General features: G+C 31.1%; 10 protein-coding genes and 1 non-coding gene across 13 annotated transcripts; 5 read left to right on the top strand and 6 right to left on the bottom strand.

Moving 5' to 3' along the window:
* Positions 1-2163: 2163 nt before the first annotated feature.
* On the bottom strand, positions 2164-5240 carry LOC106771182 (serine/threonine-protein kinase D6PKL2-like). Its single transcript, XM_014657106.2, has 2 exons — positions 4384-5240; positions 2164-3231 (listed from the first exon to the last, which is right to left on the bottom strand). The coding sequence occupies exons 1-2, from the start codon at positions 5001-5003 to the stop codon at positions 2433-2435; spliced, it is 1419 nt and encodes a 472-aa protein (XP_014512592.2). The 5' UTR covers positions 5004-5240; the 3' UTR covers positions 2164-2432.
* A 13110-nt stretch (positions 5241-18350) lies between these two features.
* On the top strand, positions 18351-32000 carry LOC106771981 (pleiotropic drug resistance protein 2). Its single transcript, XM_014658073.2, has 20 exons — positions 18351-18915; positions 19028-19148; positions 24276-24364; positions 24744-24828; positions 25094-25384; positions 25476-25566; positions 25693-26593; positions 26980-27140; positions 27284-27387; positions 27467-27632; positions 27703-27783; positions 28189-28316; positions 28485-28817; positions 29087-29377; positions 29467-29550; positions 29620-29753; positions 29863-30090; positions 30499-30670; positions 30916-31170; positions 31477-32000. The coding sequence occupies exons 1-20, from the start codon at positions 18512-18514 to the stop codon at positions 31744-31746; spliced, it is 4389 nt and encodes a 1462-aa protein (XP_014513559.1). The 5' UTR covers positions 18351-18511; the 3' UTR covers positions 31747-32000.
* A 2554-nt stretch (positions 32001-34554) lies between these two features.
* LOC106772207 lies at positions 34555-40023 on the bottom strand. Its single transcript, XM_014658450.2, has 3 exons — positions 37297-40023; positions 35742-36052; positions 34555-35181 (listed from the first exon to the last, which is right to left on the bottom strand). Exons 1-3 carry the CDS (start codon positions 39558-39560, stop codon positions 34814-34816), a joined length of 2943 nt encoding a protein of 980 aa, XP_014513936.1. The 5' UTR covers positions 39561-40023; the 3' UTR covers positions 34555-34813.
* A 2723-nt stretch (positions 40024-42746) lies between these two features.
* On the top strand, positions 42747-44590 carry LOC106771404 (RAB6-interacting golgin). The gene is made up of 4 exons (XM_014657375.2): positions 42747-43206; positions 43288-43398; positions 43689-43769; positions 44284-44590. Exons 1-4 carry the CDS (start codon positions 42964-42966, stop codon positions 44365-44367), a joined length of 519 nt encoding a protein of 172 aa, XP_014512861.1. The 5' UTR covers positions 42747-42963; the 3' UTR covers positions 44368-44590.
* A 226-nt stretch (positions 44591-44816) lies between these two features.
* Positions 44817-56235, bottom strand: LOC106772536 (host cell factor). Its single transcript, XM_014658996.2, has 16 exons — positions 56033-56235; positions 55854-55951; positions 55496-55634; positions 55390-55418; positions 55174-55270; positions 55023-55078; positions 54823-54930; positions 54051-54107; positions 50370-50461; positions 49382-49466; positions 48347-48499; positions 47882-47979; positions 46047-46205; positions 45848-45960; positions 45446-45527; positions 44817-45002 (listed from the first exon to the last, which is right to left on the bottom strand). Exons 1-16 carry the CDS (start codon positions 56092-56094, stop codon positions 44946-44948), a joined length of 1485 nt encoding a protein of 494 aa, XP_014514482.1. The 5' UTR covers positions 56095-56235; the 3' UTR covers positions 44817-44945.
* A 1771-nt stretch (positions 56236-58006) lies between these two features.
* LOC106772435 lies at positions 58007-65438 on the top strand. Of its 3 annotated transcripts, none has more exons than XM_014658833.2 (5): positions 58007-58310; positions 61435-61555; positions 61836-62275; positions 62783-63101; positions 64075-65438. In XM_014658833.2, the coding sequence occupies exons 1-5, from the start codon at positions 58276-58278 to the stop codon at positions 65137-65139; spliced, it is 1980 nt and encodes a 659-aa protein (XP_014514319.1). In that variant the 5' UTR covers positions 58007-58275; the 3' UTR covers positions 65140-65438. The 3 variants fall into 3 exon arrangements, with proteins under 3 accessions (XP_014514319.1, XP_022641119.1, XP_022641120.1); XM_022785398.1 differs by lacking the exon at positions 58007-58310 and adding an exon at positions 61262-61282; XM_022785399.1 differs by lacking the exon at positions 58007-58310 and having other exon boundaries at positions 61435-61554; positions 61834-62275.
* Positions 65439-67887: 2449 nt separating this feature from the next.
* On the top strand, positions 67888-70996 carry LOC106770906 (RING-H2 finger protein ATL10). Its single transcript, XM_014656753.2, has 3 exons — positions 67888-68508; positions 69068-69165; positions 70086-70996. The coding sequence occupies exons 1-3, from the start codon at positions 68350-68352 to the stop codon at positions 70510-70512; spliced, it is 684 nt and encodes a 227-aa protein (XP_014512239.1). The 5' UTR covers positions 67888-68349; the 3' UTR covers positions 70513-70996.
* A 4065-nt stretch (positions 70997-75061) lies between these two features.
* LOC106769677 (cytochrome P450 77A3) lies at positions 75062-77094 on the bottom strand. The gene has a single exon (XM_014655398.2). The coding sequence runs from the start codon at positions 76893-76895 to the stop codon at positions 75360-75362; it is 1536 nt and encodes a 511-aa protein (XP_014510884.1). The 5' UTR covers positions 76896-77094; the 3' UTR covers positions 75062-75359.
* Positions 77095-85519: 8425 nt separating this feature from the next.
* LOC106771146 (trihelix transcription factor PTL) lies at positions 85520-88324 on the bottom strand. Its single transcript, XM_014657068.2, has 2 exons — positions 87707-88324; positions 85520-86878 (listed from the first exon to the last, which is right to left on the bottom strand). The coding sequence occupies exons 1-2, from the start codon at positions 88153-88155 to the stop codon at positions 85771-85773; spliced, it is 1557 nt and encodes a 518-aa protein (XP_014512554.1). The 5' UTR covers positions 88156-88324; the 3' UTR covers positions 85520-85770.
* Positions 88325-95476: 7152 nt separating this feature from the next.
* Positions 95477-95550, top strand: TRNAR-UCG. Its single transcript has one exon. It is a non-coding gene; the product is annotated as a tRNA-Arg (tRNA).
* Positions 95551-104090: 8540 nt separating this feature from the next.
* On the bottom strand, positions 104091-106342 carry LOC106771118. Its single transcript, XM_014657024.2, has 5 exons — positions 105748-106342; positions 105071-105192; positions 104954-104994; positions 104769-104867; positions 104091-104516 (listed from the first exon to the last, which is right to left on the bottom strand). Exons 1-5 carry the CDS (start codon positions 106202-106204, stop codon positions 104363-104365), a joined length of 873 nt encoding a protein of 290 aa, XP_014512510.1. The 5' UTR covers positions 106205-106342; the 3' UTR covers positions 104091-104362.
* Between the last annotated feature and the right edge of the window lie 7535 nt (positions 106343-113877).

Genomic DNA, 113877 nt, shown 5'->3' with positions numbered 1-113877 from the left:
GTATTTTATTTGGGAAGGAACAAATTTTTTTAAATTTTTAAAAAAATTAGGACTAAATTGAGACAAAATAAAAATACAAGGACCAAATTTGAACAGAATAAAAATACAGGGACCTAATTGAAACAAACGCAATGACACATGGTTTGACAATGACACGTGGCACTGTCAGTGCCACCTCACACTGTCACTGCTACGTGGCACAATGTCAACTTGACACGTGGCAAATTTTATTTTTAAAAGAAAAAAAATAAAAAATAAAAATGAAAATAATTAAAAAATATATTTAAAAAATTCAAAAAAATCATGAGCTGACACGTGTTACCCTCTTTAACGGTGTTAGTACGGAACTAACGACAGTGACCTAATTGCTTCAATTTTTCGAAAATAGGGACCCAATTGAGAAAAAGAAAACATGAGGGACCTAAATGAAAAAAGTCACCGAAAAAAGAGACTATCAGAATGATTAAACCTAAAAAAAACAACCTTTCTGATAATTTATTCAGGTCAATAAAATTTAAGAGTGATCTATTTCATAAAAAATAAAATAAAATAACAAATGCAACTACAAAGTCGATCTTATTCTGTTATTTCTTTTAACAGAGGAAAAGACGTTTCATAATAAACATAAATCTCAACGGAAAACTCTAATGAAACAAATTTCTATTATTCGACTAAATTATGTAAAGTTTTCATTCATGTAATGGCCAATCAAATTTCAGAAAAGATAATGGGAAAATGTGTCAAAAGTTGTTCTCGCTTTGGAAAAAAAAATCTTCTGAGAAACTTATTAAAATATAATATTTCTTTAAAGCAACAGTTAACCTATATATGTCATAAGAATTAATGTATGAAGCGACAAATTGGTAAAGATTAAAAATTTTGCTGGCTGATTTTCTTTTCAACTAAAACCAGTTTATTTTTTTCAAGATTCTAAGGACTCGCCTTCCATTCTTGATTCCACTTTGACTAATGCATTTAGAGATACTAAAGGCTGAAGAATTAAGAAGGTTTATTCGGTGCAACAAAAATGGAGTGTAATATGAGTTTCTAGCAATGAAAAACTGACTATTTTTAGCAACGGATACCTTAAACACAGTAGGATAACACAACATAATACTAGATGACATTCAAGAATGAAACTCGTAAGGCTTTACGTCCAAAAAAGTATAATCCAAGAATTTGTATAGAATGTTTTAGGACTATATAAAATCATAAACTACTGTTACAAAAATTTCTTCAGAAATTATAGTACTTAGATAACTGGAACACTACTGTTCTATTTCTTTAGTTCTTTTTCCTTTAACTTACCGCAACAATAGAACCGGTCATAATTAATTTTATTTTAAAAGAGTGATAAAACAAAGCTTTTATGGATGATGGAGAGGAGTGGTTTTCACGTCACAAAAGAATCATTTACAGCCTTCAATGGAACAACAGCAGGATTCTGGAAGCACAATCACAGGCTGAGAAAAAAATGGAACTTTCCATGGCTATTTTTTTCTGAATTTTTAATTACGATTCTTAAATTTATACAATTTCTTTGTATAACATTTGTATAGATGAAGTTATTAGTATGTTTACGAAATATAAAGAGAAAATGCATGTTATATAAATTATCGTGTAAACAATATAACTAATTTTATTTTCTTTCCAAACAATACTTTATTCGAAATGTGATTTAGGAAAATAATAATACTTTCTTCTAATTCGAATACGATACCTAATTCAATTTCAACCAATAACTCAGAAAAGTATGTACTTTTGCAGTTGCATTGCATAGTTTTATCTTTTTTATTTTTTTCTTACCAGAATTAACGTGTTTGGTGATTGCAACCACCGCAGAGAAAACTGAGATTAAAAAAACTTAGTAAAATACATTCGGCGGTTGAAATGGTTGGCCCACCAACCAACAACAGCATCTGTGGAGAAACAATAATTGATGTGGACAAGCGAACAGGAGAAGTGAGAAAGAATTGCCTTTCTTATATTCGAATCTTCTTATGTTTCCTTTCATATTATCAGACACAGCATTATAAAAAGCAAACTAAGTAAAAAACTAACGATGACAGGTTTTATATTCCATAATTATGTCTACGTCTTTTACTTTTATAACATGAGAAAATAATCGTAAAGGAATCTAATTCCTTGGTCAAAGACGAAATGGCATATATATATATATATCCAATGAATAACTGGAAATCATTTATCCTCCCCATTCTATAAATTAAATAAAATTGTTAATTACACCAATTCCAGTTTTATAACTGTAATTAATTACACCAACGCAACTGTTAATTACACAAACATGGTTTTGTAGTTTTAGTAAAATCCCACAGCAGTTGTCTGAGTTGAAGTTGTATATGAGCAGTTTGAGTTGTATGGATGGTCATATGTATATATATATATATATATATAGAAAGAGAAAGAGAGTTTTAATAGAAGTCTATGGTATTGGTTGTGCAATTATAGAGTCGAACCAATTCCTTGCACTTGTCTGATGCAGGGATGTATGGAGGGGTAGCACACCTTAACAATGCCCAATTAACTCCATTGAAGAAGGGGTGGTGCTTGATTGCTAGGGCACCCATTGTTGAACCCAGTCTCATTGTTGAGTCCTTCACCAACAGTTGTGAGATCAAATCCCTAGCTGCTCCTGGGATCATTGGCTCCTTAGGGAACTCAAGGGCACGTGCCACTATGTTCGCTAGGGTTAGCTCATGCTCAACCCCTTTGAACGGTGTCATCCCGTAGAACAGTTCAAAAATGAATACTCCCAGTGTCCACCAATCAACGCCGTTACCGTGACCCTCCCCGGAAATCACTTCCGGTGCCAAGTACTCATGGGTCCCAACGAACGACGTCGATCGAATTTCTATTGGCTCCGCCACGATCTCCACCGACCCACACCTCGAGGACCTCTTGCTACGACCGCGCTTCGGGTGGAAGCATGGGACAGATGGCACAATGCAATTTGGCAGCATGCAGGATGACATGGCGGGAGCGCATTGGTTCTTGGAATGGTCGTTGGAACAGCTGTTGCTGGGTGGGTCTTGATCGAACACGATCTGGGCCGTTGATGTTGTGTCGTCACCTTTCAGTGAGAGGTCAAAGTCAGTGAGCATTACGTGACCGTCGGATCTTATGAGCACATTTTCAGGCTTCAAATCACGGTATATTATCCCCATCATGTGTAGGTACTCCAACGCAACCACAACCTCAGATGCGTAGAACCTGTAACCACAACACCCTGAAGTCAACATAACATGGTGGAATTGTTATTATCGGCATGTATTATTTTGGTATATCAGCATCATAATTTTATTACCATCAATTTCTCGAATAATTAAATCATGTAGGGTCCACTTTTGAATAATCATACCCGTTATTTTAAAATTTGACCATCCAAAACGTCATCAACTTTTATTTTTGCATAAATATTCAAATATATTTTGATGAAGACGTACGTGCACTATTTGTAATTTTTAGAGAAATAAAACCTTTTGCCTACACCCAAAAGCTCCATTACTTGTTTATGCAATAGTTTAAGATGGAAGTTCCATCCTAAAAATATTTAAATCTGTTCAAGTTCAGAAACGACGAGATAGGAATGCTCTAAACTTTGTTTATTATTAGTATTAGTTTGACAATCCGATAATGGTTACTGGTTAAGTGGGGGAGGCACTAAATTATTATTTGGTGCACGACGGACACACCAAAAGCCTTCGTGGGCTCACCATCAAAGGCATCAAAGGAGACATGAATTGAATCAAATGGCCCACAGCCAATGAAATTATGAGCAGATTAAACCAACTCAACTCAAAGCCAATGACCTATCCCAACTTTCCCATCACAAACTGCATCACCAAGAAGCCAAATAAACATGCTCTCTCTCTCTCCACCCTCTCCACTATTATATTATAAATTTTCATTTTCCTTACATTAGCATTGATGAATGCAAACATCAACAAACCCAGTTACCCATTGTTAATTCAGTTACAAATTCCACTGACATCTTAAACAGTAACTTTTTTACCTATTAAGTTTTCTTTTCATTTATAACACACCAATATATATTATAACAACGTATAAATGAAAGAAACAAATTACTCGACCAAATTATTCTCTGCATGCATGTTGTTCATTCATCATCCATAATTGCAATCTCTTGCGTTCAATAAAAAACACACACAAAAAAGTATCGCATAATTCAACACTAAACATATTTAAGGTGTCAAGTAATTTCTGCATAAAGTGATAATGTAACCATTAAAAGTTCCGACCGACGTGTGATCATTTATGTTCCCACGCCGCTTCAAACTGTAACAGGATCACATGCAGATTAAATAGGGAGAGTTGAAGAAGAAAAAGGAGAGACAGACAGACCTAACGGCGGCGTGGTGGAAGCGTTTATCGGGCTGCCTCTGGCGGAGGACGTGGAGGTCGCCGCCGGGGCAGAACTCGGTGAGGAGGCAAGACCAGCGAGGGGAATCTAGCGACGCGTAAAGAGTCGGCAAAAAAGGGTGATCCACCGCTTGCAGAATCTCTCTCTCAACCTTTGCCCTCGTGTCTTTGTTCCTGGCCACGAGTTCCTTCTTGTCCATCACCTTTGCCGCGAACAGGCACCCGTTCGAGCCCTTCAGCTCCACCAAGTACACGCTTCCGATGTCGCCGCTTCCCACTCGCTGCACAAACCGGAGGTCGCCCAGTCCCAGGGTCCCGCCGCCGCGCTCTATGGCTTCCCAGCAGGGGTCCGACGACGGTGCGTGGTTCCTGGCGGAGAACGTCCACTCCGAGCCCGCGGTGGTGGCAGGGTTGTCGGAGTCGTCCTCGGCGGAGGAGTGCATTGTGTCGCTAATGATTCTATGAATAACAACAGTAATAATAATGGAGTTGGAGTTTGCTGTGTTGTGCGTGAGAGAGAGAGAGACAGAGAGAGGTGTGCGTGTGGGGGGAAATAGAGAGTTGAGTTTTGTTAACGGAACGATAGAAGGAGGTGGGGGCATAATGGGCCGGCAGTTTATTATTGGGCCATCTGGTGCCTTTAAACTAAATAGGCCACCGGGTCAAGGGGCCCATCTGCTTCAATTTTTTCTCTATTTTTTTTTTGTTTTTTTGTCTTATTATAGTATTGATCATCAATTCTGATTCACGTATGAACAAAAGTAGTAACGTGCGAACGGGAGAACATGTTGATTTTGTCAAGTGTGAATGAAAACGCATCGAAAGAGTTAAATTTTACGAATCTAAACTGTAACTAGTTTTATTGAACTGTAATTATTACTCTTAACTCCCATCTAATTAAAGTGTTATTTTTCATATTTTGTAATCTCCACTGACAATTTAACTTAACAATGTGTTTAAAGAAAATCGAACTACGACCCTACGACATCATTAATAGATAATAGTGGTTCTTTACTTTAAACAACAACGATTACATGCCCGATCTTCTTTTATTCAGAAGATTATCAAATAAAGCGAGAGCTTTAATTATACTTAAAAAATAGCCATTAAAACAGATAAATCTTATTCAAAACACACGCGAATCTCTATTGCGACAGACAGCGGACCGTGACACCCACCCAAAAAAAATTAAATATTTAACAAATCTGTCGAAGCAAAAAAAAACAATAACACTATGCAAATTGGAGATCAAAATTATTAAGGGACAAATAAAAGAATAGGTTTCTTTCAAACCTTTCTTTTCTAATTTTATTTTTAAATAGTTTTTTGAAATTGTAGTTGATTTAATAAGTTCTTCCCAAAAATAAAAAGGAGAGGTAAAGAAGATTAAATCAAACACTGAAATTGTGGATTAATTTGGATCCCTTTATCTTTCAATATTTTGGTGCTTTAACTTGAATGAAATGCAAAGATTTTTTGCCGTTAAATTACTTTTTAACTTTTATACTTTCCATATGTTATTGAATAGGTTCTTATGGCTGATTGTTTACAATATGCCTATATCTCCATATAAATACAATGGAGTTTTTATTTTTTTATTTTTTATTTTCTACCGTTGATTTTTTTTTTCAGCAACATGGAATCACAATTACTACCGTACTCGTTTCAAATTTGAAAAGAAGAAACAAGTTGATTAAGTTTGGATTTGAATTTGGAGTGGAAGATGAAAAGGGTAATTCCTTCTTTAGTTCTCACATTAAATATTTTATCTTCCTTTCTTTTCATTCAAGCAAGTCATTACTCCTTTTTTTTTTCTCTTCTTTCACTTCTTCAGTTTTCTAATTCTCTATTAACGAAGGAAGTATTTAATTTTAATTTTTGTTTTATTTCATGCTTTCTTACTTTTGCAGTGGACATAAATAATCACCAAGACATCTATAGTCATATTGATTAATTTCGATTGTAATATTCTTTGTGAAGAAGAGCGTTAAATATTTCTTTTTCATTCTAATCTTGCTTTTTTTAATGACATCTTCTATATTCATTTGAATCTTCACTATTTTTTGTTTTGTATTTGTTTTCACTTTTTTTTATTGGATATCTTAAACTATTTTATAAGATTTTTTACTTTACATAAATATTTTTTTTTCTTTATGAATATTGATATCATCATACCTAAGGATCCCTGAAAATAATTTAAAAGTGATAGTGGTATTGAAGATGACATTTGATTGCTTTATTAATAAAAAATTTAATTAAAAATAAATTTTATATTAACCAATTTTATTTTATAAAAGTATTATCTTCATAAAACCTTTTTCTAAAGTTTTCTTTGCTTTTTAAAAAAAATTTTTTTTGACTCTATCGCTCATTTGTTTAATGATGGAGAATCATTGGTGGAGTCACAACAAAAAAATTCTACATATTTATTCAATCAAAACAAAAAATAGGTTAAGTACATTTTTTTTAGAATAATTTTAGTGTGTTAATGTGTATTAGATCTAAGATCTATATACCTTAAAATAAACTGAATCTCTATTTAGTTGTAATAATTATGATATGGTCAGTTATGTGATTTGATGTCTTTGTAGGCAATTAAGACATTTTATGAGAATTAGATTTTTACGAGTCTATTTTAAGTTGGGGACTAATAAATTGTCTATGTATGTGTAAGATTGGTGAAATTGTATAATGGATTTAATATGGGTAAGAAAAAAAATTAAACAAACTAATTAAATGAATTTAACAATACATAATACATGTTAAACGAGTCTATCCTTGTATTAACTAGATAAATATTTTCTAAATAAAGATTAAACAAGTTATTTCATGCATAAATTAGACAAGTCTAAAAATATGCATTAGGTAAGTCTATTAATACATATTATATGTGTTTGTCCATATTATGATTAAATAAGATTAGCAATACACATTAGACGGGTTTGTTTATATACATTATATGAGTCTATTAATATACTTTAAGCAATTCTATTCATTCTCTTATTAGACGTGTCTTGCAATACATATTAAACTAATCTATTCATACACATTATATTAGTATAGCAATTAGATGAGTGTGTCCATATACTGATTAAACGAGTTTAAGATTAAATACTAGATGAATCTGTCTATATATATATATATATATATATATATATATATATGTTGCCTTTCTAACTTATGATTAATTTTTACGTTGATTATATTCAAAATTTAATTATAAATTTAAAAATATTATCAGTTTTTTCTCAATTTTTATATAAAAAACACAAAAAGAAACATCATGCAGGAGTTTAAAACTAGAAAAAACAGAATTATCCAGAAAAGCCCCAGTTTCTACTCAGCATATCCTATGGAAGAGGTCACTTAGACGGCCAAGTCGATATGGTGGAGGCAGTGTTTGCCAAAGTTTTTATTTTATTTTTTAATAATAATAATAATAATAATTTAAAAATAAGACTTAGTCCATACTTCTGGAAAATCTTATCATTAGGAACTTTGGTAGGATAAGATTATTATTTAGATTTGTTCTAGCTAGTACTACCAAAATAGAATACTGTGAATTTGATGTTTTTGCCTTAGGTATTTAACCTTGATGGTGTCGAGTTTGTGTGTGATAGGTTTCTAGAATAAACATATAATGCAGTTGAATTACTTCAAAAATATTAAAAAAAAAAAAAACACTGGAAGGGAACAAGTTAAGGATTTAAGGTATGGTGAATGGTAGCAAACTTTAATAATGCTATTCAATTTCTTACAACTTCCATGATGTTTTCTAGAAATTTTTAATAAATTTTAGTACTTTCTTCGTCTCTACAACAGCAACAACAATGTTATATGAAAGTATATTTTTTCAAACATATTGTAAGTTGCATTATAGTGAAACAACTGGGCCGCTTTATCTTGTCCTTCCACAAATTTCTCTCTGCATTTTCATATTAATAATTTTTCAATTTTATTCATTTTGGATTTTAAAATTTAAAAGTTAAAAATAAATTTTAAATTATACAATAGAAAGGATAAAATGAGAAGTTCATTTGATATAGAGTTGCAAGAAAAAATATATGAAGGTGCAGATATAACCTGCCAAACAATTACGACAATTTCTGTCTGCACCTATCATTTTATTTTTACACCTCTCATTTTATTTAATTTCGCTTTTTGTCCTTGGGAGTTTTGTTACAAACTTGTGAGTTTTTTTACAAATTTTTCTTTAAGAAGGAGATATCGTGAAAGTTTGTGTAGTTGTGCCATTCATGGAGGTGTTTCATTTGCTTTGACATTTTTAAGTTACAACAAGTGTAAGTGTTGGTCATTTGAAGAGGGAGGCAATTTTTGGAACATGATATTAAATAGTGAGTTTGTTGGAAATCAATATAGAAATATTGTTCCAAAAACGTTATCCAAATATCCAGAATAGTTGAAGGTAAAAACAATTTCCAAAGATATTGTTTCCGAAATAGTTAATTGTTATTTCAAAATATTGTTTCCAATCCATTTGATTGGAATGAGTTTGCAGTGAGAATTTTTATTCACAAGATTTAATTTACTGTTAAAATTATTTTAAATTTTAAATTTTTATTTAAAATTAAAATTAGTTTATTTTAAAATTTTTTATCTAATTTATTTAATTTTAAAAATACATGAATTTAATATTTTAAATTAAATTTGTTTTGTTAATTTTATTTTACATTTGAAATGTGATTTTCAATATATATTAAGATAAAAATATATTAAACGAATAAACAATTCAAATATTAATCTAAAACATTTAAAATATTAAATAAATTAAAAATTTAATTAAAAAAATTAAATTCACACATTTTAAAATTGAAAAATTAAATTTGACCAAAATTTAAAAAACAAATTTTAACTTTTATTAAAAAATAATAAATTAAAAATATATTTAATCTTTTGCTTTATTATTCATAATTTTTAGTGATTTTATGCGAGTGCACTCCATGTTTATATATTTTTGGAGATGCTCTTATTTTAATCCTTGAATATAACTTTTTTGGAGAAAAGGATGGGTGGATAATTATAAAAAAACTTATGTGATGCGAAAATGAAGGGTCCGGAAAATAAATTTCATAATACACATACACTCAGTTTTTAAGCTTGATAAAGATACGGAAAATGAATTATGTAATAGTAGTATTTTTATTTTGCAAAAGGTAATTCCGCAAAAAGTTTATTTGTTTTCCGAAAAGGAAAATTCGGACATCTAAATGGTTTTTTCAAAAAAGCTATTACCAAAAGAAAAAAGTGTTCATTCCAAAATTCTTTATCCTTAATATAATTTGATATTTTGGGAATAAACCTTCCAAAAACATTTTCCAATAGTTTTTTCCATTTTTAGATACCATTTTGTGATTTATGTATTATATAAATGCATCGTGTTAGAATAAAAGCTATGCTACTCATTATATAGATGTAGAATTTAAACTTAATTCAATTATATAAAAATAACGTATAAGATAAGATTTGAATCGATTTATATATATTATAAATTATATATATTATGAATTAATCTTATTTCTAATTTATCTAAAACTTTCGACATATACTGTTCCACTGCCAAAACAATTGTTAAGTTCTTTTTTTATTGTTTATACCATTTTATGTTAACCTCATCTTTATAATAATATGATATAGACACTTCTTCTCCTGTAAGAACATAAATATATTACTTTGTTAAATTACCGTTTAATGTTGATCTAATAAAAAAGAACACATTCGATTCTTCTAACAAATATTGGAACTATATCAAATAAAAAAATTAAACAATTATTACAAATATTAAGATTAAAAATATATTAATTGATTATGTAAAAATAAATAAATAAGTGTAATGATTACATTGATTTTATAAATATAAAACGGTATATTTTTATTACTTATCATTTGTTTTGTCTTTATCGAAATGACTTGATTTTTACTCTATTTAGTTTTCTTGCTTAAACAAAAGGATAATTAAAGTGTTAAAGTGTTTAATCAGTACTGCACTGCTAAACGAACCTGTGAACCTTAAACAGAGAAAGCAGTTAAAGTTGGATGGTAGTAAGGAAGTAGAAGCTTGCTTCATACTCTTCTCTTCATGGCTTAGCTAACCAGGAAATCACGTACCTGCTCCTAACCAATTTCCAAAAACTTTGCAATGGTATCTCCGTTCAAATAATTGTTAATTTCCGTACTCACACGGTTGGTAACCAAATTTTTGCCCTACATTTCTTCATTATACTGTAACAGGACGAAATATATATATATATATATATATATATATATATATATATATATATATATATATATATATTCATGAGTGATGTACATAAAGGACACAACAGGAGAAGATTTGTTTAAAAAAGAACATGACCAGGTGTCTCATTAAGGATAGTCGACCATAATTTTCGGATTAAAACTATTAAATCGGAATTAAGATAAGACGTGATTAAGATTATTATGCTAATATTGGACTGTGATTAAGATTTCATTAATCATAAACCCATGTAAAAATTATCAATACCGGTCAAAGGTATGAAGTAGGTGATTCACATTTACTACACATTTATTACTGTTCTAAATTTACTTAATGAATTGTGGAAAACCGGACAATATTCATTCAAAGAGGAGCTGAAAGTCAGATCGGACAATATTTATCATAAAATAGTAGGAGGTGGAACCAATCATCCTAAAAAAACAAATTGTGAAGATATCGACTGTAGTTCGATTCCATAACCGAAACAAGTGACATATGAATAATTTACTGTTTTTCTACTTTACTTCTTTTACTTCTTAACATGCATGTTGGTCACTTAGTTCATAAGAAAGCATCCGTGTGTGTTTGTTTGTTAGAAGTTGAAGTGTGCAAATACAAAAGGAAAAGAAAAAAATATGGTAAAACTTAGAATCTCCCAAAAGTGAAAGAAAGCTTAGGAATGGAGGAAAGGGTACACATAAAATACTGTAAATGAACCCAAACCCACCGGGATATAGGTTAAGATTATGGATAAAATATTTGCTAGATATTTTAAGTTTTTGTAAAATTTATATTCTAATTTTACTTTTTAAAATTAAATTAGATTTAAAATACATTTTTCAATAAAAGTAATTTTGAAAAATCAATTTAGTGATTTCGTTTAGTATTTAATACAATTATTTTTTTACAAATACATTTAAATTGGATAATATATAATATAATAAATTAATAAATAATTTAAGCTTAAATATATTTTAAGTAATCACTAAAAATGACTTTATTCATTTTTTAACCAAATCGTTTGTTCAATGCTAAAACTGAAGTAAATAATATAATTAAGAGACTAAATTCTCTAATTTATTAAGTACACAATTTAAAAAAAAATCTTGCTTGATATAAAAATTTTCATGGTAGGTTCATAGATTTTATTTAAGTCAAGAAATTTGTATATTTCAATATATTTGAATGTAATAAAATAGAATTGTAATTTCCATAACAATAATAATAATAATTTTAATCGTATAGTTTACGTTTAAAATCATGCTAATTTGGAAGTATACGTTAGTATTGAGTTTCGTGGGAATTAAATGTAGTTTGAACAATTTTAACATTAACCATTCAATTGTAGTCAGTATATGACTTCTATACTCATTTTCATTCGTTGCATGAGCCTACAATAATAAATTTTGACATTAACTGCACACCAAATCAATGCACACAGAGGCATGACAATGTGAAATACAAAAAATAAATAAAATTGTTATTTTAAGAATAATTATTAGTCAACATGTGTGAGTTAATTTTCTTGTTCAATGATAAAGATTTTCATCTTTTGAATGAAATATTAAATTTTACCTACATAAATGAAAATGTTTTCTAGAATAATTTAGTTTCCTTTTAATAAATTTACTTAATTCAAACTATATTAAAAATATATTTAATTCTTTTAATTTACGAGATTGTCTAGATAAGCATGAAAAAGTTATCAAAGTTGAGTCGCATCATTTTCAAGCTTCTTCCGATAACATTTTTCCAACTCAACTTCATTACATATATGGTTTGAAAGCTAATCAAGATATAGAAGTATTCAATGTTTCACATTTATTGACTTACGTGTGAATTTAGAACTTCGTAGTATTTTTTATTGTTTTATATGTGTCTGGTTGAAAAACATTGTAGTTTATGTAAAAAAAAAAAATCCTTATTTCTTATTCATCCAAAGAATTATTTTAAAAATAAGTATAATTTATTTAACAGTTATAAAAATGGAGAAAATAGGAGAGTGGGTATTATTAATGAAGAGGAGAATGGTTGGTGAATGGTTATTAGTTAAAACAGAAAGTTCGAAATGGCAGTCATAAACAATTAATGCATTAATTGGAGAAGAAAAGAGGTATAGTTGGGTTCTTCTAGCTATGACCATTTTCTGTCTGATCTGTTCATTTCTCATTTAATTTGTTTTGAGGTGTCACCTTTTCTCTCTCTTTCACAAATTTGTCCTCTTTCTACAATTTCTCTTTTCCATTTTTTCTTTCTTTCCTTTTCATCAAACATCATATATAAATTAAGATGTGTAACGTCCCACGTCATTTAATATAATTATGCATATATATATATATATATATATATATATATATATATATATATATATATATATATATATATATATATATATAATACCTCGATCTACATAATCATATATAAACACTAATGTAGCAAGGGATTTTTACCGCGGTTATTTTTTACTATACATCGCGGTTTATAAATCGCGACATATTCAACCGTAGTAGTAAATCAGAGACTTTAGGCCGCGGTTATAACCGCAGTATATACCTTGGGGAACATGCCGCGGTTGTCCAAGAATGACTACCTAAATCATTTTTTTTAAAAAAAAAAATTGTCCATGAATGTTATTAGGACTTACAACAATAAAGATCATGGTAAGAAATTCATACTATGTAATCATAATAAAAATAAGTTATAAATTTTTTTATCAACAAGAATAAGTTAACATGAAACAATTTAAAATAAAGATATAGATATTAGTTTATAACATAATTCTTGTTACTTTACTATCTTATCATAAATTATCATACACATGGTCTCAGTAAAGGTTTTTATGAATTTTATTCCATATACTATATTCATTATTTGATTAGAAAATTATAATTCAACGCTTTGTGGAACACCAATAATATATGTTCCACAAAATATTAACAATTGATTCGTAAATCAAAATCTATTAGCATATATATCAATATCACCTTGATGTAATAAGTTTTGTACAGAAATTTCATGATTTAAATAATTTAAATTTATTTATATAAATAAATAAAATAAATAACTAAATTCAATTGAATTTGGTACTTTTCTGACGCGACCTAACATGATTTATGAATTTTTTTCAAATGAACCTATCTATGGATGAAATGTTTGACGATTCTGCACGACATACCAACAATTTTAGTACTTTATGTCGAAAAGGTAAATTTCTTTCACTAAGAAATTTAAAAGAGAACTAAAACTCGCCAAATTATTGATATTAATGAGAACACTAATTAAAAATCATGACTTCTTTATTCTTTGAGAGACATGCAACGGACCTAGTAATATATATATATATATATATATATATATATATATATATATATATATATATATATTTGATATTTTTGGTTCTATATATATAAATAAATTAATAAAGCAATAAACTTAATAGTATTATTATAAAAAGATTTAAGAGATAAGAACTTATCCTTTTACATACAAATCCTTTTTACTTTTTAATATTTACCTCAAGTTACGGATTAATCTTTTTATTTATTTAGATTTACCTCTAGCTACCTATTAATCTTTTTTATTTTATTGACATGATGTACTTATCCTAATTATTTAATTATATTTGTCTTTAGTTACACATCATTCTTTACTCTATTATATTGTTTGGTTTATAATATATATTTGTGTATAGCAAATAGATATAATGATAATAATAGTTATAAGAAGATCAAATTTATAACAAATAAATATTTGATGTTGTAGTTGGAGGTGTAATCAAGGATTTAAATGAGTAAATTTTAATTTAAACGAGATGTTCTTAAATTATTTTATAGGTATGGTATAACTCATTTATCTCGACTAGTCACTATAAAATTAATTCAAATATTTATAAAGTATGATAAAAGGAGAATATATGAATTTAAAAGAGTGTTTATGTCTAATTTGATATGTTGTGATTTTACATGATATTTTTCTCACTTTCCTGTTTTATTGTTGTATATGAAAAACAAAATTCAATAATTTCATCCTAACTCCTTTCATGGAAGACATCATAACTCCTTTCTTGGAAAGCACATGGCAAACAAATGTTGTGAACAATTCAGTGATGTTTCAAGAATGAGTTTATTTGCCCTTACCTTTTGTAGTAGCTCCAAAGAAACCTCTAGTCTTAGAAAGACATATTAGAGTTACCTTTTTATGCGTTTTAATATATAAGTGAATTTTCTTGTTAACTTATTGTCTATATGGTACATACTTTTTTTGTTAATAAGTCAGGTTGACTAATGAACTAATCAACTCGATTATTCATACTCACTAGCAGAATAACTAGTATATTCTTAGGTCGATCATCTTGACCAATCACCCTTGGACCAATTACCTTAACCCATGGGTTGATCACTCTTGGACCAATCACCTTTGGAAAAATCACACTTGGACCAACACTTACCAATCACATTGATCGATTACAATTTATACATGTTAAAATAACTTTTTAAAATTTATATATGAAATCACTAAACTTAAATATTTAAATTAATTTTATTTTTAAAATTTTTAATTTCAATAAAAATCCCCATTTTAAAGTTATAATTTTTTAAAATATTAAAAATGTAAATATAAAGTAACACTTGTAATTTTTAAGTAAGTTAAGGTAGATGTAAAATATGTTAAATAAAAATTTACAAGTTTCCTTTTATATTTAAATTTTTAATATTTAAAAAAATTATAAGTTGAAAATAGGTATTTTTTACATTTAAATTGATAAATAAAATTAATTTGAATATTTAGATGGAGTGATTTGATGTATGAATGAAAAAAAAAAAGTTAATATATGTATATATAAGTTGTAACGGAAATAAATTACTAATTTGATCCCAGAAAAAGAACAACATTGCTTAATTAAGAAAAAAGATTAGAACTAAATTAAATCAAAATTTTAATGACATGATATGTGACAAAACTTAAAAAAGAGTAATTAAAAAATATTAAAATACAAGACATATATCAATACAACATTAACATCAATCTAATATAAATAACCTAATTATATCATTTTTAGAAACTAAATACTTAACTAGACTAAATAAAAATTACATATCAAATTAAAATTTTCAAACAAATAAGACAAAAGGAATTTCAGCCTTAAAATTTTGATCTTGAGATATTATGTTATACAGTGAAGAAAAAAACGAATGCCTTAATGATTCTGTTGGTGAAATCTCGTCTTCTCCCTCCATTAACATTAATAAATACTTCTTTGTATTATAGTGCTAGGGCTAGTTTCCAAATTGACTTTGCTTACAGTGGTAGAAGGTGGATCCTATGGCCGACACAAAATGAATTATAATTTGTTGTTAGGGTTGACTTTTTCTCTTTACATGGATTTATCACATGAGAATGTTAATATCACTTTTTTCATTTTATTAAAATTAACAATTGAATTTAGTTTAAAGTTTGATTCAATCAAGAGTGTTTGTTTCTGCAATCCAACCCTTTTTCCTACACCTTTAAATTTTTCTAAATTTTTAATCTAATCCTCGTGACACAAAGTTTCAAGTTAATTTCTTTTTATTTTATTTTTTTCCTATTCAATACACATGACATTTGTTTTTGTTCAACTTAGACACACATTAGTTTTAGATTTCTAAATATAAAAATAAAAACGACTAAAAAATTTAAATATAAACAAGTGATTAACTTTATTCATTAAATATAAACGTCTAAACATTTAAATTAAATAACGGTAATCTTTCTTAGTTCTGTGAAATTGTATACCGTAATCTTCTTCTTAGGATATGGACACATTAATACTTTTTTAAAGAAAAAAAAAAACAAGGGTTAAATATGTTTTTCGTCCCCCAATTATTGGTCGTTTTTGTGTTTAGTCCCTCCTTCAAACTATAGTACAATTTAGTCCTTCAACTTTAGAAAACTCTGGTATTAGTCCTTTTTATCAATTTTTTTTAACTTTATTTGCTGTTTCAAACGCGTTTCTCAGTTAACATTGAAGCAAAAACGTGTCAAAATGTGTAAACATTGCAAATGCTATAATTTAACGTGCTTGAAACAACAAATAAAGTTAAAAAAATTTGGTAAAAAAGACTAAAACTATAGTAACTTAGAGTATTTGTCGTGCTTAGTGTAATTTATTCTCTTACTTTTATTATAAAAGAAGCTTAACTTTAATTTGGTGTCATGTGATGTCACAGAGTAGGACTTGTTCATCTTGTTTACCTAACAGGATTAAATAGATTGTACGTGGGACATGCATAGTAATAACAAGTCAGTAAGGATTTCTCTGGATGTAGCTTTCAGAGCTCAACCCTTAACCTTAATTTCTTTATACTAACAACTGAAAATATATATCTGGGTCTACTTTTCTCTATTAATAATGAAAAAGACAAAAACTCATTTTTGTTATTAAGTTTATAAAAAAAATATGAAAATAGATAATTTTTATAATTTTATAGTGCTAATTATTGAAATTAAAAAAATAATTTTAAAATAAAAAACAAAAATAATAAATTTATTTATATTATATTGAAGATAAAATTTACAGTAAAATATCATTTATAAAAATAAATGTTGTTTATTAGTTTCATGACATTTCACTGTATTTGTTTATTATGGTATCTTAAAATATAGAAACTAGTCAAGTATAAGGTTACGGGACCACTTATTTTAGCTTTGTATGGACAAACTGAAGAAGTTTCGTTGAAGAAAACTTCTCTATAGTTACTAATACCACTTGTGATCTATCTGCCTATGGAACTGTGTGCAAAAATTATTTGATAGATATCAGGATTATATTCATATCATAATACTTTACTTTTTTATTTCAAAAATGTTGATATTTGATTATTAGTTAATAAAATTTAAACTTTTTACCATATATTTAAATATTTTTAATTCAGTTTCTATTAATTTCTTTTAGTTTATTGAATAATCAAATTTTATATATTTTTAATTAAGTCTTATAGTTTTATTTTTTGTTATTAAAATATATAGAATTTTTTAATTAATATAAAATGACTTTCATTACTCAATATCGTTTTATATTAAGTAATAAAATATCATGCTTTTTAACATACGAAGAGAAACAAATTATAACATGAAGAACAAGTTAATAAGTTAATAGTTACATATCTGATTGAAAGAAATTATAAAATTGAATTAAAAAATATAAATTTTTTGAATATTTAATAAACAAACTAAAAATTTACTTGAAAATATTTAAATTTGTCAAAGATTTAAAAACTTAATTAATCTTTAATTATGTGCATGTGATTATTAATTAAAAATTACATTATTTAGCGCTACCTAATAATTACTCGTATAAAAGGAACAGGGTGTTGTTGTACTTGAAAAGCATAATTTTTAATAATCAGCAATGTAAAGACATAATTTTGAAGTCAAAATATATTTTTGGTTTTATTTTGAATAAAAAATATCATTTGATACTCATCTATTTTATTTCATATTTAAAATAGTTTATGTAAGAAACATTTTCTTCCTTCTTCTGGCTTTGAAAATAAATAAATTAAAAGCAAAAATGGAAAATATATTTGGTAAGGAAACTTCCCTTGACAAAATGAACAAAAAAAGCATAAAGTGAAGGCCCCACACACATATTTTGAAAATAAGTACATATATAAAAAAAAAAAAAAAAAAAGGTTGATTGCCATTGATAGCAACTGAGCAATCAAAAGGGTTGGTTTGAAGCAATCCAGTGGAAGCTTTTAAAATTCACTCACAAATAAATGATTTGGGGCTAAAAAAAATTTCCCATCATTTTGGCTTCCCACTCACAAGGACTATCACTTTCACTCTATCTATCGGTGAAAGCTCACAGAGATGGAGGAAGGGGTGGATGCAGATGAGGTGGTGCGGTCAGCGAGCAGCTTGAGGATGAGCATAGGATCTCTGAGCAGAAGAAGCTGGGTGTCAGCTGGTGTTTCTGAGGTGTGGGGTGCTGGACATGGCGGTGATGTCTTTGACAGAAGCACAAGAGTGGATCATCACGACGATGATGAAGAAGAGCTCAAGTGGGCAGCCATAGAGAGGCTTCCAACATTTGAAAGGGTAAGGAAAAGCCTCGTCAAAAGGGTCTTAGAAGAGACCGGAACCTTCGATTATGAAGAGGTCGATATATCCAACCTAGGTTTTCAGAACAAGAAGAAACTCCTCCATGCCATTCTGACCACCGTTGAACAAGACAACGAGAGGTTTCTCCGTCGCATGAGGGAGAGGATTGATAGGTAGTCAGCTTCTATTATTTTCTTTATCATTTCACCGACATAAGAAGGTGTTTCTTTATTCACTTTTTTTTTTTTTTACCAAGTTTCATGTTAAAATTTTTGTGTTGATCAGGGTGGGTATAGAGATTCCAAAAGTTGAAGTCCGATTTGAAGATTTGTTTGTGGAAGGAGATGCATTTAATGGAAGCAGAGCACTGCCAACCTTGGTGAACTCCACCATGAATGTCATGGAGGTATATTGTTTCTTCCCTTATAGTTTTGATACTAGCGTATGGAGCAAGTCGTTGAATCATAAAATATATAATTACGAATAAAATTCAAATTAGGTCAGGCTAACCAACTTTCCACCTTTAGCTAATGCATTTCACAACTCCGTATGACATTAACTCAAATTGAAGAATTTAATTAAATGATTTAAAATATATTAATAACTTACTAAAAATTTAATTTTAATATATTTTTTCTATTAATATCAAAGAATTAAGTTTATAAAATAAAGAAACAATATTCATAAAAATGTGTATTTTTTTTTTTTATGTTTTAATTAAGAACACGTAAAACTAACAAAATAAATAGTCAAACCCTAAACCTAAATACACCGGTTCCTTAACTATTAATTAATGTCTAGTTAATATTAACTATACCAATTAATAGTAATTTTTTAACTCGAATGTTTTATTAAAAGAGACGGAATATAGTTACAAATTAGTTAAATATTTATGAGTTAGATTGTTTAAATAAATAAACAGCAATGTCAATAAAATCAATTTACGTTTTTTGGTTTATTTTTGTGTCATAATTCTTTTAAATAAACTAAAATTCTTAAAGTGATAAACAATATAGGAACAAGGGAGTAATTATAACATTTAATAATGTGGACATAATGTTTCTCAATTAATATAACAAATAGTGTTCCTATATTGTCGATAATATGGTTGTAAAGTTAAAGATATTTTTTACTGAGATACTTGAAAACTTATTTTTGTAATTTCGGTTTATTATACATTTTATTGCTCAACAATTATTATCAGATTGAAAAATTTTCTATTCATGCTTTTCAAATTTATTATGAGTTTTTCAATACATTTTATTACGAAAATTTCAACGTTTAGACATTTTATCATCTATTTTTTTTGACACATTTTATCATAATAGTAGTTTAATTTATATAACGACATCATTAAAAAAATGATGAAGCAAAGTATTTTTTAGAAATATGGCAATTTTTTAAAATATAAAAATAATATGTACAAAGAAACAATTCAATGGTAAAATGATTTTAAATATAATTTTTAAATACGCTTTTATATGATTTCTAATCCTTTAATTTAACCAATAGTTGTGACGTCGGATAATAGTTAATAAGATCTTAAGATAAAAGCATTAGATTAAAGAATTGATGAACAAAATTTACAAATGATTATAGATAATATTTTATTTAATTTTAATGTTTTTTTTATCAATTATCTTCAATACGTTGGTAATACTATCATAAAATACTAAAAAATGCTTTGATATACTTTGTTTTTAACACACTTATTTTTTTTTTCTGAGAATGATTTTACTCACTGCAAATCTGACATCACGTACAAAAAATAAACTAATTGACATGATTTTACTCTTTTCTGAAAGTTGTCTTACAATAAAATCACAGCATCAAAATTTTGTTTCCTTCCTCTCAATAAAAATAAAGAATTAAAAAAAACTGAATACGGAAAGATACTATTGAACTAATTGTATATTATAAAAGTATATATAACATCAATTGATGAATTAAGTAAAAAGGTTTCATTAGAAATATTTTAGATAGTACTTTTACGTATATAAATACTTTTTACAATACAATCTTTCAATTTTATTTTCATAAGGTAAATCATTAAGACTGATTAAGAAAACCATTTAACATATTAAATTTTTTTAATAAAACTATTTAAGGGAATAAAATTCTAATTAGATTTTAAAACCAATCATACGTTCAAGGATTCATAAAAAAGAACATGGTTTTTTTAGACCGTATAGATCTATTATGAGGGCATTCATTACCAACTACCAAGATAGAGTAATAAATTCGGATTCAACAGATATGATGTGATCATAATAATACCTTCTTCTAATTGTATTTTCTTAAAGGAACAGAAATTTTTTTAGCACTCTTAATTAATTTTATTTTATAGAAAAGAACAGAAACAAAAACAAGACATGTTCTTAATAATATCTAGTGCAAGAATTTTGTCGTGAAAGACCATGTCGGCAAGCATTATAGATTTGAATTATTGGTTCTGACAAGAAGCTGATAATGTTGTGTTTGGTTTTTCTTTTCCTCTTAGCTAAATGATTTGCAACAAATTCCCTTGCTAGAGTCATGTCATTAAATGATAATGTTCTAATTTTGTAGTTTTACATTTCCCTTGCTGAAGAAGTTTTTTTTTTTCATCTGACACATATAAATTTAGGATTTATTAACTAAAATTAAAGTTTCATTTAATAATCTGTATAATATATTACCTCTGAAAAAAAAAATTAGAATCGTGTTTTTAATATTGTTTTAAAGAAATTTCATTAATTTTAACATATATCTAAACATTAAGGGTCAGGATGTTATATTTAAATATATGAAAAGAGAGTTTCTTTTTTGTATTCAAATGCATTTATCTGGGTAATGAAAAATGAATAACTGGGTGAAAAGAAAAATAAATAGGAATAATTGATGGAGGTAAGTTTGAAAAAATAAATTTAAAAGTGGTGTGACTTATCAGTACTCTTTTATTTTTTTTTCTTTTTTTTTAAAGACGTTTTTCATTTATTTTCATCTATATATCTTTTATTTCTATTTCTGTTTCTATTCTCTCTGTCAAACAAAATGTTTAGTGTGATAACATTATAATCAACTGAAAATTTTAAATTGATTTGGAAAATATATGTAATTCTTTGATATCACATAACAAACATCTCTTCAGTAAAGACTTTCTTTTTAGTTTATTTATTAACTCATAAAATATTTACACAAATTTCATCAACTAACAAATAATGGTATTAAGTTAGGAAAAATCCAAGACAATGAAGTAAAACATTAATCTTTCTATTTAAAAATATGATAATATAATGCTTAAAATTCATTAATTTAAACACATAATAATATCTAACATAAGTTTAAAAACATTAAAAAGATATGTTTAACACGAATCAAACTAAAAATATATAATCTTTAATTTTTTTAATTAAATTATTATATTTTTACAAATTTAAGGAATTTGTTTCTTTTTCTTCATCAACTATTTTTTTAACTTGAAAATTATACAGAATAAATATCTTTTTATATAAATAAATTATAGATAAACAAATTCTTTCAATCACAAAATATTAAAAATAAAAATCTTGCTGTCTAAATACTAAACACGTAAGCCTAAATAAAATGTGTGGACTGTTTGAGAAAATCAAGAAACAAACGCTACTTAAATATATATATATATATATGGATGAGTGTCAATGTTTGTGAAAAAAAAAACTTTAAAGGAGACTTAAGATGTTGGGTTGGGTTTTACCTGTTATTACCAATAATCTAATATTTTTCCTAAAATAATATAAATAATAACTTTATATAGTATAACACACAATCAACCAATTGGATTCATAGATTTATCAATCCAAACTAATTAGATAATTTTAGATAAAAAAAAAATAGTATGCACGTAATTTATACCCTTTAACATCTATTAAATCATCACATGTTAAATAATAAAAGTGAAGCAACTGTTAATAGTTCATATGATATTTTCTTTGCACAATTATACTTAAACAATATTATTTTATAATATTTGAATATTATTTACGTGTCATTTTGGATCATAATATTGCTTATGATTATTATTATTAATTGTGGAGTAATTTTAGATCAATCACATAATGACACTGATGTTCAAATATTGTAAAAAAAAAAAAAAATAGTCTAAGTATCATTATCCATTTTGTTTTAATCTTTAACTAAAAAAGTTAAATATATATATATATAGGGTTAAATATGTTTTTAGTCCCTGTACTTTGGGACGATTTTGGTTTTAGTTCATTTTCAAATTAAGGTACAATTTAGTCCTTCAACTTTAGAAAACTCTCGTTTTAGTCATTTTTACCAAATTTTTTTAACTTTATTTGTTGTTTCAACCACGTTTCATTATAGCATTTGGATTGTTTACACTGTTTGACACATTTTTGCTTCAATGTTAACTGAGAAACGTGCTTGAAACAACAAATAAAATTAAAAAAAATTGGTAAAAATGACTAAAACCAGAGTTTTCTAAAGTTGAAGACTAAATTGTACCTTAGTTTGAAAATAGACTAAAACTAAAATCGCCCCAAAGTATAGGGACTAAAAACATATATATATATATATATATATATATATATATATATATATATATATATATATTTTTTTTTTTTTTTTTTTTTTTGTGTGGAGAAAGAAAATAGAAAGCTAAGAAAAAGTAGTTGAGGTTGGTTGTGTATAGTTTTAAATAGTTGAAGATTACATGTTCCTAACTTTGATCTTCAACTCTCTTTTAATGGGATCCACTCTCATAACACCTACCTGCATCGCTTTTATACACACTAGACAAATATCATAACAAAATAAGAGCGATAGAAAAAATAAATAAAATTCAAGAAAGAAACTTTAATTTTTGTCCAAAATATTTTTTTTTTGTTACAGATTTGTTTATGTTATATGAGAAGTAAATATTTTAACTGCTAATAGCAAAGTAAGGATAAATTTAAGAATATTTTTTCCTGCTTAGGATTTCTATCCAATTACATTTACTGTGTTCAACACTTTATATGGTTTTTTTTATATTAACTTTCTTAAAGGTCATGGACAATAAAATTTTATGAGCAAGTTTATTAAACTATAGATTTTAAGTCAGATTTATATTCATTTTGTGAATATTTTTATATATTTTCTGGACAAAAATAGATTTATTTATATAAGAGATAAAATTACGTATTATAAGAGAAAAAAAAAAGTAATAAAAAATGTTTTCATTGCCAATGGTGTTACCTCTATATTATCACAAACTGATTTAAAAAAAAAAATTTGAGATAATGAAAAAACAGTGTGGGTCTCTTAAGGAAAAATACAGATTTTTAAAGAAAACTAAATTATAAGAAAAAACTAAATTAACTTTAAAATAAAATAAAATTAATGTGTTATAAACTTGAAGATAATTTCTTTAAATGTTTATTTTCTAACTTTGTATAAGGTAATTTATTTATATCAGTAGCCATACTCAACATTCTTCTTTGAAGTCCATTAAACTTAGTTGTTTGATTTGAAGTCTTTTAAAGCATTCTTTTTGGTTTGTTGCAAACAGAGAGTTCTTGAATCAGTTAATCTTCTTCCATCAAAGAAAAAAGTTATCAAGATACTCCAAGGTGTTAGTGGAATTGTCAAGCCTGCAAGGTACTTCACACAAGTTGAATCAGTGTTGCAGAGTACATTTTCTCAAACTTAGAAAAGAGTATAAATTGGATATGTGGCCTTAAGATTGTTTTGTAGTAGCAGGATCTTAGTCTCAATTGAACCTCACCTTATATCAAATGAGAAAAACAAAACAAAAAAAAAAGGCTTTTGATAGAATTGCGATCACAGTTGAATAACAGATTTTGTTGTCGTTGATCCTGTTGAAGTCTGCACAAAATTATTTTCTATAGGAAAATGTGTCCCTTTCTGTTTCAAATCAAAGAAATGCTTTTAGAAAAATACACAAACTATGTTGCTAACTTCTTATTGTTATTTTTTATGCTTTTTCTCTGTATAAACTTTCTCAAACACTCTCCAGATTGACCTTGCTTTTGGGGCCCCCAAGATCAGGAAAAACTACACTGTTGCAAGCACTTGCTGGGAAACTGGACAGGGATTTAAGGGTTGGCCATCCTCTTGCTCCATCATTAATAAACTGGACAGTGCCTTGTCTTGTTTTTAAGGATTTTCATTGTTAAAATTGTGTGCTCATTATTCTATATTTATATCTGCATTATTTCTTACACGATGAATATGATTGGTTTCCCAGAACTGTGATTATATATTGTACTTCTTCTCACCTATGGATCATAGATAAAGAAGTCAGGTAAATAAACAGTAAAAAATCCAAGTTTTGACAATGGCATCATCAAATTTGTTCATCAACAGGTTTCCGGAAGAGTCACTTACTGTGGTCATGAGTTATCAGAATTTGTTCCTCAAAGAACATGTGCTTATATTAGTCAGCATAATGTTCATCATGGAGAGATGACAGTAAGAGAAACGCTGGATTTTTCTGGACGCTGCTTGGGAGTTGGAACACGGCATGAGCTACTACTAGAATTGATAAAGCGAGAAAAACAGGCCGGATTTAAACCAGATCCAGAGATAGATGCCTTCATGAAAGCCACAGCAGTGGAAGGTCAAGAAACAAGTCTCATTACAGATTATGTTCTCAAGGTTTGGTTCCTCTATTTCTATTTGATCACTGTGTTTTGCGTCGCCATATCAGATTTCTTGCCATCTGACATATCAAAGACAATGAACTCAGGTTCTTGGATTGGAAATATGTGCTGATACTTTGGTGGGAGATGAGATGAGGAGGGGAATATCTGGTGGAGAGAAAAAGAGGTTAACTACTGGTATGGGAAAAAATTATAAGAAAATTTTATCTTACTCAAGAGAAGATGATAGTCTCCTTCAATTACTTCTTTCCATTTCAAAATCACGTGTTTGTTCAATGCTCAGCTTTCATATCATGGATGCAGGTGAGATGTTGGTGGGACCTGCAAAAGTGTTCTTAATGGATGAGATTTCAACTGGATTGGATAGTTCCACAACCTTCCAAATAGTCAAGTTCTTGAAGCAGTTAGTGCATGTCATGGATGTAACAATGATAATCTCTCTTTTACAGCCTGCACCAGAAGCATTTAACCTTTTTGATGACATAATCTTGCTTTCAGAAGGTCACATTGTCTATCAAGGTCCACGTGAGAGTGTTCTCAGCTTTTTCGAGAGTGTGGGCTTCAAATGCCCGGAAAGGAAAGGTGTTGCAGACTTCTTACAGGAGGTTACTTCCAGAAAGGACCAAGAGCAATACTGGTTCGCAAGGGACAAGCCTTACCATTATGTCAGCGTTCCTGAGTTTGTAGCTCACTTCAACAATTTTGGCATTGGCCAACAACTTTCCCAAGAACTTCAGGTTCCTTATGACCGTGCCAAAACTCACCCAGCTGCTTTGGTTAAAGATAAATATGGGATCTCAAAACTAGAACTCTTGAAGGCATGCTTTGCAAGAGAGTGGCTACTGATGAAGCGCAGTGCTTTTCTATACATATTTAAAACTACTCAGATTACGATAATGTCATTGATTACTATGACAGTGTTTTTTAGGACACAGATGAGAAGTGGTCACCTTGAGGATGGGGGAAAATACTATGGTGCACTGTTCTTTAGCCTCACAAACATAATGTTCAATGGAATGGCTGAGCTTGCAATGACTATTTTTAGACTTCCGGTTTTCTTCAAGCAAAGAGATTCACTGTTTTATCCAGCATGGGCTTTTGCACTTCCCATATGGATCTTTCGAATTCCTCTCTCTATTGTAGAGTCCGGATTATGGGTTGTCCTTACTTACTACACCGTAGGGTATGCTCCAGCTGCAAGTAGGTATGAAAGTATGCTAATTCATGTAAAAGAATCAACCATTCCAGAAGTTTATACTGCTACATGTAGATCTACTATAATTTGTTTTCATTCCTTGGATGAAAATTGTTAATTGAATCATGGCGTGTTTATGATTTGTTATCTATATATGTGTGCGTGTGTTTTAGAAAAATCTAAGCCACATCAATGGGTATTAAATTACCCCGCGATCTTTCATGGTACTATTTGGTGCATGCTGCAGAATGACTTTTTATAAACAGTTTTGTAATCAGGGAGTATTCTTCTGAAAGTGTAATTAATTGCACACTTTCCATGTTCATTTGTTTTATTGACTTGCAAGTAGCCAGAAGTTAACTGTCTTCAGTAATAAAACTAAGCAATTATTGCAGATTTTTTGGTCAGTTCTTAGCATTTGTCTGCGTCCATCAAATGGGTATCTCACTGTTCCGATTCATTGCTGCTGTTGGGAGAACACAGGTTGTGGCAAACACGTTTGGTTTCTTTGTACTGCTGCTCATTTATGTTCTTGGTGGGTTCATTATTGCCAAAGGTGAGCCTCATTATTCTTCTGCGTTCTCTACTCAACTACTAAAATGAAAATGGAATTATGCATGACGGAAAGCACTATATCATTCACACAAGTAACTGTGTCAAGAAGAATGGTTCATGCAACTTGAATAATTTCCTTTACAGATGACCTTGAACCCTGGATGAAATGGGGCTATTATGTGTCTCCTATGATGTATGGTCAGAATGCCATTGCTATCAATGAATTCCTTGCCCCGAGATGGAGTGCTGTAAGATCTTTAAACATGCGGATAATTTTTCTCTTTTACAATTTCTTTTGAAAACTGAATTCATTTATCTACTTTCCAGCCCAACGTGGACAGAAGAATTCCTGGGCGTACAGTTGGGAAAGCCCTTCTCAAGGTTAGAAGCATGTATACTGAAGAATATTGGTACTGGATTTGTATTGGTGCTCTTCTAGGCTTTTCTCTGCTTTTCAACATTTGTTTCATAATTGCTTTGACGTTTCTGAATCGTAAGTTCTCTACTGCTGCTTGTTTCTCCTACTGCCATAAAACTGTCTCTGACAACATCTTGAATACCAGCATATGGAGATTCTAAATCTATTTTTATAGAGGAGCAAATCGAGAAAAAGGGAACTGAAGAAAGGAGTTCCATTTCAGCCGGTAAATCATATTTGAAAGAACTAAATCTTACCTTTTTCTTTCTTAGCATATATTGTAAAATTTGAGAGAATATTTTCTAGTTTCAGTTTCTGCTTCGTTTCCTGTTATTCAGTGTTTGTACAGGAAATAATACCTTTTATTGTTTTCCTTTTTATTTTCTGTTTTCATAAACTTTCTTGCTGCAACGTTCAACACCACCAAGTTTCTTGGTTTCATAACTTTCATCACAATGAGTACTTTGTCCTGCATGATTTGAAATGAATTTTCTATCTGAGCTTTGCTAGGATTTTGTCATGTTTTCGATTTTAATTTCATACTCAATTTTTATTTACACCAAATGTCTGTCTGCTATTATAATGTATTTCTTTTCAATACAAACTAAATGGTTGGATATTGATATGGCAGAAAAAAACAGCCGAGAGAATTCAACTCCTGAAGAAGACACTTTAACAACCAAGAGGGGAATGGTGTTACCCTTTAGGCCTCTATCGATTGCCTTTGATCACGTGAATTACTACATCAAAATGCCAACCGTAAATTCTACACACTCAGTCCAAGTTTAATCTCCAACTGTCATTCGCTTCAGCATTGTTTCTCACTACTCTTTTCCTACTTTTGACAAATATCTGTGTTCATCAACTACTTCTACATTTGTGTTAATCTTCCAGTGTACAATATGTTAACACTTTTGTTCATATCAGGAAATGGAAAAACACGGAATTGAAGGGAGTCGACTTCAACTACTAAGAGATGTCAGTGGTGCTTTCAGGCCTGGAGTACTAACGGCATTAATAGGTGTAACTGGTGCTGGAAAAACCACATTGATGGATGTTCTAGCTGGAAGAAAAACTGGTGGTTATATTGAAGGAAGCATCAAAATATCTGGTTACCCAAAAAAGCAAGCAACTTTTGCTCGGATTAGTGGATATTGTGAGCAGAATGATATCCACTCTCCAAATATCACAGTGCACGAATCTGTTATGTTTTCTGCTTGGTTGCGTCTTGGCAAGGAGGTCAACAGTAAAACAAGGAAGGTGTGTCTCATGATTTCTCTCTCTATATATAAATCGTTATATATTCCTAATCTCCATACTCCAACTTGAGAGTAACCTTTGTTTTTATGAACTCGTTCTCCTTTAGGATCATAGAATAAAAACCATTGGCCCAAGTTTCCAACATTTTGCCATTGGTCATACCATTCGACTGATCTTTCAATCCTGGAGCAGTGCTTTATTTACTAATATTATCTTCGTTGATGTAACTGTTACAAAGAATTATTCTTAAACAGTATTTCTTCTCGCAGATGTTTGTGGAAGAAGTTATGAACCTTGTTGAGCTACATCCAGTGAGAAATTTTCTAGTAGGTCTTCCTGGGATTGATGGTTTATCAACTGAACAAAGAAAGAGACTCACCATTGCTGTAGAATTAGTTGCCAATCCTTCCATCATCTTTATGGACGAGCCAACGTCTGGTCTTGATGCTAGAGCTGCAGCAATTGTCATGCGCACTGTCAGAAATACAGCGGATACAGGTAGAACTATCGTCTGCACAATTCATCAACCAAGCATTGACTTATTCGAAGCTTTCGATGAGGTACAACTTCCAAATATTTAGAAGATGAAATTATTATTTCTATGTTAATTATAAGGCACATTGCTATATTAACTTAACCTTCTCTTCAGCTGCTTTTGATGAAAAGAGGAGGACAACTCATATATAATGGTCCCTTAGGTCAACAATCTCAGAAGCTTATAGAGTACTTTGAGGTGAATATGACTTCTACACAGCAAAATGTATAGATTCTCAAAGTAAATAATCTTGTATACTATTTGCAGGCTATTCCTGGAGTTCCTAAAATTAAAGAAGGTTATAATCCTGCAACTTGGGCTTTGGAGATCAGTTCACCAGCAGTTGAGAGTCAGCTCGGTGTAGACTTTGCAGAACTGTACAAGAAGTCAGAATTGTATCAGTTAAGTATTAATTGAAATTGTATTCCCAGAGTACTGTCACTGTTTCACTTTTTTAATCTGAAATTATACATGGTCTTCTCTTTTCTTTCTGACTTCAACTATTTGCAGGAGGAATCGAGAACTTATTAAAGAGCTAAGCACACCTTCAGAGGGAACAAAAGAGCTTGATTTCCCTAATAAATACTCCCAATCCTTCGTTACTCAATGTATAGCTTGCTTCTGGAAACAGAACTTGTCCTACTGGAGGAATCCTCAGTATAATGCAATCCGGCTCTTCATGTCAATAACTATAGGTGTTATTTTTGGACTCGTTTTCTGGAAAAAAGGAAAGAAAATGTAAGTCCTCATGTTCTGCTATGTATTGTGCTTACAGAAAACATGGATTAACTTTTGATAGGATAACCCATGAATCAAGTGAGATCAAATGATCATACATTCCTGGTTAGAGACCAATAGAACAATTTAAAGCTTTGTTCATAGTGGATGATACTTCCTATCCTAATTTTAAAATCAGGAAGAAAATAGGTCGTGTTGAAATATTTGTAGGAATCATCAATATCTTGTCACTTAATGCAACAGATGGCATAGTGCACAACCACCACAATAACTCTTTCTTATCTCAGTTTGTTTAAAAAAAAAAAGTCATTGCAATGTATTTTATCAACATGATCAAAGGGAAAAACCATGTCTATTTTCACGATCATGAAAGGTGACTAAAGTGAGGATAAAACACATTTTCTGCAGAGATACGGAGCAAGATCTAATGAATCTAATGGGAGCTGTCTTTACTGCTGTTTTCTTCCTTGGAGGGTCCAACACCACTAGCGTGCAACCCATAGTTGCAATAGAAAGAACAGTCTTATACCGTGAAAAGGCAGCTGGATTGTACTCATCTCTAACTTATGCAATTGGTCAGGTAAATGCAGCTATCATTTCGCAGAAAACAAGACAAAAATAATTGATAGTTTATGAGCGTGTTTTGATACCAACCAAAAACTGGAACCAACTATTTCAATTCTTCTATAATTGATTTCAATTCAACGTTAAAAGTCACAGCAACAAATAGTTGCTTCCGCTTTTCCAATTATGGTGGTTATCCAAACACGCACTAATTCTCAATGACTGAGCAAATTTCTGATATCTATGAACATTGTGGTGCAGGTGGCAGTGGAATGTATTTATGTTGGAATACAGACATTTACATTTAGTGTTATCCTTTTCTCAATGATGGGGTTCCTTTGGCAAGTTGATAAGTTCTTGTGGTTCTACTTCTTTATGTTCATTTCGTTTGTCTACTTCACTCTTTATGGCATGATGACTGCAGCTCTAACACCAAACCCTCAAATTGCTGCAATTGTTATGGCCTTCTTTCTAGTGTTTTGGAACGTATTCTCAGGCTTCATTATCCCAAAATCGGTAAGTATACCAAACAATAATTAAATAAACTGTTCACTGGCCTGCGCCAAATGCAGTTCAAACATGATACATTGAGTGTACTAGTTGAAATCCTTTTGCAATCTATTCTTAAAAGTCAGCTTGGATAAACTTTTCAATAATCACTTTCTGGGAAAGAAGATAAAGAAAAAAAGCATTAACTTGTGCACCCAACTTATGGAGATATTGAATGAGACTTGATTGATATTTTAGTTATACTGAATCACAAGAACTTCAATAACAGCTTACAGAAACTAAAAGCATCGGCTGCTTCACATGTTTTTGCAGAAAATTCCAATATGGTGGAGGTGGTATTACTGGGGATGTCCAACTGCATGGAGTTTATATGGCATAGTGACTTCTCAGGTGGGAGACAAAACTAATAATATTCTGGTACCTGGATCCAAATCTGTGTCAGTAAAAGCATACCTTCGAAAAGAGTTCGATTATGACTATGACTTCCTTGGAATTGTTGTTGCGGCTCTTATTGCTTTTGTCACACTGTTTCTTTTTGTTTTTGCATATGGTATCAAGGTTCTTAATTTCCAGAAGAGATAAGTAAGTAACACAGATACTATAGATGAACAGAATAAACACAAACAAAAAGTAAAAGAGTAAGGAAAGACATTTGAAGGTTTTTTTAAGAATAGATAAGTAGCATTATGCTTTTCCATACTGTCAGAAATTTTCAATTGTATGCAGTTATTGATCATTGTTCAATATCTGAACCGACATACCCTTCCCAAGTGTACAAATGAAAATGACTGTTGTGTATATTAGCAGTGGAGCTTATGGACTATTTTTATAGTGAACTCTTGTATTTGTTTTTTAACTTATAAGCACCAATCATGTTAACTTCTAACATAGTAAACTTCACCTTTTATTTTATGAATCTACAAAATGACATTTATTTTATTCTATGCCAGTGACAAACAATAGATAAAATGAATAACTTTTTTTGTTGAAAGTAAGTACATTCTTCCAGCAAGTATAATGTAGTACTTATATTTTTTCCGGTTTGTGAGAAGTATTTTTCTTCGGAGATAATTCTACTTACGAAACGGGTGGTCATTAAATGAGGGCAAATTTTTCAGCGTATATTCAAATTTTGGTTCGTCATGCTGTGAGAGACCAACTCCTTATGTTAAACATGATCTTATTAGTTTAGTTGTTCGTATTGATTCTTAAATTGCAGCAACTTTCTTTTACTAAAAAGTTAGGTATCTTGAAAATACTGCTGGAATAATTAATGAGTAATTATAGTGTTTTTACAAAAATTATCGACTCTAGTAAGTAATGTTTGAATATTTGAGTTGTTGTTTGACTTAATTTTGAGTTGGGTAGCGATTCCTAAAACATCATAGGAACTCAGGGGTTCACAATAAAATATGGATAAACTTTATAATTGGGAGGTGTATGATAGAAAAGGAGGTGTGTTTGGTATTTAGTTTACTATATATAGTGTGTGTTTGGTTGACTTTGTGTGATTGTGAGATGCTAATACCAATATGGGAAGATAAATGGAATGGGTTATTATCTAACATACCTTTAAGGGTGAAGTTTCACCTTTTGGTGATATCTCTATAAGATAATGGACGTATCAACTCATGTACTTAGTAAATCCTGAATTTTGGACTTTCAATCGTGTAATACGGAAAAGAGGTTCTCTTTGGCCTTTTGTGTGAAAATAGAGTAGTATTCGAATGTTGCACCTTCTTTGTAGGGGAAATAATATGTTTGCCTAGTCCCTGACTCGTTGTTGAGTATAGTACCTGGTGCATTATGTGCCGATGTTTTTACTCGTAAGTTCTTGCGAAGTAGGAAACCAATCCTTTAGCTGCGAGGGCGGGGCACTCGAGCGAACTTGTGTGGTATAATAGGTGTGTGAGGTTGGGTACATGAGATAAACCAAGGTCCTTAATGATGATGTTGAGGTTCATGAAGATAATGTGTTGGAGACTCTGTTGATAAGGATGAAATTGATGGCATGATCATGATATGTCTGATGAGGATGTTGACAATGATCATGATGTGCAGATGATGATATTAGTAATGATAGTGTTGTAGATGAATGTTTGTCATTAAGTTGTGCTTATTTGCTATGTAAATATTATATTGTTATTGTTTTTGTTAATGATAACTTACCCATACTTATTTGTTTGTGTCTTGCAATGATTGTATGACCTTTTACTATACGGAAACAAAGAATATCACAAATATTTCGGATGCAATGTAGATAAGCGAAAGTGAGAAAAAGATTGAAATTATTTAAAGTTTCTTATTTTAACTTAATGTATTTGGGTTTACTTTAATTTCATTGTTTATTTCAATAATTTTGAAATTATATAATTGGATAATTTTTTTTGGTAAAATTAGAACTTTTATTTTAATTTTGCACGTTTTAAACTTCAAAGATTTCATTAATAGCATTTTTTTCTGACATAAAATTTTTGAAACATCTTAATTTTAAATGCCAGTGACACCTTCAAGTAGAGATGTTAAAATGATTTACAACCAGCAGACTAAAACGGACATCTAAAACTTCCAAAATCACTAAAACAAAAGTTAACAGCTTGTAGGTGTATCTAAACTATTCGCTAATACCGTTTGGTCTCGCACTTTGTATGTGCGTTCATAATACTCAATCACAATACTCGGTCACTCTCTCTAACAGTTCGGTCTTACATATTGTTCATACGTTTATACCGTTCAATAACTCAATCAAATCGTTTGATTTTAAACTTGGATCATACTAATACCAATATGAAAAGATAAATGGAATGAGTTATGATTTAATATATATTTGAAAATAAAGTTCAAAATATAACATGTTTACTCGTGTACTTAATAAATTTTGAATTTTGAAATAATAACAATAATTGTAATTGAGAACCTTGTTATTGTTGATATGTGCTTGAATCATACCATATTGACATTTTTTTTTCTTTTATTTCAATATATTTTTTAATTATTGTCCCAAATTAAAAAAATATATTTGAATTAAATCTCTTCTTGAAAACAGTATAATATCATTATCTTTTATAACCCTTATTTATGCTATTACTCTATTTATCTGTATGTGTTCTTAAATAGTTTTGGCAGAATGTCTTCCTACTGATGTGTTCTTAAATAGTTTTGGCTGAGTCTCTTCCTGCTTACAAATTTGGTTTTGAAGGTCACAATATAATCATTTTCATTAGGTAACAATATAATCATGCTTCCAGTTCAAAACACAACATCACACTATAATCATTGAGATTTTAATTTTTAAACATTTTCAAAAATCATTAATTGTCTAAAACAAATTCAACAAATTATAAAATTATCCAAGTACTTTTAAAATAACTTGAAAATGACATCAGAAACTAATAAAACTCGTAAATATTTATCTTTAAACATGTAATAATTAAATCAAAGTCGACAATGCTGCTAAAAAAAGCTCATGTGCTGCATAAGCTGTATGAAGTTCGGTGAAAGCATTCAAAAACTGAAGACATCTTTGACAAAGGACTTTGAAATGAAATTCCAGTTCCTGAACTACATACACATCATAATTAGATCAGTCCACACTCCAATTCAATTCATTAGAGTAACATGAAACGATCTTCAATTCAACGCCATATAATTATCGCCTCTCGTCAGTTTTAACGGGAGCTTTATCCAGATCATCAATCTCCTTCCTACTCTTTACCATACTCCATTTCTTACTATTGAAATCTAGTTTGTCAAAGTCCTCAGCAATTCCAACATACCCATAAAGAATATTCTCCACTTTGGCTCCTTCGTCTGTCTCTCCCATGTTGCAGTTTTCAATACCTTCAGATTTTACTCTCTCATATTCAGCTCTACTGCGATTATTATCAGAAAGATATTTATGAAGCCTCTCTGCATCTCCCAGCCCACCAAACGTGCCCAGGAATTTCACCAATACAATACTTTGGTCCGCAGGCTTCCCTAAGCACAGTTTGATTCTTCCTCTCACAAAACCTTTGCCTGAAAGGTCAAAATAAATAAATAAATAAATAAATAAACTTCCAAATGCACAGTTTAACAGGGTAACAATGAGTAAATTCCATGGAGGAATGCGAGTTTCATGCAATATAAATTTGAGATTAAATTTATCAGTAATTCCCTAAACTATATAAAAATAATAATTAAGTCCCTAACTAAAAAAATGTGATTAGACCCTGATCCTGTAATTTATTTGTATTTGCATGCCTGAAGAACGTTTATATCAGCTTAAAATAACAATTCATGGCCATTAAAAAAATCCTAGGACTCGGTCACAAAAATTCTGATATAAAAGACCTAATTACAATTTATTTTTATGTTTAGAAACCTAATTAAAAATTCCCAAAAAGATTCAAGGACCTAGTTATTATTTTAACCTAAATTCAACATGCAGTATTTAGAAACATGCATATTCTAGTGGAAGATTGATGGATATAATATAATTAAAATATTTAACTATGTAATATTTGGTTCACTAAAAATTATGTTTTAACTCAAATAATTAATACCGCATAATATCATAATATCCAAACACAAATTACCTCTTAGAAACGCCTCAATTGTTTCCATGCTTACAACCTTCCAGTTTTGTGGATTTTGATCAGACATGGATATGTTATGGATGATAACAATAGGAGGCCAAAGGATCAAATCCTCCTTTTGAGCCAGAGCTTCTGCTGGGGGCAATACCTGGGGAACCCAAGTTACTGTATCTTGAGGAACAACGGTATCCCATCCCATCAGAACACAGATTGCTTTGTGAAGCCCCATATGCTTGGCTCTCAGCCCAGCCTTATGGGACATAAAAGCATGAGTTACTAGACGTTGAGTGTCCATGAATTCTTTTGACGAGCTGTTACCATTAAAAGGGATAAATGGGACACAAACATGTTAAGAACTGCAACAGCGATAATTACACTTAAAAAATAAAACTTACTGGCAACTTAAAAACATTATTAAAAAAAAAAAAATTCAAGCATACGAAACAGAACATAAGGAATTCAGTAAAATGAAAAAACACTATTGCCATTACAGCATAACAAACAAAAATCAAGTCTAAAGCTTGAGGAAATGACAAGTCATTAAAATAAAATAAAATTCGGTGGTATCTTCAAGATTAATAACTGTAGTCAGTAAAAGAAAAAGAAAAAGATAAATAGCACACTACTAGAAAATCATAATCTTAAACAGTTATCAGAAATACGATAGCATACAATCACGTGCATGGTTGACTGAGTATACCTCAGATTACGATTTTATTTTTTCACTCAGAAATTCCTACGATATTAATAAAACCATAAATTCCCTCAAATAATTCCTACTAGAAAAATCATTAAAACCCCATTGTATATACAATTCCAAATTCTTAATCACTACACAAATGCAGCACAAGTCAGTGAGCACCTGAAGCTTCCATCCTCGGCTACTAAAATCTAAACCCAAAATTCACAGCTTTAGTTGTTCCAGGATGATCAGTTTTAGCCAGAAATCATCATTACTATGTCATGACATATCACTATGTCAGAACAATCCTTTTAGTGGCTGTAGATGTTAAATCAATACTTACCGTTTACCCTTCCAAGATCAGAAGCCACATAAATAGCTTATGTCCCTTCCATCCTAAATATAATTAATCAGCAATCTCTAAGGCACCTAAAGGCTAAAATAAATACTCTTAAGAGATTGTATCCATTTTCAAAATACAGTAAGATGTTAACAAAAATTCTAACCTAACTTAAAACCAAGCCACAAGGCAGTAAATTTAAATCTAACTTCACCATCATTAGAAAGCAAGGACACCAGTTCAGCTAGCTTTTCTGACTCATGTTCATTCCACAGGAGTTAACCAAATGTTTGATCCTATTGTCATGGATTCGTGCTATCAAACTCTCCAAATATCTCCCTTAGTAAAGTACAACAATTATACATACCAACATGTTTACTTCCAAAGTTTGGGAACCTAAAACCAGATCCCCGGAATAATAGCACATGTACTTGACTCCATCTTTGTGTTAAATGCTAGAGGATTCCTTATTCAATATGTGAGAGCAGAAGTGTTCCATTTAATAAAACAGCGTCACAGAAAAGAAAACAGACCTTCTGCCACAAGCAATGCAGTACAAACTACCCGCTTTTCCCTGGTCCTGGTACCTTCTTTGCACATATAAGTTCAGATTCAACTTCTTGGAGTACAGTAAGAAATTCTCATGTACCATTTGATTAAACTCCTCAGAGCCCTCGGTCGGCTCGGATTCTGCAGCACTTATCCAATCTTCAGATGATTCATCATTAGCTGCATGCTTATTATTCTCATCATATCCATGATACTTTTTCCAAACTTTAGGTTGCTTTTGAATTGCATTTCTCTTAGAAAAATGCTGGGATTTAGACCAGTTTGAAGAACTAGATTTTGAATGATGCTTTATATTTTGATTGGAATACTTCTGAAATTGAAGGGAATTCCTCGGTATATGTCCCATAGAACCTTGAGGTATAATCAGTTCATCAGATGGAAAATCTTCTTCGTTATCCAACTCATTATATTCGTTCTTATACTTCCTGTACATCTTGGGGTTAAATTCAACATTACCAGATGAATACAATATATCCATATCCTCCTCGTCTACCCATTCTTCATTTTCATATGCATCTTGAAATTCTTCAGTTGCACCCCATTTACTTGATTTTATGGTTCTCAAATCATGCATATTTATTTCATCATTGGCATTGTATTTTCTTTTCATAAGTCTCTCTGAATGCTCATGAATGCCAATATCCTGTCTCATTTCCGCCCTGACAGCTTGTCTGTAGGTTTCTGAATTATGTTTAGACATAGGTGAACTTTGAAACCTTTCTTGCTGGAGCCCTGGTCCAACATCTCTTCGAGATTCGTATTCTGTTCTTAAAATTGGTAACCGGTCAGCCTCAGGTTCACCCATATGTGAAACTTCATAGTCTGGTGGCATTCTTTTCCCATTTTCAAGATGATATCCAGATCGCAGATAAGCCTCATCTTGCATTGATGTAATTGATGTTCTTCTCACATCATGATAGTCATAATACTTTGGCTTATGTATTGCAGGGTGATCATGTACAATAGCCCTTCTTTGATTGCTATAAGAATCTTCACTCTTACCATTTCTATCTAAATCTCGATGTGGAATATAAGGTCTGGAAAACTCCCTATTATCATATTCCGTTACAGCTTGCTCATAGTCCAATCGACCATGAGGCAATGTCCTTTTAGGTAAATCATCATATTGATATAAACGCTCATCATGTGCTGCCCTTACCTGTGATTTATAATTAAGAAAATCCACATGCTCAGTCCTGGTAGGACTGAACTCACATCGTTGGTGACATGTCATATTCCTTGATCCAATTTCAAGAGCTCTAGCAGGGTCTAAAACTGTCCTTTGCCCATGCCCACTAAACCCAGCTGGTTCAGCAAGTTTCCCGCTGCTCCTTGACAGATCATAAGATGCAGGTAAACAGATGCCATCACCGTGTGCACATAGAAATTCGCTCCTTGACATTTCTATGGTGGAACCTCCATAATCCCTCATGTGAGAAGTGCCTGCAAAATCCTTTGCATAGGAGGGAGATAAGGCAGAATAAGAAACATCCCTAGCATAAAGAATAGTTTTATCTGCCCCACTGTGGGACTCTGTGAGGGGTATCTTATCCATAGGTAGTCCGTCTCTGTGTTGTAGTCTATCGTGATCAAATCTCCTACCTGTTGGCACACCCCTCGACGGTGGAGAAAAGTGTCTACCGGTTTCTTCGTACCTCATTGTCACACTTACACCCGTATCTTGAACAGACCTATATTTATAGGATCCCCCAACTTCATTTTCACGTACCACAAACTTCTGATCCACCATACCACCATGCCCACCACCCAACTTGCCCTCAACCAAGTCCTTCTCTCTATCAAGGTAAATGCGCTTTGCATCTAAGTTTCCATTATCGACAGAGTAATGCATGGCTTTTGACAACTCGTACCTTGCTCTCGAGCCTGGTGGTGGTGGTGGTGGTGAACAACTTCTATCACGGCTAACCCCATCATCAAAGTGTGACCTTTTCCTTACTGTCTCAATTGGAGGTGACCTTGACCGAACCCTACCACTCCTTCTACCACCACCCACACGCTGCCAATCATAATCCCTCCCTTCAAACCCATCAGAACCCCCTTTGCTCCCACCACCACCCCTTCTCGCCCCATCCACCTTCATAGGGCTCATCTTTCTCTGCTGCACCGGATCCGACCCGTCTCTCCTGTTTCTCCTAAACGGGTCGGGACCCGACTCGAATCGGTGCGGTGCAGTGTGGTCTTCCTCGCGCCGTCTACTGTATTGCATGCTTAATTCAATAAAGAAAACGCAAACCCTATATACCTTTTCGGTTGAATTAGGTAATTCCCAAAGGGATCTTAGGAAAAGCAAGAAACCCTACCGATGCACACAAACCCTAACCCTAGAAATATTTTGACCGGGGATTGCAGATAGAGATGAAGCAAAAATCTAAGTAGCGATTAATGAACGAGGTGAGATTTATTCGTGCTGGCAAACCTTTTTGGGGAAAGCGCGAAGTTCAATCAATGCAGAGAGAAGTTGTAGAGTCATGGCGAGTTTGTGTGGGTAATATATCCAGCTTGTAGTACTAAGAAAAAAGGAAATTTAGGATTAGAATTGGAAAGAGAAGAGAAGAGAGTATGATGGATGATTTTGTTCTTGGGTGAACCACTTCAACTCAAACTCAAAAGTTTGATATTTGAGATTCATGGCTTTTCGTTTCTGCTCGCACCAACTGCTAATGGTCAAATGCCAGATTCGATATTATTTAATTCATAAATTGTAATATTAGTCTTTTAATTTACTTTTATGTATCACTTTTTTTTTAAACACCTTTTAGATTTAAAAACATTAACAGTTAAAAATTATCACAAAAATAATAATTATTTTAAAATAATTTATTATCTGCTATGAAATATGGTCATTTTTAAAATTTAAAATCATCTTTCCAAAATTATTATAATGATAATTTCTAACTGGTGTATGTACAAGTCAAGAAGATTTTTTTTTTAACGTAATGATGACGTTGAAATTTCTCAAACAACAACACAATAAGATAGTGATCATGTGATATTGTTTAATATTTTTATATATATTATGTTCGATTAAAATTGAATTATATATACATGTATGTATATCTTAGTTTCATAGTACATAGTCATGTGTATATATCTCAGTTTAATGTATGTAGATAAAGGAAATTTAAATAAGAAATTGAAAGAGACGAGAGACTATAAATTTAAGGGTAAGACTTTTTTTAAATTGGTACATCTTTTCTGAAAGGAAAACATCTCAGCCATAAGTATATAGACAGTGCTTTTTTTATATTATCTTTTTATCACAACAAAAAGACATGCGTGTATAAAGCATATATCAAGAAAACTTTGGATAGAAAACATTTTCACATGAATTTTCAATGGATTCTAATATATGCACGATGACTGAAATATAATTTGATTATAATAATAAATATATTATTAAGGTTAAATATATTTTTAATTATTGAAATTGTATTAAAATTATAAATAGTTTTTATTTTCTTCTTCTGAAATTTGGTTTTCTTTGATTTATTTATTTTTTGACGACAAAAAAGAGAGATTGTGCGTTTGGTTGTGTGGATTAAAATTGGAAGTGAAGAGAATGATTGTTTTTATTAATTTTTTTAATTGATCTTGAAAGCGTATGCTAGATCAATGCAAAATTTTTAATTTTTTTAAATAACTTAGGAATTAATCTTAAAATATAATTTTTTATTTATAAATTATTAAATAACATGACGTATCACCTTATATATCATCAGCTCTGATCTGGAGTGAAATGTTTCTTTATCACGAAAGATAAAATTTAAGGCAGTTGAAAATGATGTACTAAAATTAATATTTTTTCAAAGTAAAGGATAATGATCAAAGTTTTGAAAATGGATATTTTTAATTTTTCGTTTAAGAAAAAAAAAACATATTATAACTTATATTATTATGTTGTTTTTATTAGCTTGGATTTCATATTATTGTTCTATATTATTCTTATAATCATATCTTACACAAGAACAAATTCTTCTACATGTAGAACTGAAGTGACCAGTTGAAAATAATGTATGCATATATTTTTATTTTGAAAACATAATTATCTAAGTGATATATATATATATATATATATATATATATATATATATAAAATGCATAAACTATTGATGGTAGAAAGTGATAATATTAAATAATATCCTAAAACAATTATTTGGACGAAGAAGAAAGATTGAAATTGAAAGAGAATTGATTTGTTGTGATTGAGAAGAACATGTGCAAATCACAATAGAAAAGTCTCTATATCAAATTGTTTGAATACCATATATTCCTAGTAATTTGAAATCTTATACTAGAAATTTTTGTTACACTCTAAAATAATGTCAGGATAGTGTTGATTGTTTACAATAAGATGATCTTTAATGTTTTAAAATCCTAATTTAAAATATCCTTTAAAACTTTTATAAAATTTTAAATTCCTTTAGAATATTAAAATAGATTTTTTTTTCAAAATTATTATTCTAAAATAATCAATCCAAAAATAGATAAAAATCAATTTTGGATTATACATTTTCATATCGTTATTTTAGAGCAAGTTTTTTTAGAATTTTTCGTCAACATGTAATCCAAAAACTATTTATTATAATTTTTTGCTGCTTTTCTTAAAAAAAAAAAGAAAGTATCAAATTTTAAAAGGCTATTTGGGTTAGTAAAAATAAAATATGAAGGTGAAAAACTAAAAGTCAGATATCATCTCGTGATAAACACGGAAGTGGGAAAAAAAGTACAAATAAAAAACACATATAAGCTTCGAGTAGAGTTATCTTAACTAATCCAGTCATTATCTTAAGTCATTTAATAAAAAAATATTACTGAAAGTGTGTTAATTATGATTTGTGATTTCTAAGTTTAAATTTACTTTCCAATATGACAAGTGTCACAAAAGTAACTTGCGAAGTGGCAAAACATCAAAATAATGATTTTTTTTTTCTTCAAAATTAACAAAATGGATAGTTTTAACACAAATGGAGAAGTCCTCCAAGTAAGACTTTAATGTTAGGATTAAAATATTTTTAAGTTAAAGTTGTGAAAAGATGTTAAAATTTTAATTCAAAATATTTTAAATTAAAATTTTGTGTGAATTTATATAAAATTATATAATTTTAGTTTAAAATACTCTTAACTAAAATTTGTATTATATATCTTAACACGAATGTTATATATTAAAGTTGTGACATGAATTGTTCATGTATCTTATGCATGAAGAAACGTAAGTTAGCACCCTAATACATTGCTTCCCTATTCAGTCTCCATTTTTTTCTTGCCCCTTATCTGACTTTGAATTCAAGATTGTAACTTTTCAAATACCTTCTGAGAAAAGCAAAGATGGTTCATAAACAATGCAAAACCACATCATAATCCATCATCACTTAGGTGTTCATTGTGGATGTTACTTTCAGTTTTACTACAAAATCTCCAGGAGATCAATTATATTCCTGGAATGCATCAAATACTTGTTAAAGAAAGGCAAAGAGTTTCTGGGAGTCTCTTTACTGTATTTAGAAGCCAAGAGAGAAGAAGTTGTTGAAATGTGAAGAAAGAGTATTGAAGTGAAAGCAAGAGAGGCCTCTTGTTGAAATAAACCAACAGCAAAATCATTGGGGAAGCACATGGGCTTAGTTTGCAGCAGCAGAGAGGAAATGCAGAAAATGAAGAACCTTGGTAGCATTGGAAGCAGTGGGAGGCTATCAGCAGAAGAGTATGAGGATGAGGATATTTCAAAGCTTGCCATCTCCACGTTTCAGTCTAAGGAAGAAGAAATTGAGAGGAAAAAAATGGAGGTCAGAGAGAAAGTTGAACTCCAACTTGGTCGTGCTGAAGAAGAGACTAGGCGCTTGGCGCGCATTTGGGAAGTAAGTTTCATGACATTGACAACATCATTTTCATTTTTAACTTCATAAGCACACGTATCAACATGGTTTGAAAAAGTGAAGGAACTTGAAGTGCTTGATGATCCCATGAGGAAGGAAGTTGCAATGTTACGCAAGAAGATTGACTTGGCTAACAGAGATTTAAAGCCACTGGGACTTAACTACCAGAAAAAGGTACTCGTTATAGTTAAAGGCTGAGTTTATAGATGAAGATTTTATTCCTTCCTAAACACATTGAAATTTTGTTTGCATTATTATCTAATCACGAACTGACAATAATAAATTTATGGACTTGTTAAATCATACTCACTACAATTTCTGATAATTAAACTCGTAGTTTTGAAGGAAAAAGAAATCATGAACCAGAAGTTTTAAAAATGGGATGGCTTTGTATTCTGGAACTACTTTCTTAATGATTTTTGGTATATGTCGAGTGAAAACTAATCTGTGGTGTTGTCTGATAGGAGAAAGAGTGTAAAGAAGCCTTGGAAGCTTTCAACGAAAAAAACAAAGAGAAGGCTCATCTGGTTGCTACACTAGTTGAGGTATATAGCATACATCATCTTTCATTCTTAGAAGTGTACATTTTAAGCTTAACTCAACCTCACAAAACTGGTCTGTAGAATGAGGTTTGCACTCACTTATATACATTAAATTAATCTTCTCTCTAGTGGTATCATCTTAGAATTGAACTTTAAACCTAATTCGATCCCACAAAACCAATTTGTAAGGTAAAGTTTAGACTCACTTATATACATTGAATTAGCCTTATCTCTAGTCGATGTGAAATTTCCAACATTCAATAAGTTTTTCCAAAATGATTTTTAAATGAGAAAAAAAAATGAGTTTTTTATGTTAAAATTAACCTAAGTACAAACTAATTTATGCAAAGTTCTCACGTACATTTTCTCCAAAATTTTAATTTTCACTTGATAAATTAATTTGACATTTTGAGAAGGTGAAACATACCCTTCTCAGTTTAATTTTTCTTTCTGTCTTCTTTTTTTAACTGTTCTGGTAACCATGTATCTGTTGCCGTATTTGATATTTCATAAATAGATGTTGACTGAGAGTGAAAGAATGAGGATGAAGAAACTGGACGAGCTATGCGAGACAATAGAGTCTCTGTCTCTGAAACCATAACATATGCGTGGGTGTGTTGTGTTTACTAGCTTGGTATATTCAATTTTCAGTGGCTTGTGTTTAAATGTACCTGCATTCTTATTATTCAAAATTAAAAATGCCTTGTGGACGTAACATCGAGAGAGAGAAAGGGAAAATTTGTCTATATTAACAAATGCAGTATTATTTTATGATAAACATTTTTAAATATTTTGATTATATCGAGATAACAAATACTATGCAAGAGTTTCAAAATTGTGACCTTAACCAAATTAAGTGAAAAATTACAACAAATTTAACATAATCTGGATCACTTACACTCCTGGATCTTTAGATATGTTCATGTGTAGCAAAACGAATAATATAAACCAATACAGACATTACCCTTACAGCTTTAATATTTTTTTTTTCTCAAAAAAAGTGTTAAAATGTATTATAAAGTTCAGTTAGCTAACTTTAGAGGCTGAATGTGGAAAAAAAAATATTGAAATGTTGATAATTGATATCAAAAGGTTAATGTACATAAAATAATGTATTATTTGTGACCCATTCTTTTGCGTTCGGTATAAATTAGAAACTGTTCGTACAACAAGTATTCTTCATATAGGTAGCTGTTTGTACTCTGCCAAAAGTTTTGGAATATCGTCCATGCGCAACTGCAATGGAATAACAGGGGGCAATGAGAAAATAAAAAAAAGGAGTGTGGTTAAACATAAAAACAAAATGACAGAAGTTATACAATAGGGTTACAACTTACAAGGGTAACTTTAGTATTTAATGTAATCAATCACAGACTTCAACCAAATATAAAGTCTCTGCAATAATATATACCAAAAATGCAATACCAGACAACTTGATGTATCTTAGTTTCAATTTTCAAATCAGTGCCACTGGCATATAGTGTTGATAATATTACTACTGAAATATCACTTTCACCATATAGTGTTGATAAAGCATATCCAAGAAGAATTTCTATGATTTTGGAATCACTATAACCAAGGAGAATATCAAAAATACATTTCCAGAAAGTAAAAAGGAATGTCCAAGGAGAAATAAAAGCACCGGTAAAAGGGAATATCCATTAACCACAAAAATATACCTGAGTAGCATTTTTGACGTGGTAAAATTGATACATCACGTGTTCACCAAATCCAGACGTCTGGGCAGATGCACTCCTTTCTCTAAAGAGGTTAGACAAACAAGCAACATAAGCCAAACTATTCACCACTCATGTTCATAAAGAAAAGGGATCATCCATAAGCAGATACACACACGATTATGTGTGCGGTATCAAGATTCTTTTTCTTTTTCGATCAAAATAATTGTTGACCTTAATTTCTTTCAAGATTCACTCTTTAAGGATTTGCTCAAGCAAGCTAACAAAGATTGCCAGCAGAACGATAAACTTTAGAAAATTCTACCCAGCAACTTCAATGCGAATATAGCAGGTAGAAGATTAAGCCAGTAGGAAGTTGAAAATAGATGGTGAATAAGTTCTTACAGATAGTGCCTGTATATAAGACGTTGGTAATCCCGAAGCAATGGTCCAAGCTCTTTGAGTTTAACCATATTTGGCTCAGACTTTCTCCAGTGTTTACGAATTGTTTCGATCGCCTTGTTCGAAAATGAAATATTATTTCGATTAAAATTACGATGGTATGGACATACAGAAAATTTCCATGCAAGTAAGGGAATATTACCAGTGAATTAGTAGAAACGTTTTCTCCTGCTAATCTTGATGCTACTTCAAGCAGCTCTCTATCTTCAAACTCGTTTACAATCTCAAGGCTGGAACTGGAAATTGATATTTGCAACCGTCTTTGTAATTCAGAGAAAGGAAATTTCTCTGTCTGGCTTTCCTGACAAAGGTGTCAGCAATAAATTAATCAATAACTATAATGTGTTCCAATTTTACTTAGAATTAACAAATGAAATCCAAGATTGTCATGCCAGTGCCACTAAAAGGACATGACAAAAAAGAAGAATTGGCAAATAATAAAAACAAAAAAACTGTTTTGGGGGGAGGGGATACTGCCTTTGGAGTGTCCAAAAAAGCACCTCACCATAAAAAAAGAAATGATAAACAGAAGAAAAAAGTATTTGAGCATTTTAAATTAATTCTTCACTATAAAGTTAGTTACACGTGCTTAACACAGCAAAAACATAAAAACATAAAAGTGATAAAGTGATGAACATTATAATAAGATATAAATTATAAGGTCACAGTAAAAAACACAAATATCCCAGCCCTTGAAAAAGCTCAACAAAAAGACACAGGTAGCTAATACCATCACAAAAGAAATCAATCAAAGAGTACATCCACGGACTCATCATTAGATTCAATTCCGCAGCTGTCAAAACTTCCATTTCATCTCCACTTGATTCCCAGTCATTTTCAACATATGCAGCTGGTGCCTTTTGATGATGACTCTGCATATTAGCCTTTGTGGTTTGGCTCCTAGCATTATTTTTACTTGTTTTACTAACTCCAACTGCAAGCTTCCCTTTTCAACATTATCAAAGAAAGGTTTGTCTTTATCAACATATGCTTTCATATTTATCTTCGTAGGTCCCCACTATCTCCCCATTTTTTTAAATTTAATTTTTCACAAAAACCTTAACCACCAAGAGTCCAAGACCCAAATCCAAGTATGCAATTATTTTGTTATCAATTTATCATAACTGTTTCCTTCCTTTTAGCATCACAATTACAAATTAGCTAGGCTGTTTTTTTGGTTTAGTACAGATATGAATACTTAAGACTGAACGTAGAATACATTTCAATAAAGAATTAGAGACAACCCGGCTAGAAAGAAGCACTTATACATTTTTCGCACATTGTGCTCTGTCAACAAAAGTGTGTTTTCAAACATAATAATGCTCTCCTCCATAACTTTTATTGGAAAATGGATAGGCTTGCTTCAGCCTCATTATGCGATCCTGCTCATGGATTTTTTTTAAGGATGTTTCTATTTCATATTTGTGAAGACTAGGTTGCTCTGTGAGTTGACTCATTTAAATTTTCCGGTGCCTTCTTTCATCTATTTTTTCATTGTAGGAAAATTCCTGATTCTACGATTCTATTCTTTCCTAAGTGATTTGTTATTTAAACAAAATCAAAATAATAAAAGATTGTGATTTGAAACCCTATGTTAAATGAAAACCACGTTAAAGATTAAAATCAACAGATAAGAACTCAAAAGTCTTGATACTGAGATAGCACAGTAGCAAAGTTAAGCATTTAGTAACCTAAAGAAGTGACTAGTGAGTATTGACTACAACACTGCTCCACTATATATCAACAGAAATGCTTAGTAAGCTAGTTTTATCTACTAACTTTTTTCTTTAACTGAAATTATGAACACTTTCTTTAAATTAAAAGAAATAATAAGAACAAACAAAACCACCGAGAGAAGTTAAGACATTATTTTCTATGTTAAACACATTTTTTAAAAAACAAAAAAACTCATTAGTTAAGACAAATATGGGATGGATCGCAAAGTGATGTGTGAAACAAAACAAGATTAATCAATACCTTTAGTTGAGGTTGAAAATCATCGTTAAAAGCAAATTCCTTACTTTCAGGAATGTTTCTGGGTGGAGATGCAGTTAATCTATTTGCAATTGGGTCCTCTGTGAAACATGCAAAAGAAGTGAGAGTTTAGGATGCCACTTTTAGCCTCTGAACAGTTAGGTTCTTTTTACCCTTTTCATGTAAGGTTGAAAGGTTTCAGCTTTCTAATAAAACATCTCCATTAAAAAGAGAACATATATAGAAAGGAAGATTCTGGATTGAGTATTAAATTACAGTACAAGAAAATAGAAAGTTCAAAGAATAGAATATTCCTTCCATTCAACTTCAAAACAGTACTCCAAGAAAGAACTCATTGCCAAAAAAAAAATTAATTACCCTCTTTTCAGTGAAAATATCTACAATTGAAAAAGGAGTATTTGACAACAAAAGCAATAGAGTTGCAGATCATGATAGAACAATGAATACCTTGAGGGACTAACCACCACGGATCACCATAAGTCGTTTTCCCATCAAAACCACCAATTAACAAATACCGTGATCCAACCGCCGACATAGAGTGGTACGCTCTAGCAGGAGGGGGTTCACTGCCTATGGAGAGCCGTTTCCACTGTGCTGAAACTGTTGCAACCGAACACACCAAGTAATTGAATTTAGTATATGCCCCCAAACATTGATTTTGTGCAGGACTTTGTCATAGTTTAAATTAAAAAAAAAAAGTGCCATTTATGATTTGAGTCAAAATTCATGCATTTGAATATCATAGTTTACAGACAAGCCACTTCAAAAAAAATTAAAGTAACATGTAAATACACTGAATTTGCATTCAAGGACATTATTGTGCATCATTAGCTTATTGCTTCTTTCTAAAAATAAGGCACTCATCCAAAACCTAATAACGAAAACTAGTCTTTGAGCAAGAATGTAAAATGCTTCACGGAGTACCGTTAAGGTTCCAACAACAATAAATGATAGGTTTGTAACTCTCCAACACGAGAAGATTCACGAAGGTCACATCATAAAGAAGAAATGTAAGTTGTGTGAGAATTTTTAATCTATTATAGAGCAAAAAACACAAGGGATGCTGGATTATTGAGAAGAGAGCCAAATATTTATTCTATAAAATTTAGTTTTAAAGCTTACAAAGATATTCAAAAATAGAATAAATAAAAAAACAACAAAACTGCATCTAATTTTCCTTGGATAAACAGGTTAACTTCATAAAATTAGACTTCTGAACAGGAACCAGAATCTCTGATTTCCACGGACACAAAATGAAGATAACAAAGACTCCCTCATGCAACTAACATACATCATCTGTTTTTCTCCCTCAAAACATTTAGCCAAATCCCCAACCGCATTTTGTATGTCAGAAATGTATGTGCAAGGATGTCAAAGATCATTAACAAGTTTTAACAAAATAGATTGACAGACAACAGTTATAATGGTTAATGATATAACAAGTGTGATAGATACACTGACAGGTACAGTGAAAGTTCTCACCTCTGTCTAATATAATGCAGTCATTGTAATAGATATCATAACGACTCAACCATCCACCAGTCCCATGTCCTCCAAACATCAACAACTGTAAAATCCTCTCCAACAAAAATAAAAGAAGTAAATAAATGACAGGATTTCAGGTTAAAACAGTAAATCCACGCAATTCTGACTAGGGATTAAGACATATTAAAGAATTTAGAAGGGAAAGGGGAATCACAACAGTATAAAAAATTATTTGATGACATCAACCATAATGCAATATTATTTGATCTTATAATTCAAGTTTATAAACATGAACTTCTTTCTGACTGGTAAAACTTCATTAAAAACGAACATGTGATACTCTTGAATAAGAGAACACATATGAATCTAAGAGAAAGTCACAATACAATTAAGGCAGACAATTTATGACTAAGGAAAGTTGTAAAAGGAGAACAAAGATAACCAACTTCCTAGTATCCTATAAAGGAAATCTTGTATCCCTTGGAAATAACCAAGTTCATGCAGCTCTTTAAACTTAAGTAACCTAGACCAACAATCGCTGGTCACCGGGGCTATTCAGCAACCAAAGCCCCTTCTAGTGAACATTCTACCTTAAACTAACAAGGTAAGGCAGAAAACACTGGGAGACGATTACATTCCCAGTATATCCACGACTAGAAGTAGTTGAGAGAATTCTAAAATCCTACCACTAAAGAGTTAGTCCACAATCTCCATCATGTTCATGAAATACGTCCCTTTAAATACCATTAATTTCAAAAGGAAGCTGCTAGCCTTCAACTCTCAAATACACAGAATTCCCAATCTTTTTAACATCCAACCCACCATAAAAAAGAATAATGATGATGATATTTAAATGTAGATCGTTCCATTACAGGATAAAGTGTGAACAGTACAGAAATCCATGTTTAGCAGTAAATAATAAAAACGAAAGCAAACTGCAAAAATAGCAGAACTGGAAAGAGAGGGATTTCGCAAATGAGATTACATAATGTCCTCCAGACGTAACTGTATGGCCACATCGGGGAGAAGGTGCTTGACCTGGAAGCTTTAATTGAGTCCATCCAGGTGCTTCATTTTCTTTCCTCCATAACAAATACACATTGTAAGTACATAACCCATCTTATTCAGAAGCTACCAAGAAATAAATATTACTTAGTATAAGAAATTGTATTAAAGACGAGAAAGAAAGTATATGTGCATTATAAGCACATAACCCGTCCTATTAAGAAGCTACCTGATACAGAAGCAAACACAGCATATTGACAATAAAACAGGATTGCAGGTTTACTATAGGAGGTTTGAAAGCAATAACTAAGAATGCCTTTCCATGTTCAAAACGTCAAGGGATCAAAAAAATTATGCCAAGTCAAATTCTAGCCATTGGTTCAAATTCTAGCAACAAAGTCAAAGAACTCTTCTTGGGAAGATCTTGCAAAAGAACTGCTAAGGATATTTGGAGGCAAAGGGAGAAGCACAATATCTGAGAGATTGGCAGAAATAAGACAGAACGGGAGTGTGGAAGATTTGGGTCACTTGGGTCATGTTATTTCACAGCAAGGAATTTCCATGGACCCCCGAAAACAATAGATACTTAAATTAAAACAAATGATAGCCTATATTTTGCAACTGAAGACATATCACAAAATGGAGGTCTCTTGCTGCCAATTTTCCAGTTTCCATTCATACTACATGTTCACTTCATAATCCTCACCCGTTTATGCATTTTAAACCGTCACTTTCTGTCTTTCCCTGCATTTTTTTTCAGTCAGTTTCATGCCCTCTGTCTCTATTGCACACACTATGTTGAATGAAATGGCAATATCAGGTGGTCTTTCTACCAATGCTGTAATCTCTAAAGAGGAAATGCACCTTATGTATTTTGGAACATCTTGGAAAGTCATACAGCCAACTTAGAGACAGAACAATGGATTCAAATGTCAAGCTTTTATCTGTAACAAAGGAGCCAAAACCAAATCTAACCAGATTAAATACTTCTTACAAAACGAAATATTCCACCACCACTTGAACATGTATCCTTTTAGCAACTGTAAGTATGATTAACAAATTGTAAAAGCTTCTTTGGCCATTTTTATATGTGAACTTGTTAGGTTTCTTCTTGTCAAGAAACCAATCTTTCACTCCTCACAGTACCCACTCACACACAAAAGAAAGACTATGAATGTATATTGCTTCTGTAATCAAAGAATGAAGTGTTTACAATCTTTCCCCAAGGGAGCACTCTCCCTTCCACAGGAACAACCTCCTATCAATACACTGAATATCCAAAAGCTCCCCTCTACCAGGCCCCCCTTGCCTTCTTATAAAGGCAGCCCACTTCTAACTACCCAACAACAATTAATTCCTAAAGTGTTTCCTCTGTCCTGCCCTATTAACCATTATAACCTGTCATATTATATCTTATCATTACACCCTGCTGCAAAACAACCTTGTCCTCAAGGTTGGTAGAGTAATACTTGTTCCCATGGCTCATCTTCATCATGGGAAGGGAACCCACTGGCTGCTGCCCTCCAATTCAGGTCTGGAGGCTTGGGTGGTGGTCTATATGAAAGAATTGCTGACTTCTTTAAGAGTTGCTTCTTTTACCGAATTCCCATGGACCATATGATTGTTCTATACTACCTTTTGACTTGGTGACCACTTACATGGGTCTGGATTTTAACAATTTTCTGATGAATGATCAAGAATTCTTTTTTCTTCTTCCAACCCCAAAACTATTTTTGTATTTGTATAGCAACAGCACTGGCTAAGCCCTCTCCTTGCCTAGATTTGTTCATCCTAGAAGCTAGAAAGGAAAGATCTTGTTGATCTGACCATCCAATTTCTTCCTCATCATCACGTTGAGCTAATTGTTTCCTCTTAATGTTATATTGCAGCCCTGCAAAGAAATATCCCTGCCATTGGTCTTGTGGTGTTTTATATGTTTGCGACAACCATATCTTGAGTTCTTGGATGAATTTTCGACTCAAAACAGCTGCATCTTCTACTTTATTTCCAGCCATAATAGTCACCCTGTTCCCACAATATTTTGCTTTCTTTCCTCTGTCTTCACCCTTCTTTACTATTTTGACATACACACCCCAACCTACCCTACTATCACCCCTAGAAACAGCAGCTTTTGCCACTTCCTGGGCAGCAACACCAACAATGTCTCCATCACAGTTTTTGTCTTCTGCATTGATATCTCTTTATCTTTCCTTCCCAAAAACAACAGCTTTTGCCACTCCCTGGACAACAACACCAACAATGTTTCCATCATAGTTTTTGTCTTCTGCACCGATATCTTTCTCTTTCCTTCCCAGAAACAACAATTTTTGCCACTTCCTGGGCAGCAACACCAACAACATCTCCATCACAATTTTTGTCTTCTGCACCAATATCTCTTTTTCTTTCCTTCTCCCAATTGTTTGAATTTTCCCCTCCATCTGAAGGTTTCTTGAATTTCTTAATGTCTGGCAGACTATCTTGCCCAGCCTCCGTCCTTATCTTTCCTTCTTTCCTTTCAAGACATCTTGAAGAAATTCCTCTCTCCTTTCTATTTTTCCTTTCTGTTAACAGAATCTTGATCTCCATCTACAGACCCTAGACTGCTTTCTAATCCTTTTTCCAGGTTTCGTGCCATTCCTCCAAGAACTTGCGTGAGTTCTCTGATTTCCTGTCGCATTTCTTGCATATTTATTTTCCATTCTGCCATGCTCATTTTCGGTTCTGCCCTGCTCCTTCTCTGTTCGTTTGTCCTCCTCTCCGAGGTATTGTCTCTTCCTTCCATGCTTCCACCCTTTCTTGATCCCTTCTTGATCTGACACTCCTCTCCTAAGAATATCCGACAGGTCAAACCAATTTGTTAGGTTTATTTTGTCAAGAAACCAATCTTTTACTCCTCACAGTACCTACTCACACAAAAGACTATGAATGTATATTGCTTCTATAATCAAAGAATGAAGTGTTTACAATCTTTCCCCAAGGGAGCACTCTCCCTTCCACAGGAACAACCTCTTGTCAATACACTGAATATCCAAAAGCTCCCCTCTACCAGACCCCTTGCCTTCTTATAAAGGCAGCCCACTTCTAACTACCCAACAATAATTAATTCCTAAATTGTTTCCTCTGTCTTGTCCTATTACCCATTATAACCTATCATATTATATCCTATCAGAACTAAGACAAGGATTTCCATGCAAAGACTGAAGATGGAGGACATGCACAAGTTGTATGTTTTACAAATGCAAACTAAACTGGAAATAGAGATTCTTCTTTAGGATATTATGTTCTTATTAGAGATAGTTTAATACATCAGAAATTGATAGAAATAATGTGAAAAAGGTAATTGTGTCTTCTAAGATATTATCTAACCATAAAACTTGTATTTATAACACCTATCACATAGAATAGTCTTTGTTATGTAATTGAGGCACATAGAGTCCTCTCGTTCTTTCTATTAATAGACATGAAAGAAGGGAAATGTTGTTATGACAATTGCAAATCAAATATAGATCCAAACTAGAATATAATTCACAAATCTCACAGGAAAGGAAGATACAGCACCTGACCTGAAGCAAAGGAAATATGTGATAATAATAACTAGCAGCAAGCAATGCAAAAAATCATCATACATAATTCAATTATAAAAATGATAAATTATGCATACCTTCTTCAATTAGACCCTTCAAAGCCCATAAATCACCCATAATAGGTCCGCCTCCTCCTGTTAAAGTCAGGATATAGCACTCATTTCAGATAATAAATTCAAATTGGCATTACAGCAATCAATATGTATGCCCCTTTCATCAATTCAGACCAGTTATTTATTTACATGCAAGTTAGACAAGAAGAAAAGTTTCATATTCAAAACCAAGTCTAACATAATGTGTGTCGGAGAAAGAAATAGACTATGGAATGGGTTTCTGGATAAGTTTTATGCAGTTTAGCAATCCAACAACAGTGCATCTTTGAATATAGAAAAAATTAACTAACACTTGACCGAGTTCAATTTTATTAGTTTCATTAAAAAAATTGAGTATCTTCAATATTGCTTCATGACCATCATGCTAATTTTAAATTTCACCAATCTTGCCCCTAAATTTAAACCAAAAATGAAGAGCTAAACCTTGCTCCCAGACTATTACATTAAAACTACTTCCTAAAACTGAAATGATAGTGAAAGTGAGGAAATGCACCAAATGGCACAAATTGATCATTGTTTGAGAAATTATAACACACTCTTCTATTTAACGTTGAAACCCACAAATATATAAAAAGAAAAAACAGATAGGGAAAAGAATAAATATTCTCCTGATAAAGTACTCTTTGACACACGGGAATTGCCTAGTAACACTGGAATGTGTTCTTTCTATTTAAATAAAAGGACGATAATCTCAAAATCAGATCAAATCTGAACAAGGAGATCTGCATCACTTCACCTCTTCCACCATATACAAGCAATCGTTTTTCAACCATAGTGGCAGTATGCCCACATCTGGGCTGTGGCAATGTTCCAGAAACTGAGAGCTCCATCCATTCAAGCGAAACTAAGAGAGGAAGGAAATGATGTTATACTTGGTTACAACTGAATAATGAGGTAATTACACAGGAAGTGATAAAATTAGTATTAGAAAAATACTAGTGTCCAAGACATAAACATCAGATAGCCATTTCTTTCCATCCCATCCACCATACCTGTATCAAACAGAATCCACCTCAGTACATGTTTTGATTTACTCCAACTCAATCTAATTTGCATAAAGAACATGTCAAATTAAACACTATCTCACATAACAATTTTTCGGTTTCCAACAGCTGAAGCTGCTGCAAAATCCCGAGGAGATGGCAAGTCTCCAAATCCAGTTAGTTCAGACCATTGCCATATGTCTGGAGCAGCATTATTCATTCCAGGTGTCAGCATGCCAAAACAGCATAACTCCCAAAAATGTTAGAAAGTTCCCTCACAACATGAACTCAACAATGACCATACAAAATGTCATACTTACCAGTATCCAAAACCCAAAAGTCCCCCAACCTGTAAAATTCAAACACCGCCAATTATACCATACATTATAGTAATGAAAGAAACAAAACACCAGATGCAACACAAACCTCTTACTTCCAAAACGACCACCAAAAATGAACATGTGACAATCAATGGAAACAGCGACATGGAAAGCCCGAGGGCTGGGACCTACATGCCCATCTGAACCACTTCCAGTGCACTCAGGCTGAAACCATTGCTTGGCCTCTAAAATATGTTAAATGAATGAAGAGTTCAGTTTTGTGTCAATGTTCATCGAACCACAACTACAAATCACTATGAGAAATTACAGTGAAAGTCAAAGTCAAGTCAGCTATAATTTCTGATTATGAAGAGTGTAAAACTTTTATACTAATAACTTTGCATAAAATTAAACTCTTCAATTTTAATGAAAAACAACGAAAATAAGAAAAGGGATTACTTTACCAATATCATAGACAGCTATATCACTGAGAAACTTCTTGTCGACAAGGCCTCCGAAAATGACAACCTTAGATTTCCCAATATTAACAGCGGAGTGACCACTAACAGAATGAAACGAACTGAGATTACGAAAAGAAAACAACAACAAAGAGAATAAGCGACATAATGAATCAGTTCATCACCTGCGACGTTGGGGAGGGGTTCCGGCGAAATCCGATGGATTAGCACTAACCCAATAATACATTTTTCTCCTGTTTAATTTGTAATACCTTCTGTTCAAATCAAAGGTTTGTGATGTAGCAATACAAATCAAGATCAATCCACTGCACTGTGCCTCTTTTACAAATTTAATTGGTGACAGGGTATGAAGTGAAGTGATCAACAAAATGATAATATATTAGATAAATATGTACAATAAAGGAGATTCAAAGTAATTCCTTATTTTACCTCCATGGAAGATAGAAGATAATACAATAGAGAAAAGAAAGTAGGGAAAAAAAAACAACCAATAAAATAGTGAAAAAAAAAAAAAGAAACAGATAAGTAGATTAAAAATATTGATTGCTCAGGCTTTTAAAAATAATTATAAGTATTTTAAATGGAAAAATGATATTTTAACACCATTTTTTGACACCATTTTGACATTGTACACGTGTCAAAATGTGGTTGGACGATTTCAAATTAAAAAAATAATGATTTTTCTCTTCTAAATATATCTCTGTCTCAACTTTTTTAATTTGAAATCGTCCAATCACATTTTAACACGTCTGCAGTGTCAAAATAGTGCAAAAAATGGTGTTAAAATATCCGAAGAGGAATGTCTGATTATTCAACTTCTCGTTACAACATATTTTCACTATTACCATATACAATGAATAATATATTCTTATGTTTCCACTAGTATAAAATAAAAAAAATTATATTTTTTATAATATTTTAAAAATATCATAAAAATACTTTTATGTTTCCACTAGTATAATTATCCATAGTAAAAAATCATTTATATAGTAGAAAATTTATAAAAATTATTTGATAGTTTATTAATATCTTTTATTTTAATAATTAAAAAATATTTTAAAATTTAATAAAACTTTTGTTACCTATTTATCTCTATATGGAATCCATGTTGACATTTGTTTTCTAAATATTAAATTTTAGTGCACACTTTTTAACGTCACAAATTATTCACATGGAGGAAAAATGTTAAGCTGCAAGAGTTTAAGAACAAATTTACAACTTTGCAATGTAAAAGAAAATTATGTCTAGTTGGTCATATATACTTATCATATCATACGAATGAAATGAATTAAATTTAACTTGTAAATGTGTGAAAAATAGAGTCTAAGTGTATGTTTCTTATGTATGTGATTTAGGACAAAATTTAGACACTTTATTTATTGTGTGTAATCCATATGAATGTATAAAAATCTTAAAACCAACGTACATATACCACCAAAATAATCAAATCTATTGAATTATTTATAAGTTAGTCCATTTCCATTATCATCACATGCAATATATTCTTACGTCATTATTGTAATATCACAAAAGTTTGTAAAATGAGTAAATCAACATCAACATAAAGTAATTGTGTATCATCATCATTATCAATCACATTATCTTGTGCCTATAAATGTAACAAACTTATATATAGCCACACGGATCATAACTATATATATAAATTTGATAGCAAAACTGTAGATTTTAGAAAACATATAGAGACTTTTCCCAAACCAAAAGAGTTTAGCGATGAACTTTAGAAATAAACATTTAACTTTTGTACGTAAACTTCATATCTATTTTATTTTAAAATTTATTTTAAAATTTATTATGAAAATATTGTTAATTATGTTTACTAAATTAAAAAAATATTTAATATTAATAAGAATTAGTAATTGAAAAATCTTTCCTCTTAAAAATAATATATAACCACTTTATTTAAAATTTTCATCATCTATTCTATTCTATAAGAAAATATATTCTTCTTTAAGAACATTTAGTAATGGTTGATTTTAAATTAAAAACATAATTTAAAAATTACAGTCATTTATTTTTTATTATAAAATTGATTACATAAAAATAAACATAACATGAAGCTGTGAGTACTCAGGAAAACCACTTAAAAAATAAGATAAAAATTTCTCAATATAGAAACAGAAATAACACCTAATTAAAAAGAATGAAAAGGAAAAGGAGAGAGAGAGAGAGAGAGAGGGGAAGGAGAAGGTGATCGAGAAAAGATCCGTCCTTCTATGCTTCCCACCATCTTTCTGTTATCCTCACTTCCTTAACTCACACCACAACTTCTTTCTCTCTCTCTTCACAACTACTTTCTCTTCGATCACTCTCAATTTCACCATATTAACAATCTTCATATTTCTGGGATTTTTCTCCACCAGTTGGACTTCCTAGTTTGTCCAAGATCATGCAAAACTCCGTGTTCGATCCGCAAGATCAGAGGTATTTTCCATTTTTCCTTGTCTTTCCCCTCTTTATTGTGCTGCTTTGTCTTGCACTTTATTTTTTGGTTTTCGGCTGAGTGGTGTTCGATGGTGTTCCTATTTTAGTAGTGGTTTCGTGTTTTTAGTTTATCGGTTGTGGTTTGGTGCCTTTGTTGTATGATTTATTGTTTACCATAATTGTTGTTTGACTCCGTGAGGATTTTTTTTGTTTTGTTTTGTTTTGTGATTTGGTTGGACCCGACAATACTTTTTAGTTTTTGGCTTGGTTCTCCGGACATGTTTTTACTATTCGAAGTAATCCAGAGAAAGTGTAAGATCTACTTGAGATTTGTGAATCTAACTGTGAGGTTGCTCTATAGAGACGTATTGGGTCTGTTTTTGAGAATTATAATCTTCTAATTCTGGAACTAGGGCATAGTCGGAGTTCCATTCGTGTTAGCTCGGCGAGTAGTTAATTGTTACCTGCACATGGGTGAGAATGCCCTCTTCCCTGGAATTCATTCCTCAAATTAGTTTTGGAACTCTAGGACTAATTGACTTCATCTATCCTCGGAATTCAAGTTTGAACCCAATTTTTTGGACACGTCTATTATGGTTCAAATTTGTAAGGAAAGGCAATATCAGAAGACTGGCCTGGGGGAGACTCACGGCTTAAAAACCATGTTATGTTTTCTCGTTTTGGACATAAAGTTACACATCCTTTCCAATTTTGGGATCCACAGTGGTCAACTTCAGCTACACACTCAGAATAGTCCTTTATAAGCCGCCTCTCCCACTTTGCCCAACTCTCTGGTCTCAGCAAAGGTACTAGCTTTCATGGCTCATAAGCTGATGTAGTTCAAGGCTTCTAGATAGGGTTTCACCAAGGATTCAAGGATTAAGAGATGATAAATTAAACACAACCAATGAATGGATTGTTTCTTATGCAAGAAACCGGGAAAAGAAAGTTATTTATAATTATGGATTTATGATTCAAGGTAAAGGTCTGCCGTACAACTGTTGAGGTTTTTCTTTTATCGTGCAACCTAAGCCCTTCTAGGTTACATGTTTTCCAGTCTATCTCTTACTCATTATCAATTGCAAAATGTAATCCTTTTAATCTTACGTTTAACCCAAACACATTAGGAACCCTTGGACGTACAAATAAGCCAGTGGAGTATAAATTAAAAATAAATATTATCGAAATTCTACCCATTATCATTTACGCGAAGCTACCAATATTAGTGGGCTTGTTTGTTTAAGCTTAATAAAACTTGAAAGTCTTCTCTACTTCTAGATTCTTTAAATATGTCTTTTAACTTCAAAACACCTTTTATTTTAAAAGCATACTAACAGGCCCTAAAATAGCTTGAGACCAGTTATTCAAAAACCTGTCTGGTTGATCCAAGTCATCATAAACTGTGCAGGAAAGAAACAGAGAAAATGTAAGAAAGTGAAGTAGTCAGGGAGAGAGATCCAAATCTTGCAGTAGAAGCTCTGATTAGAAAGTTGAAACTAGTGTCTCCGAATGATGAGAGCTTAAAGTCTCTGTTCGAAATATAATGACATTGTCATAGAATATTTTAGAGCATCCTGGATAATCTCTTAGGATTTATTCTTCTTTAATACTTTGCTTTATTTCCATAGATAGTTAAGATCTTTATAATTATAGGAATATCTTATTGGAATCAGATTTATTGGAATGTGATTTATAGGTATGTCATATCATGTATATAGGAATAGAATATCATATAATTATTTGCATTTATCGTCATCAGGTTATATAAAATGGATTCTGTTGCATAATCCACTGACACAGTTCTGATCATCTCTCCCATCTATTCTTTTTCTCTTTCTGCAGTCTCAAACGTAATCCTACATAAGTCAGCTAGTTACAACTGTCAGAGACTGTTAGAATAGAAACACAAATCTCTCTGACAGCTGTCATTCTAACAACACTTATTCCTAAAGAAAGCTTAAAATCGATCACTAATCTAGTAGTTACCGTAGCTGATACATGCTTATATATATATATATATATGGAAGACCATGTGGGGGCAAGTTTAGGGTGTGGGATGCTTGTTTTAACCTCTGTGTTAATCTCGTTTCTGATTTGTCTTGGTGCACTGCATTTTCAAAGGCTTCCTGTGGACCAACCATTATACCAATAATAAGTGTTCAGTCAACTGGTGGAATACATTACATATACCTGGGAGCATTAGCTGATCTGGTACATCAGTACATGTTCCTGTGCCCATTCCAATCTTATGTAACTTTGCCCACTTACCCCTCTCAACCCATAGCTTATTTGTTTTGGAAACATGACTTGCATCTTTTCCTGAATCTCCTTTAAGGGATGAAATAGAAGTTCAAGGAGGAATAGCAAAACCTAGTTTACTTCCCAGTTGAAACTGGACGCAAACTTATGATTGATGACGTAGAGAATATAAAACCCATATGTTAAGTGGAAAAAGTACCTCTGTATATGTATATATCCATCTTCTGTCTGAATAAACACAAATGAGACAGTGTTCAACCATTGTTCAACAGCTTATACAATCCAACATGAACCAGATATTTTACTAGTTCAATATCTAGTCCAGCTTTAAAAATTTTAGGATAACTCAGCTAATAATTATCTACTTTTCTTATGCTCTTGCATTAAGTCCATGAAGAGAGCTCATCCCCCAAAATGCTAGCTTATTGGGTGGGAGAATCTTATGACTTAAGTACCACGTTCAGCTTTTTTGTTTGCTAACTGCTGGGTATAACATATTTTAGGACATTTTCCTTAGGGAAAACAGTCTTAAAATAAGTGGACATTTTCTTTGGCAGGGGAGAAGAGCGGTTTTTCTTTCTATTTTCATTTTGTTATTGAACTTCATTGTTATTTTTCTTTGGCTGGAGAGAGAGAGAGATTGGTACAAGGCAAGGCACTGAGAGGAAAGTAAAGGAAGGAAGGATATAAGTTTGTAACAATTCACCTTGAAGGTCCTTCCTCCCTCCAAATTTAGTCATCATAAATTAAGGAATAGTTATTTAGGATTTTTCACTACCGACTTAGCATTACAATCAGATTTCTTTTATTTTTCTTCTCTATCTGATATTTTTTGAACTGTATTAATTAAATGTGTGTCACTTAGGATTGCTTCCTGTACGGAGGATTCGACTGCAATGACTATTGAGTTCCTGCGTGCAAGATTGCTTTCTGAAAGGTCCATCTCAAAAAGTGCTAGACAGAGAGCTGAAGAACTGGCAAAAAAGGCATGTTAAGTTTAAGTTTCCTATATTATGTAGTCAATCATGCCTGCCTGTCCTTTTTTAAGGGCCTATTTGGATACAGGTTAGAAGTGTATTTTGAGAACTTCTCTACAAGAAATAGAGGTTTTTTTTATTTTTTATTTTTTTTATTTTATTTTATTTTATTTTTTATTTTTTTATTTTTATAGTACAGAAGCTATTAAAAGCTCTTCTAGCTTTGTACCCAAACTGGCCTTTAATGCTCCCTTTTTGACGCTAAATGTTTCTCCACTATTTCAATCAGGTCATGGAATTGGAGGAACAACTAAGGATGGTGATTCTTCAGAGGAAAATGGCAGAGAAGGCTACTGCTGATGTTCTTGCCATTTTGGAGAATCAAGGGATAAGTGGTGTATCTGATGAATTTGATTCAGGCTCAGACCTTGAAAATCCTTTTGATTCTAGTATGAGTAATGACTGTTCAAAAGAGGATGAGGGGCCTATGAACTCAAAAGGAAGACAAAATGGGTCAGATGAAATGTCTGGTTCCAGTGTAGATTCTTCACTAGTATCCAGTAAAAGTTTGTCATGGAAAGGACGCCATGATTTGTCCCATTCTCTTGAAAAGTACAAGACCAAGACTACTACTAATGTGAGGAGGCAAAACAGTTTTTCATCTTTTAGTTCTTCACCAAAGCACCATTTAGGAAAGTCATGTCGCAAGATAAGACATCGACAACCCAGGTAAGTCATAACCTTTCTTTCTGATCAAATTTGTTCTTATCCCCATTTATGTGATTATGTTTCACAGATAACAGTGCTATTTTCCTGCTTGTTCTTATTGTCTCTATGTGAGGTAATCGACAATTAACAAATAATCTGCTTGTTTCTAGTTTAGACTTGGTTCCAACTCATAGGCTTTGGGCCTTTCGAATTTCCAGGGTTATATAATACCTGTGGTTGCTCAATACTGTCATGCAATGAAAACTGATTTTTAGAATAACTGTGCCTATAAACTTGGTGTTCTTTTGATATTCTTGATCCCTGCTTTTTGTTTTACATCCTTTGAGGAAGTGTCTCAGATAAATTCTCTGCTTGACAGTGTTTTATTTTACTTTTGATAGTCTTGTCCTATCTGCTCCAAATTTTCATATATGAATAACTCCTGAATGTAATTTGCATATTTCTTCTATTGTAACACTTGTCTTCCTAGGTGCTTGTGAAGTTGATAAATATGTTGTGTTTTCCCAGGTCTGTTATGGAGGAATCCAGAGACAAGTTTGTCCAAGTTAACTGCCAAGTAAATGAACTTGTATCCTCTTCTGAAGGATTTTCAAATTTCCAAGATGGTGGATCTAACATCCTGAAAATAGAATCTAAAATTCAAGAAGAGAATGGATCAGAGGCCAACCTACTTAGCAAAAATCGTAACATAGATGGATATGGAAGAGAGAAGGAAATGGAGAAGGCTCTTGAACACCAAGCCCAACTTATTGACCAATATGAAGCAATGGAGAAGGCTCAAAGAGAATGGGAGGACAAATTTAGAGAGCATAACAGCACAACACCAGTATGTATGATCCACCGTGACTTACTATATTCTAAGTGTTTTTCCTTGAAACTTGGTGTTTGGTTGTTGCATTTATGACAATTGCAGGAAGGTAGACATGATTTTAGGCACAGTTTGACATTAAAACAGAATTAGTGGCTATAGTTTCACATTAAATATTTGTTAAATTCAAATTTAATTAGAAGGGTGTAGTTTACTAGAATAAAGCTCTTGACCGAATATTCCTATGGATGTTTTAACGAAAGTTAATGCTGAGGGTTCAAGATTGGTCTTGTATCTCATTTTTACCAATGTATTTTGTTGTCATTTATGGTCTGTTTGGTAGAGAAGGGAGAGATAGAGTAGGTGGAAATAAATTTGATGAGTAGAAGTAAGTGAGAAATAAAATAAAAAATTAAATGTGTTGTGGTTGAAGAGAAATAAAGAACAAATGAGGAGAGGGATAAAGAGAAGCTTGAAAATGAGTGAAAAATGGAGTAGAAAAATGTTGCTTAGACCACTTTTTAATTCTCTCTTCCCTGTTTCTCTCACCAAACACACTAACTTAACCATCCTCTCAATTTCCTGTCCTCTCCGACCAAACATAACCAGTAGTGAAGTAACTTATTAAGTAACTGATAGGAAAACTGTTTTTTATCCAAAGATTAAAGTAAGCTCACGTGAAAAACTATGTAAGACATTTGTTTTTCAAAAAGGATGTAGAGAACAAATTGAATGAAACACATGTATGAAGCTCGCTTTGATCAAAATGTTTGAGGTAGAGTGTTTGTTGTCTATTATATGTCCGCTTTTTAATATGTAAGCTTCCACTGTATTAAACAAGTAATAACAAGTAGTTCATGTAATTTTTTTTGTCTATTAACCTTGTGCATCTAATGGTTTTATGATTCATAATAGGTTATTTACTGCTTTCTCATTCCATGTAAAATTCACCTGAAGTCTCAAACTTAGTTTTGGACCCTAAATTATTCAGGATTCATGTGATCCGGGCAATCAGTCAGATATGACTGAGGATAAAGATGAAGGCAAGGTTCAGATTCCATATGCTGCTAAGGTGGTTACCTCAAAGGCTGAAGAGAGCAAAGGAGAACCCAGAGGCGTTTGCTTATCAGAAGAAAAATTCAAAGCTGGGGACACAGAAATTATGCCAGAAACACATGATGATACAGATGGTTACAGAAACCAGAAAAGCGCAACTTTTAGCACTTCTAATTTGCTTGGTCAAGAAAACTCACACTCCCCAGTGAAGGGAAATCAGAATGAGAGCTTGGTAAATGACCACTCTCCGTCTTCTGATATGAGCCATGTAGATCCAGGTAGGCATAGTTATTCTGATCCCAGGCCTACTCGTTCCTTTCCAACTGATATGCATGGCGTCCACCAAAATGATGCTTCAGAAAACAAAACGGATCTCTATGCATTAGTTACTCGTGAACAATCTCACAAATTCGATGGTGTTCTTGAATCTCTTAAACAAGCTAGAATATCCCTACAACAGGAACTCAATAGATTGCCAGTAGTAGAGGGTGGGTACACTGCTAAATCGTTGCCTTCTGTTAGTAAAAATGAGGATAGATTTGAAATTCCTATTGGGTGTTCTGGTCTCTTCAGACTACCAACAGATTTTTCTGATGAAGCAACTGCAAGATTCAATGTCCGTGATCCAACTGCTGGATTTGGATCAAACTATCATCTTAATGGAACCATGTCTAGAACTTCTGATGGTCAGTTTTTAACCTATCCTCCTTACTCTGGCACAACGTCGAGCCTGTCTGCTGATGATCAAGCTCTTTCCACCCGGTACTTGGAAAATGGGCCAAGATTTAGTTCTAATGAGTCCCCTTTTGATCCTTTCTCAAACGGAGGTCCACTCTCTTCCAGTAAATACTCGTATCCCACGTTTCCCATCAATCCATCCTATGAAAATGCAACACCACAGATGCCATTTGGTGATGAGGTTTCAAGACCCTATTCAAATAGCACAGTTGGGGTTCCTCTTGCAAATCGTTTCTCTTTTAATGGCGATCATTTAAGATGAAGCATGTATATATAATTTCATTAGGTTAGAAGCTAAGCTTGGTGTAAAAGTAATGGTTTTTATTTGTTATGTATTTTAAGGTGATTCTCTTTATTCTCTTTAGTTGTCTTGGGAAGAGATTTTTTAGGTGGCAAAATACACTCTAAATTCTTCCATTAATATGGACTGTTCTTACTTTAAATGCCGAACTGACTATTTATTGGTCATCAAGATTTTGTCTGTCGTAGATTTATCTCTAGATTTGATAATTTGAAACTGAGATTTAATTTGATAATGGGAAACATGTTTTAGTGTGTTAATCTTACACGGTGATAGAAGAAAATGGAGAGGGGATTTTTTGAAACCTTTTTGTTTAGTTCAATTTTTAGGAGAACAAAATTCTTTCTCTTCTATGGTGTGTTCCCTTGATCAGGAGAAAAGAGAAGGTTAGTTAAAATATTTTAAGTATAATGATCAAAGTAATTTTGTTTTAAATCTACAATTATAAGAATGTGGAAAAATTATTCCTTTTGTAGCATTTTCCCTTTTCTTGAGAACCAAATGAGAAAGGGATCTTTTGCTTCTTTTCCATGAAAATTTATCTCCTTTCTACCGCACATAATTTTCTATTAAAAAGCATCCCACCTCTCCTTTTCACTCCTGTTCCCACTTCTAAAATGTCATTCTTCTCCCCTTGTTGAATTAAACATATTCTTAGCTAAGTTGAAAACAAAATATAAATTGGGTTTAAATTATTGAATGTAATTTGATATGTGAATAAATTAATGAGTGACAAAACCATGGGTTTGTTTGAATAAAAAGGTACAACTGGCTGAGAGTTTTTCTTCTAGAAATATAGACTCTTTCTAGCAGAGGATTTCTCAAAGTTTCATACTTTCATGTTCACACATATTGAAAATGTATCAAGGTAAAAGGAAATCGTTATTGATTTATCTCATTATCAGTGCACAGTATTACAGAAACTTAACCTTGTTAACAAAAACCTGTTTCTGCAACAATCTTAAGCTTCTTGTTCCACCTCTGTCTCCCTGAGATCTTCCTCCTCAGTCCTCACCCATCACCCCCCAAACCCTGTCTTAGAAAATTTCAACACCCTTTTCAGCTTTACTTCCTCCATATCACATCATGCTACCCCACAGCAAGCTCATAATTGAAGATTTCGGATATACTGACAAAAGCAACCGACAACATGTGTTTTAACTCACTCCTCACTTTTTTCACTCCACACCCTGAAGTTATGACTGTGAAAGAAAAAGATTGATTTGAAAGTAGTTTTAAAATTTTGATATAAATAAATAACAAATCTATTTGTGAATAACAAGAAGTTATTTAGAACTTAATACTTTTTTTAAACCAACAAGAAATCCATAGTCAATTTAAAGCAGATTAGTTATCAGGTCCAGACCTATCAGTTTCCATCAATCTCTATCTGATACATAGTCAATTTTTAATTAATAACAAAAAACACTAAATTATATTTCGTCATATTTGTTAGAGATTCATTGAGATTAGAGTACTGCCATTTTAATAACTTTTTGTCAACCTTACTAAAGATTTGAACGAATGATCCTCAACCCAAATCCAAAAATATTGGAAGGTGTGACATCAGACAAGTACAACTCAACTTCTGGGAAAAAGACAGTTATCAAACTTTTTTTCTTCAAAAATAGTTTTCTAAAATTATATGATAAAATAGAACTAAAAAGAGTGTGTTAAATAACATGAAAGTATGTGGGAAAATGTATGCTAGAGGATAAAATATAAAAATAATCATTGAGTAAATAAATAACAATTGAAATTATGATTGACTCTAAATTTTGTTAAGTATATGTTTGATTTTTTTTATACTTTTTATTTTATTTTTAAATGAAGGTTTTTAAGTGAGTTTTAAGGCGTGGTGCTCTCAATTTACAGGAATCAAACTTGAAGAGAGCATATAGACTAAAATTTACAGTTAAAAAAATAAATAAATAAATTACAAACAAAATAGATGAGTGCAAGCTGGTGAAAGTGAGAAAGGAGGCCATATGATAGAAGTAACTATCAGACATAATTTGATAAAGAATCTTTCAATTATTAAATTCTATCTTGATTCTCACCTTATAACCACTCTTTGATTTAATTAATGAAGCAATTATTCACTTCCTGATCAATTAATTTATTATTCAATAGTTTAATCACTGTCCTCTTCCTTGATTGGATCAAGAGAAGAAAAGGAAGAAAATAAAGGGAAAACCTTTTTATGTGATCCGAAAAGAAGGGAGAGAAAGAATTTCAATAATGTACTAAAAGTAGTAGTAATACTACTAACTAACTTTTTTTCTTAAAATTTAAAAAAAAAAAGAAGAAAAAGAAAATATTGGAAATTATCATGTTTGACTCAACATCATAGTCATCAAACTTTTGTTTAGACTAAAAAATATGATTTTGTAGTTTTGTTTGAATTGACGAGAGTAGAAAATGAAAAAAATAAGGTAGGATGAGAAAAGGTGGAATTGTTTAATTAAGAGAAAACAAAATGAGGGAAATAAAAATAAATTCAATATTTAGAAAATATATATATATTTGTTGTTTTTTATATTTACTTCCCTAAACACAATACATCTATAAATCCAAATAAGTTGTAAGAAAAAGAAAATTAAAGACCATAAATTAAATTACATTTGTATTAGTTGATTCAGATGTTAGATGATAATATAAAAATATTTATGTTAGCATAACACTCTTCTTAAATTGAAATAAAAACACAGCTAATGAAATAAAAAGTCTTCAACACCACTGAGTCATCTTCTTTGTTCCATAGCTAAAGAACAGTACTCAAAACTTGATTTAGATCTAAAAAATCTTGATCATAACCATCATTACTCTTAGATCTTTCACCCCTTTCTCACTCTCACTCTCACCAACTCACCCACCATGCCTTCTAGGGTTTGCTTTCCCTGTGTCACTGGGACAATACAACAGTCCCAATTTTCACCCTCTCACACCGTCATTATCTGATTCACCTTTCACCTCCATACCCACCGAGAAAAGCATGCATCTTTAGTGCCGGCGTGTGTAGCTCACTTCAGATTCTCCTCTGATACCCATGGAGGAAGTTGCTGGCGGTGTCTGTTAGTGTTCACTGTTCAACTGGGGCCTTTTCGGCTGGAATCTGAAATTGGAGGGTTCTTTATCAATTTAGGATTTTTTTTTTTTAACTTTTTCAAAATGATTTCTTCTGGAATTAACTTGGTGATGACTGTGATTGGGTTTGCGGTGAGCACCATGTTCATTGTTTTCGTCTGCACCAGGCTCATATGTGCTCGAATTCACTTGAATGCTGCAAGGAGATCCTTTCCTATTGTCTCCAGATCCAATCTCAGCATGGTGCACATTTTTTCTGTTTTCAAGTTAATCTTAAAATTTTTGTTATTAGTATCATTATTTTTTGGAGTTTAAGTTTTATCCACTATCCATTGTTAGTGTAAAATATTACTCAAATAATTTGAAGTTATGTTATGACTCTCAAGGTAATTCATGTGAAAGTCAACAAATTTAGCATAATTTCTGTTAATTAGTTGACAGAGTAAAAGAAATTTCTCCACTTTTTGATTAAATGGTCTATGCACCTTATTTATATTATTTTTCCATTTTTTATCAAATAGACCATCGACCTGGCTGTGTAAAGGGTTTTACATTATCATCCAATTACAAAATATATTTGTTAACTTTATAATAATTATCTTAAAGGTGATACTAATCATGACATTTATATGGCATACGGATTTTTATACTTTACAATGATATAACATAGCAATTAAACTTTTTAGTTATTTATTTATGTAAATTGATGCAGCGCAAACTTTGTGTTGTTTTCCCAATTGAAATGATGTCGTTTCATTTGAATTGGATTTCTTATCAATTAGACCTTTCTTTCCGTGTTCAGATGGAGCGGGGTTCCCATGGTCTCGAACGGGTGACTGTAGCCAAATTTCCAACAAAGAAGTATAGTGACAAGTTTTTTGCTGCTGCAGAAAATTCTCAGTATGTTTGAATATCTATTTCTGATTTACATATTCATTACTGTATGATACTCTTACGGCAAAATAGCATAAGGTAGTTTATGCCTATTTCAGTAGTCAAGTTAAAAGGAATTGCATGGACAGGAATTTGTAATGAAGGTGTCAATCCCATATATTGAAAGACATTTAAACTACTGAAGTTTTTGCTCATTTTAAGGGGGTTATAGCCAGTTTTTGGGTGGTTTCTGATGTGAAGTCTTCTCCTATGTTCTTTAATTTGAAAATGTATGTATCTGTCATGAGAAAGTGATATGGTGATAGTTTCCATCGGCTTAGGACTAACTCTTGTCAAAGTCTTTCTTAGATTGTCCTATCATCATCACTTTTGTTGTTTTCCTGCAAAAGAAGCTTGTGTTAGAGTGAATTTCTTTACTCTATATGTGTATGCCATGGGAATGGATCCTCTCATGTCCAATTTTATCATGGCATAGTCATATCAACAAATCTTAGAAAACTATTTATGATATTAACAACTTGCACTAACCTTGCACAAGATTTGTCTACTAACTCCTCTTTGTCGTAATGTCTGGAAGGTTATCATATACCAATGATCCTTTAATAACCTTCACACGTTATGACAAAAAGGTAGTTATGAAGCCGAAACTTGTGGGATGACAGTGCCATCTAATCATGCCACAAATTTGGAAAGTTAAATACAGCTTTGTAAGTGGTTGGCCCCAATGGTTTCCTTTCCTATAATTCTTACAAAGGATAGAAAATGGTATGAAGTTTTTATGTGTGTGGTTTATGCTGTGAGGAACTTAACTGAGGAGAGTGATTTAGGTTTTCTCATGAAGTTTCACATATGAAATTATTGATGACATTTCTCATTCAGATAACATTTTTCCTTGTTCTGAACGTTCAGTTTCATTGTTTTTGTAGATGCACAGTTTGCCTTTCAGAATACCAAGGTGAGGATATGCTGCGTATTCTTCCTTTTTGTGGACACTCCTTCCATGTGACCTGCATAGACCTATGGCTGCAGCAGAATTCCACATGTCCTGTTTGTCGAATATCGTTGCGCGAGTTTCCAGATAGAAAGTGGTTAATGCAACCCTTGTTCAGCTCTGCTCTGCAACCTGGTATAGAATCCTTTGACACGCATCATTATCACTGTATGATGGACGATAATGGATTATCATCAAGAACCCCTGACAACCATGGGGTGAATCCTGTGGAAGAAGATCGTTTTCCATCTGAGGTTGGTGGAGCAGTTTCTATGGACAATATCACATGTTTAAGTGAGGTTGACTTCATTAAAGATGAAGGGAAGAAGCATGTAGAGAGTCCATCAAACTTCCAGAATTGATTGTTTTCATGGAAATCAAAGCTTCAATATGATACTTTCAGACCACACATTTAGTACAAAAGTTAATGTACCAAAACTGGAGTGAAAATGTGAAAGGCTTTAGCAGGCTGAAAGGATGGTTAATATCTTTTACTGTATATATAGCAGAGAATTCCCCTTCCCTCCCCCGGGCTCCCTTTATTGTTTTCTCCTATGTTGTTTTAGAATTTGGATTCTCTATTGAGTTTTTGGTTTGTCCCACTGCCTAATCTTCAAAATACATTGATGGATACAGATTTTAATGTTTTAAAATATATTAAAAACTTTTTTAACATACCTAAGTCAATGCATTTTGAAGTTTCAGTAGAGGAACTGTGTCAAAAACTCAGCAGAGAATCTGGACTAGTTGTTTTGTTGATCCTCTATACTAAATAGTATTTCAATTCTCTCTTTTCCCTTTCTAATTGTAATTGTTGTATCAATTCAAGCCATACTGTTCAATTAATGTATTTTGATTTCATGTCCAACAATTGGGTTTTTGTAACAGTAGTTTTTCTAATCAGGTTCAGTTGGTGATTTTTCTCCTTTATATTTAAAGGAAGGTGCCATAACTATGATCCATAGTTTCTTGTGACTGGGGAAAGGATCAATCTAGAAGAACGGTTCTCCTTTATATTTGGTGGTCCTCTCCAGTGGAAAAGATTTTGTTTAAATAAGTTTGCCATATTTAAAGTCTAAGCATAGTTTATTTGCTAGCTATACCTCTTTTTAAGCTTAACCACACATTAGATAAACATTATTTGTAAAACGTATTTTATAATGAAGTTTTTAAGTAGTTATGATACATTCTAAAATATTTTAATCCACTAATAGTTGGTTAGATGGTGTTAGGTTGAGTCTATTTTATTTGTAGGGTCTAAACTATCTAAAAAAACTAAATCACATTTTAATAATGGAAAATACGTATTCTGATAAAAAATAATGGTTGAGACTATTTAAGTAAATATCTTAATTATATATTTAATTGATTTAATTTTATTTTTTAAATTAATTTTAGCAAGCTCTTGACAGGTAGACATTGTATTACCATTTGTAAGGTCATTTGAATGAGAGAGAAAAAATCATATCCAATGGACAACCTATAAAATTTGACATGTTTTGTGCAAAGTTTTAGAACTATAACATTACTAATAGAGAGATGGTAATGATGAGTGAGGTATAGTTTTTACACTTATTTTAAAAACTACATATTAATGGCTTAATATGAAAGAAAAAAAAAAATGAGTGGAATTGTAATACATGAATAAGGGAGGAACAAAGTAGGCTTCCGAGGCATCATTATAAAGGATAATGATACTTAGACAATATTTTTTTATAACAATTGAACATTATCTATGTGTCATTATGTGATTAGTTTAAAATTACTTCATAATCAATAATAATAGTCATAAATACTACCATGGACCAATTACAAAATGACACATAGATGATGTTCAAATGTTGTAAAAAATATGTTATCCAAGTATCATTATCCTATTATAAATAGATTATAATTCTTTATAAACATCTATTTATAATTTTAATTAGATTTAACTTAGTCTTTCTTAAATTTTTTGTATCAATATTATTCATTGTGAGTCTAATCCAGAGTAGATATATCTTATCCAAGTTAACAAAACATAATCTACATCCCGATCGTATTAATTTCGATGTAGATTTAGATTAGAGAAATACTTTTTATGTATATAACAATTTTCTTAAATAAATATTTTTTATTTTAAATAAAGGATTTTACTTTAAAAAATAATTGATTGATTGACTTTGGTCGTGAGACTTTTTTTGTTTTCATACTAATCTCAGAGTGAAGTGGAGGAGGTGTATTTATTAATAATGAATTTCTGTGAGGATTTCACCCTTAGAAGGTACCCAATAATATTACAGATACGTACTTAAAATGTATTTTTTTATTATCACAAGAATAGCAACATCAATCTAAGCAATAGGTAATGGTAATAAATTTAATATTTATTTCTTTAAATTATAATTAATTTTTATATTTGAAATTTTTTGATTACATAGAAAAATGTGGTACTGTGTTATGAAAAGGTGAAGTTGTGTGTGTATATAAGGGAATGAAGGTAGAGTTAATGGCGGGAAAGTTAGGAGAATGTGGTCCAAAGTGAATAGGTTTGTTGAGTCTCTGAGCAGTAATTAAAAGGCTACATAGTTATACCTCACACACTCCAACAAACAAAACAGCTAAAAGCCCACGACTTCCTTCCTTAGCCCACAGTATTCCTCTTACTTCTGTTTCACTATTTTTAATGTTCCAACAATTTTTTACCAACTCTCTCTCCAACAACCTTCTTTTTATAAAAATCAATTCTTTTATGTAAGGAGTTATTTCCGATTAAATTTAAACTTCCATTTCATTAATAATCCACTGATAAATCGAAAATATTTTTTTATCAATTTTTCTGATAACTTTTTACGATTTATACATAATAATTAAATTTAATCCAACTAATAAAATAGTAACATCATTATAAAAATTTATTAAAAAAATGTTAACCTATCATGCAAAATATAACTTCTTAGCATTAGAAACCACGTTAAAAAAAATGCCCTAATAAATATTTTAAAGATATTAGTAATTACAAACCATGGTAAATATTTTATAATGAAACGTGGTGTATATATAAATTGGTACGTGTACTATTCATGAAAAATGACAATATGGATATTTAATTTCATTTCATTATTTTATTTAATGAATATGGATTTTTTTTATCCTATTTGTAAATATATTAGTATTTGTATCCTTACTTGATTTTTTAATTATTTTAAATATTAATTAAATCATTATTTTACAAAACATAAAAATCATAAAAGAAAAACTTATATTATTAAATATTTAATGTCAAAAGAGATATATTTTTTTATCCAATATTAAATATTAACAAATAAGTTACAATTATATAAATATTAAATACAAAGTATAATTAATGATATAAATACGAAATTAATGATAAAAAATTAATATAAAATTATTTAATAAATTAAATGTTAGGACAAAGTAAATGCATATATATATATATATATATATATATATATATATATATATATATATATATATATATATATATATTTGTGTGTGCTCACTTATAGCATGTGATAGCATGAGGGTTATTTATGAGTTTCTAGACTTTATCAATACATTTGGACATGCAATAAATAAATTGATTTGAGTATTCACGTAAAATTAGTTTTAAAATATTAATCGCTATCAGATGGGATAAGACAAGACTTTGTCACCATTAATTACATACATATATCCTACATAATTTTTTATTTGATCAGATTTATCTTGATAATAATTTATTATACAGTTACACAAAATTTTTTTAATAAAAAAAATGTCCACAATATTTAACTATAAATATGACAAGAATAAAAAAATAGTTTGTAAAATCTAATTAAAAAAGTAAAATTGATTGATTGAATATTTGGTTTAGTTTAAAATCTAAAATTAAAAAAGTGGGTGATAGAATATGATAATAGTGTAATAGGTTGACTGAGGAGGGTGTAATATTGGTTGGGAATTTTGTTGGAAGGTGAATCTTCGGTCCACTCTGCGCACTGCCCAACCCGTAAAAGTACAATGTAACGCAGACTGTGTGGACCATTCGCTCCAAGATTCATTCATTATTCATTATTTCTTGGTATGTTTGTGCACTGGATCTAATTTTTTTGCAGAAAAGCATCTATTCTTTGCACTTCTTATATACATGTCACTGCATTTCTGATAAGAATATAAACTTAATCGAATTGTAATGAAATAACTTATCATATTCGTGGTTCTTAATGTTAAATCTTTGTTGTGTTCAAAAATCCGAACCATGAGAACTGCATTAACTATGTGTAGTTGTGAAGTGTGTATTGATTGGCAGAGAGATAAGTACATAACATCTACGTTTAACATGGCAGTTATTTGTCTTCTTCAACCATTGCTATCCCTGTTTCTTGCACATCACTTTCCAGACTCATACGATATTAAAAGCCAACAAAAGTTGATTCGTTACCAACTTCCTTTTTCAAAAATTCCTTAACCACAGAATCTCTCCCCTTAACTTTACTATATAATGCCAATCAACTTTAACAAACCTCACTCTCCTTTTCAACTTCCTCCAAAACCAAACACTCATTAGATAATTATATACTGTAATAATTTTTCTTACATTATATACACAGGTTTGAAGGAATCTCTTGATAGCTCTTCCAACAACACTAATCACAAGGATTTGGAGTATTCTATTTAGAACTAGTACATTAATTTTTAATTAATATATGTAGAAAAATTCATTTCGTATGTTAATAATGCTTTATTAAGTAACATTGCTTAATTTGAAGTGTCTTTAGGCTGAATATGCTGGAAAAAAATGTGCAAAGCTTAAAGGGATAAGATTTTCTGTTTATTGATTAGTAATCCAAAAAATCAAACTCAACAAATATGCATAGTTTCCTTCCATTGCCAATTAGTTAATTGACAGAAGGAGAAAAAGAAGAAAACTAACAAAGCTTTCACTTCATTCCAAACGGGATGGGTGAAGTCTACATTAGATCTGGATTTCTTCAAAAAGGATGTTTACTTGATAAATAAGATAAGTGTAAAAATGCACTAAAGATCCTGACAACTCCAAAACAAATTTCTCCCAACAAACCAGACCAATTAAGACAATAGAGATGAGATTAAACTTGCAGTTGTATGCAAATTAACCACAAACACGATGATGTATACATATAATAGTAATCATATTAATGATGATAAAGGTTTTATGTTATCTGTAAAATCCAGAAGCAGCAAAATTTTACAACTGCAGCTTTTCTCTCGGTTTGATGGTTGCTCTTAGAGATTCTTTCATGACCACAGTGAACTCCCACTTACCACTGAAATCCAACTTCTTCTCTGGAGGGTAAGCACCCCACTCAAACTCCTGCACCATCCTAGCCATCATGAGGTGAATATGCACTGTGGCCATTCCCAAGCCAGGGCATATCCTTCTCCCAACCCCAAATGGAATCATCTTCACGCCAGTTACCCCAGTTATGTCTGCTTCCTCTCCCCCAGAGATGAATCTGTCAGGGTCAAATTTCTCAGGGTTGGACCAATATTTGGGGTCCTCACCAATGGCTGGAGTGTACACCTCAACGTTTGCATCAATGGGTATGTCATACCCTCCCAGAGTGGTAGGCTCAGTGACAGCATGTGTGAGCACGAAGTGTGTTGGAGGGTGCTTCCTTAGGAGTTCCTTCACCACAGCATGAAGGTAAGGCATTTTCTCAACGTCCTTTTCATCCACCTTCTTTACTCCCACCGTCCTCTTAATTTCTTCATACAGCTTTGTCTGAACCTCAGGATTCGCTATGAGCTGTGCTATGCCCCACTCAACCGCTGTGGCTGTTGTGTCCGTGCCTCCATTGAGAAACTCTGAGCACAGTGACACTAATTCAGCATCCGAGGGTGCTGATTTCTTCCCATCAACTTTCAGATCAAATAGTGTGTCCAGGTAGGAAAATGTTGTCGCAGTGTGATCTGACCCTGGATTTTGGATTGCCCTCCTTCTCTGCTCAATGATGGGGGCTATAAACTCAACCTGTTCTCTACGCACCTCCAATGCTCTCTTTCTTTGCTTCGAGAAAAAGGGACTTAGGATTGGAAGATAGTCATCGATTCTGGGATCCAAGGTGATTAGAACATTCTTCATAACCTGGTCTATTCTCTCCACTGTTTTCTCATCCATCTCTAGACCAAAACACATAGCCACAAGTATGCAAAACACAGCAAACCTGGCATCTTTGAGGACCCAAACCACCCCGCCGTTGCTCTCCCCTTCAGCCTTGAGCCTGTTGATGAGCTTGTCCATTGCGTTGTCCCTCACAGTGCGAAACTCCTTGAGCCTGGTGGAGCTCAGCATGTTCTGCACCATGTTCCTCCTGAGCGACTTCCAAACAGGGCCATACACTGCCGCATTCACGGTGAACTTGTTCTCACTAAAGATGGTTCTGGTGGGGTTCTCAGGAGGCCTCGTGGCATATGTTGCCCCTTTTTGAATCATGGCCTCGTGGACCAGCTTTGCATCGGTGAGGATGATCATGGTCCTCTTCCCCATCTTGAGGGTGAAGATTGAGCCATATTTGAGCCTGACGTCGTTCACATACTCAAAGAACGGCTTCCCAGAACGAGCAACTTGAAAAAGGTTCCCCACAATAGGCCATCCGGGGGGTCCTGGGGGAAGGTTCAACTTCTTGGATTTGGTTCTGCGAGTGAGGAAGAAAACCAGGCCTGCTATGAAGAGGGCCAAGGCAGTGAAGGTAAGACGATCATAGAAAGAAAGTGTCACCATTTTTGGGAGAGAGAGAAAAAGGGTTGTTGGAGGAGATGATCAATAAGTGAAGAATGCATGGAGGGTATAAAAATGGGAGGCAGCGTGAAATTGTAGGTGAGGTTAATTAAAGCAGTTTGAAGCGAAGAGATGAAGGTGGTTGTGTTGGTGTGAGAACTTTTTGGTTACTGCTACACTTGTGCTGAGACGGGGTTCTGATACTGACAGCTACTTAATGGACTCAACAACTTTGATAAAACAACTTTGGACATGCCATGCTTTGAAGAAGTGATGCAAAATTTATGGCTAACCACAAGAAAACAAATGCTGCGGCTCACAGGTAAGGGGCTAAAAACATTAAATGCACCACGATAACTTCACAACCCTGATGTGGCATTGTTTCAAACACGTGGCAGATAGTAAAAAGGTCTTACGAAAGGGTTACGGAGAGAACAAGGAGACCTGCTTCACGCACCCTTCATCCAATAGTAATTGCCATGCACTCAACATGGATATTGAAAACATGGTCAACGACATATTTTGACGGTCTTCAACCCACACACTCAACCTACCAAACTTTCTTTTCTTTCTTTAAACAATTAAGTCCATTTTTTTCTCTCGTCAATTCCATGTTTGCTTTACAAAAAGGAAATAAAAGAACCATCAAAATGGCAAATAAATTATTTAGAAAATGTATTTTTCAATATTCTTTAATTAGATGGAAAAGTAAATTATTTAAATTATTATCCTCAATGTATAATAAAAATAAGAGTAAAATAGTTAATTTTATAGTTTAATTTTTTATTATTATTTATATTTCGAGGTTTTCTTCCTTTCTACCAACCTAATGATTTTGAATAGGAAAATGATATTTTAACACTTTTTTTTTTACATCATTTTGACACTGCACACGTATCAAGATGTGATTGGACGATTTCAAATTAAAAAAATAAACATTAGTTTTTTTCTTCCAAATATATCTCTGTCTCAACTTTTTTAATTTAAAATCTCTAGTTACATTTTAACATGTGTACAGTGTCAAAATAATGTAAAAAAAAATGGTATTAAAATATCATTTTGCTTTTGAATATCCTTTGCATCTTCATCTTTTATCACTGACAAACACAAACTTGGCCATTGTTTGCTCTGATAAATGTTACTCTGTATGTATGTTGGAAGATGCGGATTTATATAAACTATTTCAACCAATCATTTTAGTTTGCAAAAAAATGGATCATCAAAATTAATTAATTACTTAGTTAATTTAAACAACTCAATAATATTATTTAACAAAATTAAGCTATAATTTAATTGATCTTTTATTGAAAATTCAAGTATTAGTTTAATTCTCACATTACTAAAATATGACAGAAAGATTATAACACCCGAAATACTAATTAAATAAAATATAAACATTAGTTTATGCATATATAAAAGTAATTCACCTGAGAAATTAAGTTTGAGATTAAGCATGATTGCAGCCATTAGCAGAACAGTGGGTGGGGGAACCTTGGTCAACGAGAAATTAGTGCTTAATCACAGTTGTTAAGGACGGTTGAAAGTTTTTTGGAGAAAATAACTGTTATAACAACATTGTTCGCATTACTTTCATATAATCACTTATATTGGTATGCTAAAAAAAAAATGTTTTAAAACAATTGAGATACATTGTCAAAATATCAATTATAAACTTAATACAATTAATTTGAAAAACATATATTTATTATAGTCAAATTAAAAGTGTAACATCTGAATTGAAGGAAAATAATTAAAAACTGGAGACAGTTTTCTGCCATTAGTATTATATAGTGTACTTTAATTCAATATTCATCATCATGTGTATAACCCAAAGGAAGTTGCTTCATATACTTAATTGGTAAAAGGCCTTTTTTTCCTTTTTCTTTATTTTATGAAATAACTATAAACTAAAACAAGTCATAAAATAAGAAATAAAGATATAAGTTTTTTTTTTTATATTGATCTTAAGTCTTAAATTATGTTCAATTTTATAAACTATGTTTAATATTTAGAAGCTAAACACTGATATTTAATCAATGATCATGATTATTGCTTTTGTTTGTTAATTTGTATTAGGATAAGATTCTTTGATTGCTTATTTAAAATCAACTTTGTTTAATCTCAGACAAACTTTAATTATAATAAAATCAATAAGGATAATGATATTTAGACAACATTTTTTTGACAACATTTGAACATTGATTACGTGTCAATATGTGATAGGTCAAAAATTATTCCACAATAATGTTTATGATTATTATTATTGATTGTGGAATAATTTTTGACCAATCACAGCTTGACACGTAATCAATGTTCAAATGTTGTCAAAAAAATATTGTCTAAATATCATTATCCAATCAATAATAGATAAACACACTTTTTTCACATAACAATAAAATATGTTGTTTAATTTGTTCTTCCAATCTTCAACGAAATCAATGATGGAAAACAAAATCAATAAAGAAGTAAATGCGTCTCTTTAATTCTCACCATAGTAGACAAATTAAAATATGCAAACAGTTTTTTTTTTTCTTTTTTTTTTCTATACCAATAACCCTACATCAATTAAATCGATCATGGGAATTTGTTGATAAGAATCGTGATTTATGACTTTTCATACAATTTGATTCTTTATAAACCTGATAACATAAAAGTATGTTACAATTATGTTATTTTAATACGTATAAATATCTCTGATGAAGGTATAGAGGAATAAGAATTTTGTTGATATAATATCATTAAATTCATTAATGATTTTAAGATATAATTTGTTTTGAAACTTACAATTTTATTACAGTTTTATTTTTAAAAAAAAGTATTAAAGTAATATATACTGATCAAAATATATGTGCTACGTGTGAATATGTGTTAATTTTAATGATAATAAAAATAAAAAATAAGAAAATTATTATTACTTCTATAATTACAAAAACAAAATAATTTAATATTTTTATTGCAAGTGAAAAAACAGTTAACTTTTAAAAAAGTAGTAAAAGGTAAAATAGTTAATTTATCTTAAAAAATTAATTATATAAAGGGTAAAATTTAAAATATATTTATTTTACTTTAATAAATAGTTACATCTAAAAAAAATTGCCAAAATCGAAAAAAAAAAACTTAAAATGTCATATAAAGAGTAAAATAATAAAGCAATTAATTTAAGGTTTTTAGTCCTTATACTTTTGGACGATTTTGGTTTTAGTCTCTCTTTTAAACTGAGATACAATTTAGTCCTTCAACTTTAGAAAACTCTGGTTTTAGTCTTTTTTAACAAATTTTTTTAATTTTATTTGCTATTTCAAACGCTTTTCTCAGTTAACATTGAAGCAAAAATGTGTCAAACAGTGTAAACAATCCAAATGCTATAATGAAATGTGTTTGAAACAACAAATAAAGTTAAAAAAATTTGGTAAAAATGACTAAAACCGGAGTTTTCTAAACTTGAAGGACTAAATTGTACCTTACTTTGAAAGAAGAACTAAAACCAAAACCGCCCCAAAGTATAGGGACTAAAAACATATTTAACCTTTTATTTAATTTAAAAAAACTATTATATAAAAGACAAAATAGAAAATAAAATATGGAATTTCATTATAGTATAGTATAGATAAATAATTTGTATAATTTTCTTTTATTATATAAATAGTTTTTTATTATAAATCATAGTTATTAGAAGGTTAAAACTAGAAAATAATTTTTATTATGAGTAATTATTTAAATTTAAAAAGATGGTTATTGAAGGATAAAGTTAAAAAAAAAAATCGTTTAACGAAAAAGTATATTAAAAGAATAAAATTAGAAACTAAAATTATTAAAGTAATTATTTAAATTTAAAAAAGCTGAAAATAAAATTGCAAAATAATTATACATATAAAGCTATTGAGTATTTGGTACTAATTGTTTAAACCGAATATGAAGAAATCGAAAACTAGAAATCATACTTTGCTTTTAGCCCTTCAACTAAAAAATAGATTTAAATTCAGTGTAAAAATAGGCATCTTCTGGACTAAAGTGTTAACCATTGAATACATCTTTCGACTTTAACCGATTGCCTGTTCTATAACCTCAATTCAACTAATTTGTCTTTCGATTTGAAGACAACATATTTAAGGAACATTTTGAGAATACTATATTAAGGAACATTTTTATAAAGCAGACAGCGATTATCTAATAAACATGTTTTGGATGGGGTCCAAGACACCGATCGCCTATAGGTTACGACGAAGAACTGAATCTCTCTGGTCAAGTGTTTCAGGATTCCTACCTCCTTTTACCCGAACGGCTGCAACCTGCAAGTTAGCACTCCGACGATCAAGTCAGCAAGGTTACAGCGAGAGTATTGTAGTAATGAGTAAAAATCCAACCCTTTACCTGACTGCTTACCCTCCTATTTATAGGTGATAAGTTTGGATATGGGCTGTAACCGTCTGTGTAGTGGCCCATGATCCCATGAGATTCTCCTGCAACTGCCCGTATTCAGAGGTCCATGATCCCATGGAATTCGCCCTACAACGCGACTGCTGGTAACGTGCCCTGATGTTTCGCCGAGACTTTCGCCCTGATTTGCGCATACATCTCTACACTTCAGCATTATGCCAACTTCTCTGTTATGCTAAATCCCTTTCTCGCACCCCGACCATATCGTCGGCTCTCCCGACCATTCAGTCGGTGTGCCCGATCCTCTCACATCTCAGCATTATGTTAAACATTCTGGCCCCTCCCTTTCCTGCGCCTCGATCATATCGTCGGCCCACCCGACCATATAGTCGGCATGCCCGATCCCCTCAACTCTTCCAAATCCTTCATTGCTAATGTGCTCCCCTACTCCACTAATGAATCCGATCACACTGCCGGTGTGACCGATCACCCCACTGTGTCCGGTTACCCTACCATACACATGAATACTGTGGTTTTACACCAATTACTGTCATCTACTTTTCTTTCTTCATTGTGATGCCAAATTTGTCGGCAAGATTTAATTCATCTGTTTAAAAGGTTAATTATTTAGTTTGATACGAATTAATGTCACCAAATTTGGTCCCAATATCAAACCCAGACACAACTTTTGAACTACAATAAATGGTATCGTATGTATGTCCCCAGTATTTCATTCTTCTTTCTCAAATTCCATTTTGCCTTTTCAAACTTCATGCATAAATGTTATCTCTGAACAAAAGTACCAGTCAAATAATTGCGTAGACCCCTTACCAAAATGCTCTGCATTTGTTAAAACAAATTACCATTTTAATACTAAAATGCTAAATTATTTTTATCTAAACTATATTATATTACCAGAATATAATGGTATACGTATTTTATTCTATATATGTTCACGTAATAATTCATAACATCATCATATGTTAGATTTTTTAATAAATCATATTAGGTATTATTATAAAATTGTAGCATCCCTAGCGGGTTGACACTCCAAAACTTTAATCATCATCTACCATTACATAAATATCCATAAAAGGAAAAAAAAATCAAGGAGGCATAAAAGGCCCGACAAAACTCATGTCAAAGAAAATAACACCCACCTAAAAAAACTATCACTAAATTCTAAACAAAAACTCAACTTTAAATCTCTACTAAAAAGATATTTAGAGAGACATCCCAAAAGAGAAAATCTAACTAAAAAAAACACATTCAATTATCTTTACTTATCTTAAAAATCTAAGTGACAATGATAATAACATTCAACTCAAATTACGATACTTCAATTGATAATATTGAATTATCTTTAGCAACTCTATTTCCATTAACTGTAATTCATCTTAAGAAGACATGAGCCAATTTACCTGCTTAAATTGAAGAATTTGTTTTTGTTCTGTTACGAATAAATAAATAAATAAAAATTTTAAAATAGAGAAGTCAGCAATATTTTTTTTTATACTTTTAGTAGAATTATTAAATATTTCAAATATATACGTCATTTAATTAAATTTAAAGAATAATAATAAAATAATAATTATTTAAATCTTTTACTATTCATTTACTCTTAAACAATATAAATAACAGTAAACTAATATATTTAAGAGTAGTATTATTAGGAAGAGAATATACTATTTTATTTGTTCGGTGATACAATATTGTGTAATAATATGAAATTGACCGTTTACAATATAATGTTGTATAATGTTTTTATAATTTTTTGTTAACATTTCATCATCAATATGCTTTACAAATGAGTATAACTTTTATCTGCTTTTATTATTTATATTTTTATTGTAAATGCATCTTTTAACTTTTATTTTTTTTCAAAAACCCAAACTGCAAAAAAATATATTTCTTTCTGTAAGACAACCAATCTTGAAAATCCTTCTTAGACATTAAACTTGGTATGTCGTATAGTGTAAAATACACATTAAAAAAGGTAAAATCACGAAACACCAAACCCTAGAACATTCATTTAGTGTTAACATGAAAAAAAAAAAACAATGAACTCTGTCAACAATTAGACAAACAAATCCTTGGCATCAATAACTAAATAATTTCTTATAAAATAACAATTATCAACAATTGTATGAAACCCGTCTAACTATTGGAAACATAAACTCCACCTATTTTTTCAACTTCTTCATTGCCATTTATATCGTAAGAAACAATGTTTCAGTAATTAACACAATCGTACTTTTACCCGTTCTAGAAGTATTGGTGCAGATAGTAATCATTGGGTGTAGAATTAAAAAGCCGACATTCAATTGCCGGATTGAGACCATATTTCAAAAGTTTTGAATCACGTAATTACCAGCTTTTTTCTGCACCTCCACAAATTCCTTTCTTGCACTCCCATAAAGTTTTGTATTTATGTACAATTAAAAATATAAATTGTGTCTTACGGAATATATAATTCGAAATAAAAATTTTAGCATACTAAAATATACAATACAATCTTAAATAATTTTTATTTTATGTCAAAATAAACTATTTGAAATATAATTTTTTAGATAGAGCTGAAACAATATTATGTATTGGGTTATGTTTCACAGGAAGGATAACCAATTAGGACTCACATACAAGGAGTTACATTTACGATTTGTTTTTCCGTAATCTTTTTTTTTTTTTTTAATTATTGGTATACTTTTACGGGAAAATGCAGATAGCATAATATAAAGTTGAGAATCAACCAGTAAAGTGCCTTGGCTTAAATAAACATTCTTCCCCTCTAATCATTAATTTGTTTTAATTTTGAGGAGTTTGTCCATAAGCTTGAAGAATTACTGAAATTATTTTCCATAAATAAGAAATAATTTATGCCTAAGTTAATTTATAAATTTTTATATAATTTTTCAATTTGATTTTCTATATAAATTAAATTTAGTTAACAAAACATGTATATAGATATAATAATGCGATGAAAAACTATTTTCGATTTATTTTAAACCTATCAAAGTTTGTAAAGTTTGGAGATTTTATAAGCTTAGACTATCATCTTTGGTTGGCTTTACATCCTTAAATCAGGGAGTGCAAAAAAAAGTTGCAAATAAAAATAAAAGAAAAATAATTTTTTAATACACCTAATTTTTTTACATTTATTTGATACCATCATTTATTACTTTTTGCTATTTTCTTTTTCTGAAAAATACAAAATTTTACATTTTTATCACCATTTTATCCTTATATTTTATGTCAAATAAATATAAAAGTGTATCATGATATTATTATTAAAAAAAATAATCTAATAGGTATGTTATAGCTGTAGACACGGGTAATGAGGTCTTGTAGCGAAATGAGAAAATATCAAAAGGGTAATCTAGTAAATTGCAAAAGTTTTATCCTTTAGTCGTATATTTGTCGTAAGAAGTTGAGAAAGACAACATGCATACCTTCTTATTTTAAGGACAATGATATTTTAACAATTTTTTACAACATTATGTACCACTATTTTATTGATTCGTATATTTGAAATAAACCAATCACAAATTGACGTATAAGCAGTTGTAAAAAAATTATCAAAAAAAAGTGGTTAAAGATACATTTTGCTTTGTCATGTGTATACTTTCTCTTTTTTATGCTTTCATTTAATAACCCTAAAAACTTATTTATTTATTTTTATTTTTATTAGTTAAATATAATATTTTACTTTTAATTAAAAGAAGTTGGAAAGTGAAAGTAAGAAAAAATGATGAGAGTGAAAATATAGTTTTCCTATTTTAATCGTACATGTCTTTTTCCTTTTTTATTTTCTTTTTGAACACGCATTCACTTCAACAAAACACATATTATTCATTTCTTTATGGAAAATATCCCTAGATGTATCTCCCCTTTTTATCTCTGATTTTCTATGCACTATCTTTTACCAAAAAAAAAATAATATTTACACAAGAGGATAAACTATTTGTTATTAATCTCTTTATATGAGATGTAAATGAATGTTATTAATTTATTTAAAACATATGTAAAAAAAGTAATCAGATTATAAACATACAGTGATCTCAGGTAAATCATTTCTACAAATAACAAAGATGTGAAGTAATCCTTAAAATAATAGGAGAATCGTGTGTAATCTTATTAAGCTTGAAGGGGTGAAATGCCTACTCCAAAAACTTGAAACTGCAATTTAGAAGCAATGACATGAACACAGAAGATACTGATACTTATAGTGTTTTAAATAGATGCATAATAAGTAATTAAACTCAAAATTAATCAAGAAAGTCAATGCTTATAGTGAAGCATGAGTCCTCATACGTTACACTAGATATAAAGTTAAAAACATGGCTACTAGAATAGCTTGTGATTTGCGAATGATTCAAACTTGGTAATTAATCCTAATCATGAGCCATTCACAAAGTTTCCTTTTAAAGCTCAGAACTGAAAAGCAAGTGTGCTATATACTACTTAACCTTTCTGATGAAGCCTGCGTTATAACAAGAATATGTCAAAGATCATCATCATCCGTCACCCTAAGTCCCAAATACCAAGGCCTTCTTTTCCCACCATCACACTCATCCACTGTCCTTCTCAGAGAGATGCTGATCTCATCCCATATTTGCTTGCACTCACTTCCACTCCTATCAAATCCCAAACAACCCAGTTTTGCTGATATTTCATCCCAAAGCCCATTCTCCAAGTACCCATTTTCTCTGAATCGTTGCTCAAAACCACTCCTTAGCTGTATCAAATTTGAAATCTCCATTTCTGTCCACCTACTGCTACTTCTTTGATCCACACCCTCCGAGGGAAATTCACTGCTCTCAATCTTTCCTTCTCCCTTGTTCTTATTTCCTGCTTCTTCAACCATAGCTTCATCCAGGGGCAATGCTTCCAGTTCTATCCCAACGTGTTTCCTCACAACCTCTATCAATGCAGCATCTCTTGCTTCAACCCATGCTTTCTCTTTAGCCCACNGTTCATGCACCTGTTGGTCAAACCACATTGACTCTTTCCTCTTCCTTTCTTCCTCCTTGGATGACATCTCTTGCTCTCTTTGTTCAACAACGCTCAGCATTCTCTCCATCCAAGCATCTTGCGTCTCTATGATCTTCCTCATGTGGGAATCCACAATCTCCTCCACTTTTGCTCTCCAGCTTTTTCTTAACCTCCTGTGATCACTTTGTCTTTCATCCAACAACGCTTTCTGCTTCTCCCTTGACTGCCTCATCATGAATGCAATGGCTGAAAGATCCTCCTCGTTGTTTTCAGACGAGGATGTCTCGAACTCAGATGAGTTTGAGATGCTGATGCTTTCTGAGCACTTGGGGTTATTACTAGAATCCCCATTGTGTTCTTGGTTAATTGCAAAGGTAGGTGTTTGAATGTTACCATTGTTTGCACCAGCACGATGGGTTTTATCTGAAGTTGAGGCATGATTTGTGTTTGCTTGGTCTCCACATATTGCTTCAAGCTGCCTGAAGAACCTGTAGTGCTTCCCATCTTGTCTACTGGCTTTACCTTCCTTCGTCTTCTTGTAATATTTGTACAAATTCTCAAACTTCTCTTTGCATTTCTTTCCACTTCTTTGGTACCCAAATTCCTCAGCCATTATCCTATACACGCATGCACATTAAAAATGTAAGTGGAAATTCGTTAGCACATTCTTTTATTTTTCCCATCCTTTTCCATCTGGGTGACAGTAATAGGAAAATCTTATTTGGTTCAAAAACCGTACTAATCACAAAACGTAACACCACATAAATTTTTCTTTTTTAGGCATGCATGCATGGAATTAACATTCGTATAATTGTAAATCCATTTAAGATTTAAGATTTCTCCATTAATAAGCGTTCTTATGTTTATCATTCTATCTTCTTTGTATTGTATATTAACAGATTGTGCTAAAGGATTAAAATAATAGAAACATTCTCTCTTCATTAAAGATGTCAGAAACATCAATACAATTATCCGAGTTCAATCAAGAAAATAAACTCCAATATATAGCCCTAAGTAGCTGAGCAAAGTAGCTAGCTAGGTCTAATAGTACTAAAAACAAAGACAGGCTTTCAGGGTGCTGAAAATCCTTGCACCCATANTTACTTACTCACAGAAAAACCAGTGCAAGTATGCACATTGAGTCAGTGGATTTCTTGGACAAAACTAGAAATAGATAACAAAAGCCACATGGATCTCTCAGTTATCTGTAAGTAATGGCCTGTCATTTTCAAATGCAATGAGGAAATTAGCCTCCCACCCCCCAAAAAATTGTAAACCAGCAAGATAAAAGGAAAAGACAGAAAGAACAAACATATTTCTTCACTCCTCACTCCTCAACCACACTATGCATTTCCCCAACTCGTTCTGAGTCTGAAAACAAAAACAGAAAGCAAAAAACAGTGGTTTTCTTCCTTTTTTTTTCAGAAGTTAGTATATACATATACCTAGAAATCTCATTCCACAAGGGTGCTTTCTGATTATTCTCTCTGAACTTGCAATCAAGACGAGATCTGATCTCTAGAAGCGAAAGGGTCTCCTGTCTTGGCCACCTGTTGTTCCCGGAATCAAAACCAAACCACCCTTTCTCTGCACTCTCCATGCTGCAGAATGCATGATCCGAGACAGCAGCAGTGGCAGCATTGGTAGGGTTGACACCAGAAGAAGAGGAATAGTCATGATGATGGGAAAAGTGAGTGAAGGCACGAGGGAAGAAAACGTCCCCAACCATGTTGTGGTCATAGGTGTTGGGTGGAATTGTAGTGGCAGCAGCAACCGGACTGAGACCATGGTGAAGACACAGTGGCTCAAGCAGGTGCGTGCTTGAAGGGTTCATATGGGTTCTGGGTGGTATAAAACGCCGGAGATCCTCCGGCAACCCATATGGGTCACCCATGTTCACTGAAGACAGTGAGAGAGAAAAGGAAAAAGGAAAAGCAAAACAAGGTGTACAGAAAACACAGAAGGGATGAGAGAAGGGACTCACTTGGTTCTATCACACAACAAGCAACACTTTTTATTTATTTTTCATTTACCTTTTTCACCCCCTATTTCATCTTTCACAAATTTGACGGCAGCCACGTTACTCCCTCACTACCTAATACAAAAATAATAAACTGACCTTCAAAATATATATTACTAAATTATATGAAAAAGTAAGCATTAAACTCACTTTACTTTTGCAAAATATGTTTATTCTTGAACTCTACGTGACTGTAATAATGAATTGGAGATAGTTATGAGGTATTTTTACAATGAAGAAATGAGATAGAAAGTAAGTAAAAGAATAAAAAAAAAGAAAAAAAAAGAGTGTGCAGTAATAAGAGATGAGTATTAATGGTGAAGGACGAAACGGACGTTGATTGTTTTAGTAACTTATTATTATTATTTGAGAAGAGGGGACAGGATCCGAGTCTACCGCAACTCTTAAAAGTTAGACTCATCTGGGTCAGAGCATGAGAGAAAGAGAAAGAGGAAGAGAAAGGAGAAGGTAATTAAAGAAGGTGATTTAAATAGTAAAGATTGAAGTACTTGGTAGGGAAAGTGTAAATTATAGGTTCCTCTTAGAGCCATCCTTTGTTCTTCATACCTAGGAGATATAAAAAGTACCATCATCAAATGGTTTTCCTTATTCTTCAGCTGAATCATCTTCTAGAGAGACAAACAATTGCTGTTAAATTCTCTTCTTTCATTCTAAACCAAAACTATTATTATTATTATTATTATTATTTCTATATACATACTGAGGCAGTGCAGTGAGTGAGAGAGAGACAAATGGCAGAGGATGAGACGATCAATGGTGATGGATGCACAGTATTTCAGACTTAACCTTTTCACTACTTTACTTGCTTTTAGCAGTAGCAGCAGCAGCAGCTGCAGCATCTTTGTGGAGGCTGCCATAACTTAGCTTAAAGCCAACACACCTTTCTTAATCATTCCAGTTTCGTTAACGTGAACGTCAACCTCTTCCCATTTCCTTTCTATCTAACATTTCCTTCTTCTCCTTCTCATTGCTAAAGACTTTCAACACTGTGTGTTTCTTATTAGCTTCTTTTAACTTATTTTTTTCTCAATTCATATAATCTACTAAGAATATACATATATATCTTGGATATTTGCTTATGACTGTATAAATATAATGTAAATAATTAAAAACCAGTGCTTGTAGAGTTTGGTTTGTGTTTTTTAGAATTATATGCTTGGAATTATGTATTTATAAATAAGCAATGTGTTATAATGAGACAAGTATATATCCATATTAATCAACTTTAGTTATCATCATAAATAAAGATGTTCTGAGAAGTCAACTTATAATTGAGCTAAATACTCAATTGCTGTAGAATTCCAAAATACACTGCACTTGGATAGCACTCTTTTTACTTTTAGGGAACAGAAAGGAATGGCAAAAAAAAATTATTCTCCCAGCTAAAATCTGTAATCATCAGATAAATAATTTCAATGATATACGTGGATTACAATAATGGATTAAATAATTTGATAATAATATGACAATAATATATAATCAAATCCTTTATATTTATGATAAATTCTAATAATAATCATCATACTTGATGCATAATCTAAAATTATAATTTTAGAATAGTTAAATCCTTCTTTGGAATATGAAGACATCATTATTAATTAACACTCATTGCATGGTTTTAATTAAAAAAAAAAACCCAGAAATATGAGCAAGATAATAGAAATTTTAATTTTCTTAATTTTTACACCATTTTGTTTAGTTGTTAGATTTTCAATTGCCAACATTGTAGATATGCCATTAGTTAACCTTTTTAATAAAAAAAATAATAATTGAATCATAACGTCTGTTATATATATATATATATATATATATATATATATATATATATATATATATATATATATATATATATATATATATAAATTATAGATATTTTCATTACCTAATTTTAGGAAGACTTCATCTTGTAGAAATTATTTAATAAAAGTCTTCATTAAAATTAAACAAAATAACAACTAAAAACCTCCAAAAATATTAATGATAAAATATTACATTATTTAATTAAAACATTATTTTAATCGTTCTTGTTTATATAGTAAAGTCGTTTTCACGCGTCTAGGTGAGAATCTTCTTTTTCTGATTCCCTACCCTTATCATCTTCCATTCATTTTACTTTGCTGCACCATGCAATCATGAGAAAATGCAATGTATATACATACACACACACATACATATATATATATATATATATATATATATATATATATATATATATATATATATATATATATATATATAAATTACCATCTAAGTCAGTATTAGACATATTCACGTGTAGCATACTGCACAACGAGTCAAGTTAGTTTTATATACATGCATGTACCCAATTAACCATGTAAAAGTGGAACTTCTAAGGCTTTTCCCCACCAAAATAATCATTTAAATCAGTTTAAAGTTAATAAAAATCAAATTATGTAATTGCTATTTATCTAATTTCAAATATTCAAGAGAACTAAAATTTGGGAAGTGAATTTTGATATATAACAAGCAAATCTTTTTCCAATGAATTAAAACAAAGTATACACCAACCTAACAAATATTATAATAATATAAAAACATCATTTCGAAAATATTTGTAAGTATCAAAACAAAAAATCTTCAATAAACTCAAATTTATTGAAGGATTTTATAATTTAATTCACCAATATATATTTTTATTAGTAACAAATTCATTGGTAAAATCCGTTTACAATATCAGTTAATAAATTACAATTTGTATTATCGATAATATTTTAGTCAATGACTTGTAATTACAATTATTAATGATAAAATATGTTAGCAATATTTGTCCATAAGCTATAATCTGTATCTTTTCGTTAGTAATTATAATTACAATTATTGATGATATTTTTATGTCCATAATTCCGTCAACATTTTGGATGACAAATTTTTGCTAAGTACGATGAAATAAGAGTTTAAAAGAAGAAAAAAGAAAAAAAAAGAAAAGAAAATGATAGATAAGGAAGCTCTATAGTGAGTCACCCGTGGAAAAAATATATATGTACTTAGTTTTTATCATTTTTATGATAAGAAAGAAGAAAAAAAACACTCAATCACAAATTTTATCAATAATAAAACTATATCAATAATTACCTATAAATACTTATTTTGTAACTATCGATGTTTAATCTGTATGTTGGAATTACTAATAAATTATTATTATTATTATTATTATTATATGAATTAGACCAGTTAATAATATATTTTTTCTTATACTGTATATAATATATAAAAAATTTTAAGGTGTGAAGTAAATGTTTTTTAACTTTATGGATGTGAGTCTTTTTTTAATTTTAATAAGAAAGTAAATAATTAAGATTTTGATGTAATTAAATAATGTGATTTAAGAAATATTGATGTATGTGTTTATGGTAGTTTTTGTGATTTGTCTTATCTGTGGAAAAGTGGGGAGAATAATAAGTTAGAGAAATGGTAGGGGCTTTGGGGTTGGGGGGCCAAAATCGGGAATCGTGGCTGCTGAAGGCATTTACATGGAATAGACTACGTACCTAATATTTGACTTCTCTCTTCACCACCACTCTTCCCTCATCCCATGGCTCAAACTTCGAAACATTTCTAATCTACTTCACTTTTTTTCTCTCACTCACTACTATTATCCTTTTTCTTCAATGTAATTTTTAATACCATAATACATTCTTAAATTTATTTGTCATAAAATATAAGAATAAAATAATTATAAAAATATAAAGGATTAAATATGTTTTTATCCCTTAACTTTCAGTAAAAATTGAAATTAGTCTCTCATCAAAACTTTGGTCTAATTTAGTCTCCAACTTTAAAAATGTATGAATTTAGTCCTTTTAACTAAATTTTGTTAGGTTTGTTTAATGTTTCAAACGTGTTTCATTTTATGATAGCATATTTGATTTTCAATGTTAACTAATAAACGTGTTGGAAACATCAAATAAAGTTAACAAAATCTGATTAAAACAAATAAATCCACGTCGTAATAAATATTGGGAACTAAATTGGTCCAAAGTTTTGAAGAGAGAGTAATTCCTAAAGGACCAAAAACATATTTAACCCAAATATAAATTTTTGTATTTTTTTAAGAAAGAGGATATTGAAAATTATACATCGACTAGAAATAAAATCAATTCACAATATATAAGTAATACAAACTTCACCTTACAAGTCAGTTTTATAGGGTTGAGTTAGGTTTTTAAAGTCTATATAACTATATTTTTGTTTTTTGTTGGTTTAGGTGTGTTAAAGTCTATCTTTATGTGTATTTCTCTTCTTTTTCTTACCCACGTGTTAACTGAATAATTTGTTAAACTTGTTTCATTTTACAACGCTGTTTTTTAATTATCTTTGTCAACAGATATGAAAATAGACGAGTGTTATTTGGACTCCACAATCGATTTTAGATTTCGTTTGTCTTCAGGAGAGATGACTTACGTATGTGCATATTCCACCACAAATAATAAACAAACTGTAACTCATCGTCCTTCCAATTCTAGATTCCACCTATCTAAACATACTATATGCTTCTACATCTGCCTCAAGGGACAATTCCTAAACAAACTCATCTTTTAACTTTAAATTATAACAACGTGATTAAGAAAATAGTTATTTTTTCTTATATGATGGAAAGAGATTCTTCTAGAAAGCTTAATATATAATTTCACATTATTTAATAATTTAATAGTTGTATAAGAAAACACGTATACCATCAACTTAATATGATGTCATATCAATTTACTTTTTTGAGATTGAAATAATCTCATATAGTCGATTAATGATAATTTATATATCTTTTTACATGTTTTTAAAAGTAAAATCATAATAGAAGGAATATAGTGTGATCGAAAGAAAGTGTTACATAATGAGCGAGAAGTTGATTCAGTGATTCAGGATTCGAAAAATAAAAATAAAAGGAAAAGAAGCGAAAAAGTTGTAGTGACTGAATCACTGATTGCTTGGTTCAGACGTTGGTGAGAGCAGATGTTGCAGCGTAAGTGAGTGTAGGCCACGTTCTCTTTCTCCCTGCTGCCATGCACATTGACGTAGCCGCGATATATAACAAAGGCGCAGAAGAATCAACCAAGCCAAACTAGTGCAAATCCTCATAATCTCTGTCACGTGACTGCAACTGCTCATGTCACATCATCACAATTTTAAATTCTAAATCCTTTTTCTTTCATTTTCTCTGCTTCAAACTATATGATATTTTCTGAATTAGGTCTAAAACTCACTTTTAACATGGTATCATAGTTACGGTTAGAGTTTATCCTAACGATATTTATTAGATATATTGTTCCACTTGCTATTGATCCGTTATCGAACCATCCATTAATATCTAATTTAACGCTTGAGATGTATATACCTCGGCATGTGGGAGGTGAGTTGAAAGTCTCACATCGACTAGAAATAAGGTCAATTTATAATATATAAGTGAGGTGCAAACCTCACCTTACAAACCGATTTTGTAAGGTTGAATTAGGCCTAAAATCCACTTCTAACAAAAATTTAAGGAAAGAAAAGTTAATCTAAATAATGATAAGTCTTACACTTTGAATCTCTTTATTTTATACAGAGATGAAGCTTAAACTTATTTTCTCTTTTACCTAAAAAGGGCTTCACATAAATAATAATAAAAAAACAGTTGATTATATCACTAAAATAAGAGAAGAAAAAACTTTATGCAATGCTTTGATAAATCCACTTGAACACTTCCTAATACTTATTTGTAGTTCAGCTTTTGAAGTGTCTAGAGTTTGAAATTTAGGAGAAAGATAGAGCTAATAGAGAAAGCATTGTTCTTGATGGTTAATAGAAAATGAGAAGAATACAAAAGCTCATTTATAGATGTGAGGTGATTGCATCTTAAGGAAAATTTCTTTTTTAACAATTATTTTTTTGATAACTTTTTAATAATGTACACATAGTAACTTGTGATTGGTGCATTTTAAATATTTTTTTAAATATAAATTTAAACAAATTAATAAAATGATGACGTTAAAAAAATGTTAAAAAAATTTATCAAAATATCATTGATCCAATTAGTTATTCTATGGTAACCTTTTGATGTTTTATCATATCTTAATATTCACTCGGTCGGTCTAGTGGAGGATTGGGCACCAATTCGAATTTTACTTTAGAACTTCATTTTTTTCATCACATATTCTATATTTTAAAGTTTGATGTTGAAAATAATAGTAATAATAAAGGCAGTGTAATTATTTTGATAGTTTTGTCGAAAATTTGTACAGAAGAACGCTGATTATTGTGGACGGTGTCGTTCTCATGGGAAAGTGTTGTGTTAAAGTTGATGCCATGCATGATTAAAAGGTGGAGAATTTGAGAAAGAGAAAGTGAAAAATGTGGCTTTGTGTTTGATGATGAGAAAGAAGTGCTTGTCCCTGCCTAAATAGGAAACGTGATTAGAGTAGGACAGCTAGACAACATGGTTTGATCATAACAATTGTACGGACAATTCGAGAAGCGTGGGACCATGATGGAACATTGGACGGCTCTGATGCCATTGCATCATCATTCATTCACTCCGTAAAGTAAACAAACAACATCAAAGTTTTGTTCCCTCTTTCCAATTTCCACACACAATCTTTTCTTCTTCTCGGTTCTTCAATTCATAAAAATACGTTTAATTTTATTTTTAATTTATCCGAAATTTTCAATAAATTCTAACTCTTATAAGGATGGGTGGGGTAGCATGCTCCAATATATATAATTTAAGAGAATATACTTTAATTACATCAGGTAATAGTTATAATGTCCCACAACTACAGAAGCAAGGGACTAAAATTAGGTAAGCGTATGAAGATGATATTGATGTAAACCAAAAAGTTAGAACACATCAAAGAGAGAGAATATGAAGATATTGTTATAATGAAACATGATGAAAGGGGAAAAAGTTCATGAAATACTTTGTGCTAACATTGGGATGGGGAGAAAAAAACATGTTAAACAAAATAATTTTTATCATTTTCTTTTGAAAGTTTATCACTCTGTATTTTATATGTATATACTGAATACTGATGGCGCTATTGAGCATTTAATTTTCATCTCCTTCCCCATTAATCTTATAGTACTTTTTTACGAACTCTCTCTTAGAAAACAAAGTATAATTATAATTTTTTGATTAAATACTTAATTAAATACACATATGTGTGATAGATTAACATCTGAAGACCGCATAGCGCAGTGGATTAGCGCGTTTGACTTCGGATCAAAAGGTCGTGGGTTCGACTCCCACTGTGGTCGTTTTGACTTTTTATTTATCTTTTTCTATATGGGCTATTTTCTTCCTGTCCACATCAGTAAAACATGGCCCATTACGACTTTGTGGGCCTTTGTTTTTGTAACCTCGTTCTTTTTCTTTTCTTCACTCTACTTTTGTGTATTTGTAATCGTCCCCATCTATTTTAATTATTTTGGCGGAATATTCCTTTTAATAATTTATGTATTTAACAATGCCGATTTTAGTGAATTGAAAATATTATTTGCATAATTTTAAAAAAATAATAAAAACACACCTTTGTTCATATATGACATATTATGATTTAAAAACACAAAAAAATATTATAAATTTGAGGATTAAAAAATCAAATATTTTTTTTTCTGTTTTAAAATCTTATTTTTAATGAATATTAACATTTAATATAAATAATTTAATTATAATAGATTAGAGAAATTGTTCATATAAAATTGATTTTTTTAAAATATTTATCAGGATGATATTAAAAATATAGGTGTCTATTTAAAAGAATAATACAATTTAAAATTAATTACAATAAATAAAATTTTAAGATATCTATTTTTGAATGAGTTAAACTCGATAAAAATAAAAATTTGGAGGTGCATTTAATAAAAAGAAGTTTATGGAAATTAAATATCGTGTTTTGAAAAAGTTAAGGAGGGAAGTAAAAAGTGGCGGCAAAAGAACAATGGAAATAACCGTTACATTCCTCCTTCTGTTATATCTCTCCACACCCACCATATCTTCCCATCCCTAACCTCTATTCATCGCTTTCCAATTCCAAACCGTAATTATTTCATTTCTCTCTCTTTTTCATTTCTTTTTCCTAGCATCCATGTTCGGGTGTTAGGAAAATCTCCTCCAAATCGAAGCGGAAAGATAAATCTCCAGCTGCCGGTACAGTTATACTCGCGCTTCTGTCTTTCATTTTATTTCTCATTTATTCGTCATCGTTTGTGTGATGAGAGGCACGGAATGCGTGATGTGGTTGTTCTTTATCTGTTCATCGAGATAAGCGATTTGTTCTGTTTCGTTTGATTTGTGGATTTTACTCTGTAATTCGCTAATCGCTCAGCGTTCTGATCGGTGATCGTTGGGGTTTTTCTGGTGTAATGGAACTTTATGACAGCACTGGTTCTGTATCAATTGGAAAGCCGTTTCGATGACTGGGAACTGCACGGAAGTAAAGCGGAGAACGATCTCGCGAGTATCCACCTCTTGCTGAAGAAGTATCTTCTGGTTTCAACGCAATTGTATCGAACAGGGGTTTGTCTTTTGCATTTGTGGTGAATATAATTTGGCTTTGATATGCCTAATAGAGACGTGTCTTGTTACCTTTCTTGAACATACAATTAAGTGCTACTAGCCTGATTAATTTATGCCATTTTTGTGCATGGTGTTTCTGATTCATTTATTATACTTCTTGATCTATTGTTTCCTTATCAGCTAATGTTTTATGAGAATGTTTCTTTATCTGTGAAGGATTATTGGGGGATGGTGGTGGTGTTGAACACTAAATCGAATGACAACTTTTGCACTTAAGCAATATGTTTGTGTCAACATATGATTTCTTGCTGCTTTTTGACTGAACAGGAAACCTTGATGCTAGAGACATAAAAGCAGAGCTACAAATAAAGTAACGATTTTGGTGAAGCATGCTGAGCGGCAAGCACCTATCACTAATATTTAGCTTACCTTGAAAGGTGCTCTAAACATTCTGAGTGAGTAAAACACCCATCACTGAGTCAACAGCAGATCCTTTCCACTTTGAAAAGCTTCTACCTCCTACAATGTAGAGGTATACTTGATTTGTAAATATATGTTGACTATTGAATAATTTAGCAATGAAATGAATATTTGAATAAATCATAGTCTTCTGTTTTTTTCTATTGATAAATATGCTAAAGGGATGTTACTGAAAATATATAGGATTTTTTATAGTTTATTCATACCTGGGTGCATGTAGATGTTTGTCCTATATTTTTGTTAAGCTGTTCTTTAGAAATCATGCTGTTGGAATATTATAGTTATTGATCATATTATAAGTAGGCTTGTGCTTGCAGTACTAGTATTGAACTAATCATTACTATGATAGGAGTATCTATTAGGGTATTGGATCACATTAATAATTTTTCTCTCTTCCCCTCCTAAGCCATTAATTCTAACATCCAAGAATTCTATAATTAGAAGTTCAGTGGTAATTATTTTTACTAGGGGACAAACTGAGTTGTTATAGGTATTACATAAGGTAATAAAATGTCTGTTAAAGTAATTATTCTTACTCGAAAAGAGTCCTGTGTTGGGCCTCTTGGTACTTGATGTTTGTGTATGATGTATCTTACCTTGAATAAGATGCATCCGTGCTATGAAGAAATCAACTCGTCCACGAAAAATGTTTCTTTCTTCTTCCCACTATATCTCTTTTTCCTTATCAATTCCTTCGAGGCCTTTACTTCCTCCTTTGCCCGTTAATAGTTTCCAGGTTCTCTTTGTTTCCGGGTCAAGTTCCACTTTAGGCTTTGGTTTGTGTTTTTTAGCTAATTCAAATACAGGTAGGGTACAACGGAATGATCTTGATTATAAGGAACAAGTGCCTTTTAACCTTCCATCTTCGATATGCTGCTCTCCCCAAGTTTGAGATCATCCAGTTGACTAGTTATCTGCTCTATCAGAGTGGAAATTGTCTGGTGTGATTCCTCTGAAAATTAAGAACAGACAGTTATAATTATATGTTTGCTGAAAATTCCATTTCTTTGAAACAACACATTACATGAGGTAGCAAAGCATTCACCACTGCTGGCTCTACTGCTTTGCTTCTCTACAAATCTAATATTTTTAATGCAGATATCTGGCATTTCTTCATTTGACTAGAAATGTTTTTTTGTCTTTTTTTCTTGCATCATGAGGATTATCCTCAGACTTTTTTTTTTTTTTCTTGAAGACCTTCCACTTATATTTTATGGAGTCTATTATCTATTTTTTGCTTTCTAATTACATCTTTGGCAGGAGTTGCACCTTTGAAATTTCAATCAGCTTGTAAAGTCTTTTGGCACCAGGAAGTATGAAAAGAATTTGTGGCTGAGTCATGTTTGTTCTGAGTGCTTTTGCAATATTTTCTCACGGAACCCTTTGCTTCAATGGAATTGGAGAGGATGTTAGGCACCAACTGAAGGGTATTTTGACAAATCTGTTCTCCAGTCTTCTGAGAGTTTTCAAACCATGTTTTTGATTGATAGAGGATATTACCAATTTCTTTGCATGATGATTATATTCTGCATAAATCCATTATTTCCTTCCTAGCTCAGATTAGAATTTCCCTGAGCTGGAACATCTTCAGTGACAGGAAACATCCTCAGTGACAGGAAATTTTGCTATCTGTGGTTCTTCTGTAATTTCTGACAAGGCTATGACTGATCTCCTTTCCGACTGGAAATTATCAGTTGATGGCATCCTATTTTTCTCTGGCTTTCATATTCAGTATGTTCTAAGTCAAAATTTAGAGCTCTCCAGCAGGACTTTTTAGTTGAGACAGCAGAATCAACAATTTCTTCTATAATATCAGTCTGTGTGGTGTCACGGCAGATTTNCGGACATACTTCCTCTTTTTGCGTGGATTCTCTTTGAACTGTGTCTTTGGAGTTGCAGACTTTGTAGTTCTTTTTGGCTTGGCCTCTACAATTACCTTTGGCCTATGTTTTCTTCTTTCGGGTGCTTTCTGCTCAGGTGTCTTCTTCAGGTCAAAACCCAGGACAATTCCCTTGCCACAAATGTTGTCAGAACGCATTTGATCCCCATATGTTGTAGAAAGAAATTGTTGCAGATGATGAATCAACAATTTGCTGTAGAAGTCCATCACAATATTCCTGAACTTCATTATCTGTGGAAGCAACCAATTCTTTTCGTGTCTTTCTCCTGACTCGTGCTTCCAGTTATTGTGTACCCTGATATTGTACAAAACTGGTTGTTCACAAATTTGAGTTGACCCATCACATTTGGTACTGATGGGAGAAAATTAGTAAAACTAGGAGTTGCATCAGCTTCAGCTATTGGCTCGTAGTTCAGATTATAATTATGGTAAGAATCACCTGTAAATGCCGTTCTAGTGACTCACCAATCAATTGCTGAAATAATAACGAATGCAAGAAGGTATTGCTTCAACAGCCAAAAGAAATGGAGTTTGTTTTGTGTTTTAACATCACAAATCTTTATCATGTCTCTTTGCTGCTTACTTGATGTGTGAGGGATATCTGTTCTAGGTATTCACAGTGTAGAAAAATAATAAAATGATTATTAAAGAAAATTATTGTCTATATTCATAATCAATGTTTATATATTTATGTTTTTTTCAAAAGAACAATCACTTTTATATCACTTTATGTGCACCAAATATCTATTGGGTTTCTGTGAGGGTCAAATAGTACCAATACTTTTCTCTCCCATCCCTCTTTCATTTCATTGTTGTAGAAGTTTCAATCATAATTGAATTTGTCTTGAATCACTGATATAATTTTTCGATTATGGGAGTATATACATTACAGGGTTGTATTTCTTTTTCTTTTTAGGATTCTTTGGTGTACTGAACTCTGTTAGTTACAGTTTGATATCCTTACTTCAGTTAGCTTCTCTACTGTAGTTAGTTTTCAGCTTAGTTAGCTCATCCTTTTACAGTTTACAAATAACTGAAGCTTACTATAGTAAAATGGGTTTTATAATTCTCATTCATTATGAAATCAATTTCGCTCCTACTCTGTTATTCTAATATGGTATTTAAAGCACCAAACAACTTCTCTAACCTGGGCTTGTTCTTTTCTCCTCCTCTATCAATGCCTTCGCTCAATCTTTGAAAAACTTGTGTGTAAATGTGTATTATTAGGACACAAATATTCTCAATTGATTAAGAATTTTTTTTTAGAATCTTTATGTTCGTTTCAGCATATTTTTATTTCTTTATTTCAGAAAGTTTGATAGTTACAAAGAGATGACGAGAGTATAAATAAAATAATTCTTTATTTCTCTGTGCAGTTAAATTTGGTATCAGAGCTTCTGATATTGGGTACTCCGGTTTTGCTGCCATGTCCACTGCCACTACCACTGTTTGCTGCCATTGAAGTCAATGGTGGGCCAGAAAGGTATGCCCTACACTGACAATCACAACGCAGCCCACACACTTAGCTCCAGTGAAGCCCGCTCACTATTGTGGCCACTACATACTGAGTTGTCAGTATACGCCAACGTAAATTTTAATTCAATGTCTATGAAGAATGATAAAATTTCATAGCTATCAAACACATCACTGCCTGGAGCTATATCAAGTAGACGTTTTAAGTTCTGCTAATTTGAAATGAATGTAGCCGAGTCCAGGTATATATTCCGCATTACGGGGAAATGATAATTATAAGAACTTCACGGAACAAACAACACAATAAACACCATAAATAAAGACGATCAACTAGCAGAGCATTTCAAGCCTAAAGAATTATTCATTTTCTATCGTTTCTTATGCTCGCACCATATACCTCAAACAAGTTGGGAGATTTACTACACCTATACCTTAAAATCATAAAATAAAGTTATTATGGGTTTTGATTATTATATGGTTACTTGAACTTGTCCATATATTTGTTGCTATCTATATTCTCGATGTACCTTCAACTAACAATATGTAGATATTTTAAGGAGGCAATTTTTCAGCTCTTCAGAATCAACAACTACTGATTGATCTCAGCAAGAAGACAGAAATAGAAGGCCAATAAAGAGCTCAACAGATAATCTCACCATCCATCTGAAGAAATTTCAAAGATTTATCATCTGAATGGAGTAAAGTAAAGGTACAAGTTCTACAGCTTCTTCAGCAGTATTTGAAATCTCACAACTTTTTGTTTTAATCCAGTGTAATTCCAAGCACTCAAATTTCCTTCCCACACATTCTTCACCATAGCTACCTACTGCAGCATTACGATATAACATATTAAACAATAAAATTAAAATATTCTTTTGCAGCTGAGAATGTTAAGAATAAAACATGTTTGTTTGAGGGTAAAAGAATCTTAATTGAGCATTAATGTTTTTATCTTTTGCTTCATACCATTTATGGCTTTAAGAAAAACAGAGAATCTCTACCCCCCCCTTTTTTTTTTTTATCATGTTTTGTGAATCAAGAACCTCTTATTGTTTGTTACAAATATCTGCTTTTGAATAATATCAGAGCCTCTTATTGATATCATATATTTGCTGACATGTTACCACAGTGCTGATAAAAATAATAATCATACTAAGTATTTTAAATATTTTAATTAATTTAATTTTTAATATAATTTATATACGATAATCAAATTTTAAAATCCGTTAACAATTTTATTTTAAATTTTGTTTTAAGTTAAAATTTATTAAATATTTTAATTAGTGTATTTTTTTAAAATATTCATAAAAATAAAATTTATTAAATATTTTGATTAGTTTAATATAATATTTTAATATAATTTTAACATATAATTTGTTAAAACACATGTAAAAAATACATAAGCAAAAAATATTAAACAAATTCAAAAAAAGATGTTCACTAAATTTTAAAATACGAAAACAGTAATATCGAATTTTAAAATTATGGAAAATTATTAAATCCAAAAAAATGTTTACTGAATTTTTTGATTAATGTTTATTAAATTTCAAGTTTGTAAATTAGATTTTAAAATCTGGTAAATTTTTTAATTTCAAAATTTGATGAATTTTTTAAATTAGAATTTGAAATGTAATGAATTTTTAAAATGGATTTCAAAATTTCATGCATATAATAAAAATAAGTATAAAATTTTAAACAAAAATAAATATAAAATTTTAAACAAAACCTAGTCAACAAAAATCAACGAAATGAATGAAAATGAAAATGAACCAAATAAGATGAAAGCAAAATAAAATAAGATTACAAATGCTTAAGAAAAAAGTTAAAGAAGATGAGAGATCAAAGAAAACATATTTGTAAATAACTTGAGGATGCATGGTCATTCACTAAATATAAACGTCACAGTAAATATATTTGATAAACAGTAATTATTACTTATCTAATTTATTTTATATTTTATATCTATATATATTGAAAGTTAAATTTGACAATGAAATTTGGAAGTACAAAAATAAAGCCCCTTTTTGGGATCGGATGTGTCAATTTTTTTGTCCTCATTCATAAATATTTGAACGAGTAAAACAAATTCAAAGGTAGGTCCAGCTTTTTTTTTTCTTGTCATTTTCTTTAAAGAAAGTAAAATCTATTGGTGTTATGAATTTTATAATCTCCATTTGAATTACTTGCTTATGAACCAATAAAATATCTTTATTATAAATAACAATTCCTCAATTAAAAAAATATAATTTTTTGAATCTTAAAAGTAAAACTTAATTAAAATACTCAAATTAATTTATTATAGATTTTAAACTTAATTTTGTCTTGTAAGAACATCAATTAGAGTGCTCTTTGGGAATTGAAACCTTTTTGAGTCCTTTTTCTCCACAACTGAAGGATGCTTTTAGGTTCTGTTTTTACACTTGTGCATCATTTATGCAGCAATCTAAAAACTTAAATTTAAAAATTGGATTCACTCATCTAATTATTATTTTTATAAGCTACCATATAATATGAACAATGCATCTTAATAGGCCCAAATGTATCATTAATACCATCACATGACAAAAGTCAAATAAATATTAAACTTGGATACTCTTGCCAATTTTAACAATAACAACAAAAATAAATAAATAATAGTTCCTCCTATAGAAAGCAATCAATTGATAAGTTACATTTTAACCATTCCTTGTCTCAGAAAATGTAATTCTTTCTTTATCAGACCTTGACCAACTGCAACAAGTATGATTTTTTGTTTTATAATTTCACCTAATATCATTGGTCTCACATCTGCCTCATGATTTTCAGTGTTTTATTTGCATTTCGTGTACCAACTTTTCCTCTCTTTTTTCAAGGAAAAGAAATTTATTGCATTTCATTAAAGATAAGGTTAGTAATGATGGACTAATTTGAAAAATCTACACAATAGATCAAAGTAAGTTAATGATGTAGTTTAAATTGAATTGGGTCATATTATATTAATCTACTTAACTTTCACCTAATAATTTATGGATGAATCCATTTTATGAAATCATATTATATATATATATATATATATATATATATATATATATATATATATATATATATTTGTCATGTCGTCTATTTAAATAGAAAACAAGTTAACAATTAATCAAGAAAAAAACACTAATTAATTTCATTCAATTTTGTTTGAATATTATGGTAGTAAATCCCATGGATCAATAAATCTAATACTAATGTCAATCAATATATCAGGATTAACTAAATCTTAGAATAGATACAAACGAAAACCTTGAAAGTCAGAATAATTTTAAAATATTCATAAAAACAACATAATACTTCCTAATAACTCCACACATTAAAATTAAAATGACTAAAAACTATTCCTTTTTTTTTTTCTTTATCTGCTTCAAAAATACAGTCTAATAAAGTGTTTACTACAAATGCTAATCACAATACCAAATTATTATTGCAGCAATTTATTATTGTCTTTCATCTATATTGAATTCTTGATATCCGATGTAAACAAAAAAAAACTACAAAAATTCTACCAGTATGGTTATGCTTGAATTAAATAAAGTTCCTGCTGCTGCACTACACTAGTAAAAGGGCGACTAAATTTAACACACTAAAATCAACCAAAAAGCTCTCAATGTACTGAACGACCAAGTCGAGTGAGTTTGTTATGATGTGTCTTTATTTTAAGGCAGCATGTTCTGTCACACAGACTCTAGTATGTCATAGTGACCATATCCATGAAATAGCACGTTTATGGAATTCTCCTCTTTATCATTCATGTAGTCTTCACCATATTTTGCTATGTTTACCAAATCAACCGAGCCCGTGTCTCTCATGAAAACTGATATTGGTGTCCTGAAAAAGTATACAGCCGAGTGAGATAAATAACCATAAAATAAAATAGAGAGCAATTTAGTCTATATATTAGACTAGGATTCAAACTGTAAATGGTAATTGGAGTTTGTCTACTCAACCTTATATACACTATGTGCAATTAATAGACTTTCTTATAACAGTGAACTAAAAGTAAAAATAGGAGTCAATTCTCATTTCATTAGATGTAAGTAACCACTAAAAGCAGTACAAAATTTCAATTCTAGAACTTACTTCAAAACATGAGAAGCCATCAACAGCTCTGGTTCTCCACCCCACACATAAGGCTGTTGAATTCTCTTCACATATGTATCGAAATCCCCTTCTATAAACCTACAGATACATCAAACATAACAGATAACCAAGCCAAGAAAAACACAATCCAAAAGAATCATACATCCTCAATTTACAAAACTTACCATTCTGTTTCCTCCCGCCTTTTCAACAACTCATCTACTACCTAAATTGGAACACAAAGATGGTTAATAAGCAATTGAAAATGAACAAAAACTTTTTTCTTTTTTCAATGATCATACTTTAGCTCTCAATTCATCAGCCAATTCCCTTTGACGATTCTCATCAGGTGCTTTTTCCCCATTTCTCAAGCAAGCCCCATGAGCTATTGCTCTAAACAGACAACGACCATCAGCAGGTACCCCTGCACCATTCAGTGAGATTACTCACAAATGAATCCACATTTTAAAATCATACACAATTTCTTTAGCTAAGCAGAATATCATCAAGAACACAAAAACTGCTCAAAAAGAATGTAACTCAACAGTACCAATTTAAAAACCTCTCATTTTTTAGTTTCTTAGAAAATTCCCACAAACATAAAAGGCTTCATCTGTTCAATCGTCTACCGACAGACCATCAATAATAAGAACAATGTTTAATCCCAAAAGCAAAAAGGACTATACTATCAAAACGAAATTAGTGATCAAACTTCAAACGAAACAAAATAGAACAATTCCTGCTCTTTAAAAACAAAAGTGTCACCAATTCATTTCTCATAAAGTAGTTAAAAGGGGTCTCTCCACACAACGCAAAAGCAAAAGCAAAAGCATCTTTCACTTTACATAAGCCACACATCCAACCCAATGTTTTCTATAAACCCAAAAATATGAACTATATTTCATTTCATCCGATCAAACAACCCTAATGTAAACAATTTAAATTAATAAAACAATAAATAATATAAAAAAGAACAAACCAGTGACTCTATAATCAGCAGAAACATCGACTTTCAGTTCCTTATCGAGAACTCCGCAACTCTCGTCCGCAGCGACGGCGTCGGAATCGGTAACGGCGTCCACGCAACCCGGCGGCGCGAGGCAAGCACAGACTCCAAAGAGGAGCCACGCGGAATCAGAACGATGGAGCCACCGCGCAGGCCGCGTGTCCCATGCAACATTCCACGATCCCTCTCCCTTCAGGTCATGCACGGCCACAACGCCGCGGCGGAAGCCGTCACCGCTGCGGGGCATTATAGCGTGCCATATGGAGCCAGCGCCGCCAGCCGAACCGAAGAGTTTGCAGGCGCTGGAATGGTGGCGGCGAGGCGGCGAGGCTAAGAGGGAGACAGAAGCGTGTGGCAGGCGAGGCGGCGAGGCATGTACGAGGGAGAAGAGCCAAGGCTTTGGACGAGTGGCGCAGAGAACTCCAAGCATGGGTGAAGGCTATCGTGCGCTAGGTTTGTTGTTATCCTACGCACCACCCGCACACGTAGTTTCCATGTGTGACGGCATGGGGCTGTTTTTGGAAGACAACTACAACGACTCACAGCACAGCACTATTGGAATCATCAAATTTAAACAACACACTCTTCAATCTTTTCTCTACAATCACGCTCGCACGCGTGGCTCTCACTCTCACCCTTCCTTCCAACTAATTTTATTCTTTTTCATTTTTCTTTTTTTTTTATTCTTCTCCAATTTTTATCCTTCTTTACTATCAGAATATTCTCTCCTTTGCACCAAATTCCCTACTTATCCTCAAATCTCATTCATACAATTTAATAAAAAAATAATAATAATTATGTTTATCAATTATTTTTATGAAAAAACATTGTTGTTAGAGGAATAGATAATGATATAATTCCAATTAAGTATTCATTTCTTTTCCTAATATATTTCCTAACTAGTGATTAATAAATATCTATATACTTATATTTCTATTTATGTTGTGAATGATATGTATTGATGTATACTTTAAAATAGAAAGTACTTTATTGTGGTGATGAATTTTTTTCTATTTTCTTTTATCTCTTTTATTATTGATTTTTTTACTAATATTCTTCATATATAATTAATTATTATGAATAGTTAGATTTTTCTTAAGATTTTTACTTTTATAAAATACTAAATAAATAAAAATACTTAGATAAAAGAGACAATATAAAAAACAATTTATTTTAATAAACATTGTCAAAACTCATTATATGTGATTTTTATCTCAATAGAGGTAATATTTATGATGGGGTTGGTTTAAGAAAGATAAATGTGGTCTCATTAAAAAGTTATCATAAATGCATATTTGAATAAATCATTATTTTGTATATAAATTCTTTCATGTATCTTGTTAATAAAACTTCGCCTCAATGCATTCTTTCATTAATATGAGGCTATATGTTGGGACTTAAAAGCATTTGTTCAATATTTAAAAAAATTAAACATAGTTCTTGAATATTTGATTTTCTAGAGTTTTTTGAGTTTTATTTAGCAATGAAGTTTTGTACTCTAACAGTTTTTAAAGATTCTCGTATATTGATAAGGTGAAGATTCTAAGTAAGATTTACATAAAAATGGTGAAAGTTAAGAATAGTAAGAAGGTAAAGAACAAGAACCATAGTACATAAACTCATAACATCTATTTATAAATTCAAAAATAGGTGTTCCTCATATTGGTCGTCATTCTGACTTTGTTTATTATCGTCCTCATCGACTATTGTTGCGTGTCTTCTTTATCTTCCCACTGCTGTTCCAAATCTTCACGATTTTCCTTGGGAGGTATTTTGAAAACTGATTTACATAATAAAACTTCTATCATAAATAAAACTCAAAAGTATATTATTTTGGTTTTTTATATTACGCACTAATCATGATTAATTTTATTATAAAACAATTTCTCTTAAGTAAGAAAAGTTTTTCATTGTATAGGACTCTTAGAGTTCTGTTACAAGTTATTGGATTGTTTATATATAGTTTTTCCTGTTAATACTGTAAATCTAAAATAACTGGTTTAACTGTTTTAACTGTCAGTTTGACCGTTGGTGTCTGTGTATAAATACACCTTTTCAATCTTATATGAAATGCTTGTTTCATAATTCTGTGTGTACTATCTCTTTCTCCGTTTCCTCTTAATTCTCTCATTCATACCATCACGCTATCAGTGGTATCTAGAGCAAGGTTGTTGAACCTGGGAAGCTTCATTCAAAGCAAGTGTTAGTGCAGTAAAGGAAAACTTCACGTTCGAAATGGCGGGGATGATTCAGAGTAACTTACCCGTGTTTGATGGAAAGAACCTTGAGGATTGGTGCATCAAGATGGATGCAATCCTTGGTTTCCAAGAAATCGATGAAGTTGTGAAGATTGGGTTTAAAGAACCCGCAAAGAATGCCACAGAGGAAGAAAAGAAGACGTTCAAAGAAAACATAAAACTTGATTGCAAAGCTCGCATGATTTTACATCAATGCATCTCAGCAATGATATTCCAGAAAGTATCTAAGGTTACTACGGCTAAAGAGACATGGGAAATTTTACAAGATGGGTATGGATCTGCGGGAAACATGAAGGAGATCAGACTTCAATCACTACGGCGTCAGTATGAACTGCTGAAGATGGAAGAACAAGAAACTGTTGAAGGGTACATAGGTAGAATCCAGATGGTTGTTAATGCAATGCGTGCGTGCGACAAGGTTGTCAAGGACAAGAAGGAAGAAACTTGATGATAGAAGTGAGATTCTAGTTTTTGTAGGATATCACCCGACTAGCGCATACAAGATGTATGATCCTGTTAAACAACAGATCGTGATTGCCAGAGATGTTATTGTTGACGAGTCTGCTGTATACAAATGGAAAGATTTGGAAATTGCCTCAACCGAAAAACAAGAGAATGTGATGACCATCTGGACAAAGAAGAACAAACCTGAAGAACTCAATCCATCAACAACCAATGTAGATAGCAACGCTAGGCGATCACAAAGAACACGTTTTCCCCCTACAAGGCTCGCAAATCATGAATTGCTATCTGATAATGACATTACTGATTCTGGAGATGTTATGCAGTATGCTCTTTTTGCAGGTACAGAAGCATTCACATGGGAACAAGCAATTAAGATCAAGGAATGGAAGGAAGCAATGCTTGAAGAGCTAACAACTATTGAGAAGAATAATACATGGGAACAGGTAGAATTACCTCCGAGCAAGAAAGCTATACAGGTGAAATGGATTTTTAAAACCAAGTACAGACCTGATGGTAGCATTGCCAAGCTCAAGGCTAGGCTGGTTGTGAAAGGTTTCCTGCATAAACCGGGAATTAACTACACAAATGTGTATGCTCCTGTTGCAAGACTTGAGATAGTGAGACTGGTCATAGCAATCGCTAACTTCAAAGGCTGGAGTATACAATAGATGGATGTAAAATCCGCTTTCCTCAATGGACCACTCGAAGAAGAGGTATTCGTGAATCAACCACCTGGCTTTATTAAGAATGGACATGAGTCAAAAGTGTATAGACTTAACAAGGCTTTGTATGGTCTTCGTCAAGCACCAAGAGCTTGGAACCGATATATCGATGCTATGCTTATCAGGTATGGGTTCATTAAATGCACTGTTGAATACGATATATATGTTAGATTCTTTGAGCAGGTACACACTCTGTTGATCTGTCTTTATGTTGATGATCTCCTGATCACGGGAAGCTCCACAAACGAAATCGAATGCTTTAAGTTGAAAATGATGGAAGAACTGGAGATGACAGATCTTGGCAACTTAGGATATTTTCTTGGCTTGGAGTTTGTACAAACCAAAGAAGGTTTACACTTGAATAAGAGAAAATATATTCTGGAGACTCTGGAAAGATTCAATCTAAAAGATTGCAATAGCACTTATGTTCCTGTGATGGCCAATACGAAGCTAACACTGCAACACGAGGAAGCTAAAGTTGACACAACATTATTCAAACAAATTGTCGGGACTCTTCGTTACATATGCAGCAGTAGGCCAGACATAAGTTTCGGAGTAGGACTCATCAGTCGTTTCATGCATGATCCCAGACAATCACATATGACAGCAGCAAAACACATACTACGATACTTGAAAGGTACAATAGACTATGGTCTTTTCTTTCCCAGGGAAATCGATGAAACAACTGGAGTATTGGAAGCATGGTGTGATGCGGATTGGAGCGATGACCAAGTCGATCGGAAAAGCACATTCGGTTACCTTTTCAAACTGCTAGGAGCCTCTGTTTCTTGGTGTTCGAAGAAGCAAGACGTTGTAGCACTATCATCATGTGAAGCCGAATACATATCTGCAGCAGAAGCAGCCTGTCAGAGTGCCTGGATCGAGACAATTCTTCTGGAACTAAGGATTCAATTCAGCACACCAATTCATCTGATGGTTGATAACAAATCAACCATTAATCTATCTAAAAATCCCACATCTCACGGACTAAGCAAACACATAGAAACCAAGTACCACTACCTGAGAGATCGTGTGAGCAATGGAAAACTGGAACTGATATATTGCATATCAGAAGAACAGAAAGCTGACATTTTTACCAAGCCTTTGCGTCAACACAGATTTGAGCAACTTAGAACTTCACTTGGAGTTAGATTATTAAGTACTTTAGATTTAAGAGGGAGTGTTAATACTGTAAATCTAAAATAACTGGTTTAATTGTTTTAACTATCAGTTTGACAATTGGTGTTTGTGTATAAATACACCTTTTCAATCTTATATAAAATGCTTGTTTCATAATTCTGTGTGTACTATCTCCTTCTTAGTTTCCTCTTAATTCTCTCATTCATACCATCACGCTATCATTTCCATATAAAAATGAAATAAGTATGCACTTATACTAACCTTCACATTAAAATGAAAACATGATCTTGCAAATTTTTTCTTCCATAATACTCATATCTTTCATGTGAAAATAGTATTCTTCTTCTATGATAATTTTTTTTTGTCTTCTAATTGTCTAAACAAAACAATAAATCATATTTGTAAATTAAAATAATTAATCAAATTAAAAGTCATATATTATTACTACACAAATAAGATAAAATTGTCAACAAGTTGTCCAACATTTAATTTATATCATATTAACCATTGAGATACAAGCATGGAAACAAAATTAGAGATTCATTTATAAGAAAATTTTAATCAATAACTTTTATATGAACTCATTCATATATTTATGTCCAATTTAAATATTTATTTAATAAGTTACCTACCCTGTTTAGGAAAGAAATGAGCATATTTAATACGTGATAAAAACTTAATAGTAGAATTGAAGAAGTATGTAATAACATGGTTAAAAAGTAGTTTAAATATATTATATATATATATATATTTATTTATTTATTTATTTATTTTGAATGTTTATGTTGCAATAGTTCTATATTATACACGTTCAAATAGTTCAACATATAAAATGAAATTATATGGAATGAATAAATCATCCACCTGATATCTAAATGTGATATTGTTCAATAATTTCCATTTTTAAGAATTATCTTTTTCATTCAATAATAAGAGTTTCCTTTTTTCAAATGAAATATTTGAAAACCTATTCATTCTAATAACTCATTAGAAAGTAAATCATTTGAATCTTTCAATTCATGATCTCGAACCGATGAATGGGATTACTTCAAAACTCAAAAAAAAAAAAAGAAAAAAATGAGTTAAACAAAAAGAGAAGAAACTTGGAAAAAAAATATATTGAACAACTTAAACAATTTTTTTTTTTTAATATATACAAAATTATGTTAATAAAAAAATAAAATAAAAGTAGTCAAGAAAACAGAAAAATTATCATAGTTAATAAACTCTAATTTAGTGAGAATTTTAAAAGTAATACATTACAAAGAGCTTATCCGGAACGTTTGGAAAAAGTTTTTTTTTCTTAAAAGATATAAACAATGTAAAAAAGATAACCGAGTCAAACGGCACTTAAAAAGATTGATTTTCGAAAAAGTAGTATTATAAAAAGTAACCAATTTATAATCAATGATTTTACAACAACTTTCACATGTTACATTTAAATTAAATTTTTTATTAGAAAATCATATTTGTCTCATTTCTTTTTTTTATATATATATATATATATTTTAAATTTGTTTATTAGATTTATTATATGTATATATATGGGTGCATGTGGAAACATTTAAATGGAATTTGTAATGGATGGTTTTGTAGGATATCTAGGATTAGGTAGTTGATGTCCTAGTGGTACAAGTAACATGTTAAATGTCTTCTACGATTATAATTAGAAGAATATGGACGATAACATCTAATTTTTCTTTGGAAAGAATAGAGAAACATAATGAGTAGAACTCATAATAGATAATATATAAAGGTTTAGTGTATTACTTTAGATGAGATGGGAAAATTTATAATAATATTTAACACAAACTTATTTAAGAAAAATGAATCTCAATTTATTCCAGAAAAATAAGCTTCAAAAGAGGGAAGCAGTTATGAAATTTGTAAGTTATGAAATTTGTAAGTTAGCTTTAAATTCAAATTTTGAGAATATTCACTTGAACGTTATATAACTTTTTTTTACTTAAATATTAATTTAATTTTTATTTTTACACGTGTTAAAGTTGATTTTAAATTAGAATGAAAATTTTAAAAATCAAAACCATAACATTTTAAGAAGTTAAAAATAAACTATTAAATAAAAATATCATACAATATTATATTAATTAATTATAAAATAAAATTATCAAATTTAATTTTTTTAGTAAATATAACTATGTTTAGATTTTTTTTTTGTTTCTTTTTATCACAATAATAATTACAATTATTTTTTAATATTATAAAATGTGTTAATTTTGATTTTAATTTTTGTTTAATACTTTATGTGATTTTAATCTCTTAAAGTTTTAAACCAATAGTATTAGTTCTTACTTTTTAAAATTTTCCTTTTAATTTTAAACTATCTGTAACTCTGAACTAAAAATATTTAATAAAAAATGAGAATTTTAATAAATATAACATTCATATAAATATTCAATTTAGTTTCGGAACAAAATTGATTATTTAAAAAAAATTAAAAACAAACTGAACAAAAATAATGAATTAAGTAAAGATCAATTGAATATAAAAACTGACAAGTGACATGTAAAACTAAATTAAATAAAATTAACAAGATTAAACTAGAAAAATATAATTAAATAAACTCTACGAAATTAAAAAACAAATTAGTATTTAAAGGTAATTTGTATTGTACCTCATGTGGGAAAAAATCTACTTTTTCAATTTGGAAATCCAAGTTGAAACGTATATCTCTTATAAAAGAAATTTGCTACTTTTTCACTTAGAAAATTTTGACCAAACAAATGGCATTGTATTACTGCTTTTATAATTTTGTAACTTATCAACTTCATGTAAAAAGTCATGGTCTTCACGATTCTTGTGAAAGGTGTAATATTTGTTTCGTCTATATTTTGGACTCTGTTTTTTCTTCCTAATTTATTTTATGGTTGTTCTTATCTCTGTTACTATCATCCTCCTCCATACCACGTCATCTACCAATAAAAACAACAAATACAAAATATTGTAAAAATTTAAATGTTAGGGAAAAAGTGAGACAGAGAATCCCATCAAGAATATAAGATAGCACAAGTTTACAGAAAAACTATTTAAATTAAATTATTTACTGCAACTGTCAGTACCGTTGTTTTTTTTTTTTTACAGTTCCATTGAATTTGTTAAATAAACAGATACACTGAAACAGTAAAAAAGTTAGAAGCATACCAACAATAAATAGAAACAGGAAACAGAATTTCATTGGATGTTTCGAATAAATAGAAACAGAATTACATGAATCTAGTAGAGTAAACCTATCAAAACTCTTATAAAAAATTTAAAAAAGGAAGAAAAACTTTATATTGTAAAACTACTTGTCATGTAGCTATTTTTTATATAATACAAACACAAATTTGTGTGACGTACAAGTTAAAAGATAGTTATGTAATGAAAAGTGTCTAATAATGTATCATATCATTCCAGAAATAGTTCTGAAAATTAGTTTTGGATGATATCTTCTTTGTAGGAATAAGAAAAAGGCACCAGCAAAAAGTGGGCTGCAATTAGATTCCAAATTTAAAATT

The sequence above is a fragment of the Vigna radiata genome, chromosome 8 (genome assembly GCF_000741045.1).
Source record: "Vigna radiata var. radiata cultivar VC1973A chromosome 8, Vradiata_ver6, whole genome shotgun sequence".
Taxonomy (NCBI): Eukaryota; Viridiplantae; Streptophyta; class Magnoliopsida; order Fabales; family Fabaceae; genus Vigna; species Vigna radiata.
This window is presented reverse-complemented; position numbering and strand designations above follow the sequence as displayed.

Excerpts from the sequence above, each read along its gene's own strand:
- LOC106771981 (XM_014658073.2), top strand. The coding sequence starts at position 18,512 with ATGGAGGAAGGGGTGGATGCAGATGAGGTGGTGCGGTCAGCGAGCAGC. Across the intron at positions 18,916-19,027 it reads ATGAGGGAGAGGATTGATAG|GGTGGGTATAGAGATTCCAA; the intron begins GTAGTCAGCTTC and ends TGTGTTGATCAG. Across the intron at positions 26,594-26,979 it reads TATGCTCCAGCTGCAAGTAG|ATTTTTTGGTCAGTTCTTAG; the intron begins GTATGAAAGTAT and ends CAATTATTGCAG.
- LOC106772435 (XM_014658833.2), top strand. The coding sequence starts at position 58,276 with ATGCAAAACTCCGTGTTCGATCCGCAAGATCAGAG. Across the intron at positions 61,556-61,835 it reads CTGAAGAACTGGCAAAAAAG|GTCATGGAATTGGAGGAACA; the intron begins GCATGTTAAGTT and ends TATTTCAATCAG. Across the intron at positions 62,276-62,782 it reads ATAAGACATCGACAACCCAG|GTCTGTTATGGAGGAATCCA; the intron begins GTAAGTCATAAC and ends GTGTTTTCCCAG.
- LOC106770906 (XM_014656753.2), top strand. The coding sequence starts at position 68,350 with ATGATTTCTTCTGGAATTAACTTGGTGATGACTGTGATTGGGTTTGCG. Across the intron at positions 68,509-69,067 it reads CCAGATCCAATCTCAGCATG|ATGGAGCGGGGTTCCCATGG; the intron begins GTGCACATTTTT and ends TTCCGTGTTCAG. Across the intron at positions 69,166-70,085 it reads GCTGCTGCAGAAAATTCTCA|ATGCACAGTTTGCCTTTCAG; the intron begins GTATGTTTGAAT and ends TTGTTTTTGTAG.
- LOC106772536 (XM_014658996.2), bottom strand. The coding sequence starts at position 56,094 with ATGTATTATTGGGTTAGTGCTAATCCATCGGATTTCGCCGGAACCCCT. Across the intron at positions 50,462-54,050 it reads GAAGGGTCTAATTGAAGAAG|AAAATGAAGCACCTGGATGG; the intron begins GTATGCATAATT and ends TATGGAGGAAAG. Across the intron at positions 45,003-45,445 it reads ACGTCAAAAATGCTACTCAG|TTGCGCATGGACGATATTCC; the intron begins GTATATTTTTGT and ends ATTCCATTGCAG.
- LOC106769677 (XM_014655398.2), bottom strand. The coding sequence starts at position 76,895 with ATGGTGACACTTTCTTTCTATGATCGTCTTACCTTCACTGCCTTGGCC.
- LOC106771182 (XM_014657106.2), bottom strand. The coding sequence starts at position 5,003 with ATGCCCCCACCTCCTTCTATCGTTCCGTTAACAAAACTCAACTCTCTA. Across the intron at positions 3,232-4,383 it reads TTCCACCACGCCGCCGTTAG|GTTCTACGCATCTGAGGTTG; the intron begins GTCTGTCTGTCT and ends TTGTGGTTACAG.
- LOC106771118 (XM_014657024.2), bottom strand. The coding sequence starts at position 106,204 with ATGCTTGGAGTTCTCTGCGCCACTCGTCCAAAGCCTTGGCTCTTCTCC. Across the intron at positions 105,193-105,747 it reads TGCTGATTATAGAGTCACTG|GGGTACCTGCTGATGGTCGT; the intron begins GTTTGTTCTTTT and ends TGAATGGTGCAG. Across the intron at positions 104,995-105,070 it reads CTGATGAATTGAGAGCTAAA|GTAGTAGATGAGTTGTTGAA; the intron begins GTATGATCATTG and ends GTTCCAATTTAG.
- LOC106772207 (XM_014658450.2), bottom strand. The coding sequence starts at position 39,560 with ATGCAATACAGTAGACGGCGCGAGGAAGACCACACTGCACCGCACCGA. Across the intron at positions 36,053-37,296 it reads TGCATTGCTTGTGGCAGAAG|CTCGTCAAAAGAATTCATGG; the intron begins GTCTGTTTTCTT and ends TAATGGTAACAG. Across the intron at positions 35,182-35,741 it reads AATTGAGGCGTTTCTAAGAG|GCAAAGGTTTTGTGAGAGGA; the intron begins GTAATTTGTGTT and ends TTGACCTTTCAG.
- LOC106771404 (XM_014657375.2), top strand. The coding sequence starts at position 42,964 with ATGGGCTTAGTTTGCAGCAGCAGAGAGGAAATGCAGAAAATGAAGAAC. Across the intron at positions 43,207-43,287 it reads GCTTGGCGCGCATTTGGGAA|GAACTTGAAGTGCTTGATGA; the intron begins GTAAGTTTCATG and ends GAAAAAGTGAAG. Across the intron at positions 43,770-44,283 it reads TGGTTGCTACACTAGTTGAG|ATGTTGACTGAGAGTGAAAG; the intron begins GTATATAGCATA and ends TTTCATAAATAG.